Source organism: Thamnophis elegans, chromosome 3 (genome assembly GCF_009769535.1).
Source record: "Thamnophis elegans isolate rThaEle1 chromosome 3, rThaEle1.pri, whole genome shotgun sequence".
Taxonomy (NCBI): domain Eukaryota; kingdom Metazoa; phylum Chordata; class Lepidosauria; order Squamata; family Colubridae; genus Thamnophis; species Thamnophis elegans.
The window spans coordinates 80,457,935-80,590,027 of NC_045543.1; the positions used below are offsets into that span (position 1 = coordinate 80,457,935).

General features: G+C 38.7%; 1 protein-coding gene across 1 annotated transcript; it reads right to left on the minus strand.

The window, feature by feature from the left end:
• Positions 1-672: 672 nt before the first annotated feature.
• Positions 673-92,609, minus strand: LOC116506135 (guanine nucleotide-binding protein G(q) subunit alpha). Its single transcript, XM_032213787.1, has 7 exons — positions 91,458-92,609; positions 56,559-56,743; positions 26,893-27,047; positions 17,417-17,545; positions 15,549-15,678; positions 2,749-2,902; positions 673-1,039 (listed from the first exon to the last, which is right to left on the minus strand). The coding sequence occupies exons 1-7, from the start codon at positions 91,591-91,593 to the stop codon at positions 849-851; spliced, it is 1,080 nt and encodes a 359-aa protein (XP_032069678.1). The 5' UTR covers positions 91,594-92,609; the 3' UTR covers positions 673-848.
• Positions 92,610-132,093: the final 39,484 nt, after the last annotated feature.

Sequence of the window (132,093 nt, forward strand, 5' to 3'; positions counted from 1 at the left end):
GTTTCAGGGTATAATATCTCCATGGCATATATTTGGCATCTGTGATTAAGAAGCAAAAAAGGGGGAAGGGGGAGGGATTTCCCCCCTTAAAAATTGGTTTTGGAAGAGAGTAAATGGCAAGTTCAGATCAAAAAGTCAAACTGCTCCAAAAATGCCCTTTCTCAGTAATTTGTTGCTGTGTTCTATGTAGTTTGTTGATTTTTCTGTGGTACTGCTATGGATAAAAATCTGTAACACTGCTATTAATATTCCCAATGAACAACATTCTTTCAGTGCAAAGTTGATACTGAAAGGTAGGTATACTTTACATCTGCCAAAAATTAAATAAAATCAGAACATCAATAGATCTGATCCCTCATAAAAGTAGTTTCCGATGGCTTAAATTCTAGTGACAGGTTTTCTCCCTCACCAATCTAAGAAGGACACCTGAAAATTAAGTTTGTGGGGATAGGTCTTGTACCTGAAAAAAATAAATCAAGACAGACACAGGCAGAGACAAGAGGAAGGAGAGCCCAACTTGATTTTGCTTCAGTCACAACAACAAAAAACCAACCCAAACCCCTATCATTTTGTGAGTGCACAACTGAGAATTTAGAACACATTAAGTCACAAAATTTTGACTTAAAAAAAGAGGAAATGAGCTGTGAATGTAGTTCAGCATCTTTTGTTTCTTTTCCTCTGTAAAGTTTAAATAAAATTGTAATATTTAACTACAAACTCTGCAAATATTAACAGAGTCCAGGCCAGCAATAAATTAGTATTACGCAGATCATTTTCACAGATAATACAGTCCCTCTTGAATATCTTCAATTGCCCGAAGTGGGTAGATAGAGATCTAAGAGGCACAGTTAGACCAAGTTGTACTCCTTCAGGTTTAACTGTAAGATAGTGTCCTTGACAGCAGCAAAGACGAAGCGGATATTCTCTGTGTCTGTGGCACATGTGAAATGGGAGTAGATAATTTTTTCACTCTCAGGATTCAGGTCAACAAACATCTTCAAGATAAATTCTCTTGCTGCCTGTGCATCTCGCTGAGGTCCTGTTACACCAGAAAAGAAGTAGATTGAATTTTATCTTTAGAAAAATACAGGTAGCCCTTGACTTACAACTATTGGTTTTGGGACCATTCAAAGTCATGATGGTACTTTAAAAAAGCGACTTATGTCCATTTTTCACCTTATGACATTGTAGCCCCCCCCCCCCCCCAGTGATGTGATCAAAATTTAACCGCTTGGCAATCAGCATGCATTTAAGACAGTTGCATTGACCCCAGGGATGGTGGTCATGTGATCACCTTTTGCAACATTCTGACAAGCAAAGTCAATGGGGAAGCCAGACTCACTTAACGGCTGCAATGATTCACTTAACAATTGTTGCAAGAATGGCTATAAAATGAGGCAAATCTCATTTTACAACTGTCTTGCTTAGCAACAGAATTTTTGGGCTCAATGTGTTCGTGAGTCAAAGACTTACTTGTAAATGGCTATTATTACACTATGGTGATATCTAAGCAAGAAATGAGGACTGAATATTGAAGGATGGGAGAGAAGTTGTGGATACATCCCAACATCTTAATCAACAATCATGGTAACTTGGAGAATTGATATTTAATCTTTTAAACAAGCCAAAGGCAAGAATTTGACAGTACATTAGGATGGGAGCTACTGTACTACTATACTTTAAACCAGGGGTATCAAACTCAAGGCCTGGGACCGGATCCAGCCTGCGGGGTGCTTAGATCTGGCTCACGGGGCTGCCCCGGAAACAGTGAAGAACTGGCCCGCAGTGCCTCTGCCAGCAAAAACCATTTTCGCTGGCAGAGAGTTGCAGGAGGCTGTCCCAGCTGAAAACTGAGCTCGGGAGCCCATTTTCGCTGGCAGAGGGCATGGACCACCACAGGTACCCCCGACACATGTGATGTTGAGTTGGCCATGCCCACCCTGGACTCCCAAGGTCAAATACAACCCTGATGCGGCCCTCAATAAAATCAAGTTTTACACCTCTGCTTTAAACAAATAGAAAAAGTACAGGGGAAGAAATGATTGCGAAAGAAGATAGGGCCTCATTTTAGAACAAGATTAGAGTGACTATCACTGGGAGATGGAAGAGTACACCAGGCAATATAGCCATTGGGAAAGAAACATGTCAGCTTTCAAGGGTGGAGGGAAAAGTGAAGGGGAAAAAAACCCTTCTCTTTGCTTCCTTTATTAGAACATTTTTCAGCAGGTGCATTCTCTCTTTCTCTCTCCACTTCTGAATAAATAGAGGGACAAGGCATAAAGTATAATTATCAATTTAACAAACCACATCCTTTTAGTAAGACATGGAAGTCTCCCTGCATTGCATGTGAATTTGACTTATTCTGTTCTGTTCATCTCATGTGATTAGGAAGAATGACATATATGGTAAACTCCATCACTCTAATTATGCACAACCAGATACTTTAATACACAAAATATCCTCCAGTCATATGGATAGAATTTCCTCCACCTTAAATCTTATTCAGATGAACTGAAGACACAAACCATGGTATGTTTAAGGCTTGTTTTTCTGGTTAAGAAATAACAACTGACAATCTGAACATGTAGTTAAGAATGCACAATTTAATTAGAAGTTTGGGAATGGTGGCCACAATATGACAGAACAACAGAAGGCAAGCTTGTTCTCACCTATCAATTGTATAATGTTGTCTTGTTGCTGTTATACTATTCGCATACAATTTTTATGGGGACAAAAACACAAACTTACCATCATACTCCGGGAAATAGTCAACTAGATGTGAATACATTATTTTCTCCTCTAAAAGGTCTTTCTTATTTAAGAATAGAATGACTGAAGAATTCTGGAACCAGGGATACGTGATAATTGTCCTAAATAGTGCTTTGCTTTCCTCCATTCGATTCTGGAAGAGCAAAAAATAGTCAAGTAACATTAACATACCTATAATGATTGTTTCAAAGTTACAATCTGTTCATATGTTCCCCCCCCTTGATAGATGCACAAATCATACAATTAATAGAAATAGGCATATATATATAGATGCAAATATATGAAAGGATGAATCTGGAGTTCTCTTTAAATTCCAAGGCTCAACTCATCTAATCAATTCAAAAATAACTGGAGGTTTGCATTGTTTTTCGTATTATCCTCTAGCACAAGGTTTCCACTTTCTGTTTCTTGCTTAGCATTAATCATAGGCTGAAGTGATTTTGAAATAACTTTACTACATAATATTTTTTCCCCAAGACGAAACCTCCGGGAAGAAATGGTGAACTGAATATAGATCTGCCAAAAATTGATGACTCTAGCAAAATGAAGACCCAGTAACGCTCTTCATATGTCCTCTTCAAACAAGGAAAGGACCTGGGATCACCCACAAATGCTGCCTATCGTTGCTCCTCACAGAGAGGCTGCAAGATAACAGTCTGATGAGTTTAGAGCTCTGGGAGACGGGACTAGTCACCTTATTCAAGGTTCGAGGTTCATTTTATTTATATGCCGCCCTATTCCCAGCGGGACTCAGGGCAGCTCACAAACCCAAAGAAGGGGAAGGGAAACACAAGAACTACAACAAAAAGTACAGGGCATTTAAAACAACCAACAGCCAAACCACAGTCAGGATCTTTGAAAGGACACAGGACAAATATACTTCCTTTTAAAAATAACTTTTGGAAATGGTTGTTATTGCTCTTCTAATCACTTTCGGAAATTGTTTTTTAACTGCTCTTCAGCTATTAGAAACCTTTGGATTGACAAATTTTACAGCACGGGAAGGTTTCCTTCAAACCTCAGGAAAATAATTTTTAAATAAGATTTTAGAATTAGTTATAAGAATCCTTCCCACAAGAAAATGCTTTTGTTTTGAATTATCTTTAAAAAAACATGACAGGATGATATTTTGAAGGTGGACACTAGAGGGAACGAGAAGGAACTAATGATTACAATTAAAGGAGAGGACCACTTAAATGTGATTTACAGTACTAATGTGGAATGAGGCATAACATTGGACATATTAAAGGATATTTTTGAACAACTGACCAGAAGTTAATTTTAAGACTATCTATGCTGGGTGTGAAAGATAAGGTCCACACATGAAGGTTTAATTAAATTGATTTATTGCTACTCACGCCTAGACACAGGAATATTCTCAACTAATGGTTAGCACCTGGTAGAGGTTAGATAAAGGTCAGCAGAATTCAAGGGGATTTGACTTAGTTTACTTATGGCTATGTAGATTCCAGGCTGATCCCTCTTTTAACTTTGCCTCCAATATTTGCCATTGTTTCCTCTATAGTCTACCTCTACAGATAGACTGTGTTTTAAAAATATTAAGGGATGTATAAATAAAAAACAAACAAACCAATATTGACAAATCTGAAATTATGAGGATTTAAGGATTTGTTTGTAGATAAGTGATGGGATAAGAAAAGAAGAGATCACCCCAATAAATATTAAGTGGCCCATGCAGGATGTTCTCTTCTATTTTTGACTGAAGCTTTTGCTTCTATTAGTTTGCAAACGAAGAAATATCCTATCTTTATAAATACTGTATCACTGCAGCCAGGAGTTATTGCAGTTAGACAGCTGTAGGTTTTATTATATGACTTGGCTATAATTTAATCAGTAAAACTCATTGGTAAATATGCATTCTTCAAGGATGCCAAAACATTTCAATTATATTATTTTTACACAGAAAGGCTCTAACAGCATAAATAGAAGAATCAAAATTAGTAAATGGTTTTTAAAAGAATAAAGATGTGCGCACATATACACATAAATATATTTTGCACCTTAGTCTGTTCCTTAGTCTTTGCTTCTAGATAGGCCTTTTAATATGTGTTGGCAGTAGTTCATTACAGTAATTTCATAACGCACCTAAACGTCTCTATCATCTATTAGTGATTAGACTCTCTGTTTTTTCTTTTGGTCGGGATTACCCATTTAATTAGTAATACCAAGAACAGAAGCACAATTCTTTGTACACAAGACTGTTCTTTAGTTCTCTGCTTTCATAAATTTTGGATAGAAGTTGCTTTGATGCTATGCCCTGTTCAGACACAGCAGCTTTTGTGAACATATGCTTTGCTGGCCTAGACACTTGCACACATACCTCCTAAAAAAGATTTTATCCAAAATTGCTGGATTTCAAACTACTCCAAATTCACATTTTTAAATACTCTGTGCCTTCTCTATATACATTGATAAGTTTTCATCTTTACAAAATAAAACTGTAGGTATGGGGCTTATGAATAATAGTTTATCTGCAAATATCAATACTTGGTTTAGAATACTTTATTTTGTTCAGTGAAATTCCCCAAATTAATATATTTAATCTTTGCCAATCAGCAAAATATGACCCCTATGTTTTTCATTCTAAGCTAAATGAAAACAGACGACTGTTTGCGCTCCTTAGTTATAGTTAGACAATGTAAAACTTTATTTTACGCTGAACCATGTAAGCATGGCATTCTTATGTGCTGCCATTGTGTTAAAAATATGAACACTAATTCTAAGGAGGTACGACAATTGCAGGCTAACCAGTTTTTAAAAGATAGTTTAACCTAACTGTATTTTTTTGAGACAGTTTCTATGCTCATTAGTTTGCCAGAGTTGACTTGAGGTATCCTCAATAGCACTTTCACATAGGTAACAATTTATTTAATTGTTAACAGGAATGCTAAAATTCCATTAGGCAGATTAAGCAAAATATGTTTAAGTGTATAAGGCAGGGGTCTCCAACCCCTGGTCCATGACATGATAGAAACTGGGCCATGCAAACAAGCAAAGCGCCATCCATGGGATGCAAGCAGCATGTGAAACCATGACCCTTCTGGTTCGCAGAAAAACCTCTCTCCACAGCACTGGTCCTGGTGCCCAAAAGTTTGGGGCCCGCTGTTCTAAGGCATACACCAAGTACCCAGAACTTCTGGAACACTGTAGCAGTAATTGCATGAAGGATTTTTCCAGAGTTGAATCTATTGAATCAATATTTTACTACTACTTTATTGGCAAGGTCAGGTTTATCCTTGTGATCCTAACACTTGCAGCTTTTTTGATAATGAGTAGAAATCTCTGCTGTAGAAGCATTTTGGGATTCATTAATCAACATTTTTGATAAAATATGGCAATTAGGACTAAGCAATGCACATGTGTAATGCAGTTAATGGAAAGGTCATAGAAAATTAACTATTTATTATTATGATCACTGGAAAAGCTTTTATAGCAAGATCGGTGTTAGGAAGGCTAATGTTATGTTTTAGTAAAAATCAGCCCTCAGAAAGCTAGTGAATAGATCTCTGATTGTAAATAAATAAAGCTTAAATAAGGCCAAGAATAGTTCAAAGTAAACTGACTTGTTGTACAGATGACAATCAATAAGCTGACAACCAAATGTAGGCAGGATTGGATGCTCATTCTTGGCCTTTTTTGTGGTATGTTCGATTGCTTGATTATGTGCCAACAAATCATTGTTGACTTTTATTCTGCATATTAAAATAGCAGCTATAATTAAATACGTATATTTTGAGATTTCAAAGTTATAACATAATTTTACCCATTTATGATAATCAACAACATTTTGATTATAACCCTAGCCCTTTATCAATTATTATAATGCATGGCAGACTACTTGAATTTTTTAAAATAATAATTAGTGAAATGAGGTTTAAATGGGATTTTAGACATTTAAATAATTTTCAAACCTTATTTATTGGGGTTCACAAAAAAAAGTATATCTACTGTGTAATAATCCTGTTCCCAACGATTTTCTTTTCTTCTTAAAGAAAATCACAATATGCAAACTATTTATATTTTATTTTTGATCCTCTAAAAATATTAGGAAGATTTATGGGTGTCTTGACTGAATGTTGAAATGTTTTATGGATTTCTCTGGAACATTTGCCTTCTTATAGGGAGCGAAGATTTAAGTGCATATCTTTATGTTTGGGAGCCTGTCAAAATGTCTGATGATGTCTACCATATGGCAGATACTGCCTCATTGAGTTGGTCACAAATTATTCCAATTCCTTTTTATTTGGAACACTATTCCAGGCACATTGCTGATAACTCTACCCCAAGAGCTTAAAATGCAAGCTCTAGTACTAAAAGTCAAAAAGCACAGTGAAAAAAGAAGGAACTAAAATTAAATGTAAAGGAGACTACACTAATGACAATAGGTAGAACAAACAGCTTTAGAATAGACAATGAAGATATAAAAATGGTGGCTACATTCTTCATTTTAGAATCTAATATCACTGGTAAAGGAACAAGTGGCCAAGAAATATGCTGCAGGTCAGCCCTTGATAGATCAGCCATGACAGTTTTAAAAAATGTATTTGAATACCATGATGTGTCTATATCAGGGATGACAAACCTTTTTGGCACTGAGTACCTAAAAGGGGGAGGGGGAAGGGGAAGGGGAGGGAGAGAGAGAATGTACTCCTTGGGGCCGCAACCCCGAAGAGCAACTGCCCAGGGGGCATGTGTACACCGAGAAATGAACTTCCGGTTTCCAGTGTGCACATCTGCGGCATACTTCGTTCCTCTTCTGGGTTTCTGGCACGCATGCACGTGCGATGATCAGCTGGCCGGTACGCATGTGCACGCTGGAAACTAGAAGACCAACTCTTTTGCTTTCCGGCACTGCTTCTCGTGCAAAGGATAGCTGATAGGCGTGTGTGCATGCGTGCCAGAAACCTGGAAGAGGAATGAGTGGTGCCATACGTGCCAGGTGACATAGCTCCATGTGCCACTTTGGGCACACATGTTGTAAATTAACCATCACGGGTTTATATCTTCCAAGATCAGAATCATGCAAGCCATGGTATACTCTATAAACAGTCTATGGAACCAAAATATGAATTTTAAGAAGCAGGATAGGAAGATCCTTGATGTTTTTAAAATTTTGTGTTGAAGAAGACTCCTGAACAGCCAACAAAACAAACTGATCTCATCAAACAAATCAACCCTTCAAGGAACAAATGGCCAGGCTCAAATTATTCTACTTTGGCCAGCTCTCTGGAAACGATTGTAATGCTGGGAAAAATGGAAGACAGGAAGAGAATGGCCAACAGCAAGATAGATGGATTCAGTTTCAGTGGCAATGACTACACTATTGGGTGCCTCAAAATAACAAATTAGGGATAGATTGTCATGGAGAAAATCTATTCATGTGGTCAACAGGAGTTGAAAATGACTTAATGACATATAATCAATCAGGGCAGATCAATGTTACTGTGCATTCAGGAAACGTAGCATCTATTCTAAATATTTTTGTTACAAACTGAAAAAAAATTATATGGAAAATGGATAGGATGGAATAGAAGGATGTATTGCTGCACACATGGGGAGGTTTTTTTCAAGTACTATAATTTTTACTATAGTAAAAATTAATGCAAACTACAAAGAGATAGGAAAATAAAACAAATAAAAGTTACAAAGGGAAAAATAGAAAATACATAAAGAAAAGAAAAAAAGGGGGGGGGGATAAAAATAAGAATAAAGAAAAAAAATTCCTTTCTGCCATAGTTATTGATTCTAGTGAAAGTTACCCCAAAGTCTATCCTTCCCATTCTCACAGATTTTAGGTAGCTAAGAATCTAAACAAATAAATTACACCTGGAAACCTCAATTACATACAAGCATAAAAATAATCAATAAATACTGACAAATGCAAACACCACATGCCGGATATCAATCCTGTTTAGAGTCAATCCCTGGTTCCAGTGTTTGGATACTTTCTTTCCATGGAAATGGAACAGGGAAGTCTTTGACATTTACCTTAAACTTATGAAAGATGACGCCAACTGGATTCCCACTGGTAGTTCTAACCAATTGGGGGAAGCCACTGAGAATGCCTACCTCTGAAGCCAATCAGAGCGTAGAGTGTGGAGAAACTGACCTTATTTGATCTAACTGAATGGACAGATTAATGCAGGAGAAGCCAATTTCTCAGATAACTGGGTCCCCATCCATACAGGGTCTTAAAATGCCGACATACACCTTGACTTGCACCCAAAGGCCAACTGGTAACCAATGAAGCTCCTGAAGTATCAAGGACACCTGAGGATATTGAGATACTCCATTCAATACCTAGGCTTCCAGGTTCTGCAACCATTATGGCTTCCAGAGTTTTGTCAAGGGAAATCCCATGGATTCCTGTAATGTCCCATGGAAAGGACATGGGTGTGACTATGGCATGAATGACTGTGCGCATTCTGATCCAGAAATGTAAAAGATGTAGCTGTGTAAAAGCCCTCTTATCCACAATTGCCAGCTATTCCTTGAGCAGGAACTTGAATTTAGTAGAATTGCAGATCATCTCTGAGTGAGGAAATATAAACTCATTTAGAATCAAAGACTGAATTTCCCTGGAATAAACCGGGTTGGGTTGCTGCTGGTGTTACTGCCGGTTCGCAACCCACATGTGCATATGCGCAATTCAATGTAAATTGTTCTGTGTGCAGAATCATTCACACACAGTCACTAAAATCCAAAAAGGTGGTGGCCAAGTGGCAGTTGCTGGGTTGCTTCTGGTTCTGGAACCCAGGTCTGAATTCCACTACTGGTTCGACTGAACCTGCCCAAACTGGCAGCAACCACTTCTGGAATAAACCCAAAGTCATTTGTCTTGGAGAAATTCAGTTGAAGATTCTTCCTACCCATCCAAAACTTGACTTCCTATAGGTACTGGGTCAACACCTCTACCATTATCATCTGTTTATCTTTTATCTTGTCTAGGGACAAGATGTATAACTGTGTATCAGGCACATATTATGATACTAAACCATCTCTCAGAAGATTCATTTAGATATAACAGAGGAGCAAAGGGAGGAGAGTTCCTTGAGTTATTCCATAAAAAGAAATCTCCACAAGTTCTTCAAGATGGAGGAAAAGCACTGCAAAGCAGCACTCTCTTCAATTCCTTGAAGACAAACCAAAGGGTAACATAGGTAATAGAATCAAAAGCCACCAAAAGGTTAAGGAAGACCACAGGGGTTGCACTGGCCTGATCATGATCTCTCACCACCATGACTGAGGTAGGTTCTTTAATGTTACTCAGCCTGAGTGCCAAGGATACGAATTAACTGCTTCCTCTAGGATCCTCTACATCTTGTGGGATGAACAGTATTGAATGTGACTGTCTCAAAATCACTCAGTGAACTACATGGAGACTTAATCATCTTTGGTGAAAGTCTCATGCTAGAGTATGCTAGCATTGTACTTGATTTCTATATGAAAAAGGCATAATCTTTTATATTAGGTCTTTGTCATACCATGCATCTACATTTGCCTTCAGAACCAAATCAAGGTTCTGTCCTAATGGCAGCATTTTATAATAACTATTTGCTAACCTGGCATTGCCTGGGTATTTATTTATAAGGGGAAAATGTCCGAACCATACATAGTTTCTAATGCTGAATTTCCCCCCTTAACAGAGGGAGCCATATTGTGAAGCCGTTACCATGGCAACTCCACTACGCTGTACAGTAGAAGCCATTTTAAGGCACAACATGCTGTATCTTAACAGAACACACACACCCCAAGGGGTGTTAGGAGTGTCTTACCCCCACATTTTTTTCCAGTGAGTAAGTCAACTGTGTACCAAGTTTGGTTGAAATTGCTTGAGGCATTCCAGAGTTATGCTGGAACACACACACACACACAAACACACACATTCTGAGTTAAATTACAAAGGAAGAGATTAAAATAGGTAAAAAGAAAAGAAATAGAAGAAAACGTAAATAATTTACAATTAGCCATTTCACCTAAAGGCTTATAGAACCCTCTAGTGTTCACAGAGTATATAAATTAAATATATCCAAGCTGACTTGCAATTTAATGATAAGCAGAAGAACTTATGGTATAACTACATCTGCAGAATACTAAAAATTCATGTAAAATTGGACAAGAGATATACAGATAAAAATGTGTTATTTCATTGTATTTAATTAATACAACAAATTTTGTTGTATTTAAGTACAATTTAAGTACTTAAGACAGCGGTGGTGAGACCCCTCCTGAAGAAGCCGTCTCTGGATCCAGCTATTCTTAATAACTATCGTCCAGTCTCCAACCTTCCCTTTGTAGGGAAGGTTGTTGAGAAGGTGGTGGCTCTCCAGCTTCAGCGTACCTTGGAGGAAGCTAACTATCTTGACCCCTTCCAGTCTGGCTTCAGACCCGGTTACAGCACAGAAACCGCTTTGGTCGCATTGACTGATGATCTCTGGAGAGCTAGGGATGGAGGCCATGCTTCCATCCTAGTTCTCCTGGACCTCTCAGCGGCTTTCGATACCATCGACCATGGTATCCTTCTGCGACGACTGCGGGAGATAGGGGTGGGCGGCACTGTCTTGCAGTGGTTCTCCTCCTATCTCTCGGACAGGTCGCAGTCGGTGTTAGTGGGGGGGCAGAGATCGTCCCTGAGGCCCCTAACCTATGGGGTGCCGCAGGGGTCGGTCCTATCCCCCCTACTATTTAACATTTACATGAAACCGCTGGGCGAGATCATCCGAAGGCACGGGATAAAATATCACCAATATGCGGACGATACACAGTTGTATCTGTCCGCCCCGTGCCAACTCAATGAAGCAGTGGACGTGATGAACCGGGGACTGGAAGCCGTTAAAGACTGGATGAGAGCGAACAAGCTGATACTCAACCCAGACAAGACCGAGTGGCTGTTGTGTTTCCCTCCCAAAAATTTGACCATCATACCATCACTCAGGCTGGGGGGACAAAATTTAAACCCCTCAGAAAGGGCCCGCAACTTGGGAGTCCTCCTGGATTCACAGCTAACTTTTGACCACCATCTCTCAGCTGTGACCAGGGGGGCATTTGCCCAGGTTCGCCTGGTGCGCCAGTTGCGGCCCTACCTGAATCGGGAGGCCCTCACAACAGTCACTCGAGCCCTTGTGATCTCTAGGCTGGAATACTGTAATGTGCTCTACATGGGGCTGCCCTTGAAGAGCATCCGAAGACTTCAGCTAGTCCAGAATGCGGCCGCGCGAGTGATCGTGGGCGCACCACGGTTCGCCCACATAACACCGATCCTCCGTGAGCTGCACTGGCTACCTGTTGGTCTCCGGGTGCACTTCAAGGTCTTACTCACCACCTATAAAGCGCTCCATGGTAGTGGATCTGGCTATTTGAGAGACCGCCTTCTGCCAATTACCTCCCTGCGTCCCATCAGATCGCATAGAGTTGGCCTCCTCCGTATTCCATCCGCCAGTCAGTGCCGACTGGCGACTACTCGGAGGAGAGCCTTCTCTGTTGCGGCTCCGACACTATGGAACAATCTCCCCGTGGAGATTCGTACCCTCACCACCGTCCAGGCCTTCCGTACAGCCCTCAAGAACTGGCTAACCCGTCAGGCCTGGGGATAATCTTATTTCGCCCCTCCCGAATGCTGAGTGAATGTTGAGTTTTATTGTCTAATTTACTTTGTGCACATTTCTTTTTTTGTATTGTCCTACACTCCCCTTCCTTTTTTGATTGTAAGCCGCCCTGAGTCCCCTCAGGGAAAAGGGCGGCCTATAAATAAACTACAAACAAACAAACAAACAAACAATGACAATAAAGATTATACTTATGAATTGATATATCAGTATTTCCTATGATTTGTTCCAGCTTTGTTTTGAGTTTGTTGCTTTAAGTGGAAAATTAAAAATGAAAACATTTTTCCAAATATTTGTTTTAAGTAAAAATTTATATGATGGTCCATGTCTACACTCCAGTTCCATATGGAGAGTAAATGTTTCTTTAAAACATTTCTTTAAAACACGTACACTTACAGTACATAAAGAAGAAACTTGGAGTATATATTCATTTAATGAAAATTTGTATACTGTACTTAATGACTACAATATAACAAATTTCTGAGCTAGAAAGTAAAGTAGATAAGAAAGTCCTCAAAGAGTCACACATTTCCTGTTGTACTTTATTAGAGTGAGGTTTATAGTTTATCGGCAATAAATTATTCTATAATCCTTACTAAATATAATGTATAGATACAGAAAATTGCCATTACCTAATTTGAGATGCAGTTATTTCCAAGCAATGATGCACATATTTTTGGAGTTTTGGATGTCAAAACTAACAGGGTAAGCTATCATATACAAAAAATATGGGCAGCAAATCCCACATTCACTTGGACTGATAATGTTAGCTAGTTGGATAATGAAAAACCTGCAAGCAATAACCATGCTCAGAAAGCAACGAGAACTCCACAATTCAACCAGGAGCTAGATACATTCTCTTCTATTGGAAGTACATATTTTTATTGACACCATTATCTTAATAGCCTATTTAATTAGGACATTATGCAGGCAAAGTATGTTCCCCATCACTGAACACTGAGTGGTTTCCAGGTAATAGAAGACTTCCATTTGATTGTGGCAGGTAAGAAATGGTAGAGTGGGAAGACGAGTCTGTGGCTGATTAGAAGTTGAACTGCCAGCCAGTATCTCTCACATCCTTTCTCCAATGTCTATGTTCTTCCAAATCTAAAGTCGCAGATTCACCATTCCCAATATAAAAGAATCTTAAAATCTTCCCATGCAGACCTAATCCATCTAGAATAGTAGTTCCAAGTAACTTCAATCAAATATGCTTCCTGTGTCATTAAAATGCTACAGAAATCAGAAAGCAATAAGGAAAACTGTTGCTAGTTGTTCATCATCTTAAAACGTAACCAAAAGAACAATCAAAGCAGTACAACAGAGCTTTGTTTAATCATGTATCAATTAAAGGACTAACACATAAAAATGCAAAGCAGGATTACTTTGTATCATAGGCTCATCTTAATGACTCTAAGGGATAAGTGGAGATGTGGAGTTCTTTTTCAGAACAGGTTGAGATATTCTGTTAAAGTTATTAACACAAAAGTGACCTCTGACATTATAAAAACAAAATGCTCCCAACCAATTGTGTTCTACTCAAGCATAAAATCAAGCATAAAACAATTGTTATATTTAAACAAAAGAGGAACTGCACAAAGAATAATGTTTTAATTCATAATATGCAGTACAAAATTCCTTTACTAAATAGAGCTGTTGCACTTTTTATCTTTCTAGAGTTGTATTTTCCTATTTTTTTAACATCCTATCTTTTTTCTTGCAAGTGCAGGGTCTGCTTTTTTTTTTCAGATCAACTGAGTGTTGATCCATTAATTGTGACAGGAATTAATGAGCAGCTTGTCACTGTAATCTAAAAGAGAATGGCCCAAAGTCACCAACCCAGCTTGCATGCCTAAGGCAGCAGTAGAATTCACAGTCGCCTGGTTTCTACCCCGGTGCCTTAACCACAACCCCAAAGTGGTTCTCAATTCTACTTCTATAAATATCTCATTCCAATATATTTGCATTTTAAATGACATTTTGGGATAAGTTGTGTCAATAGAAAAATTTCAGAGTGGAGAAAGGAAAGAAACTGATGAGAAATGTAAATACTAGAGCTCTGAAGTACTTCAGATCTGATACAGAAGAAGTGCTTTGAAATAGGCAAGAGTATCAACACAAGCACTTCTTAAAACAATTGCTATTATTTGCAGGATCTTGCAGTTGTAGTGACAGTCTCCCTGTAGAATCTATGCAATCCTGGAGAACAAAATTCTGCTTTAATGTTCAGATTATAGTCTGTGGACTGTTGGTTCTTCCATACAGAAGCATTAAAGTGCCATTATTCCATGTTGGGGCTTGCAGAAAAGTACTATGCTAATTTAGAAAAGTACTCATACTCCACATACAAAATAGGAGGGGGACAAGAGGGGTGAGGAGCACCTCCTTTCAATTACTATTTGCCCAGCCATTGCCCAATACTGTTCTTACCCCTGCTCTTCTCTGGGATTGCTGGAGAAGTGAGAGGAGAGGGATAAGGTCTTCTGCTATCAGTTCTCTCAGGCCAGAGTGACCATTTTGTGAGATCAGAGAACTGAAGGGAAAGGAAGGAATTTTCCCCTCTCTCCTCACCCCTTCTTTTGCCACTCAAGGCAGGAGAAGAGGAGAGATGATGACCAACTATTTATGAGGAACATAGAAATGGAGAAGAGAGCTCAGAATTCCACTAGACTTAAGAATAAACAGGCCTTTATGAAGGGGTCCTAAGTATAGATCATATAATAAATATCGATTAATTTGGGGTTATTTGGTTTAGAACTTAAGTAGTTGACATAATGTGAACATAATTGTTTATAGTTGATTAGTTACCTCAGAAATAAAAACGTCAATTAACATTAATCTATATCTATCCTCTACACTGACTAGAGGAGTTATAAATATGCCTTATGAGTTACAAATAAAAATGTAATTTTGGAGAAGAAGAATTTCCAGTTTTAGAGAGTAAGAAATATTAGTTAATGTCCAAAAAGACTGAAGCGGAACCATGTAGACAAACGTCTGTGAGCACAGTATTTCAAAACCAGGATGAAATCACAGAAAAAAATAATTCCTGGGCAGTCAGAGAATACTATCACAAAATTGTATGATTTTTGGGAAAGCAATTAGTGCCTTAATTAGAAACATACTTCTCAAGGGCATTTGATGATGGCCTACCTCATTGTCTGACTCCACAAGTACTTGATCATATTCGCTAAGAGCTACTAGAAACATAATGGAGGTGACATTTTCAAAACAGTGTATCCATTTTCTTCGTTCCGATCGCTGTCCCCCCACATCCACCATTCTGGAATAGGAGCAGAATTCATAGAAATCAAAATAATGTACAAATTCTAAAATGTTATGGATATGTTTTCATTGTTATATTATTTATATGCTATGTCTCAAGGATCATGACAATAGAGTGAATACATCTACACTTCAGCATTCTGCAAATGTTTACATTGACAGTAGGCATACATTCTGGTGGTGCAGTGATTAGAATGCAGTATTGCAGGCTAAGTCTGCCTGCTGCCAGGAGTTTGATCCTGACCACCTCAAGGTTGACTCAACCTCCCATCCTTCCAAGGTTAGTAAAATGAGGACCCAAATTGTTGGGGACAATATGCTGATGTTGTAAAACATTCAGAGAGTGCTGTAAAGCACTGAAGTTGTATATAAGTCTCTGTGCTTTTGCTATTCTGCTTTGAAGGGACAGCCAGATAAATGAGATATGTAATGGTGTAGAACCCAACCCAGCAATAACTTAATATTCCTGAACAGAATTTGGCACCATCATTCCAGAACAAATTTGTATAGATACTGTTGGCAGACTGCTATCAATCATACGGATGTCAAATTTCCATGAAATGATTACATAGTATCAGTCTTTCTCTTGAAAATATAAGCCTATTAAGTCTTATAATGGCTTAAATCAATGGTAACGGAACAAATTAGGGGCACTGATCATCAGAGAGGTATCACCAGTGTTCCTGAATTTTATCATCAAATATTAACTGCCACAAACTTACCATTGTGACGCATTTATACACTGTAACTTGGAGTAAATATAGATGGGCTATTTCTCAAATCCATTTAATGTTTTCCGTCCTAGACTGTGGATTTCATAACATTTCTTATCCCCAGAGTCTTTGTACTTATGGCTCTAGGAAGGTAGAAATTTTTGTTTCCTTATACGATTCCCTGAGAGGTGCTTTGCTCTTCCAAATTATCTCCATTTTTAAGGGACATAGAGACTAATAAAGCAAAATAACATATTTACTAACAAGAGGAGCCTCTTTTATTTGGCTTCAGGACCGCAGTTAATGAAAATCAAAATAAAAAAACTTCAAAAAAAGGGTTCTTTAGAATATACATTTATATAGAACAGGCATCATTTGTCAAATTTTGTATTTCAACAAATCTACGAATGAATTTCAACAAATCTACAAATGAAGTTGATATAGCCGCTGCCATTACACAAGTTAAATACACCTTTAAAAATGAGTGTAATTATTAAAATTGAAATAGGAAGGTTTTTTTGTTCAATATGGGCAAGAGTCCAATCTTTTCCAGAGTAACTGTAATAGTAATAATCTTTTATGTGTAATGGCAGAATAAAAAAATAGGAGCATTCTTATAAATTTTCCAGTTTATGTTTTTACACAAGATGAAGCAGAATTAGTAGTTAGGATATTTATAAGAATTGGTGGCTTTGATCTATAAATATATAAAATACAATTTGTCAAACCTTGACACTCAAAAAACATGTTGTTTATGACTTAACACAATACTCCGTTTTGCATTCTCTATTTTTGATCAGTGTAAAATATTGATTTAAACTACGAACTTCTCAGAGGTTGAATTATTTTCCTTCAATTGCTGCTACTAAAAGGAGTGGGAGAAAAGAATACATTTCCAAAAAAGCATTTTCTATTGGTACAATTCCTTAAATATATATTTTATGCTCCTTGTAGGAACCCCCTCCCTCAAAACAAACTCCTCCTAAGTAGCACTGTAAAGATTAAAAAAAACCTTTTATCTACCTGAAAATAACACTTTGTAAGTCAAATGGATATTCAATGATTCCTGTAGTTGGAACTCGGACTCTAAGAACATCTTGTTGAGTGGGTAGATATCCAGGGCCTGCTATGCGGTCCAAATCGTTAAGATAACTATAGATAGAAGAGAAACATCAGGAATGAAAGATAATGTCCCATTGACAGAAGGAATTATATAAAGATAAAAAAGCAAAAGTGTTTTGATAGGGCACACTTGGAAAAAAAACTTATAAAATCAGATTTTTTTTGCAGAATAAAAAAAAAAAGTCTGTATAGATTTTGTAACTTTTACATTGTTACTAGACTTTTTCATGCTCTCCAGAATGTTTGAAGTATTAAGAGTGACAATTTAAAACGTGTCAACCTGTTCTGGCAGTCTTGTTGTACAAATTATGTTTCAATGTGAAAGTGATGTGGATTCAAAATCAAACACATGTGAAATGAATTGGATCAAAGTGCTGAATTCAATACAGTTGTTCATTACAGAGTGAGGTTCTGCTTTGAACACAGAGGTTTTGTGTGTTCTTTTTCTCTAAATGTACGTGTAGCCGTGGCATTAACAAATTTACAATAGCAGAGTTGGAAGAGACCTTGGAGGTCTTCTAGTCCAACCCCCTGCCTAGGCGGGAAACCCTATACCGTTTCAGACAAATGGCTATCCAACATCTTCTTAAAGACTTCCAGTCTTGGGGCATTCACAACTTCTGGAGGCAACCTTTGTTTAGTTAATTATGATTCTTGAGACGGTTCATCATCAATTGGCTCAATGCAAATGTAGTAGGACAAATTATCACATAACTGTAGTTAAGTAATATGAATTTCTCCCCAAGTTCCATGCTATTCTATACAGAGTGTCATTTCATTTTCAATGGCATTTTAAAGAACTATGATCTTATTTTACCTGCCTCTTGGCAGATCACTTACTTAACAAAACAACAGATTTAGAATAACATCTCAGCCAGAGGTGGGTTGCTCCCGGTTTGGCCTGGATAGGGCGAACTGGTAGTAGCGGCAGCTGAAGGCTCTGCCCACCTGCCCGGACGCTTCTGTGCACACACAGAAGCATCACGCACACCCGCGCATGTGTCAGCTGACAGTAAAAAAAAAAAAATGGAAACCCACCACTGATCTCAGCTATTCTATCCTGTTATTTTTTCCATTTGAAAAGGGGACCACTTGATCCTAAGCAGCTTGCCAGATTTTTATAACCAAGATCAGCTCTCTGCTTTTCTAAAGGATCCAAATCTGTACTGCAGTTGGATAAATCTCAACATTCTAGAAGCCATTTGCTCTTATTAGTGCTATTCTAGCAGCCCCGTGATGAATTAAGAATGCTGCTCTACATTTAAATAAAGGCCTGGTCTCTGTAAATGCTAGACTTCAACATTATCTTTTTAACTTTTGGCTAATGTTAATTTCTTTTTCATGGTTCTGCTCCCTCCGATTCTTAGAGAGCACTTTAAATCAACTTGATTAAAAATTAATATTGCAAGGTTTACTCCTTAAGACTCTTAAGGAAAGATGTACTCTTTCAAAGACTGAAAGATTAAGCTTCCCAAATACTGGATATATCCTTAAGCAGTGTATTTGGGACAGTGACCTTCAAAGCCTGTGGTTCCCAGTTTCTCAACACAAGGGGTCTTTCCAAATGAGTGAGTGACAGCTTCCTATCTCTCCTCTCAATCCTTGCCAGGCCTTCCATTTTGCTCGGCTTGATGCACAGACTCTTGCTGTTATATTGGGGGACTCTAAAATTACTCTCCCACATTAACACATAGGTCCTCGGGAGGGTGGGGTGTCAGTAGAATTCTTCAGCCATAGTCTTCTTCATGACTTTAGACATTAGACAATACAGTATCAATAGTAGAGACTATGTTTTTGGGTTTTATGATTTCCCAGGATTTGAAATGGACACCTAACATTAGAACCATCATTAAAAAGGCACAACAAAGAATGTTGTTATATTAAAAAATCACAACAAAGAATGTTGTTATAGGGCATTGCATGGCAAAACAACTAGAAGCAAAGTTTTTCCCTTGTGACATTACTCTACCGAACATCTAATTATCACAGTATTTTCTTATGTCTATGGATATTTACCCGCATTGTATGGCTGCTTTACTATTATCCTTCTCATCTTTTCTACTATCTTCTTCTTATGATTATACAACTTTGCATGTAAACGGAGAGCTTATGCACCAGAGACAAATTCCTTTAGTGTCTGATCACACATGGGCAGTCTTTTCTCTTCTCATCTCAGCAGGCTTGTTTTATCTGATTTTATCTGACTACTGGCCTTAGGGTCATAATAAAGGTTTGACTGACTGAATTGAAGCTATTTTCATTATACTGATTCCATGTTTTTTTCCTCCAGTGATCTCATGTTCCTCAGGTATCTTAGCAGAACATATATGGGGTTTTGGTTAGGAGCTTGGCTACAAGTATACATGTTTTATGATATTCTATGTTTTTATTATTTTGTGTTTTCAGTTGCCTAGAGTCACAAGGTATAAGGAAAGTGAAAATGGAGACGCCATCCAGAAGCAGTTAAGACAAGCAGTGAAGAAATGTGAACTAAGCCCGGGGAGGCAGGAAAACATAATAAAAAAAAAGACTGATACTGACTTTCCCAACAATATTAGATATGAGCGAGGGAATGGAAGTCACAGGGCTTTTTGCAAGGTTGTGTTACTACAGTGCTGTATTAAAGAGCTATGGTGGCACAGTGGTTAGAATGCAGTATTGCAGGCTAATTCTCCCGGCTACCAGCAGTTTGATTCTCATCAGCTCAAGGTTGACTCAGCCTTCCATCCTTCCAAAGTTGGTAAAATGAGGACCCATATTGTTGGAGACAATACAGGTACTCCTCAATTTACAACAGTTCATTTAGTGACTGTTAAAACTTACATCATCACTGAAAAAGTGACTTATGACCATTTTTCACACTTACGACCACTGCAGCATGTTCACGATCACATGATCAAAATGCAGACACTTGGCAACTGATTCATATTTATGACGGTTGTAATGTCCCGGGGTCACATGATCCCCTTTTGTGATCTTCTGACAAGTTAATTGGGAAACCAGATTCACTTAACAACCGTGTGACTAATTTAACAACTGCAGTGATTCACTTAGCAAGTGTTGCAAGAACGGTTGCAAAATGGGGCAAAATTCATTTAACAACTGTCTCACTTAGGAACAGAAATTTTGGACTCAATTGTGGTCGGAAGTCGGGGAGTACCTGTATGCTGACATTGTAAATCACTCAAAAGAATGCTGTAAACCATTAGGAAGTGTATATTTGTCTGCTATTGCTATAGTCTGTCTCAACAAAGTATAGTTCTGGTCTTCCTGTGAAGTCAGTTCCCTGATTGGTCTACTTTGTAGGAATGAAGCTAAGATTAGATGGATTGTTGTAAACATTAAATAAATAAATAAAAACAAGTGAAACGAATGAATAATGGAATCTATGTAGGAAAGGACATATGGGAGCAATTTTGATTCTTGGTATTTTATAGATACCTACTATACTGCCAATAAAGAATTCTATTCTATATTAAATCATAGACACAACATACAACACAGGAAGTAATAAAAATGTGCCAATCACAACATTGTTCTTCGCATTCCATCAGTTTTGATATAAAATCTTGTACATAGAACAGGAATTGGACAAATTACACTGCAAAATAATTATACAAACATCCATGCATGACAAAGTACCCAGAGGATAAAGTAATTAAGTTACATACTGGCAAAAATGGGATTTTAAATGAAATGATTACTAAGCATGCCTAAACTTGAACGTCAGTAAATGAATGTCCATTTGGAATATTTCAATTAATAGAGGTATTTTCAGAGAAAACTGGGAGGTTGCTAACCCCCCAAAATTTTACTGTATTGATTTGCGCAATTTTTCCACAGATACATTTTTTTTGTATTTTGTATCAGAAACTGGTGTACATAGTGCATCTGTCTTTTTTCTTTGGCATGTCTTATTGGGACAGTGCTCTTTTTTGCTATGGGTATCTGATACATGGCACCAGTTTCACTTTCCTGAGTCTGTTTTATTCAGGTGGACCAAGCTGGAATAGATCAACAGTATCCATTATTCACTGGAGATGAGTCAACTAAAAATATGCTTCCGGCTCATCATAACTGCATCAATTATGTTATTTTTGTAACTGATGCCCAGATTGATCTCCATCCTCAATTCAATTCAGCTGCCAAACAGGGTGACACATAATACAGTCTTCTCCCTGTTAAATGAAATCACAGGGAGCTATATTTATCCTCAGGAAACTAATGTATATGGGCATAAGTCTAACTGCTAAATTTCAATTCTAATCTAGGTGACAAAAGAGAAAGAAATACAAAGACAGAGAGAGAACACACAGATCTACTGATAAGACAATGCTTCATCTCAAATTATCTGATCTTTAAAATAATTTAACTTTAGCATTAAAATATTTATCTAAACTAAAACTGGATTCATTAATATTAACCTTCCTATTAAAGAGCCATATTGCTACATTAAATTGCTAAAAATCAGCCTTCTGGATCAAGAACCTAATTTTTTTAGTCTCAATTTAAGATAATTCCTTTTGCAGACACGAATGCTTTCTTGGAATTGGATAGTCTTGCCCTGCTTTTAAAGTGTTTCTAGCAAAATGATTGCTTTGTTGCCTTATTTAAGAAGTTCTCAAACTGTGGGTTACATTCTAGGTAGCGGTAATCAACTGGCAGATAATAACAAGTAGTTATCATTGTTTAAACCTGTGACCAGGCTTCTGCAGGAAAAGTGAGACTAATGTCAACTCTCATCCCCACTCTGCCTAGATAAGGCGGTAATAAGTTTGCTCAAGAAAAACAAGAGCAGGGGGAATTCTAAGAAGCAGTTAACCCAACTAGTGCTGTGATTGGTTCACCATAGCATCTGGAGTATATCCATAAGCGTTAGAATTTCTGTAGAACAGCGCTAGTGAAGTAATGGTTTTAGCCATTGTTTTAAATTTATATTATTTCAAAACAGGAAAATATGGGAGCTTTTTTACATTTTTACTGAAGAAGCATAGCATTTAATATAACAGCCAGATGTAACCTCGCCTCCCACCAGCATAAAACTAAGCCAGGAAAAAAGAAAAGAAAAAGAAGTAGTTATACAGAAAATACAGAATTATTTATGTAGGGAAACCTTGATTTAATGGACTAACTTAGGAAAAGTCCATTATTTCTCAGGGTCTGTTATAATAAAGCATGCTCATCACAGCAACTGAAATAAGTTGTGTGATAACAACATAACGTAAATCAAATAAATTGACACAATGACATTATCACATAAATGATAAAGAAAAGATAGAAACTCAGCTCACTATCGACTGCAATGCTACTACTATTTTTTAATTATATATTTTTTGCTGCCTCAATGACTTGGAATAGGAATTTACAATTATTTGCATAAAAATAGGTACCAATCTGTTCAACTGAGTCTTTTTCTTAAAGCAGGCAAGTTATACAGCTTAAGACAGTGCACTACATGTATAAAAAGGTCAAAAATTGTTTAAAAATGTATCTTTAAAAAAAGAAAGGAAACAGAAAACCTCTGCTATATATATAGCACCTATTTTATACACTCATAAAACTGTTTAATAAACCCAATAAAACTGAATAGGACTTGTTACGTTAAAGTTAAAGCATTAAATCACAGAATTAAAAAAATAGAATAGAGAAAAAGAAAAAAGAAATGATAAGTTTTTAATACCATTGATCATGGCATGTTTCTGGACCATTTCCAAGCTTTATGAGTGGGAAATACAATGGATATAGTCAGTAATAGTGGTGGGGGAGAAGGAATCTAGCCCATCCACCCCTTTCTTTGTGGAATCTCTTGAGCTCTACTTTTTCTTTACTCTCATCTAACATTTATATTAAGTCACCAGGAAGTCATTCATTGGTATGAGGTCAGGTATCATTAATACGCTGATGAAATCCATCTACACATCACTATCCTAGGATGACTAGGTGTTATTTTCCAGTAACTGAAGGCTGTGGGGGTGGGGATGAAAGTGTTTCAGCTCAATACATGATCAAATGGCTGTGGGTTTTCAGGTCTCCTAATTCTGGAGATTCTCTTCTTTCAATTCATGATTGGATTGCATTTCCCAGTCAGAGTTGGTATGCAATTTAGGTGGTCCTTTAGCTCTTGTTGAAGACCCGGAAGCAACAATGGCCAAAACAGCTTCTTTCAATAGATCCATCATGTGCTCTATTGTGCCATTCCTAACTTGGCCGGCCCTGGTAATTCATATTTGGATTACTGAAACATGCTTTAGACTGGGTGCTCTTGAAAACCCCCTGCAAGCTGCAGTTGGTCCACCTTGAGAGATCTTTGAAAGACCATTCATCTGTGACCTGCATTGCCTTCCAATGGAATTCTGTGTAATTCAAGTTGCTGATTATCATCTATGAAGCCATCTGAATTACTTGCAACTCTACCTCTGCTTGTCCCAGGAGAATGAGCAAAGTGAGCAATCTTCAAATCTCTTCTTTGAAGCCATGTCACCTGGAAGGATCCAGGAGACATGCCTTCTCTGCTGTAGCAACCAGCTCAGGGAATATGATTCTTCCTAAGGTTCAGATAGCTCTGTGCTTCCTATCCTTCTGTAAAGGCCCTGAAAATCTAGTTCTTCCTCCAGGCACCAGGCCAGACAATGAGATGAACACATGCAGAATGAAAGGTTTTTGAATGTGCATAGAGTGGCAATTTGGCTATTCTGTTTCTCTTTATTTCATTATATTATTATTCCATTTTTGATTCTAACTGCTTTCTATAATTTTTTTTTCTCACACTTCTATATAAGTCACCCAGCCATTTTGTAAATTGGGCAGTCATATCAATGAATCAATCTATCAATCGGTCAAGAAAATATGGTATATAGCAGCAAGTTCATCATTAGGTTATATCTACATACCTCTGCTGAGGGTACTCTCACCCAAAAGCATGATACTTCGTTTTCAACACATGGGCTACGTTCTGTAATAAAATCCTTAATATCTCTAAGTTTTTCTCTCCATCCTACTCTGATATTCTTTTTTTTTTAACTTACTTTCGCATTTGGATAAATTGGCTTGTCTTAATAACTGGTAACTTGCCTAATTGTCTACACAATTATTGATAGGAAAGATCATCACATGGCTTCTCATTATACTTTAGTTTGCTTACTAGTCAACTGAACTAGGTCATTCTAAGGGCTCCAGTGTAGTATAATATAAAGGTGCAACTGTAAAACTTTTAGTTCTATTAGAATTTGTGACTGTCTCAGAAAGCCATGATTGCATTATGACCACACAAATTACCTTGCTATAGCACCTCAGGCCTATCTCTATGGCAACCTAATAAAATTACTGCAGCTGCCACTCTAGATTTTACTGAACGAATTACTGCTATAATTAACTTTCAAAATATGGCATATAATAGAAATATATTAAGACGTACAATTTCTTTTCGATTAATGATGAGCTTAAATGGTTAAATATTTTTTTGTGATGACAGATCTACAATATTTCCCAACACAATATGGTAAATAAAGGATTAGGAGATCAGGAGAAGCAAGGACCTTGCGCTTCTGTGCTACACATCTTTCAAAGGTGTCTAAAACCGTCTCACTAATGAGAATTTCCAGGAAAAAACATTACAGTGCCTTACTGTAAATATAAATTATGCAAAAATAAATAGGCCATTTCTGAATTACAGAAGTCTACAATTTTCTATGTGTGTCTCAGAATGAAAGTCATCATCTTTGTTCGTGGTTTCCATTTTTGGTAGCATAACGAAAAAGATTTAGAAGTCTCAATCCCCTTTTCCCATATTGGTTGGTTTCAGGTCAGCTATATTGGCTTCCTGTAGGCTTTTTGGCTACAATTCAAGATCTTAGTTATCAATAAAACCATTAATGGCACAGGTCTGATTTATTTGTTGGATCATCTCTCTCCAACTTTCTGCTTCTTTTATTAAGTCCACCAGGATGAGTGTATTTTGGGTTCCCTCCTTGAAAAACATCATTTAGCTGGATCCAGGAAGGATCCTTTTTTGGTTGTAGTGCCTGCCTTTTGGAATAGCACATCTTATGAGATTGGTTGGATACAGTATGCAACAACTATTGAAAACTGATCCTGCCAATGTATGCATTACTGCAGTTTTAGTGTATCAAAAGCCACTCTAATTATGTTCCTCTGTTTTCTGGATGCACTAACTCACATAAGGACCACTAATAGGTTGCACCTTCCCAGGATATTAGCCTTTTTTGTTACCTAATCAACTCTGGACACAACTGGCCTAATTATAATTAAATTTGAAATTATATAATTATAGGTTAAAATAAACACACTCTGTGACTACAGGCTACTTTTGCTGACTGCCGGCTGTCTGAACTTCGGCAGTTCGATTGTCACCAGGTTGACTCAGCCTTCCATCCTTCCGAGGTCGGTGAAATGAGGACCCAGACTGTTGGGGGCAATATACTGACTAAACCACTTAGAGAGGGCTGTAAAGCACTGTGAAGCAATATATACATCTAAGTGCTATTGCTATATAAGACATATCCGTTTTGTATGAACAATTATTATTCAACTAGAATTTCCTGCAAATGAAAGAGTATTAAAGATAATATATTACTTGTATCATCTATTCTGTACATACTCTGTATAAGTAACCTTACATAGCACTTTAGGATGAAAGTATGAGGGGCAAGAGCAAAACAACCAAGCATGTATTTATTTTTGGTGCTGTTTAACTAATTCAGCTGAGCTTTTGAAGGGTAGAAAGTATAACAAACAAATAAATATATTTTGTAAATCTTGCCAAATAAAACTTCTGAGTTTTTATATCCAGACATTTTGGACTAGGTTCAAAATGTTCATGTTCATACACAGTCATTTGCCTTATCGGTCAAATTCCATTAGTTCTGACTGCCAATTCTACTTCTTGGTCATATGAAAAGGAAATTCTGGAAAATATACCGTATTATCTGCAAAGGAAGTAACCCTATCTTCTTTATTCCAGAAATTCTGAAAAATAAGATATTATTACTCTTCCTGCCCTACAGTAATGTATTGTTTTCACACACATAGCAACAAATGTGAAAGTACAGGACGTCTCTTTTGCCACAATATTCAATGCATGATTTAAGGCTCTCCACCATACTAACAGCATGATCATCATTTGACCAGAAGGTTTAAGATAATACTATCACTGTCAAACATTTCAGAAAGCATCTCATTATATCTGAAATATACACCTAAGTAATGTATGATTAATTTGGCATGTTGAAACACCAGTTAAGAAGTTACATTAACTAATTTTCAAAACTGAAATGAGAAAACCCAATATTAATGTGAATACATTTATATACATTTTAAAATTACATTGCTAAAAATCTCCATAAAACATCTATACTTACTATTTTGTAGAATCTGACAACTGATATTCCCGTCGTCTGTCATAGCATTCTTGAATACCAGGATCATTCCATAAGCTCTTTATTGCATCTACATAGGGATTCTCAAATGAGGACACTTTCTCTATATCAATTTCTCGAACCAGTTGTGCATTGGCCTATTGAAATAAAAAAGAAAATCAATAGGTATTTCTCATATAAAATATACACAGACCATTTTTCTTTATTAAATTCCCATTGAGCAAGAAACTGACTCACAGGTAAGGTATAGTAATAGCAATACTATAACATTTTCACTATATGTAGGAAATGAATGTAGGATGTAGAATGTAGTCTTTTTCGAAAAATACAGTAAGATTTTTTTCATGGTTTTGATCAGTCATTTAAAATAATTAATTTATTTCCTAATTCCATCTTGCGTCATAGGTGATCAACTCCCTTGAGACCTGCTGGCTCTAAAAAGAAAAACAAAATAAAAAACCACCACCTAATTTTCAACGAAATAATTACTTCAAAAGAGTTTTGATCTGGACAACGAAGTAAATGGAAGACCCAGAAGCAGCTGTTTTATTATAAGTTATATAAACAGAATAATATGTTTATTATGTTATATTAATAGAATAATCCCTAATAATTCCCTTTTTAAAAAAATGGAAAACAGTATTTGGAACTAAATATTGAATATGCATTGTTAAATGTTTGTACGTCTCCTTAAGATTCGAAATATACTTTAAGATAAAGGTAAAGGTTCCCCTCGCACATATGTGCTAGTCATTCCCAACTTTAGGGGGCGGTGCTCATCTCAGTTTCAAGGCCGAAGAGCCAACGCTGTCTGAAGATGTCTCCGTGGTCATGTGGCTGGCATGACTCAACGGTGAAGGTGCACAGAACACTGTTATCCTCCCACCAAAGGTGGTTCCTATTTTTCTACTTGCATTTTTTACGTGCTTACAAACTGCTAGATTGGCAGGAGCTGGGACAAGTAACGGCAACTCACTCCGTTACGTCGCGCTAGGGATTCGAACCGCTAGTCTTTCTGATTGACAAACTCAGTGTTTACATCCCCACAAAATGCATATTTTCTTCCCAATATTGGCTCCTATGTGATTTTTAATTTTAGCTTTGTTCTTGTATTTTCCCCTCAAAATTTTGCACTTGCACTTCTCATTTAAATGAAAAACAATGCATTTTGCAGAAATTAAATTTAAACATAAAACAACTTGCATAATTTAAACTTGCATCTGACTACAAAAGAAGAGTTCATTAAATGGGGTTCGAAAAGTATCTCTGCTAGTCTTTTACAGCAGTGGTTTCCAACCTTTTGAGCTTTGCAGACCAGCGGGAGAGGTGGGGAAAGAAGATCATTCTTTGTGAGAAGTGGGCGAGTGCATGCAGCATCACTTGTGCGCGCAGCGTGCATGAGCACCCACTGCTTTCACCAATTTGAGCTACACCCGGCTTGGCTCTCCCTCAATCCAGTTCTGAATGGGCCACAGCCCAATATCATGCTGTAGCCTTGGGGTTGGAAACACCTGTTTTACAGTATGCCCCTAAAATACCATCTCCCCTGAATCAAGAACACAATCGATACTACTAATACTATTATTTCTGCTACTATGTTTTCTTTTTTATTGTTGCTGCTACATTTTGATATTTATTCAATTTCAACTGCTAAATGAAGAAGTGCAAACAGATTCTTAAAGGAAATAGATCCTATTTTAGTTTTGGCAAGACATAATATAAAGCATTCCATGATTTCAAAAACTGGACACAAGGGAGGAATAATGATACTGATTGATACTGATTTAGAAAATATGCTTCAATGGCTCTACAAAAATACAAATGGCAATCAAAAAGAGTGACCTGGATAATATTTTTTCTATGAAAAAATGAAGAGTTACTCAATTTGTTTATACTTGTGCTAAAGATTAGAAGATATATATACAGGTATAATAGATAGAGAGATAGATCAGTCTTATTTTTCTTTTTTTTTCATCCTGCAGTTTTTACTCTTACCTATTATCTTTTCTTCATTTAGTTTGTATTAGATTTTAGTATATACTCAAAATTCTTTTAAACACACACACACACACACACACACACACACACACACGGAGGGAGGAAGAGAATTTTTATACAAGAAATCAACTTTAAATGCACTGTCACCAAGACACAGCTACATTCTTCTCCTGCCCTGAAAATTACATTCTGGGGACAATGTTCTGGATCTGTATTTTAGTACAGTTGTCCCCAACCAGGCATTTTCCAAGTGTGGGCACTGAAAAGAAATATTTCTGCAAACAACCGAGACCACATGATGTGTAATTTATTTATCTATCTAACATGGTTCTTAAACACACCTTGCCTAAATCTTGACTTGTTTAAAGTAGTAAATGCTTGCTAATTATTTTCACACACCTTTCAATGAAGCTATTAGCTCAACCAGCTGAAGTGCTAATTTAAATGCTTAAAATAATTATAGTCTGTACACATACCAACTCTCTTTCTATATATGTCACTCAGAAAGGATCCTGTAAAGAAAATCCTGGACAAAAGTTATAGGTACCTAGATCCAAGAATAAAATATCAGATCAAGAAATATGATTATGAAACAATGAATATAAAAACCAAAAGTTTCAGACAGTATGTACAATTCACTGTCCACAGCACAAAGCTGTATATATTTCACACAGCAGCTTTTATCCACTGGAGTATCCGAATACAGGATGTCATCAGCACAGGCCTTCAAATTCATGAAAGGGGGGGGGGGAGAGACAGCCCATTATACACAGTAGTTTGAGCTTTAGAAAAAAAAAGCCTTCTTCAAGCAAGGCAAATAAAATCCATCGGGACCTGTGTTAAATAACAATTGCAGAAAATTTGCTAAATTATTTGACAACATTGTAAGCCTGCAGGGACTTCGTTCAGGCAGTCACTAGAAGTCAACAACAACTATAAGGCAAGAAAAGAAAAAGCCGGATAAAATACAACACTAATTTTCTACTCCCACCAGACCAAACAAAAAATAAGCAAAAGAACCCCTCGGAATAATTCCAAACCGTATTGTTAAGAATTCTTGCTTTAGTAAAACTTAAAATATAGCACCCACATTTTCATGGTTGCCAGCTTTGTGACTCATGTAGATATGTACAAATGTTAGGAGAAAGAACTCATGCTTGTAAACTTCACTTTAAATATCTCATTATTTATGTAAAAATTAATTAGGTTGTATTGCTTTATACTTTTTCTGCTCAAAAATTTGTTTAATGCTTTTTTTAACACAATGATCACTATTTTACTGTACCAACAGTGATAAATAGTGGTAAAAAGAAAAGACACAGCTATTAAATGTACCTTTTTAATATAATTATAAATAAATCATATAATCTAAATTAAGAGTAAAAGATAGATAAAATTTAAATTAAAAATATTTAGAGATGTATATCACAGATAAAATAAGTCTAAAACATTAACCAGATTATTTAAAAGCCCTATTTTATTGCCTTTGATTACAGGGCTAATATATCTAAGCTGCAGAAACCCAGGGTCAAAAACAGCTTAATCAAATGTTCTTGGTTATATCTTTGCTGATAGGTCTAGATTTTGGCAACACAGATTTCAACAGCTCTCAATAGTAATAATAGTAGTAATAATAATAATAATAGTAGTAGTAGTAGTAGTAGTAGTAGTAGTAATAATAATAATAATAATAATAATGGTTAAACTGCACATATGAGAATTCACTGCTATAAATCATGTGTAGAGTTTTCTTTCCAGTCTTATATTATAACATCTTGGCTATTCCCCAAGGAGGCTTAGGGTACTAATCTTGCTAAAGCTATACAGGAAACAGAATGGTAAGTATTATGGAAATCAAGTAAATTCATCTTGGCTTCATCTCTGCAACGACTTCAGTGGAAGATTATAAATTAATGGAATTTGACTCAGTTAGATTCACATGCGCGCACATAGAAACACTCTATTCCAAATGATGGAGAAGAGAATCCTTCCTTCATATATGATGGTCTTGTGATCTCTTTTGGTGTAAACTTTATAAGAACATAAGTATCAATATTAAACAAGAAATCGAATGCTCCCCAGAGCTGGAATTACTAGCATTTATTTACAGGGTAAAATCTTAATAATATATTTTTCTCAGCAGCTAAAATAATTATGCTTCAAAATTAGAAAATGTTAGCTACTTTAACAATTGAAATATAGATTAACAAGATTAACAAGGCCAACTATTGTGTTAGAAAAGCTTACAGATGGTTAAAATAAAACATTAGAGACAGAAACCACAATTTTATTTAGTCTGAGATGATTTTATATCTTACCATAATTGCAACAGATCTATAATCAACAATACGTTTGATATAGAGTAAATATTAACATGTATATTGTCTATTTTTTTTGGTGGATTTTAAATATTTTTGGGGAGTCATTTTGGTACAGTGGTTAAGGCATTAGGCTAGAACCCAGGAGATTTTGAGTTCTAGTCCCATTTTAAGCACGAAGCCAGCTGAGGGATCTTGGGCCACTCACTTCTTTCAGCCCTACAAAGAAGTCAATGGCAAATCACTTGAAAACCCTTGCCAAGAAAACTGTAGTGACTTGTTCAGCCAGTCCTTTGGAAACATTTGAACAGAAGAAAAATAGTATTTTTAAAATATGGATTCAGGTTGTTCAATTATTTGATGTCTGTTAATAACAATTCAATTGAAAAAATCTAAAAATATGTAAAATATATAAAATATATAAAAATATATAAAATATATATTTGGTTATTCGCTCTTGAATGGATTCCAAAAAATAGATATATCATAAAAGAAAAATTAGACATCTTTGTTAAACAATGATGTTCCAAAGTCATGTTCACATTTCTACAAATTTCAGATCAAACCAGCAATATTAGGACACATTCAAACAATATAAATTAATATTCCAGTTTCTGAATCTCAACTTACTGAATATTTTCTGAAATTTCCAATATAACATATTTAAAAATATCCAGTTTGCAAGAACACACAAGTTTATTATTTCAAAGATAGTATACATATTTGATAATAATTTCATGTGTTACTTAAAGCTTCTTATAAAGATGAGGTTTTGTCTCTGGAACTAAACTTCTAAGTCATTTAATTAATTTGAGATTCAGTAGTAACAATGCTACCACAATTAATGAATTTAAATAAGAACTTGAACACTGTGCCATTCTGAAGCATTGGGATAGAGAGGGTGGGGTAAAAACTAGTAAGATGGCAGATAATGTATTGAGATCTTATTACTGCCTCTTTTTGTTGGTGGGTCAATAAAGTGTGCATATTCAAAAGGCTCAGGGCTTGTATCACAATGCTGTCTACCATCCTGCTGATTTACAACCCTTTGTGCAAATTCTATTGCACTTAAGTATATCAAATGTTGAAACATACTCTTACAATTAAACCCTTTCAAGATTTCTAAGCCCCCTATTGGCTATCTGCTGTTTGGTTATGGCCTCTGGTCTCCAGTGAGATATCTTTTTCTTTGGCTATATTGTCTTCTTTCAATTTTTATCTGTAAACTGCCAAGAGTTATGACAGACATAGGCAGCCTTGAACTCAAAATGAATTGAAATGATATAAAATAAATTAAACATGGAATTGGATAGGATCCTGGGGTGGTACCAAGGGACATGTGTCCAGGCACACGGGTGATCACGGGTGCCACACTAGGGATGTTAATCATCAGTGCTTTTTATTGCAAAGGGATCAAATTGGATGCAATATTTTTTGATAAACCTTGGAGGATTGAAGACTGGTAAATGCATGTTGTGTGACAAGATCGGGGGGGGGGGGGGAGATGGAAAACTCAACCCTTCTTTCCAGCAAAGAACAGTAAAATGCAGCAACACTTTAAAAAAAAGAAGGGCAAGTCTTTTTCATAGCTATGAATAATGTCATTCCAAGGTAAACTTGTCATTATTGTGGTTTCTTGACAATAATGTGGAAATGGTTTGTTATCATCTTGCTATTTTCAGTTTCCTGTTGCCTTTTTAATTTTCCAAGTTTATCCCATGTCTCAAGCTTTTTGTGTTTGAATTCCATTCAAGTATTTTTACCAGATCTGACTGTTCTGAATTTGAAAAAAATCCATCAATATCTGTTAGATGAATCAACCAGAGTTGGATAGCAACTTATACATTTGCTTTTTATTTCTAAAATAGAAATAAAAATAGGAAGAATAGAATAGAAACAAAACTACTATTGAGTTTAAACCACTTTTTAAAAATCTACCACCAATCTAGAGCATCTCATTAATTAGGATTAAATAGCCCATGATGCTTAAATATCTTAGACCTCATTAAACCATAATTGCCCTCTTGGTTTCATCCAGAGGTGGTATTCAGCAGGTTCTGATCAGTTCTGGAGAACCAGTAACAGAAATTTTGAGTAGTTCGGAGAACCGGTAAATACCACCTCTGACTGGCCCCGCCTCACCTATTCTGTGTTTCCCGAGTCCCAGCTGATCAGGAGGGAATGGAGATTTTACAGTATCCTTCCCATGTCACACCCACAGAACCGGTAGTAAAAAAACCTGAATCATCACTGGTTTCATCCAAAGTAAAGGGAACATATTGAGCAATACATAGCTATTCTGCCAATGACCCAGAAAGCAGGTTTGGTTGGTTGGAAAAATTAGGTTCAATTTTCATTGGAAATTGCATTTGTGCAAGTAAAATAAGGCTTCATTTTAATATTTAATGTTTTTCCCTAAATTGATAGCATTAATCACATTAATAGTAATAAGGGTAGATAGGATTGAAAGTAAAATTAAGAAGAAAAATGAAAAGGATAATAACAGTTCTGCACTTGTCTTTTAAAAAATTCTTTAGGATGAAATGCAAAATATCTACAATGACTCACTTTTTCGTTGTCATCATTAACAATCAACAGGAGACATTCCAGTCAACCAAAGTTTATTATTATTTTGAATGAGGATCTATAAATACATACAGGTTCCAGTAAATGACTTGCAACATTTCTTGCCCTAGACTGGTTCCTTGGCATATAATAATAATACATTTGAAAAGATACATTTTCTATTTTACTGTGTGGCGAAATTACCCCTATTCATTACATCATAGTACTGTAAAAAAAACGTTTACTCTCATATGATAGCATTGTATTTACCATATTTATACAGTGACAGCGAGTTTTATGTTCATAATTGCAAAAATTATTAGTTAGTGTTTGGCAAACATGTGTTTTGATGTCAACTGACCAAAAGAAAAAGAAGTTACGTGATAAATTAATAGATGTAAATTGTTATGGGATAGAAAAATAAGCTCTCTACAAAGTGTTTTTAAAATGTTTGCTTCCTATTTTGGATCTATATACATGTCTAGTGAAATAATAATTTTGTTATGCATTAAAATTTCTGTTTCTAAAATTATAAAAATTGTTCTTTTATAAGGGATCAACACTTACAGAATAGAACATAGTCCATTGAAAGAACTCCTTTAGATAATCGATCTCATATTCAAATAAGCATCAAAAGGAAGCAATTGTTAATCTGTAACTGGAAAAAGTTTCTAAAGTGTAACAAGGTATAACAAGATGGCTAGTTTGGAATTAACAAAAATAATGCTGGGAAACATCTGGTTTATGTAAGAGACAGAACACATGCTGTACTTCCAAAAGTATCTGACAGTATAAGATTAATGGATCACAATATTCAGAAAAGTGTGTGATGCCTAATGGTGTCACAAATAGAAAATACATTGTAGTATATTCTAAATAAAAATTGTTCATATTTTAGATTGATGATTAAGCCCAATGTTCATTTCTATATTTATAACTACTAGCACTAGAAATTTTCCTTGTTTAGTGAGAATTTGTTTCATCTTTTTTTTTACTCTAGGTAACAGCAATAGATTTGTTCCCACCAATTCTGTTACCTTGTCTTCTGCGTATTATAGATGAACATTCATGTCAATATATATTAGAAATAAATACTGTAAATAATAGGTAAAAAGTAAAGAAGTCCCTGCGGATTTTATTGTTAGTCTTGCTGACTATAGGGGGCAGTGCTCATCTCCGTTTCAAGGCCACTGAGCCAGCACTCTTCAAAGACATTTCTGCTGTTAAGTGGCCAGCATTACATCAGGGAGCACTGTTACTTTCCCACCAAAATGGTTCCTATTTATCTACTCGCATTTGCATACTTTCTAACTGTTCAGTTGGTAGATGATGGGGCAAAGACCTGAGGTCACCCTGCCATTTGGAGCTTGAGTCTTAAATCTGGGCTGCTGGCTTTTCAGCCGACAAGCCCAGCATCTTAACCACTGAGCCACTGCACCACCCTGTAAACAATAGACCATACTGTAATAATTTCCAGGGCAACTCAGGATAAAATGTCTTCATAACCACTTAGGCCCTTTTTAGTATTATTGCACTACATTTTAACAGCTGTGATGGCCCCACATTCATTACTCTTCCTGCCCTGCAATAATATTAACTCAAAATATATAACAAAATAATGGTATGAGAATTAAATAGCAGCTTATCTTCCAATAAGGAGGCACATTAAAAGCAACCTTCACCTTCCTTTATGGCAGAGCACTGATATGTTTCCCTTTGTCTTATGGAAATTGTTGTAAATTCATCTTCAGGGATGGAACATGCTATGGGAGGTGATTGTATGGTACTCAAAAGTGATTTAAATAATAAAATCAGTATCGTACTGTTGTGATGCAAAATCTGTCCCTTTTACAGATGCACTGTGACCATGTATGCATCCATGAAATGGGTAAATGTTTGCAGGGTTAGCATTATTTTGATGAAAACATCAGGCCTCGCATATAGCTGTATTTAAGAGCTATCACTACTACTTGATTTTCACTTTTATTACTTTCATCTGGGCTGTTGTCCTAGAGATAGGAGATTTGTTTTTCATACATTATTTCTAGTAATCCCAAAGGAGAGATATCCCAAATTCATGCCCCAGTCGATCATCCATAGATTGATGGTCCACTTGTTCCAGACAGAATTATCCTTCTTTGTGATTTGTTACCAAAACTAATTTATATGAAAACTGGACTTTAATAAGAACATGGTGTTCTGCAATTATCCTTGGTGATTTGCTTCATTAAAAATTAGGTTACTGCTTATATAATATTTATGAACACACTTCAATGTTTTAAAACTTCAAATCCAGGAAGAAAGTACATTTATGTGTTTTAAAATGAAACTATCTTTCATATTTATGTTGCCTCTCATGTTTCTGTATGATTTCTGAGCATCACTTTTAGAAATGTCTTGCAAGTGAGGTTAATCGGCTGGAAAGAATCTTTAGCTGGTTTAACAAAGCTGATGAAAAATAAAGCCTCAAGGAGAAAAGAGGAAGATAATGGAGAAGATATTTGAGAAGGATCTGCAGGGAATAGTATGAGATCCTGCAGATAGAAGACTGGACTTGGGGGAAATGATAGCTTTCAAGGTTGTCAACCTGATTAACAAGTAAGTTGTAAGTTGAAAGCTAAGTATCATAAAACCGAGTGAGACACAATCATCATTTTTCAGATCTAATTCAGATAATGATGATACAAGATTAACAGATCTAATGAGATAAAACACTTTTGGGATAAGCTTAAATTGCAATATATCTCCTTTTAAAAATCTGTATTCTATATTACAGATAGTAACAAAAGGAATTAATAATTAATTTTTTCTGTAGACTTCATCTGGAAAGTCTTTCTTGACAAAGCTCTATCTAATGGGCAATGTAAATGGGATAGCAAGGCACTTCAGTTTCTAACACAGAACATTCATCCAATAAATCTTCCACAAGATTAATTTCTGTGACAGCAGCTTTCTTTTTCTTTCCCATTGCATTTTTCTTAATTAATACGCTAGGCTTAAATTTCAGTAAAATGCTGTAGATTTTTGCCATATATTGTGTCAGAACCCCATGCTCTCTTCATTAATGATCTTAAATAAATTAATAAAATTGATGTCTTCAAGAAGATAAACTACAAAAGTATTTTTCTACATCTTACATCCAGAAGCAAAGATGCACATCACTATATGTGTGTGTGTGTACATACATACATACATACATACATATATATATGTAAAATGAAGGTAACACAGAAAAAGCTATAACCGAATTTTTGATTTGTGTCAAAGAGAGAGAACACCCTGTCCCATTTCTGCTCTAACAAATAATAGATTTAATTTTAATAAAGCAAGTTTCTTGCCTTCAAGCTGCGAATATTGGCTTCCAAGTATACGGTTGAACAGGATTTCCTATGTTCACGCAAGATTTTCATGTTCTGACTAACTTCATATTCCTCCCTGATGATTATATGCAAGATGCAGATTTTTAATTTGCATGGTTTACAATTGGATGTCCAAGGTACAGTGTGTTCTAATTTTTCTCATGCTATACACATCATGTCATAGACATGCACTGTGCCACAAAAGCATGCTAAATACCCAAAAGTGCAAAAGGAAACAATTAACCTTAAAGCCTTTTTTAAAAAGCATTTAGTGGGACTCATTTGGAAACATGTTATTTTTGAACTCTATGAAATTTTATGTTCCCACTGTAAAGCCTGAGAACATTATAGGTCTTGCTTAGCTTGCCAGGTAGAACATAGTAGACCCTATTATGGATATTGTTATAGAGAGATAAAATTGGAAGAATTTCCTTTGGCTTTATGTACTTGCCTTGTTGAACAATGGTTTCTACACTGGTCTCTGAATAATTGATTCCACAAGTGTAAAACACTGCCAACTCTTCAACTGCTAATATAAAAACATCTGAAAGTTTGGAAGAAAAAGACCAATGTTTGAAAGTATAGTTTTGAAAATCTCGGTATATGCTTACCTTTAAAAAAAAATGCTATGTATTTTGTAATTTCAAAAGAAACTCAAGAATTGTACTATAATATGCTTAAGATACAATAACTATTTTCAAAGGCCTTGCTCTATGTCAGGAGTCCCCAACCCCTGGACCATGGCCTATTACCAGTCTGTGGCCCATATGGAACCGGGCAGCTCGAGTGGTGGGCTGGTGCGCACAGCTCAACTTGTGCGAGTGGCAGGCCAGTGCATGTGCACACATGTATGCTGCTCATCTTGCGAAAATTTAAATTGCACGTGCACCGGTCTACTGTTTGCGTAGCCCAGTTCCACTGCTCTATGTGACAAGAATTTTACTAAGGCTGGAGAAAATGACACTTGGGACATAAGAGTACGGCAAACTGCCTTTCAGTTCTTCGTGATGATTTCTGTAACAAGACAGAACTTGACGAATAGTTCAATATTTTGTAAATTCTGAGCTGGGTTAATGATAATTCATTCAGCCACCGTTCGATCACACAGGATAAGTGGTACCAATACCAATCCTCAATTTTCCAGCTATCCCAGTGTCCCCACGGTTATACGATTGCTGTTTTTTTGGCAGCTTCTAACAAATAAAGTCAATGAAGAAGCTGGCAGGACGAAGCAAATGGTGACCATGTGTGACATCCTTGCTAAACGACTGCAAGGAATTTGCTTAACAATGTAACTGAAAATGCCAGAATTGTTGCTGGTAAAGGGTTTGTAATGCGATGTTGTGTTTTGTGACAGTGTCACTTAGCGATGGCAATTTCACTTCCAATCACTGTCATTAACCCAGGTGTAACTGTATTTAATTGCACAAATCTATTTCAAATCTTTGTACTGAATTTTTAATTTAAGTGCAGTGATGGAAGAGTCAAATGCCAAAGGTTTAGGATAGAAAAAAAATGTTTTTGCGTTTTGTAGAATCAGAATCTGCATGGTTCTGTCGCTGCCTCCTAAGTGGAGCCAACAGTAAGGCAGAGACATTGTTCTTCCTTCCTTTCTTTTTTGGGGGGGGGGGGATTTCTCTCCTTTTCGATGAATTATGCTTCTGTGTCAGGACTGTCATTCTGCTCATGTGAGAATGAACACAAATGCAAAGAAACAGATTCTTTCTCCTCATGCCAACAATTGCTGAAGGCAATGCCAGAAAGACACTAATTGTACTTTCTGCAAAAGCTGAATGTCTTTTCTCCAGTAAGACAGGGTACTGTCTTGCTTCAGTACAGCATTTCCTTTGCTTGCTGGTTAAGGGAGATGATAATCATTGCTGGAAAAGAGGCAAATTTATGTAACTCTCATCATCTGTCTCCCTCCCTCCCTCTCTTATGCACACAGAGGATATTTCTACGTAACGTGGCTAGCATGGGACTTTGATAACAATATACATTTAAAGCCAATCCCATATTTTAAATATTGGTAGCCCATGTACCCTCCTTAGTAGATAATTTATGCAAGAAAAGAGATTGGAAAGGGGAAGGGGAGGGGGGAAATGCAACTCTAATAAACCTCCGGGACTTCAATACCACTGACCATCCTTCGGGGACTCCTGGCAGAGTTGAGTATTGGGGGCGGTTTTATAGCAATTGTGTCCTGTTCTATAAAGTTGAGTTCAAAAGGTGTTGCTGGAGGTCCATTTTTGAGCACTCAGGTTATTGATCTTTGTAGTTGCTGCTATCTAATAGTGACATTGCTGGGAGAAAGCACTGAAGAGTTTTGGAATGAGGTGTATTCAGAATGCTAATAGGAGGACTACAGCTTCCTACTCTCTAATTCCATTTGGCATCCTTGCATTTTGGCTGAGCTTGTAACTGGCTTGATGAGAGAGAACAAGATGAAATTATATTCAGACAAAACAGGAGCGCTATTGGTAAAGAGGAAATTGGAGTTGAGAATTGAGGTGAATCCTGTTTGGGATGGGCTTGAACCCAGCAAAAGTAAGTTTTGTTTAGAAGTTTTTCTTGACTCGCAGCTGTTGCTGGATTTGCAGCTGTGACAAGGGGCGTGTTGTACAACTACAGTTAATACACTAACTGGGGTCATTTCATGGCTGGCTTGGTGATTCCATAGTTATCTATGCCTTCATTACAATCTGGCATTGCTACTGTAATATGTGTTTTGTGAGACTACCATTGGAAATACTCTAAAGCTGCAATTTATATGTATTGTGGTGGCTTATCAGTGCAAGACACAGGGATTACAGTATATGATACTTGCACTGAAAGATGGTACTGGCTTCCAATTGTCTAGTGGGCACAAATGTAGCCTGAATTAGATTGTGCAGGATAATGAGAAAATAGATGACTTAATTGACTGCTCAGCTACTTAATTCCTCTGTGGGAAAATGCTTGTGCTAGTTCTGCACATTCTGTCCTTTAGTGTCCTTCAAGTTGAGCTTATGGGATCTTGAAGAAATCCAGGGCCCTTAAAAAATAGAGATAGTCCTCACCTTATGACCACAATTGAGCCCAAGATTTATGTTGCTAAGTGAGATATTTGTTCAGTGAATTTTGCCCCATTTGGTGACATTTTTTGCCATAATTGTTAAATGAATCACTGCAGCTGATAAATTAATAACAGTTGTTAAGTGAATCTGGCTTCCCCATTGATTTGTCCAAAGGTTGCAAAAGGTGATCCCCAAGAGCTTGAGACACAGCAGCGGTCGTAAGTATGAACCAGTTGCCAAGCTTCTGAACTTTTATCACACGATCATGGGGATGCTACAAAGGTTGCAAGTGTGAAAACTGGTCATAAATCATTTTTTTCAGTGCTGTTGTACTACTATCACTAAATGAACTGTTGGAAAATCATTCCGGAAGAAGGAAATGACAAATCATTTCCATATTGTTTCCAAGAGAACTACATGGGCTTGACCATGAAATCACCAGAAATCAAGCTTAACTTGAAGAACACTAAAGGACACAATGTGCAGAAGTACTGACAGTTCCAAGCTTATTTGGCTTTCTCAATTCAAACATGGAGAGAGAATGCTGCTGCTACCTGAGCCTTTCTAATACAGGAATGTCAAACCTGAATAACTTGCATGTTAAATTTAGGCTTGGCATGTAAAATATCAAGGCCAATGATGCAGATGGGAGGAAATGCATTCTTCAAATGTGTCAATGGGGACCGGTTTAGGTGTATCCACATACTGCAATTTTGGATGGATTTCATATGTCACTCAATAATTCATGGTGTGAACAAAACTCAATTCAGTGATGGGTTGGAGGTTAAATAGAGGGTTTGACTTTGATTTCTATTTTGAAGACCTCTAATCTGTGTTTCACATCTTTTCAATTTAAAATTCTTTTTACTTGCTTCTAAAGAATAGAGCTTAACTAGATAGGTGCTAAAGCAAGCTTAAGATCAAATCTTAATTGTTATCATGATATATTGCTGTCTCCTAGAAATTAATCAAATTTATCTTTGTAAGGCTAAATGGCCTTAGAACATGTAGCAATATAATTCAGGCATTTGACTGAAACCAGTATCCCAAACTCAGATATTCTTATTGCAGGCCCAGAAAGGTTATCAGAAAATATCAAATTAGCAATATTCAGCCAGATGTCAGAACCCTTTCACATTGCTACCCAAATCCTTAGAAACATTTGGAAGTTTAGTCTTTATTTCTGTCGAATTGAAATGATGAGATCAAGCAACACAAATTGGTTTACCTAGGTTCTGCACTAAGAAAAAAAATTGCTCATCCTTACTCCAGAGAACAGGACAAGAAAAACACAGGGCTAAAGACAACTTCACATTTTGCCAGTTTTGCACCTATTTTTTTCACCTTGGGATAATGGGTAGCAGCAAAGCCACTGGGGTAGGTTTTCCCCTTACAGAACCTCAAGGGAAGCCAAATGGAGATATGAGGCAGGAATTCTCCCTAATGAGAGAAGGGACCTACAGCATCTCGAAAACAAAACAAACAAGTAACTTTAAGTAAATAGATTCCTCCCCACCCTTTCAAGCTGGGCTGGAAATAAATCAGCTTAGTTTTCCCACTCAGTTGACATCATGGGAATACAGAGGCCCAGAGCTGCTTTCAAACTGGCACAGAATCCTCATGTGGAAGGGTCCTTAGAGAGAAGCAGCACAAGACTGTATCTGGGAAGTAGAGAATTAAAATTATTATCCCCGTATTAGGATCCAAGACAATAGCAGGCCTCTGGGTAAGGCGAATGGTGAATTTCAAATGTGAAATGTACTGTTTAACAGGGGTGTAAGAATTGGGCACATGACCAAATCAGTTTTAAAAAAGTTTTATCTCAGTACTTGATAGTTGCTGTCTCCCATAGGCAGAGAATTTTTCCTAAACAAAATTTACTAAATAGGAACACATATACCTTTTTTTGTGTTCTGTATTTTTCCTATTCATCAATTAAGTATTTATTGCTACATATCCAACTCTGCAAGATCTGTGATACAATTAAAGGTAGTCCTTGACTTACAAACAGTTCTTTCAAGGACCATCGAAGTTACAATGGTGCTGAGAAAAGTGACATGACCGTTTTTCATACTTATGACCATTGCAGCATCCCCATGGTTTTACGATCAAAACAGGGGGCAGCCCTTCCCTTCCCTGGTAACCTCAGGGCTTCTTGGCCCCTTAATCGGATCAGCTGGGACACTCCATTCACATAGCAGCTGATTCGCGGGTGCTGCTCAGGCCTCTGCCTCCAGCAAACGCCAGTCGCTTTTGCAGCCAATTGCGGCTGCAAAAGAAGCCGGAGGCCAAGCAACACAACTCAAATGCCCTCCTTACATAATGGTGACAATCACAGCTCTCAATTCCCTCCACGGAACAGGAAAAGAAGGCGTGGAAATCAATACACCAGGGACATCGGAAAAAACCCTGCGAGGAGACACTGCTGCTGATGTGCAGGAAATCCCCCCCCCACCTGCAGATCGTTCTTTTAAAGAGGAGTTTCACCAGGATGAAGGTGACACAAACGCCGCCTTCATCCACCTCTTCGTCCTGGTGAACCTCCTATTTGAAAGGACAATCTGCAGGTGGTGGTGGTGAGATTTCCTGCACTTCGGCAGTAGCGTTTCCTCGCAGGGCTTCTTCCGATGTCCCAAGTGTATGGATTTTCATGCCTATAAGAGGTTGCTTCTCACCTTCATATTCACATTGAAGGCTCGAAATGGGGCGTTTTTGCAAATGGCTTGAAAATGTGGAGGAGGATATTCCTGCCTCTCATCCTGTTCTGAAGGTCAGCACAGACTGAAAACAGGATAAGAGACAAAATCCCCCCTCCCCATTTTCAAGCGGTTTGCAAAAACGCCCCATTCCGATCCTTCACATTATCCAGGATGGCAGGAATGGAATGGGGCGTTTTTGCAAACCGCTTGAAAGTGGGGAGGGAGGATTTTGTCTCTTACCCTGTTTTCAGTCTATGCTGACTTTCAGAACAGGGGGAGAGGCAGGAATATCCTCCTCCACATTTTCAAGCCATTCGCAAAAATGCCCCATTTCGAGTCTTCAGCATATTCCAGTAGGAATTATCACCAAGCCCTCTCCCAGAAAAATGAAATATCCTAGGATGTATTGAAAAGGCAGAATATTTCTCTGGATGTGAAAAGGAAGAAACATGTTTTAAAAGACAGAATAGCTCCCTGTAGCTTCCTGTCCATCCCCACTTTGTCAATGGGCCATTAAGAAGACCAAGCTAGTCCACTTTACATAATAAAGAGTTCTCCCCTTCAGCTCCAGGAGGATGGGATTAAGGCATGATAATATTGGCCCTTTACCCAACTCCCCACATGGCATCTGAGAATTCAACCAAACCTGGATTCAAAACGCAGCCTAGAGAGTTGCCCCTGCATGGCTCCATGGGAGTCTGACAACCAATTAGAAAACAAGCTCAAGATCAAAGCCAGAGAGGGCATAAAACCAGGGAGTCAGCTTCTCTTCCTGGCTTCCCTTCTCCACCAACATTGAAGCATGTGATCACCTTTTCTGTTTAGGACTCAAACCATGTGGTCCTGTCCTCCATTAAACCATCTTTCCAAGCAGCCTCCATGTCTCCAGTGTCTTTTCCCCCCACTTGGAGCCAAACCCAGAAGAACATTTCTTTCATCAGCAGCATTGAAGGATCGGAATGGGGCATTTTTGCGAACGGCTTGAAAATGTGGAGGGGAGATTTTACTTTCACTTACCCTGTTCTGAAGCTCAGCACAGGATAAGAGGCAAAATCCACCCCCCCTTTTTCCTGGCAATAGTTCTTTCCTTGGGATCTCAGCGCAGACGCACATCCCCCAAATACTCTATCCGAAGCCTTCTCTCCATCTGTGCAGAGTTCCCAAGGAAAGGATGGTGTGTGGGTGTATGAGAGGGAGATCCCTACCCCTCCCTCCAAGGCAGCCACATCCCTCCACTAATCTGCTTTCCTGCTCCATTCTCCACTGCCACGTGCAGGGCAAGAAAAGTAGTTTGTGGGACTACTTCCAACTTCGCGAGATTTTTTTTTTTTTTTTTTTGCGAGAACTTGGAAGGTATTTTCTGGTATTTTTTTTACCATAGGCACACAGTCTACTTTTCTTGTCCTGCATGTGGAGAGGAGAATGGAGCTGGAAAGCAAGTTAGTGAAGGGATGTGGCTGCCTTGGAGGGGGAGTGTGTGTGTGTGAGTGTGCTTTTGTTCGTTCTGCCAGGAAGAGCCCTCCCGTGAGGCCAGAGCAGTACAATCAGCTGTTCCGCGGCCAGCAAGCAGGGCAGTCGCAGGCCAGGATGCAAGGAGAACTTGGGTCATTGTGGCCACAGGCAAGCAGGTGGTGGGATGGAGAAGGTGGGGTTGGTGGGCTTCCTGCACCTGAAAAATAATTAGACCTCTCCGAAAATAAGGCCAACCCTTATTTGGAGGGTAAAAAAAAATAAGACCCTGTCTTATTTTCGGGGAAACATGGTATATAAAGGAATAAAATCTGTTTTCTAAACAGCAAGATCTTTTTTGCTAGAGTCGGCAAATGTCTTCAAAACGTCTAAATCTATACCCTTTCACCATCTTTTAATGCTGCATTTTGCATTAAAGGACTGAGAGACCTCCCAGCTTGGCTGTCTGCTCTGACCTAAAAGCTAGTCCAAGCTTGCCAAAAATCTCACGAAACTGGAGTTTCTTTTGAGGACAAAATCTCTATTGTTTGTAAAAGGGATTATTCTAGCAGTCCTGGTAGGAGCAATTGAGGTGAAAAAAACACACCAAATATTCTCTTTAGGTCATGTACTGTTAATAGATATAGAATATAAAAGGGAATACAAAACTAGATTATTTCTGTCAGAGTTATGTTTTAGACAAAGCTGAAGCTACTTTCAGTACACTACTGTCTTACTACTAATTTATGACCTCCTTCAAGAATATGCTTGTAGTGAATTAATTTTTCTCAAGTTTACTGCCCTCATATTATGAATTTATGGATTAAATATGCCACTGGAACCGCTGACATATAACTCTTCAATAATATATGTCTGTAGAATATGGAATTCAGGCATACAAATAAATTAACCTATAATCTGGAACTGTTCAGAAGTTAGAAACTGACAGAGACCTCATCATTTGGGAGGCCCTAATGGATTATTTCTCTCTTGTCCTTGGATAGCAAGACTTTTGTTCATTTAAATCTATTATTTCTCCAACAAATGAACAGTTGGAAAAAGATGAAGAGAGATAAAGAAATAATTATCTATAAATTCTGAAAAACTTTACAATGGCCATCACCAATTAAAAAAGGATATTGTACTCTGTGCTCTGTGAGCAGTCTCTAAATTTGAATGAATGAATGAATAAGTAAATAAATGCAAAATTTCCTATGGCTTCTCAATGAGCAATAATTGCACAGTATTTGAACAAATTAATTATAAACATAATTTTGTATGATAAAGGAAACTTTACTAGATATGAGATATGAGTTTATAGAATTAAGCTTATCAGTCTTCACATTGAAATTTCTCTACTATATATAATTACCATACTCAGATAACATTTTTGTATATGAAATTGTCATACAGTACACTGAAACATAAGCTAACCACGTACATTGTGTTCACATAATAACACTGTATTGGGGAAGGAGAAAAAAAATCATCTTTTTGCTTTATGTAATTAAATAGAACAACAGCAACAAAAGAACAAGAAAATGGAAAAAAGCAAAGTGGTAACAGCAAAATAAAAATACTAAGGCTTTTTGGCCATATACATAAATATAGAAAGTTTTACACCATACCTTCTATAAAAGATGATTGTATTTTATTTTAATTCTCCAAACATCATTCAAATCTTTAAACAAGTTGCAAGTAACATCAGGCATTCTATTTATTTAATATTTGACATTATAACTGTAGGTTTGTGCTGCTGAAGCATCTGTTTCTTAGCAATAAGAATGGCATAGAGCAGTGATAGCTAACCTTTTTGTCGAGGCATGCCAAAAGAGGGGGAAGCGGGGTGGGTCCCATGTGTGCGTGCCCATACCCATAATGCAATGCCCTCCCCCATGCATGTGCACACAACCACCACCACCCCAGCGCATGCACACAGCTCTCACTGAAGCCTCCGGAAGGAGAAAAACGGCCCAACGAGCAACCTGGAAGTTTGTTCCCGAACTTCCAGTGGGCCCCATTGGGCCGTTTTTTGCCTTACCCAGGCTTCAGGGAAGCCTCCGGAGGGCGAAAACAGCCCAACTTGCAAACCGGAAGTCCATTCCTGAACTTCCGGTTTGCATGTTGGACGGTTTTTCACGAGGGCATAAAATAGCCAAAAATCAAGGCCAAAAATCAGCTGGCCAGCACGCACATGTGCGCTGGAGCTGACAGGATAACGTCTCACATGCCATTAGAAATGGCTCTGTGTGCCACCTATGGCACACGTGCCATAGGTTCGCCATCACAGACATAGAGAATTTATTTCTACTGTCAACAACCCCCAAAAGAATTATAAATTTTCTTTTTTCCCATTTAAAATTCTGTTGATAACTTGCCAACTCATTTCATTGTGTAAGATGGGTGGCCAATAAATAAATAAATAAATAAAATGAATGAACAAAGAAAATTATTTTAATATTTTAATGTAAGATTAAAATTAGCACCATCATGGCAATGCTGATTAGTAGTATTGAAAAGACTGAAATGGAACTAAATATAATATTAATGAGATTAAATCACTCTTTAAGCTTGCTTACCTTTAATAGAAACCAGCTATCTAAAGTGGGATGTCATCTCCCAATTTTAAGGAATCATAATTACATTATGGTGCAGTTAAAGAACTTCAACTAAAGTAAGCTCGTCTCCTAGGAAAATAATGCAAATCATTTTGCCATCTCAACACCTGTGCAATTTTTCTGTGAAACAGTGGTTGGCATAAGGTATGCATTAAAAGGGTTGCTTTCCAAGAGTCTATTACTACAATAATGGGCAGGAAATGTATCTTTAAAAAAATCCTACTTGGTTGAACATGCATACATGCTTGTGCGCAAGCACCCGCCCACACACACACACACTTACATATACACACACACATGGTCTGTGAATAAAAGATAATTTATTTTATGTCATCTGGAACAAACTGATTTGAAGAAAGAAACTATTATACAGTAAACACTGTCGTTTTTAACGTTATCTACTGTCAAATGGACAAGCCGCCAGACACAGTGCTGAATCACATAGTATCATCAATGTACACAAGAGCACAGGAAGCCCAACAGGAAGACAGCAAAGAAGGATGCACTACTAGATTTGACTTAAAGCTACAGAAGGGCCAAACGAGGCTACACAGTTATTTCTGGAAGGCGAGAGGAAAAAGCACAAAGATGGCTAAGTTGCTTGTCTACTGAATTCTTTAAAAAAATGTCCTTTTAAATAAAACCAAGATTGGGGGGGGGGGAGTACTTAATTAATTGCCTAAAGTGCCAATAGATATTGTATCTTGCTGATTGAAATTTATGGAACACAATAAGTGGGGGAGGAATTCGATAGCAAAATGTATCTCATAAGAAGAAAAAATGTTGTTCTCAATTTCTAAATTACCTATGTTTGTTCCATGCAACCACCATTTCATATTTGGATATATATTTTTTATCACCATCATAACTGTGAGCAGTCATTAATTAAGAGTCTTATACAATACTTATACAATACTACCTGCCCAATTATTGCCATGCAGCATGACCCAAGTTAATATAAGCTTCATCTCACAAATAGTGCTTTTTTCCACGCTATCTTCTCACACCTATCATTCTTGTTCAGTGCCTTTGGCACTGAATATATGGATATAATATATAACACAAAAGTGATATGTGAATCCTTTGTTTTTACCCTGGATTTCCTGTCATATGGGAAATGTATTGGAACAGTATGTATTTTTCTGGGGTGATTTTCACTAGATGATTACTTCTGGGAAAATTAACAACAGCATTACATTTTCTCCATTATCTGTCTAATCATGATTTGATGGATACCAAAAACTTGTGTAACAATTTTCTTGCTCTTTCAAACCTTGCAACTACCAAGTACCCATTCTGGAAGTCTGCCTCATCCACTTCTACAGAGTTTTCTCCAATGGAGCAATCAATACACTCTATATCTTTTTTTTATTTTAAGGAGAGGGACTTTCATTTTCAAATCTGATTGCTGTCTCATTTATTGGAACATTTGATTCAACTTACTCCTTTAGGAAAATTGATTATCCTACAGTGAATGTTGGATCAACCTAATATACAATGCTTCTTGGAATACTGTTTGTTTAACCAAAATTTCCTTATTAACTTAGATGAAGTTCTGATCCTATTGTGAATCACAGTACTGCAGGATTATCAATAGCAACACACTTTCTGTCACTGCTGTTGCTGAGCATGGTATTTTTCTAATATGAAATCAATATTTTCTTGATGGCAACTTTGGCAAAGAGGAAAATGACAAATATTCATGTCCATAATGCACATAGAAATGATGAGTAGCACCATGCCATAAATATGTCAGAGATTTGGTATCTGCATATTTTTAAGTGACTCTGGGAATATTTTCCCCCAACTAAAAAGGATATATTAAAAGGCATAAGCTTTTTGTGAGCTGCATCATCAGATGGAAAAAAAAAAAAACGGCAGCTCATAACAGCCGAGGTGGCACAGTGGTTAGGGTGCAGTACTGCAGGCCACTTCAGCTGACTGTTATCTGCAGTTCAGCGGTTCAAATCTCACCAGCTCAAGGTTGACTCAGCCTTCCATCCTTCCGAGGTGGGTGAAATGAGGACCCAGACTGTGGGGGCAGTTTGCTGACTCAATTTGCTAAAAATCTGTAAACCGCTTAGAGAGGGCTGAAAGCCCTATAAAGCGGTATATATGTCTAATTAATAAAATTATCTCAAAAGTTATCCCTTTTAAGTGAGGTGAGTTATTAAAAATGTGAGCTATTAAATTGACATTTCTTAAGCTATATATGCAAGCATTTTATTTTTATCAGAGGATCTATTACTAAACTAAAAGCCAACTTCTCTGAACTGTGAGCTATCTGGGGCTCTGTGTGATAGATTACAACATGAGCCTGAAGGCGTGTAATGATTGTTGAAAGGTTATTTCGTATTCCACCAAGTGATCATTGATGGGACCCTGCATAATTTCTGCCACCATATTTCTTCAAATAGAAGTATAGAAACAATTTCTTCAAATAGTTAAGCAAAAAAACACATTAGTTCAAATAAATGTGCTTCCCCAAAAGACCAGGCTAATAAGATCTTTAGATGAACCATTTTAATAATCTGAACTCAAATTTGATTTGTATTCTGTCATAAATGGAAAATGCATATCTGTCTGTCTGTCTGTCTATCCAGACATCTATCTAATACATAAGAAGCAATGTACTTGTCTCCTAGAAAAGATAGACATGGTGCAAGACAAAGATATGCACAAAAGGTGAGATCCTGTAAGCACGTGAGAAAACAAATTAAAAAGTTTCAGGTAAATCCAGAAAAAGAGGAAAAAGAAAAAAATATCACCTGTGCAATCTGTCCAAGACTAAAAGGCTCCACAAAATAGCAGCAACCTGTCTAATTTCTTCTGATATCTTTTTCCAAAACACAATATCGAGAGAACTGGCCTTTTACCCTTCCATTCTAGAAATAGTAAATGTGAGGTTCACAAAAAGCGCAGGAGACATTACTAAAACTCCCTACTTTAGTATAGCTTTGGGATGATGTTCCTGTGGATGATAAAAAATAGTGGAGACTTTCAAACCTACTGGTTGTTCATTCACTACAAAGGTGGGTTCCTGCTGGTTTGGCCGGGATCGGGCAAACTGGTAGTAGTAGTGATGGGAGGCTCTGCCCACCCGCCCGGACTCTTCTGCGCATGCACATAAGCGCACGAGGGAGGGTGCCCGAATGGATGGAAAAAAAATGGCAACCCACCACTGATTCACTACCCAAAGAATTACATTGCTATACTGGCCTGATGCACTGCCAGTGGCTAGCCCTTTTCCATTCCTTCATTTATATAAGAACAAACACAATTTCTTCAACCTAATGTAAAAACGTACCTGTTCTCTCTAATATGCAAGAAGATATTTTTGATTATCTGTCTACTTACTGGCTTTGTGAAATTCTGGAGCCAACCTTATCTCTATGCACATTACAGTTCAAAACAAAAAGAGAGAGAGAGAGATGCTCATTATAAAATACGCCACTGTAAGTCCCATAAGAAAGAAACTATTCCATTGTTTTACAAGGACAGTAGCTATAGTGGTGGGACTCATCTCTGGGGTGGGGGGCATGAGTCTGCCTATCGAGATGAGGTGGACCAGTTGCTTTCATGGTATGGAGACAATAACTTGGTCCTTAACACCAATAAGTCCAAGGAGCTTATAGTAGACTACAGAAAGAACAGATCAGCCATCCAGCCCTTGCTTATCAATGGAGACCGTGGAGCAAGTGGCCAGTTTTAGGTTTCTGGGTGTTATCATAAGAGGACTTGACCTGAGGCACTCACAGTGCAGCACTGGTCAAAAGGGCCCAACAGAGATTATACTACCTGAGACTTCTCAGGAAACAACTACTGAATGCAAAACTGCTGGTGACCTTCTACCGCTGCACCATAGAGAGTATTTTAAGTTACTGCACCTCTGTATGGTTTGCAAATTGCACAGTGGCAGATAGGACAGCACTTCAGAGGATTAATGTCATTGCCCAGAGGATCACTGGTTGCCCTTTCCCCTCTTTGGAACAGCTTTATAGCTTCCATTACCTTAAGAAAGTTCAAAACATTTTTAAAGATCCAACTTTGGGCACCATTTTTTTTAACTATTACCATCTGGCAGATGGTACAGGACAATAAAAACAAGAATAGGCTGAAAAACAGTTTCTATCCCAGGATAGTAACTATATTGAATTCTACTGTATAGTGCAATATTAATGCAATATTGGGTTTTCAGTTTCAATTATATAGCATGTGAAGGATGTGTATTTGTGTTTTTATTTTTTTGGTTATAATATACACTGAAGATGGCATTTAATTTCATTGTATGATGAATAATAACTTTAAACTAAACTTATTTAAACTAAACTGTCTTTCAAGAGCCATACATTTTTTCTTAGATGGTTACAAATGATCCAGAAGATTTTAACAGTGCTTTTTCTTTTTACTTTTTTTTTGTGAAAAAACAAAACCATTATTTTAAGCTTCTTTTGAATCTCCTACGATGCTTTCTAAGAGTCCTAAACATGCTTCTTTGGAATGAAACTTCACTAGGCTATGTTATATAATTCTTGGATTTTTTTTAAACAGCATACAGTATTAGGAGTTCATTGCAATCTGGATGCATTAGGGGAAAAATAATCAACAACTTTGTTACTTTATAGTGAGACTGCTTTAGTGATATCAAAGGTTACATTTGTATATATTCCTGGTACTCTTCAAGCCACCTTCTTTAACCTATCAGTCCTTTAACCAATCAGGAGAAAAAAAGTTTGCATATACAGCTTAAGGAAATGTCGATTTAATAGCCCACTTTTAAAAACCAAAGCTGATGGGGATAAAACAAATAGCTTACTCAGACTAAGATACATTTTCTTAGTAAAATATTTAAGTAATTCCAAAATAGCTTTCCTTAGGTTATCAGTGGGACTGGTCTTTTATCTAGAACAGGAGTGTCAAACTCGCGGCCCGCAGACCAGATGCGTCACGTGCTAGCCCCATCTCCGCCCAGTTTAGCGAAGGGGGAAAAAAGTCCCGATACATCATGTGATGCTGCCGTGACAGCATGAGTTTGACATCCCAGCCCTAGAACCCCCAGTATTATGGGCAACAAAATTAAACCCTAATTTAAAGACTAATGGGGAAAACCATGTGCAGTAGAATCAGAAGTTTAGTTAGTAACTGGCAAATGAACCTGAAATTCAGATTATATCTTAAGTCAAATGAACTGAGGGTTTATTGTACTTTATGTGCCATTTGCTACGGCCTCTCAGTGGAAAACGATTGCTGCTTTCCATGTTTCCTGAAAGCATCTCAGTGGACCTGTGTGACATGAAATGCTGGATTAAATTAGCTCCTCTCCTGATCTGGCATCTCTTCTGTTCAAGATCTGGGATGAACAATGTTTCAGAGGCCACAAGGCCACAGCTCAGCTGGCTCACTTTCTGGAGAGCTGTAAAGGCCATCTGTGAGGTAGTGCATGGTCATAGGTTTTTTTATTTTTTTATATCACCATCATCATCAACCATCATTTTGTGGCTTTTCAGATGAGATAAGGGCATGCAAGAAGTTTGCCTCCAAGAATTCTGTTACCACCCTTAAATCCTGAAAGATCCAAAATTGTGCCACAACAATTTGTCAACTAAATGGTTGAATTTTAATGGTGTGGCCTTGTCAATATATGCAGTCCACTACATTCCCACTCAGTTCTAGGCCATTCCCGAGTGCAGAAATGTCATTTTTCACACGAACATGTTCCATTGATAATGAACAGGCTGGGGTATTCCTGATTCAGTTGATATTTTCTTATTGCTGAAAGCATATTTTACAAAGACATACTTCTTCCTCAGATCATATGAATCTTTGTTCCTTTGTGAACAAAGTCAAGAATTGCTTTGCTCATTCAGTGAGCTGTTGTACACAAATGACACCCTACAAAGTGAGAAATGCTATAGTGAATTATCTAAAGCAAGAGCCAAAAGTAAATCCTCCCCCAACAGATCTCTCATGCACACGTTTTAATTTCATCCCAGAAGAAACTGATATACGCCAAAAGTATTATTGCATAATGCTTTGTTTTAGAAAGTAAATGCTACATTTTTCCTAGTTTCCTCAGATTTGACTATCCGATCACACATGTACCTAATTGCTTTTACAGTGGACATTTCTGAACAAATGAATTGCTAAAAGACAATACTGATCAATTAAAAAGCAGGCATATTTAAAAAGAAGCTGTACTGCTAATGAGTATAAAACACCTAGTATAAAGTCAGCATGTAACAGTACTAACAATAATCATAAAAGTATTTTATTTTATTGAAATTCTTTCAAGTTATATAGTCATCAATTTAATTTAACAATTGCACTTAAAAAATAACTGCAACTTGGGATAAATCCAGTGGTGGGATTCAAATTTTTTTTTGGGCATGGCATGGCTTGGTGGGCATGGCAGGGGAAGGATACTGTAAAATCTCTATTCCCTCCCAACTCCAGGGGAAGGATACTGTAAAATCTCTATTCCCTCCCAACTCCAGGGGAAAGTTACTGCAAAATCCCCATTCCCTCCTGATCAGCTGGCACTTGGGAGGAAGAGAATTGATTGGGGCCAGTCAAAGGTGGTATTTACTGGTTCTCTGAACTATTCAAAATTTCTGCTAATGGTTCTTCAGAACTGGTCAGAACCTGCTGAATATCATCTCTGGATTAATCAAAATGGTTTTGATTGGATTTCTCCTCCCATTCTTTTTTGTTTACGTAAGAATTCTAAGGACGCAAGCATATGCATAATATTGTGACATTTATTACCCTTCCTCTTGGTCAAACCTTATTAAGAAAATCAGGACTTTTCATATGGATCTAAGCAATCAGTACTATTATTACTATATATACAAACTCTTCCCAGGTCAGCCTTTAAAGATTCATGAATTTCAACTATGCCCCCAGTTTATAGTACAATCTACCTAAAATAGCAATAGCATTAGGCTTATATACTGCCACATACCGTTTTACAGCACTCTCTGGGTGGTTTATAATAAGCATTATAAAAATGCTTCTTGAGCAAGCTACTTGTATTCTATTTTTCACCACCCTCCACTCTAATCTGCTCTGTTGCCATTGTTTCTTCAAACTGTTCCCAGAATATATTCTTTGATACTGGTTTCCCTTTTGTGATGCCATACATCAGGATTGAGCAACTACTTTTTCTGTTTAAGAGTAATAGTTCCCACCAAAATCATTTGTTGGAAGTTGCATTATATATCAAGGCAAAGGGAATGGGACCGCCTGTTCTCTCTTTCTCTTAGATCCTTTTTTTCACTTCTCTCTTTTAGAGATACTCTTTTCGTTCTTTCCTACCTCTTAACTGTAGCACACTGCAAATAGCTGGTGCCAGAAGTATGCTTTCATCCCTAGCAGAAGGCTTCTGAAAAAGGTCAAGAGGTTGCAGGGGGTCCAGTCTGCCTTAGCAGTAATAATGTTCTGACAAAAGGAGTTGAAGTGGACAATGGGCCATTTCTGATTTCTTTTTGACCTTTCTTACTTTCTGTTCTCCAACTCCCTTCCATTTGCAAACCAGCAAATCAGAATTACATTTAATCACAATCAATTGTGGCCAGCTTTTCTCATTTATTATCTTCAGCAGCTGACAAGTGATAGGCTTTAATTAGACTTATGGTAACAGGGGATAAACTTTTCCTTTCTCTAAGCCAGGGGTGTCAAACTCCCATCATCATGTGATATATTGCAACTTTCTTCCCCTTTGCTAAACCGAGCATGTGCTGGCCAGTGCGTGACACATCTGGCCCACGGGCCATGAGTTTGATATCCCTGCATATAAACCTCCAATATTTTTCAAAGTTAGCATTCCTGTATTTCCTTCAGACTCAATTACAGATAGTCCTCAACTTATGATCACAATTGAGCCCAGAATTTCTGTTGCTAAGCAAGATAGTTGTTAAGTGAACGTTGTCCTGTTTTATGACTTTTCTTCACACAGTTGTTAAGTGAATCACTGCAGTTGTTAAGTTAGTAGCATGGTTGTTCAGTAAATCTGGCTTCCCCATTGACTTTGCTTGTCAAAGGTCATAAAACCTCACCCCTGGACACTGTAACCGTCATAAATATGGGTCGGTTGCCAAGTGTCTTAATTTTGATCACATGACGTGGGATTGCTGCAATGGCTGTAAGTGTGAAAAACGGTCATGTCACTTTTTTCAGTGCCATTGTAACTTTGAACGGTCACTAAATGAACTGTTGTAGGTTGAGGACTATCTGTCCTAAGAATTTTGAAAATTGCTCTGAATAACTAGCAGGAAATGCCCGGGATTGTTATTTCTCCTACAGATAATTATAACATTAGAAAAACAAAGTAAAAAAATAGACACAATTTTTCCAAGCACATTTCCGCAGAAATTTAGGGGAGATAAGGCGGAATCAAGACAATATTCTGAATATAATCCATGACCTTATATCATCAATGAGCAGATTTCATGTTGCCTAAGGGCAAAATTCTTGATGTACTTCCATGCAGCTTATATTTGTTAAGTTAGTTTTTTAGGCTGTGTTCCTTCAAGCACAGATTGGTTGTTTCTAATTTCCTCAATCTTTGGCATACTATGATGCCATAAACTGTGAAACTGGCACCACTTCTTGTATCTTTTTATATTAAGTAAACAGCAGACATTCTCCTTTGGGAGAACTACTCTTATGACCTGCAGAAGCCATTCTGGATAAGAAGAAAGCAAAAGACTCATTCAGCTTTCTCCTACTTGCTGGAGATAATGACAATAAATACTTAAAAATGAAGATTTCCTTCCAGATACTCTGTACTTTATCTGTAAAATCTTGTTCTGTTTTATAGATCTAGTTTATACAGATCTCTTAATTTTTCACCTAGGTTATAAAAATACTTGAGTGCTACAGTATGGCAATTTGGCATAAAAATAGGAGATCATATGATTCAATATGACTTTACAGAAAAAGATTTCTTCACATACAAAGCAAGTATATTAGGGTTAGATTAGGAGAGAGAGATAAGGATGACTTTCTATGTGAAAGGAAGAGTGATTAGTCATGTGACTTCCCATTTAATAGTCCACAATATTATGCATACATATCTACTAGTATTATTATTACAGAAAAACTAAGAAAGATAAAACATCCAACAGAGTAGTACTTAATAGAGAATTAATATTTATCAATATGCTTTAAATGTCACAGGATCAGGGATGAAATTCAGCAGGTTCTTACAGGTTCTGGAGAACTGATAGCGGAAATTTTGAATAGTTTGGAGAACCGGCAGGCTCCAGAGTTGCGTGGGAATGGAGATTTTGCAATATCCTTCCCCCAGGAGTGGGAATGGGGATTTTGCAGTATCCTTCCCCTGGAGTGGAGTGGGAATGTAGATTTTGCAGTATCCTTCCCCTGCCACACCCACCAAACCACGCCCACAGAACCCGGTAGTAAATTTTTTTGAATTTCACCACTGCACAAGATATATCTTTCTATAACTTTCTACACTAGATGATAGAGTCTTTTGTTTTCCAGAACTGTGAATCTATAAATTCAAAGCTATCCAATACAATAATTGAAAAATAATTGCTGGTATTTTTTAAAATAGGTAGCCTACCTTATTATGCTCATAATTGTATGGGATTCTGAGTGTATCCATAGCTCTGATCATAGACTGTATTGCTGTAAATATATTCTGATACACCAGCTTTGTGAACCCTCTTTTGTCTTCCTCAGAATATCCTGAACCGTGAATGATTCTCATTTGTTTGATAAATGTGCTTTTGCCACTTTCTCCTGTACCTGCAAAACATTTGAAAAGAGATGCATCGTTAGATTACAATGGCTGTTGAAAAAGCATCAGTTCCACAGTTTTACTTGCCTATTTTAAGAATTAAACTAATAAAAGAATATAAACCCTAACAATTAACTTATTCCATTTCACAATACTAGATTAATGAATTAAATCAAATCTAAAACCTTTGTCACTATCTCTGCCTTGTTGTCAAATGAAGAAGAAGTAATTTGCACCTAACAATTAAACATTTTATATACAGTGTAAATCTCATTTTCCAAGTGAGAATATTCTCTGTCACTAATAGTCAAGTAATTAGCTACTTCATCACGGTACCACTAGAACCTTATGTGATAATGAAATACAGAAAAATATCCATACCATCAAAAGTAGCTTTAGACCCCTTCAATCAATTTTAAAAGCATTTTGTTCATAATTCCCCAACTATGTTTACACTTTAGAATTAGTTTTAATATTTTTGTTAATTTGCATTTGGAAGTATTTATGTGCCCTCGCCCCCTTCCTATAAGGGACCCGAGTAAACCTTGTCCTTTTCTACAAGAAAATGTTTTACAAACATACAAAATGTAGAAGACATTATATATGTGACATAACAGCAGAGAGGCAATGCTTCTATTTTTGTGTCACAATGAACAAGTTCATGCACTAAAAAAAGAGAGAAACTCATATTCATCTCCTGATTTCATTCTAAATGTTTAAAGTAGATGTCCCCAAGGAAAACAATTCTATATATCAGCCTGCCAACCATTCAACTATTTTTTTTATATCCAGGATGAAAATTAGAAAAATGAGAACATCCAAATTGTAATCAGGCAGATAGCAGGAAAAAGAAAATTTTCCCTACATAATGAAATGAGTGAGTGACTTTTAACCGTTTTTCAGTTTCTTTACCTTCAATTTTTATTTTGATATCTGGTTCTCTAGTCCTTGATGTTGCACATACCTGGCCACTAATACTGTAGAACATGATTCTTAATGTTATTTTTCAAGATCTCATAAACTATCTAATAAGGAATTACTAACCATTTTGTTTGCAGTTCAGCCAAGATGGACGATTTATATCACATGTAGACAATGCTAGCTGTTGGTAGATTACAACCAGCCTTCTCCCTTATAATGAAGGATGCTTGAATGGAATGAAGAAAGCTGGACTGTATTTGAATTTTATTTGAATTCAAACACATTGCAGATTTACAAAGGAATACAGCATAAAAGACAGAAACTTTGTTGTGGTGGTCTACAAGTACCACTCCAACAAGTAAACTTAAAAGAAAGAGTATGTCACTCAGTTTAATCAAATCTACTTTTTCCACTGACAAATTTAAGATTGCACTATGAGACTTTGAATGTATTTGTTAAAAATGAAGAGAACATTTTGAAAATCCAATTTTGACATTCATTTGAATTCCAGCATATTTTAATATTAAACTGCTATTGTAAATATTTGTTAACTGCTCAGAGACAGTGAGATAGGTGGTATATAAATGTGATTAATACCATAAATAAATAGTTGACCCAATATAACCCGGCTCTTTGTTTTAAGATGGAGTGAAGGGAAACTCTGGCAAGTTTTCTTTGATAATGTCTCTGGTCTAAAGTTCATCAACAATGAATTGCAGCAAACTTTGTACCATTTATCTAAAGATGAAGTGTCAGTAAGATAAAGGAGTTGTTGATTAACTTGCTTCTTCAAATTCATTAACGGGCATGAAAACTCTAAGTAGCCTATTACATATACAACAGCAGAAAAACTGTTGAACCTTTATGCTTTCTATGTGCCAGATGCAACTTGTGGAGTTCACTGAATTGAGTTTTGTTTTGCACTGGTCATACACTGAATTCTTAGTGGTCTTTCATAACCACTTTATTTCACCAATTTCACTGGATCTATTTGGACTAATCAGTGTGGAACAAAAAAATGACCTCAAATGTTACAGTCAACTTCCAGCTCAACCCAGCATCTGCCAAAGTATTTCAGGGAAAGGGCTACCCAGCCTCTCTTTGAAGGCCACTACTTGTCTTGCCTGACTATCCTTTAGATATCTGAAGGCTACTACAATCCCTCTTCCTCCCTCCCTACCCCCTTCTCTTCTCTTTTCTGCAAGCTAAGTTTAATTAAACTGTTCCTCATAGGAGTTCATTTCCAGTTCCCTTACCAACTCAGTCCAATTTGTTGTTGTCCTTTCAGACTGCAGTGCCCAGAGCCGGATAGAGTATTCCAAGAGGGTTTTGACCAAGGCAGTGTAAATGGAACAATTACTTCCTGACTCTATGTTCCTGTTAGTACATCCCAAAATAGCACTGACTGTTTTAACAGCCACATGATACTATGGGCCTATATTCAACTTTTCTTCTATTAGAACATCTAGATGTTTTTCATATATACTACTCTCAAGCCAGTTCTCTTCTTTCCTATACTTGTACCTTTCATTTTCCCTGTTAAACTTCATTCTACTTGGGTCCACTGATGAAATTTATCTATAATATTTTTAGAAGTAGAAGTATTGTGGAAAACAAACCAAAGGTACTACCAATAGTAATAGGCCTTTTGGGAACAATCCAAAAACACCACTTGAACTCCATCAGCATTGACAAAATCACCACCAGTCAATTGCTTTGCTTGGAATAGCTTATTCCTGAGACAACACTTTAATACCAACAAAGAACATCTGCCTCTCCCAGGTGCTTGAGGAGTTGATGGGTAGTTAAAAATGCCCAAAACAATCTAAACATCTGGTTGTGTGACCAACTATAACAATTTTTTAAAAATTATGTGTTATCAGGGCAATGGATATGGTACTTATCTCAATCTTCCAATCAAAGTTGAAGTAAAAAGTAAAGCCAGTAACAAGTACCATTTGGTTTTATTTATTAGTCAAAAATGAATCCATATAGGAATTATGATCATGTAGCCCATATTTTACCATTTTGTTCATGAAAATATCGTAAGACTTTGCTGAGGTCAAGGTATGCTATATTCATGGCATTCCCCTGATCTAGTAATTCTATTCAGAAAAAAGGGTATTTTGCCAGGACTTCCTTGGGTCAAACCTATGCTTGCTCTTATTAACTTTGCATTCATATCTAAGTGTTCATAAACTTGATGCTTAATAATCTGCTGATGGACCTTGTCCCATGCTGCTGTCAAACTGATGTCTGTAATTTCCTGCATTGTCCTCCTTTCTCTCTCTTTTTTTTGAATACAGAGGCAACATTTACATTTCTCCGTTCTCCTGAAACCTTACCAGTTCATCAGTAGTTGTGAAAGAATATAGTAAGCAATATGATACTTCACTACTCTGGATTGTACTCAGTTTATATTTCAAAAGCCAAATTATGTCATTGTTTAGATTACAATTAACATGCTTATTATACATATTTTATTAAGAACAGGTTAAATGTGATAGAATGTAGAGGAATGTGGAAATGACATGCTGATATGCACTAAGGGAGGAGGGAGGATAAAACTTAGTCCTGGAAACAGAAAGTGTGAGAAAGAAACTCAAAATAATGCCTCTTGACTCTGTTGCTATGAGAGGAGACAATGGCATGCTTTCATAATTAAGTTGTTATGCTCTACAATAATAAAGTAGTATTCCTCTGATTTGATCTACTTTGAAGGGCAGATATTGAGCTGATAATCAATTATTATCCCAAACTTTTTTTACCTGGTCAAGGACTAATATCAGCATTTTCATTCCCATTGAGGTTAACATTTATAGTGGAAGGAAAAAAGCCATATAAGGACAATGCTGTTGCACCATCAATTTTCCCCAAGCGAACTCAAATGTCGGAATCTAAAATGTGTATCAATTCACAGCATGACCACAATTTTTGTGTACAGGCTCCTCGGCTTACAACCATTCATTTAGTGATCATTTGAAGTTACAATGGCACTGAAAAAAAATTGACATGACCATTTTTCACACTTACAACTGTTGCAGCATCCTCACGTAACCAAAATTGGGATGCTGTAAACTGGCTCATATTTATAACGGTTGCTGTTTCATATAATCACCTTTTGTGACCTTCTAATAATCAAAGGGGAAGCCAGATTCACTTAACAACCCTATTGCCAACTTAAACACTGCAGTGATTCATTTAACAACTGTGGCAAGAAAGGTTGTAAAATGGGGCAAAACTCACTTAACTATTTGTCTCACTTAGCAATATAAATTTTGGGGTATCTCCTTACCTAAACAAACAAACAAAAAAAACAAAACAGAATGACCAAAGATGCTCAAAAAACCAGTGGGACCAGGAGCGATTTCTGATTTCCCGATGGCTTCCCCACTGACTTTTCTTGAGGGAATCTGGCATTGGAAAATTCTTTCTTTCCTTTCCCTTCCTTTTCTAAAGACAGGAAAGTGGCTGCTGCTGGATGGGGGAGGGAGCCCAGGATTGAGAGACTTGTTGGGAAACTGTCATGGAACACTGTAAATAAAGATCATGTGGTCAGTTCAACACTGTAGCAACAGCCAATAACACTGAAGCAGCCACAACTTTTCCAAATTTCTTTCTGTCCTGAGTTATGGTCCTAGATTTGGACATATTTTCTACGCCCATTTGAGGTACTGTGGTTCAAAAAATGTTGCCCTATGACGCATATTTTGCCCAATTAAAGATCACACACACATATGTATACATATATACATAAAGAGTTGGTGTGAACAAGCAAGTGGCTATATAAATTTTCTAAATAAATAAATAAAATACATACACAAACACACACACAGCCCACAAAGACAGCACACAACTCAACTGATGTCATGCATGAGATGCACGTATCATTCCCTGGCCTTATGTGACATCGTTAAGAGTACAGAAGGCGACATTATGGTGGTGGAGGGAGGGCAGCTGTTTCTCCAAAACGAAGAGGAGGAAGACGGACTTAGCATAAAAGCAAGGATTTTGTAAAAAGCCTGTTTCCTGGGAACCTGAATACATCAGTAGTACTATTATGCCAAGTACTCTAACAGATAAAATACTCCAAAGGCAAAGATCCAACATCAAATTTCATTCCATTTCAACAACTGAACCACAATTTCTCACAGGCAAACCCCATTCTTAGAACTTCACTATCTTCTTCCTTCCAAATAGAAGGTGTGTTTTACAAAATTTACCAGTGAAACAAATTAAGTTACCATTCTGCTTACACACAATATTCTGCAACATCAAGTTGACAATAATGCTTGTTTCATTTCCAGCTCTTTCCCAACAGTTAACACCCAGTCACTGCATGGAGAAGTGAGACAAACACTGATTTATTTTGCTGCAAAGCATTTAAGCAAATGCATGAAAACACTAGTCATTTGTAACAGCAAGAATATTGTTAAACTGTAATACAAAATGGCTAATTAGATGCAGACATTGTGTGTTGCAATAATAGAAGTCTTACTTACATACACTTACACACATTGATTATCCTAACTAAATTTCAACACGCTCCACCCATATTTAATTATTCATAAAGCCATAATTTAATTCTCTCCATCGGGGCAAACAAAAAGATATACAGCATACTTATATACATCTTAGCAGTTTCCCTTTTTCCAACAATTCCAGAGAAGTTAAATGTTTGATAGCTTCCATCCCTTCCTCTTATATGTACCTGCTTACATATGTTCTGCTAGATATATTTACTACTTTTATCACTAGAGTTACACTACAGGGCAAAATTCCCTGGCTATGCAGATCTTCAAGATAGCTTACTTATTCCTCTTATCCAGGGGTAGCTGGCTCAGAAGTTCTGGGAGTTGAAGTTCACAGGTTGTAAAGGAGCCACACCTGCTTTTATTATTATGAAAAACAATTAATGCTGGAGTTCTACTTAATCTAATTTAAAAGCCAACAAAAGTAAATAAATCACCTTAAAATACTGGCAGCAGTCTTTTGAATTATACTGAGTGTGCCTTTAAACCAAATGAAGATTTTTAAGGGGCCATTTTTAAGAGTTTAAGGCGGAGGAATAAAAGATTTTGTCAAATTTAGATTTAGATTTAAAGTTTATTTATATGCCGCCCTTTTCCCTGGGGGGACTCAGGGCGGCTTACAACTTAAAAAGGGGGGGGGGAGACAAACTTTTAACATATAAGACAAATACATAATTAAAACACAACATTCATACTATTCGGGCGGGTTGTAGTCTTAACCCCAGGCCTGACGGGATAGCCAGGTTCTGAGGGCTGTGCGGAAGGTCTGGAGGGTGGTGAGGGTATGAATTTCCACGGGGAGATCGTTCCACAGGGTCGGAGCTGCCACCGAGAAGGCTCTCCTCCGCGTAGTTGCCAGTCGACATTGACCGGCAGATGGGACTTGGAGGAGGCCTAACCGGTGAGATCTAATAGGTCGTGTGGAGGTAATTGGCAGTAGGCGGTCTCTCAAGTATCCAGATCCACTACCATGGAGGGCTTTATGGGTGGCAAGTAGCACCTTGAAGCGCACCCGGAGATCGACAGGTAGCCAGTGCAGCTCGCGGAGGATAGGTGTTATGTGGGTGAAACGAGGTGCACCCACAATCGCTCGCGCGGCCGCATTCTGGACTAGCTGAAGTCGCCAAATACTCTTCAAGGGCAGCCCCATGTAGAGCACATTGCAGTATTCCAGCCTAGAGGTCACAAGGGCACGAGTGACTGTTGTGAGAGCCTCCCGGTTCAGGTAGGGGTGCAACTGGTGGACCAGGCGAACCTGGGCAAATGCCCTCCTGGTCACAGCTGACAAGTGATGTTCGAAAGTCAGCTGTGGGTCCAGGAGGACTCCCAAGTTGCGGACCCTGTCTGAGGGGCGTAGTGTTTGACCCCCCAGCCTGAGAGATGGAATACTAGCCAAATTGGTGGGAGGGAAACACAACAGCCACTCGGTCTTATCTGGGTTGAGCACGAGTTTGTTAGCCCTCATCCAGTCACTAACAGCTTCAAGTCCCTGGTTCATCACTTCCACCGCTTCATTGAGTTGGCACGGGGCGGACAGATACAACTGGGTATCGTCCGCATACTCGTGGTATTTTATCCCGTGCCGCCGAATGATCTCGCCCAGCGGTCTCCAGCTCCTATCCCTATTATTAAAACGTTAACAAAACAAAAAACACAAGCAGATAAGAAGTCCCCGCCCCTCCTGGCAATGTATTTATGCTGTTGGATGGCCCATGTTTTTGGAAGGCCAGAATGCTCTGTGGTCCTTCAAATTTTGATCAACTGTGCTGTAAATCTTCCAAATAAAATCTGACACTCTAAATGTTGTAATATTGGCCAGACATATATCTTGCAATCTTACAGTACAGTAATTTTTGTTCTTTTAGGTCAAAAAAATACTTCTGAATGTTCAGAATTAGCTGCTAGTACCAAGGTTTTTCAAAATGACACGTTAGTCAAATTCCATCTATGTATTAGGATGAGCTCTTATTTTGCTAAGAATAGGACTTATATAAACAATAAACAAAAATATAGAAGTAAACCAGTAGTATTCTCCATAGTTAAGTACCACAGTGAATAACCAATCATAGTGGAAAAATATGACCAATAGTTCATTATTTATAGTTTTTATGCTTTTCTCTATGTCATTTTAATCCCAGCAGCTCACAACACATAAATAAAAAATAGAAGTTTTAAAACCCTTAAATATTTAAAGATCAATTAAAATTTTAAGAACATAAAACCAATGCACCTCAGCTGATAGTACCTAACACATCAGGTGAATCCAACTGCTGTTAGACCAAAAGTTCCATAAAACCATTAGTACTTTTTCAAGTTAGCAGGATAATTGGCATCTTATGTCTGAGAGAAGATTGTTCCAAAGAATAGATGCCATCATCAAAATGTTTGCTTCCAAACTTCCCCAAAAAGCAACCTTGTGAAGCAGTGGTGGGTTCTAAATTTTTTTACTACCAGTTCGGTGGGTGTGGTTAGGTGAGGGGCATGTGACTGAGTGGGTGTAGCCAACTTGACATCACTCATGTCCATGCCCACTCAGTCACATGTCCCCCCCCACCTAGCCACGCTCACCAAACCAGCAAAAAAAATGGTTTTGCCAGCTGAGAGGCTGGCAAAGAAGCTTCACTTTCCCTGCTGCTGCAGCTGCTTCCACCTCAGCGCTGAATGGTCTGTGTCTTCTCCCTACGGATTGATGCTACAGGAGGGCAGGAAAGAAGCCGGTCTTGGGAGAGATCTTCCCTCCCCCTCTAGAAAGCCCACACAGGGAGAGAATGGTTCTCAAAGAGAACGAAGTTGGTATGGAGCACCCAGAGCTGCTGCTTCTTCACAACAGCTGAGGATGGAAGAGGTGGTTCTTCTGTCCTCGGCTATTGTGAAGAAGTGGCAACTCTGGGTGTGTCACGCCACTTCATTCTCTGGCCCGTCTCCTTCCCTTGCTTGGCTGCTACCGCCAGGGTACTGCCAAGGTAAGAGCAGTGTGTGTGTGGGGGGGGGCACAGGTCATTTGGCACTGAAGTTGAAGCAGGGGTCCTTCTGCAGCTGGCGGGGGGCACTGCTAAGAATCAATTCTGCTTGTGGAGGACTGTTGGAGGTGATAGGGAGTTTTTCGAATGGGCAGGGGCTGACCTGCTCCATGGAACGTTGATCCAAAGCCCTCCTGGCTGCCTCCCTCTGGGCATTTTCAAACTCCCTGTCCAATGCCCTCTGGTGCCGAATTGTCAACTCCTATGCGCCCAGGGAGGCAGGGAGAAGCCCTATTGCTGGAAAAGAGGGAATCTTCTCCTCCTGATGTTAAAAGGAAGCAGGCTGCTAAATTTCTGTTGAAAAACTACTTAAGCATTATATTTTCGAAAGAGAGGAGAGGAAAACATGTCCAGTCCAAGGATAGACTGAGTCTAAAAGCTGGGAGGAGCTACCAGAAGAGGTGTGACATCACAGATTGTATCCAATCAGTCCAACAGAGTTAACCCATTCCTGGATGCTATGTCTACCAACTATGGAGAACTATCTGGATGCTTCAGCTGGTACAAAATGTCGCTTCATAGACAGCTGTTAGATTAACTGGAATTAGGAATTTCTTTAAAACATCAACACTCTTTCACAGAAGTCATTTCTGTATAATAGTTTAAAAATACAACAATACTATATATGTCATCTAGTTCTAATGAAAGATGCTCGTTTATCAAAATCTTTCTGAATCAAAATTATATGGAATCTTTACTTCTATGATAGTATTATTTTAAAAATAAATCATAAACCTGATCCAAATTAGTTGATTAAGAACAGAGATCATGGACCTAATATCTGCAGCAGCAACAGAATTCAGTGTATAGTATGTAAGCTATTCTTTGGAATTCATCTATTCTTTGCATCCCCACAGAAAGTCCATCTACTGAGCATGAGAACATCAAGAATAAAACTGGATGAAGCTTAGAAATAAAACCAGCTTCGTTAAAATTGTCTGCTAGAATATTATTTATTCCATTTGTATATCACTAATTTTGCCAGGAAGTACCAGAAGTTTACAACAATAAATCATACATTTAAATAAGCTTTGTGTCCTCCAGATGTGTTTGACTGTAACCTAGATTCCTAACCATTCACCATAGTTACAACATATTCTGTGAGTCCAATACATCTGGAAGGCACTAGTTTGGAAAGATGCAATCCCCTGCTTCCAACATAAAAAATCGCATGAAAGAATTTAGCACAGACACATTAAAGTAGACATTTATGGAACTCAAGCATTTGCACCACTGCCAGGACTCTGACTAAATGCTAGAAGTTTACAAAATCTGATTTTAGATTAATTTGAATTTCAAAGACAAGACAAATGAGCACTTTTTAAGAATATGGTATGGTGGCTGCTGTCAGTAGTTTTGCATATTTGTTTATTTATTTATTAGCTACCTTTAAATCTCCATTTTACCTCACAAATTTGTGGTAGTTTCAAAAATATTTATTTTATATCCACAACTGCAATGCTGTGAGGTTGACTGGGCTGAGAGAATGGGATCTCCAGTAAGTTTCCATGGCTGAGAACAGACTCAAACCCAACAGTTCTGGTCCAACAGCTTAACCATTATAAAAATAGTTAACAAAAATATGGTAACCAATGACTGCATCAGTAATCCATCAGTAAAAGGAATGAAGCTGTGGAAAATCAACTATCGATCAGTTTGTGCAGAATTTTTGGAAGATAATCCCCTAGGCCAGGGATCACTAACCTTTCAGATCTCAGGGACCACTAAATTTCTAATTTTAAATCCCGCGGACGACTAATATGAATTTGTTAAAAAGATAAATAGTATTTAGTGTAATATAAAAAAATGCAAATAATTTTTCTGCAGACCACCAAAATTTTTCACAGACCACCAATGGTCCACAGACCACCAGTTGGTGACCACTGCCCTAAGCTACCCAGTATCATGCTATGTGTTACCGGTATAAACAATATAATTGTTGGGAATCAAATCCTAAAGAAAATAGAGTGTGATTCTGTATTATATTAAAATTAAAATAGCAAATAACCTGACTGGTTGTGTAACAAGATATCATGTCAGTGACACAAAACTAACATTCCAAAAGATTTAAAGATAAGGAATTGCTTCCCAACTCAGCTGCTCTGATTTCTTTTTCTTCCTTTGAACTAATCAATTTATGCATTACATTTCTTCACAAGCTGCCTCTCCGTCACTTCTCTTTCTATGGTATAACCTCTCACCTGGCATATAACTGGCTAGAAAATGCTGCTATGCATATTAAATAATCTCCCTCACTACTCTTGTGGAATGAGGAGTGGAGGAAAAAAAACTGGGTCAAACACTGGCAAAGCAGTTTGCTCAGCTACCCAGTGAACCCATTTAATCTGCCAGCAATTGGCTTCCAATACAAGGGATAAGAAATCAATTACAAAACTAAACAATTCCCATGGCTTTTTGCACAGCAGATTATGAAAATTTCACAAATTTCTATTAAAACCTGCAAGACAAAATGGGAAGTTGAAAAGTATATTTTTTAATGAGAAAACATTTGCCAATGCTCTGTAAGTCTGTGTTCAAATTACTAGTTAATTATGAAACCTATGCGTGTCTGAGATCAATAATGCATAGATAAAGAAGAATATCCCTTTTGGATCAGTCAAGAATATATTAAACAGGCCACAGAGAGAAGCTTACTATACTTTATTAAGTCTTAGAAAGTATATAATGTTATTCTAAGATGTAGTGTTTATCACACACAGACACATATATACTGTATATATTATAAACATACTATAAACAACCTATAATAATATAAGCATAATTGTAATAAATATAAATAAATATATTATAATCAAGACAAAATGATAATTATGTCATATTTATTATATGTAGGTGATCATACAAAGCATGATTTGGATATTTTCAGTAGTTTTTAAAAGCATATTCTTTCAAGACTATACCTGTGTTTTGTTAAACTTTTAAAATATAAACTACAGAAAACCAAACATTAAAAAGTAAAAAACATAAAAAAATACTTGAACTAGAGCACTTATTTTTGAAAATATTAATTGAGTAAACAATTTAGTCTGTTAAGGTTAACTGTGAGAACTTAGTACAAATGTCAACTATTTAGTATAAACTCAAGTCTGCCATATTTTAATTCTTTCTTGTCTTCTTCTCACAAATCATTTACTATCTTTCTATTTTTTTACTTAAGGGAGGCAGTGGCTCAGTGGCTAAGATGCTGAGCTTGTCGATCAGAAAGGTCGGCAGTTCAGTTGTTCGAATCCCTAATGCCACATAACAGAGCGAGCTCCCGTTATTTGTCTCAAATTCTACCAACCTAGCAGTTCGAAAGCACATAAAAATGCAAATAGAAAAATAGGGACCATCTTTATTGGAAAGGTAACAGCATTCCGTGCGCCTTCAGCATTTAGTCATGGCGGTTACATGACCACAGAGACATCTTTGGACAGCGCTGATTCTTCAGCTTTGAAACGGAGATGATCACAGCCCCCTGGAGTCGGAAATGACTAGCACATATGTGCAAGGGGAACCTTTACCTATTTTTTACTTGTGTAAATACTAATATTTATTAAGATATACGTTAAGATATCATTTTAATCAAGGTTTGTAGAGTTAGTTATATTTATTACATTAAAAAGTAATATATTATTGGGCATATTTGTCTGATCTCTTTTGTCCTTGTAAACAAATTCTTTTCTGTCTCTTTTGGACGGTGCAGTACATTTGCAAGTATACAGCATAGAATATGGCAGGAGTTATTCCTTGATAAAGGTTGAAGCTAGTTTGTAAATAATTTCATTCTGTTTAGTGAAAAGCAAACATTTTATGGACACTTTAAATAGCCTAGATTGTTCATAATAGCAGCAGCAGGATTAAATGGGAGTTGTTTTTTCCCTATCTAGAGGCACTGGGGCATCTCTGTGACCTGCTACCCAGTGCCAGGGAACCCCAGAATGAGGAGGACCTTGTGCCTCCAGCCAAAGTGGGGGGGGGAAGGATCTTCCAACTCCATCTGACTGCGTAGCAAACTTGTCGGTTGACTCTGGGAAATGCCAAGTGAGGGTGGAGGAAGTGAGTCTGCAATCATTCCCATGGCAACGTGCCTGGAATGTCTTCGCATGTAGGTGGGGAGATGGGTTCTGCAGGGGGAGGGGATATGGAGGAATGCAGAGGTAATATTGCTGAAGGAATGCAAGAATCATGAGCAAATCTGTTAATAGACAATAACTCCTGTCCTGGTAAAGGCGGAATCATGAGAAAGAGACTCAAAATAACCCCATACTGATTCTGCATTGTAAAGGGGGGGGAGCGGGGAGAACGACTATCAAGATTCTGTTGTTAATGCTTGTAGCAAGAGAGTTCAAGCCATCTTTGTAATCTCTCTTTTTCCTGACCTGGCCTCGAAGGGTTGACAAAACTCTTTGGAATATGATTTCTCTTGGTAGACAATTGCTCCTTTTATATAATTTAACATGATGCCCTTAGGATTGCATGTACCTCCTGAACAGCTTTGCTTCATCTCCGATGTTGCTACCCAGTGAATTTTTAATGCAGTATTTCTCAACCTTGCTAACTTGAAGATGTGTGGAATTGTATGAGTTGAAGTCCATACAGCTTAAATTTGACAACATTGGGAAATACAGTCTTTATGTGTCAGAGCAGCAAAATTATTAAATATAAGGGGGGGAAGTATGTTCACTAGATTTAATAAATTTACATTTAATTCATTTTAATGATATGTTTTAAATAAATTAATTAAAGCGTCTATATGACTGCCCAGATCACAGTATGTGAAAATACTGCTATCCTGGCTTCACTCATTTGTTGGTGACTGGTATATCAGTCGATGGTTCTATTCAACATTTAGCATTAAAAAGGTTGCGTTCCACTGCTTTAACACACATGCAACTCAAGTTAGCTAAGATCAAAACAAAAGGAGGAAGACTTTTCCACAAAAGCTCTAAAATAAGATGCTGAAGACTTGCAAGTCTACTTTTTTTTTATCAACGTTTACAAAACTATGAAAATCTTATTTAGCAAAACTTTTGGTCACAGAGCTGATAGTTCAGCAATTGTGTAGCTGGCAAACAAAGCTGGATATGACTATAACTGATAGCAATAAAAACAATTAATCTTTAATATGGTCATTTCTGGATATAAAAAACTTTTTAAAAGTTCAGTTTCCAGATGATACGTAGACATTAATTTTGTGAAAAACCACTGCCCTTTGTTTAAATAATGTATCCAATGTGATATAATTTGATGAAAAATAATTTCATGTCAAATTTGCTGTATAGCTATTGAGGCTTTTTTTCCCCAGTAGATCAAATTGTAATGTAATAATGTTTACAGTGCCTAAATCAGGCTTGAAACCACTTCAGATACATAGGATATAACCAGCTTGAAATTCTGGAGCAAAATTACATTGAATTAAAGTTGCTTATGAGCAGGAATTTGTTTAGAATAGCAAGATTAAAAGGAATTTAATTTCTATATAAAATTTATTCCTATTTCTTCCATGATTTCTTTTCATAATAATAGTGTCATTGAATGTGCTATTTAACAACATTTTGTTATTATTATATTTAAACAATAATTATAATCTTTTTAATGCAAATTATCTATATCTCTTTCCACAAATCCTAGTTCACCTTCTAAATAGCACTGCATGTTATGTCTTACGGGACAATGGTTAAAATGTCAATTTTAAAATACTATATTTTGTCTAATATTGGCCTTTAATGCAGTAGTTCTTGACTTACGACCATAACAATCTAAAATTATGGCCATAAATTATGTCATTAAATAGGTCACCACACAACCCTGCTGAATTTTATGACACTTTTTGTGGTAGTTGTTAAGCAAATATTGTAGTCATTTGTGAGTTTATTTTCCCCAATAGTTTCCCCATCCCCCAAAAAACTGGAAGTAGATTCCAAATAACAGGCAAAAACACTGAAAATTGTGATCACATGACCACAGGGTGGTACAAATGGCTGTAATACAATGAAACAACTAGATAACGAGATCGGAGGATACAAAGACATTACTTCACTGACTGTAAACGATTCCTTGGATATATAGATATTGCCAGAATGGGGGACATATTATAGTTAAGGGATACAACAGAAAGTCTAATCATTCTTCTGAAGAATCTTCTAAATGAACAAGAAACTAACATAAAATCGAATGTGAAGAAACAGTGTTCAGAAGACAGAAAAAAAGTAAAACAAGAATGTGCAGTGTTCCTAAATTTGTTTAACTTGCATATGTATTATGGTCTTTCAACTCAATTTTGATTCCTGGTAACAAATATGTCCATGCACTTTTCTGGGTAATAATTTTGAAAGTAGTTTGCCTTCTCTCTAGGGCTGAGAGGAAATGTATGAGTGTATATGTGTTGCTAAATTATCCATCTTTTTAAACCATGTGTGTAATGTAATTTCATTAATTTATATACTGCAAGACCTCTTATTCCATATTTCCAATAACCAAGATTCTCACTAATATATTTTCCTTTTTAACATATAATAGCTAGATAGCTAGATATTTCCTGCAATTTCACATATAATTTTGACAGCACTTTGTGATTTCTTCCCTCAAATCTATTAGCTACATAGAGTACAGATGGAGATGGGAACCATATGCAGTAAAGTCATGAATTACAGTGTTCTGATTTGGTTTATATGCTGGTCCACGTCAACTTTTAGCAGCCACATAAATAGAATATCTTTGGACCATGTATTGATTTAACAGATTTCAAAAACAAATGTGTCATTAAATATTACCAAACAAATTAATGCTCCATTAAAAAGCTATTCTTCGGTAAAGGGTTAAAAAGGAGGCACACTCCAAAAGGCATGTTTAGTAACTAATCATGGTTTCTAGGAGTTAGTAAGACTCAGCTTTCTGTTTTCTGTTGCACTTCCTTTTGTCTGTCCTGCCAAATAAAGCTTTTTCAAGCATGGATCAAAGTGGAATCTTTCCTGTTTGAGCACTTAGACCAATCCCACTGTTTTAAATCAAGCAACTACAGTATGTTACAGTTCGTCATCTGACACCAGCCGCTGTGCTGCTGTGAAAACAATGATCTCTGCTTCCTATTCCGTAGATGAAAAATCCTCAAAACCCTGTCACCAATTTAAATTTCTGGATGTCACTTGCGGTTTCATTTTTGTGGATTCCTAGCTGATAGGATAATCATTTGTTTTACAGCAAAATCTTCAAAATGCAACTATAAACTAATTCATTGTTTACTGGGTAGAACTGCAAATCAACACAAAGGAAGCAAAATAAATTAAGAAGCCAAAACATAACACTCTAAATATAATAAACAGTAGAATAATACTAATACTAATTTTTAAAAAGCTTGCCAAGCTATTCCATCTCTTTTACATGGACAATCTGAAGTTGAAAGGAAAAACACCATGTGAAATAGAACCATCAATATCATTAGTATATACAGCCAAAATACTGCAATGGATTTAGGATTGGGCAAATGTGCTATCCTTAACATCAGTGAGAGTGTGTGTGTGTGTGTGTGTGTGTGAACGAAAGGAATCAAGATGCTCAATGGAAATAATATCAAGAGTTTGGATGAAGATGATCCTTGGGCATCCTTCAAGCTGACAAGATCAAGCACACTGAAGTCAAGAAGAAGTTTGGTCATGAGATGGAAGATGATCTTAAAATCCAAAGTCAGTGGTGGAAATACTACCAAGGAATGAACACCTGGGTAACAGCTGTGATGGCGCAGTGGTTAGAATACAGTACTGCAGGCTACTTCTGCTGACTGCCAGCTGCCAGCAGTTCGAGTCCCCACCCGCTCAAGGTTGACTTAGCCTTCCATCCTTTTGAAATCGGCAAAATGAGGGCCCAGACGGTTGCGAGCAATATGCTGACTCTGAAAACTGCTTAGAGGGGGCTGTAAAGCGGTATATAAGTCTGCTATTGCTATTAAATATGCAGCTAGATAGTGAACTGGACACAAGCAGAACTAAAAGCCCTCGATAGGAAGACCAGAAAAATAATGACAATAAATCATGCCCTTCATCCACACAGCGACAATGATATGCTTTATTTACCAAGGAGCACAGGTGGGTGTGGAATGTTCCAAGTATACCAGGCAGTTAAAGAAGAAAAAAGGCATTGGAAGAATAACTGAAGAACACTGAAGAAGATTTATGAATACCAGAGAGACCAAATTGGCTCATAATAAGACCAAATGGGGAATAGAAAAGATATATGGCAAAGTACCTTAAAAAAATCAAAGAGAAAAACTTGGGAGTAAAGCAGATAACAAGACTTGGCAATAGTTAACAGCAGGAAAGTTGAAGAGAGAAGTAGAGGGGCTAATTCTGGCTGCACAATACCAACCCTTAAGAACAAATGGACACAAAGCCAGAATTGAAAAGACAGAGGACAAATGCTGAAAAGTTGAAGAAGCAGTGGACCACCTGGTTAGCTGCTGCAAGAAGATCACACAGAGTGATTACAAACAATGTCATAACAAAGTTGCACTGGAAGATCTTAAAGAAAGAACATTTGCCTGCAAGCAAGAACTGGTGGGATCACAAAATAGATAAAGCAATAGAACATGAAGAAGCAAAGATGCTCTGGGACTTTAGAATTAAAACAGACAAGCACCTGCCACATAACACCCCAGACTTAATAAGATCAAGTCTGGATAGTGCACATAGCAGTGCCTGGAGACAGCAGAAGAGAAGAGAAAGAACTAAAGAAAAATCACAAAATGCAAAGACCTGCAAATAGAACTAGAATGATAGTAATACTGAAGGTGCCTTGGATGCAATTCCAAAACACCTAAAGCACCAGTTCAACACCATCAACCATTAACAAAATCACCATCAATTAATTACAAAAGGTATCTTTATTTGGAACAATTTGCAATGATACCTTTAACATCATCAAGCAACATCTGTCTACCACAAGTCTTTGGGGGACATCAATAAGGGGTAAAATGCCAAATCCAATCTAAACATCTGGCTCACTGCATGATCGATCACAATAAGCATAAAAATATGATAGGATAATCAATCAAGAAGTTAATGCCTAATAGGAATGGCAGTATACTTCATCTTTAAAAATGTGTGCTAAAATAAATTTGGCAATGGCCACAATACAGAAACTAATTTTACAACGAATTATTAATACAATATTATCATATTAATAATTTTTCTACAAACACAACCCCTCTCCTACCAAATAATATATTAATTGTAAAGTCTGTGCAAGGTATACCAGCCTAAACTTCTTTCAAGACATCTAAAAATAAAATAAAGTATTATTTTTTCTTCCTTCTGACCTTATAGGGCCTGGCAGGACTTGAATACAAAAATGCCTTTTTTGCTGAATATACATCAACTTTATGATTTGATTTCAACTGATCTTCAGTTACCTGCTCTGTTGACACCATGTATCATAACATATAATTTCATTAAAGACAAACTTAAATTATATAGAAGTATCAAACAGGTATATTCTTGGTTCATGAAAACTACATTATATACTGACTATTCCCAACTCCCACCCCAGAAATGATTGCATCTTTTCAAGGTTTACTGTTTAATTTAACATTGGCCTCATGCATGAGTGTCCAATCTTGGCAACTTATGGACTTCAATTCCCAGAATTCTGGCTGGGGAATTTTGAGTGTTGAAATAACCAAGTGGAGTTGAAGTCCTCAGTGGTGCATACTACAATCAAAAATATCTCCCTATTATCATCTATATGCTTTCTTGGTACAAATATACAGTAAATTTTTTATTTCTTTTGTGTACACTAACTTATAGAAATTAATACTAACTTTTTTTGTCCCTTTGAGTCACTCTTGACTTCTGATGATGCCTGGACATGTTCCTAGAGAGGTTTTTTGCACGAAGTGGTTTGCCACTACTTTCTTCCTAGGCTGAGCAAGATTGACTGGTCCACAGTCACTGAGCTGGCTTTCTGTTAACTAGTTCTAGAAACTAGAACTCATGATCTTTTAGTTTCTATCCTTCAGCCTTAACCACTACCGCCACTTCAAAACGTTATCTTATTGGCATATTATTACCAGTCATATATGAATGATCTCAGTTGTAGAAATAAACTTCTACAGCCAATGCAGTTTCCAGGCATTCTTTCCAAATGTGATTCTTGCCAGATATAATTCTCAACACCCATGACCTAATGGGGTATTATGCATTTTGAACTCCAATACAAGGAATCATGCAGTTCTTGTGGATTTTATGTTGTTCTAAATTTAACAAGATTAGGTACATGCAAAATATGGAAGAGTGATGGAAATAAAATGAAACTCAGTCAAACTATTGACTTCTGTACTTAATTATGCAGACAAGAAAAAGGAAATGAAACAATAAAAAGGTTTAGCTGAGAAACACTAGACAACAATGAAACGTCAACACACATTGCCTTGTTACTGACTCAATTTTATCAACACAAAATAGTTTAAGAGGAAATGTTGCTGATGTATAGTACAAATCTAAGTGTTTTTGAATGAACAATGTAATCCTTTACAGTGAATTTGTATCCCAGGAGTACACAGAACCATATTATTTACGGAAAAGTCATTGGAAATAATGGACATAAACTAAGTTATTTATTGACTGTAAAAGTAGGAATGTGATCTGTAGATCCTAATAAGATTCTTAATGAGATTTTTTAATCAACTATTTGTGGAAAATTGATACATCTTTACTGAAATCCTAAGCCCATGGATACATCTTTCAGTCCTACTAGCACATTAAAAAGGGTGTTGGTCCTTACCAGAGATGCCTCTTCTCATAGGGTGGAAGTGGCATCCAGGCTGGATTGACCTTCATCCACTCATTGCGAGGACTGAGCCTGACAGTTAATTGAAACCATGCCACTGTCACTAGGCAAAGCCCAGTTCCGACGAAGGAAGTCAGACTCGATGCATCATCCCCTCCTGAGATCCAGTCCGTCAAATGCCAATCATCTGATGCAGGTAAGTACTATATTGAAGTCTAAAACAACAGTCAGCCACAAAAGAAAGGTACATAATAACCAACCGCAATGAGATAAAAAAAACTATAACAAGGAAAAGTTAAACAAAGGAACAAGTCCTGCCCTGGGAGGGACTGGATGCTACCTCTACCCTATGAGAAGAGGCGTCTCAGGTAAGGACCAAAGACCTTTCTCCATAGTGGTGGAGGTAGCATCCAGGCTGGGGCGTACCAAAGCAGTATCCGTCCCTCGGGTGGGCTTATGACTGGTTCTGCCGAGTGCCAGTCCTGTGGACCGACTGAAGCACCCGCTGGCCGAAAGCTGAATCCACAGATGCAAAAACGTCCAACTTATAATTCTTGATGAAGGGGGACGGGGTAGCCCATGTCGCTGCCCTGCAAATCTCCGCCAAGGAAGTCTGGGCCGCCCAGGCCGCCGAAGCAGCAGCACTCCTTGTAGAATGTGCGGTCAATCCGCGTGGAAATGGAACAGAGTGGGATTGGTATGCCGTAGCTATATAGGCCCGCAACCACCTGCTTATGGTGGCGGATGAGCCCTTCCTGCCCAGAGATGACAGTTGGAAAGATACGAAAAGTGACTCTGAGGATCGAAAGGGCAGAGTTCTTTTCAAATAGATCTTTAGACCCTAACCATCCTCACGCCAAGGTGTGCCACTTGTGTTCCAAAGGGTGAGCAGGACGGGGGCAGAAGTTGGGTAACACAAGTTCCTGTGCTCAGTGGAAACAGGAGCATACCTTGGGAATGAAGGAGGGATCCAGCCGTAGCACCACCCGGTCTGGATGGAAAACTCACAGGTCTTCTCTGATTGAGAGGGCTTGTAGTTCAGAGATCCTCCTGGCGGAGGTAATGGCCACCAGAAAGGATACCTTCAGAGTCAAGAACCTAAGGGAAGTTTCTCGAAGGGGTTCAAATGAGGCTGAAGTAAGAGCATCCAGGACCCTGGGTAAATCCCACGATGTGCACCGCTGATAGTTTAAGGTTGAAAGCCCCCTTAAGGAAATGACGTGCCGTGGGTTGTTGGGACAGTGAAGGGGAACCCCCACAGGTCAAAATAGATGAGATGGCTGCCAGTTGACGCTGGATGGTGTTAATGGCCAAACCCTTATCTAAACCGTCCTGTAGAAATTCCAGGACATGCGGGATGGTGGCCCTAATGGGGGCAAAGGTCTTACTATCACACCAGGAACAGAAGGACTGCTAGGTGGAATTGTAGATTCATTCAGTGGACGGATGACGGGCGACCTGGATCGTCCGGATGACCCTGGAAGAGAAATTGTCCCCTCTCAGGATGCTCCGCTCAAACGCCAGGCAGTCAACTGGAACCACTAAGGATCAGGGTGTTCCAGCGACCCCTGGCTGAGGGAGATTCAGTCCCAAGGGATCCTCCGGGGCCTGACCACCGAAAGAGTCCACAAACCAATGCCTGCGCAGCCAGTGGGAGTGACCAGGTTCACCTCCGCCTTCTTTCCCATGATTTTCTGGATGACACGAGGCAGGAGAGGAAGCAGGGGAAAGGCATAGAGGAGGCCCGGAGGCCACCTGCATCTCAGGGTATCCACCCCTTCTGATCGCTGAGCCAGGAACTGAGAGTAGAACTGAGAGAGCTGGGCGTTCTAGGGTGGTGGTGAATAATTCGATCACCGACATGCCAAATCTGTTCACAATGTCCCAGAAGATCGATGGGTGCAGATGCCATTCGGCACTGTCCATAACCTCACGGCTGAGCAAGTCTGCCTGGACGTTCGCCACCCCCAAAGTATGCTCCGCGGTGAGAGACAGCAGGTTCCTGCATCTTGAAACATTTATAACGAATAAACTTGTTTAATTTTTTAAGATCAAGGATGGCTCTCCAGCCCCCTGAGGACTTGGGGACGACAAAAAGTATAGAATAGAATCCTTGGCCGTGTTGGTCTGCCAGCACCAGCTGGACTGCCAGTATGTCCAAAAAATGTTGAATTGTCTCTTGCATAAGGCGTCATCGAGCCGGGTTGTTAGATAACGGGCAGGCCCTGAAGAGTCTAAGCGGGTTGGAGATAAATTTGAGGGCAAGCCCTGAACAAACAGTAGACCCAAACATCGGAGATGGTTCTATCCCATTGATCAGCGAAAAAAGCCAATCTGCCTCCAATGGGATAACTAGATGCCGGTAAATTAGGTCCGGCGGTAAAAACATCCCCAACCCCTGCGAAAGGGGCGCTCGGAAGTCTTACCCCTTTGGTAGCAGTCTCACTGCCCCCTCTGCCTAGAGGAATATCCTCCATGCTGCCTATACCCTTGGTTTCCGTAGTCCACCCCCCGAAATGATGAACCATAATCTTGGCTCCAAAAGGACACCCCCCCCATCTTGGCCCCGAAAGGAAGACCATCTGGGATAGGGAGTGGTGTGGGAGAACCCATTCTTGGGCACCGTAGGGAGAACCTTCCTCTTTTCCTTGTTCTTGATGAGAAAAGGATCCAATGCGTCTCCAAAGAGAGATTTGCCCTTTAATGGGGCCGAGGCCAAACGGCATTTGTGGCACACATTCGTCTACCATTGGTGAAGCCACAACAGTCTGCGAGATGCCACAAAAGATGCTATTGCTCAGGAGGCAAATCTGGAGGATGAGAGGGTAGTATCAGATGTAACCTGAACCGCCGCCAACAGTTTGGCGATATCCTGATGAGCACAAAGGTCTGCGATGGGGATATACTATTGCAGGTCCTTCAGCCAGAGAAGACAGGAACGGGTGAAGAATGAGACAGTGGTTGAGGCCAGGACTGCCCATGCTGCTGCCTGGTGGCCAAGCTGCAGAGTGAGATCTGCTTTTTTGTCCTCTGGTTTAAGGACATCTTCTGGAGGGCCTGGCATATTGGCTGAAGTATAGAGGGCAATTACCGGGGCATTGATAGCTGGGATCGACAGGAACTGACCCAAGTCATTGGCCACGTTGAAGAATTTGTTGTCAGAAGCTGATGGAGTCGGACCCGAGGTAGGAGCTTCCCACTGACACTGCACCAGGTCAACGAAGATCTTTGGGGTAGGTAGTTTCTGATGGAGGAGCCTGCTCGGAAAACAGGATGTCTGCGGACACAGTCGCACCGTGTGTGTGTGTGTGTTGCCGGCTGTGTGCTGCTAGAGGAGGCAGAGATGGAGGCAGTGGGGGGGAGGAAGCTCCCACTTGTTCCTCCACCACCTGGGGAATGCTAGCCTCGGCACTAGTCTCCCTGCTAACGTCTGTTGCTTCAGAGGCTAAGGTGGCCGCCATTTTGGCAGGAGAAAGGGTGCGCAAATACAAAAATGGCACTTTGCGCCTTTTTTCCAACAGTCCGGGTCACTGAAGCAAGTTGTTTCTCTTAACTGCGCGCCGCTCCGCAAGCTGAATTCCCCACTTTTGAAGGCTCGGGTCGCTCCGCGTTAGCTGAAAGACGCTCATGTGACTATCAATCAATCAAAGCTACCATGGTTTGCCGCTCTACTGCAAGCAGGAGCGGCGGAGCATTTCCTGGCGTGATAGAATGTCCAGAGCTCACAGGGGAAGCTGACAGGTCCAGAGCGCAAACGGAGGAGGACTGGTGGCGAAGGCAGGGGCGCGCTGCGGCGGTGGGCTTGAAAGATGCGAACCTCGCAGGCAATTAGCAATTCAAGCCACTCTCACTTTTTGAAGCCGCAAAAGAGCACTTTAAACCACCTTCGGCTGATAACGCCATCCCGCCCTGAAAGGGCTCAAAGACACCGACCCACAAAGGCTCTTTAGCTCTGTGAGGAGCTTTAGTCAGTCAGGGTCACTCCTGTATGATGGAATTAATCAAGACGATCTCTGTACTCACAAAGGCAATATCACAACTATTCCTCTCAGCCTAGGAACAAGGCGATGATGCATCCATCCTCATTGAGGGACTGAGTCGGAACTGGGCTTTGCCTAGTGACAGGGGTGTGGTTTCAATTAACTGTCAGGCTCAGTCCTCGCAATGAGTGGATGAAGGACCCAGCCTGGATGCTACCTCCACCACTATGGAGAATACCCTTTTTCTTTTAGTAAGCCTTTAAAAAACATAAACACTCATTGACAACCTGCATTTTCAGGCGCATATTGTAAAAAACAGAGATTTATGATAAAGCTCCCAGTAACCAACAATTTAATGTGTAAACTATGAACTTGTAAAGCTTTCTTACAAATCTAAAAAAACCTCCTACATTTATTCCTCATATACTGAATATTGCATTAACTTCTTAAATATCAAACATGTAATTATGTAGAAACCTGAACTTTCTGAACAATGTTTTGTTTTGTAGATACTTTTTCTTCAGTTACAAAACCTTAATTTAGCCAAATAGAACCTCTACACTTCTTCTCCAAATTTCTCATTCAGTGCTTGGCCCAATTTTAAAAATTACTTTTGTACAACCCTTATCAAACTATCTTTCTGAAATCTGATATAGTTTATAGTACAAAGAAAACTTTTCTACTATAATTCTTTCCAATTTCCAAAATACAGCCAAGTTCCAAATGATTTTCTGATCATCACTTGATTTTGAGTAGGCTAGTTTTAAAATCTCTGTATTATTTTCTAAAACCAATTAATCTTTATCCACAACTAAATATCTATTGCTTCGGCAAATTTCAGCCCATTCTGTATCTACGTTTATACTTTTCCCATCCTGCTCAGACATACATGTAGAATTCTTTTAGATTGTGTTCCAAGTCAGTGGACGATTATTACTTTCTTATTCTTTTAGTGTATGGCAGGGTGACTAGATTAGTGAACTAAGAGATTGCTATAGTGTACTTAAGACTTCAGTAAGGCATTTGATAAAGTAAGTGATAGCCTCCTTGATAAAACTTAAATAATATGGGATGGATTATGTCAGTATCAGATGGATTCACAGTTGGCTGAACATCTGTAGCCAACACATAATTCTTAATGGGTTTATGTCTACAGCGAGGGAGGTAAGCAGTGGAATATCACAGAAAGATTCTATCTTGGGTTCAATACTCTTCAGCATTAAATATTTAAATAAGAGAATGTAAAGGATGCTCCTACAATCTGTAGATTACACAAACCTAGGGAGATTTCTAACATCCTAGAATCTTGGTTCAAGATTCAAGTCTTGATAGACTTGAACACTGAGCTCTATCTAACGTAATGTTCAATGGTAAAAAAAACAATGTACGGTTCTGCACTTAAGGCACGAAAAACCAGACATATAGGTACAAACTAAATGGTACACAACTTAGCAGTAATGCTTGTGAAAACATTACGGAAGTCTTGATGGACTTGAACCAGAAATATGCTGAACTGGGAAAAGAGGCAATATAGTTTAATGCTGTATCAATAGAAATATATGGCCCAGCGAAGTGCAAGTATTGCATTATGTTACATAGGTAAGATCACACCTAGAATAATGTTCCCAGTTCTCACTGCCCCATTACAAAAAAGACATTGAGAAAGTGGTTAATAATTGGGAGAGGAGAGCAACAAGAATGGCAAGAGGCTTGGAGGCTCAATCCTACAAAAAGCTGAAGAACCTAAGAACAGACAGCTAAAGGGAGAAAGGATAGCAGCCTTCCAATACAGGGAGATGTGTCACAGGGAAGAAGGAGTAGATTTATTCTCCAGTGTACCTAAGATTAAGGTAAGAACCAGATACTAGAATACGGACAGAGAGAGATTGAAAATTAAAATTAGGACGAATTTCCTGACTATGGGAGTTGAGCATTGAAATAGCTTGCTTTCTGAAGTTGTAGGAGAGTGATACAACACAAGGATTCATGCATTGGGCAGGAGGTGGATTAGATGACCTTCAAAGTCCTTTCCAATTCTATGATACTATGAACTGTTGACTAAGGCCAAATTCATATGCGAGAAACAGCACAGAAAAAGAGCTAGATGTAGCACATACGAGGGAAGCAAAATATTTGGCAGGACGGGCAGAGTTTGAGATACTGTGTTTCCCCAAAAATAAGACTGGATCACCCAACATGGGCAAATGCATAATGAAAAACTAAACAGCAGCAGTGAAAATATCAGAAGATAGGTTTCAGTGAAGGGAAATAGTTTGAAGGACAACATTATTGTCTGTGACTGTTTAATGGGGGTAGAAGGGAGTAAGGGACATCTTTAGAGAAAAACAGGAGATGGGATCCAAGGAGTTTCGGTAATAGGAAGAGAGAATGAATAGGAATAACTGAGAGGGTGGGGTCGAATGTGTACCGTAATGTTTGAAATAGGCATCTTACTGTAAGGAGTTTTAAGCAATCAGGTGAATCATATTGCCTCTTTGGAAACCTCACATTGGCTGGGAGGAGTCATAGAAAACTAAATTGACATAACTCTATCAAGAAAAAATAAATTAATAAACAATAATGCTATAGAATGTGCATAGCCATTTTACATTTTTCACTATGGCATTTTTTAAGATGCCTTTTCAGATAATGCAACATAACGGTGCATTATACTGAAATGAATCAAATGTAGGATAAGGAATAGCAGAAGCTGGGGGTGAAGGGACAAGATGGAGCAGCCTAGTATCCCTGTGTGATCACAATTTCAATCCAAAGGGGGGTTGCTGCCGGTTCAGTCATACTGGTAGTGGAATTCAAGCCTAGGTCACAGAACCGGCAGCAACCCAGGCCTGCCACGTCCCCGAACCAGTTCCCTCGTCACTGCTGGGCCACTGCTATTTTGTTTTTTAGTGACTGCGCATGTGCAGTTCACTGTAAATTGTTCTGCTCATGTGCGAAGCATGCACAGAGTGCATGCGGGTTGTGAACTGGTAGTAAAACCAGCAGCAACCCACCCATGCTCCAATTTCCCTTTGAAGTGTAACTCAGACCATTTTAAAGAAGAAAATACTAAGACTATTGTAATATCATCTGATCACTAGATTCCAGTATCCTTCCCCCCCCCCCCCCCGGAATTCTTTGGAACAAGAAAGAGGATAGAATAATATCTTGTCCCTTCCTGGCCTGATGGAACTGATTCTATGGCCCTGATTTCCCTGAGATGAAGGATCTCCTGTTCCATGAGAGCCTTCTTGACTGGGGAGGTGGGGGGTCAGGCATTGGATGAAATGTCAAGGAAGAGTGGATATGAATTCTAATGTCAGACCTATGCGGCTCATTTGAAGGACCTACTGGTCTGAGGTGATCTGCTCCCATTGGGCGTGGAACAGCTGTAGACGCCCTCCTATGGGAGCCATCTGCTGATGTTTATTTATATCATCTGAAGGGTCTGGAAACGGACCCTCCACGATAGGAACATTTGGAGAAGGACTGCTGGCGGCCTCTGTCATGAAAGGGCTGACGGTCATGAAACCTATCCGTGTCCTGGTTAAAGGAACGTTGGAAGGAACCAGAGGTAGAAAGCTGTTCCGTGTTCCGAAAGGGTTGCCTCCTGTAGGACTGGAGCTCCTTGCAATATGACTTCTTATTGACCGAAGGCATGACCTTCTTTTTGTCCTTATTTTCAATGAAGACGGGATCAAAGGCCTTCCCAAACAACTTGCCGCCCTTGAAGGGGGCAGAAGCGAGCTTCCACTTGGAGCGCATAGCCAATGTCTGAGTCATAAAAGGCATCGAGTAGAGATATTAGAAGCTAGGGATCAGGGTGCAAATTTGGCAGCGTTTAAGGTGGCGTCAGCAGTGTACTCTGTGGCCGTAATGATCTTGTTAACATCCTGCCTCAATTTGGTATTCCCGGCTGGAAGCTTAGCAAGAAGCTGCCTTAACCATAGTAGTGCTACCATGGACAGGAAGGACACAGAAGCGGAAGTTTTAATGGCCCAAGCTGCCGCTTGATGAGTTTTATGGCAGGCATTTTTGGCTCTCTTGTCCTCTGCCTTGAGCCTCTTTAATAGCTTGGGGGGGGAGCACTGAGGAGGAAGTGAGTGCCGCCACTGGTGCATCCACGGGAAGCAGTTTCAGCAGGTCCTCCAGACTCGCATCCACTGTGTACAGCTTCTTATTATTACCACTGGGAGTAGCAAGGGTACCAGGCTGTGCCCATTGCTTTTGCACTACATTTAGAAATAATTTTGGAACTGGCACAATTTCCTGTGTTGGTTCTGGCTCCTCAAAGAGTCCCTCACTGAGGTCCTCGTGAGCGGGAACAACCGGAGCAGGGGTGCTGGTACCCAAATGGGTCAAGGCTTTAGCCTTGTTCAAAATAGTCTTGAAATGAGCGTGCTTGAACAAGCCAGAAAAGGCAGGTTTGTCTGAAACAGCAGCCTCTTCCCTGGAGAATTCGGGCTCAGGGCCCAGACTAATGTCCTCCTCCCAGTCCGAATCCTCACTAGCCAGAGAGGAGTATGGAGACTGAGGTTGCTTGGCCTGAGAAACCTGCTGAGCAGGCTCTAGACCTGGGGGTGGCTGGGTTTTGCGCGGGCGCTTGGCTTGCTGCAGCATTCTGGCTTCTATCCTGAGAGATGGCCCTGGCAATGACATCTTGCATCTCTATGGATAGGTCTGGTCCTGATCCTCCAGAGGGCGTCCCCTAGATGGGAGCTGAATAGCCAGTTGCTGGGGTGCAAAGGGACCCACCGGGACCGACTCTTTCTCAGGGTCGGAGGGGCATGCAAATAGATCAGCTTGATCGGCCATTGAGGGCCCTGGTGAGCCCGCCATGGCCATGGAAGCCGCAGAAGAAAATTCCTGGCCATCATCTCACTTTCAGACACCACATTCCCTTGTCTAGTTTGGACCTCAGGTGGATGAACCCCAGGGGAAACCGGCCTGGAAGACTGGGCTGTTGTTTTTGGGCCTTGGAGAATTGTTTTTCCAAGGCCTTCTGGCATCTCAGAGCGTCTCTATCTAGGCCTGAACCCTGCTTGGTCCCCTGCCTGGAATAGGGCTTGCTTGCTCTAATTGCCTCTCTGGCTGCCTTGCCAGCTTGTCTGGTACAGGCCCTGCTGGTGGATGGGCCCGGCTGTGGTTTCTCAGGGGCCTGTTCTGCCACGGCTGGGTGTGGGGTGCAAGGGCTAAATTTAGGACTTCCCCCCACTCACCACCTTACAGTTGGGAAGGTGCCTTAGCGCTCTAGCGAAGAGACACTGAAGGCAAGGCTCAGCAGTCCTTGATGGCAATGAGCAAATCAGTGCAAGCTCTGAAGCTCCCAGCATCCACGCAGGTCAAATGCTGTGGAGTGCGACCTCGTAGGGCCACAAGCCTCCTCTGCCGCCCACTGCAGAGTTGCATTGGTTAATGAAGAGAAAACCCGCCAGAATGACTGGTCAGGAAGGCTCCTGGCGGTGACCTGCAAAAGACAGGCAATCAGGCAGCTGCGGCAATTTTTGTGGCAAAAACTAGGTCAAACAAAATGGCGGCCGTCACTTTTGTCCTTCTCAAAATTGCCATGCAACATGCGGCCCCCTTAAAATGGCCTCTTGCACTCATTGGAGAGTCCCGAGGCTCCGCGCAAACTGCCAGCTCCCTTAGAAACGCAGTCCGAAGCAGCGAAGGTCTCAGTGGGGGGAAAGATAGCAGCGGGATTGCTGCAATCGCGCTGGCATCGGCACTCTGACCCATGCGCCTCCACCAACAGCTGCCTGCAGCCTCACGGCGCCCGAGCAAGCCCAGGACACCGGAGAGGCTGAAAGTGGTGAGTTCCAGGGAATTAAGGGGGAAACAACTCACCAAACCTGCTCACAACAATCAAAGTAGAAGGAAAGGAAAAAAGGGAAACAACCATTTATTACTTACTTAATAAATGTAGTGCTTTATTTAACAATTGTGGCAACAAAGATCATAAAATGGGGCAAAATTCATTTAATGATTGTCTCACTTAGCAATAAAAATTTTGGCTCAATTGTAGTTCTATGTTGAGAAATATTTACAAAAATTGAGACTCTCAGAGCATGGTTTTATGGATCATTCATGCAGACAGGACCAATTTGTTTCTTTTCTTAATAAAGGGGAAGAGTTCTGTATTTCTCCAGTTCCTGCAATTAGTTATGCCATAAAATTTTGCCATTTTCCAAATAAATTTCAATAATTCAATGCACCTACAAGCAGCTCAGGATTATGCCTAATTGAAAAAAAATCACCATAAACAAAATTGGAATAGCAGCAACAAATACATTAGTTGCAGAACACCTGTCTCCTTTGCTGAACAAGATGGTGTAGCCTTTTGTATTAGCAAGGAATTTTAGAAATTATAGTCTATATATTTGGGGCCCAAAAGGTTGGAAAAGAACTGTTTTACAGACAGAGCTTTTGAAATGAGCCATTAGCTGTGGTTTCTGAAGGCTGGCTCATTATTCTATTTAAACTATTTTCATTTCTCCCCTATTTGTTATTTTATTTTATCTCGTATTTGTAAGCCGCCCGGAGTCCTACGGGATTGGGCGGCGTATAAGCTTATTAAATTACGAATTAATTATTCTATTATTTGGGAAAGTGTCAAGGTGGAATTATGAAGTCAATAATGAAGGACAAATGTCTTTCTACTTGTAAACCAAAAGTTATGGAACTGGAAGATGTAGATATCTCCTAAATTGACAATATGAATTACCAAAAAGAATGGAGTCAATAAATCAAAGAATTTCGAAGAGAAGTCTCTTTTATTTTCATCAATACAAAAAGTATCCTGAATGTGTCCAATAATCCAATGGCAAAAGCCTATGTTAATATAGTGTACAATGTTTTTTTTCTGATTGGAATACTGGTAAAGGATTTCTATAACATGAGTCTAACTATATATTAACAACAGCACTTAGATTTATATACCTCTTCATAGTGCTTTACAGCACTGGGTAGTTTACAGTGTCAGCATATTTTCCCCAACAATCTGGGATCTCATTTTACCAACCTCAGAAGGACAAAAGGTTGACTCAACCTTGAGTCAGTCAGGATCTAACTCCTGGCTGTGGGCAGAATTAGCTTGCAATACTGCATTTTAACCACGGCACCCCCATGGCTTTGAACTGACATGTTTCATCCAGAAATGTTACAACCAGAAATGTAAACAAATTAAACAAGCTATTCACTTCTTTGTTTGTAGGGCCTAATGTTTTGCACAATGAAATACTGGATAGCCTACAAAATTGGGTTTGATGGCAGCTGTCTGAAACTTAATTGTAACTTTTAAAACCCTTGAAGTTAGGACTTGACTATCCAAGAATCTGTTGCTTTCTTCTTCAAATATTATTGTTTTTACAGTATCTCATCTGATTTTTAAAAAATTCCTAAAAGTTTTTCCTAAAGTCACAAATACTCACTGAACCCATTTGTCCACACATGTAAGAAAAGTTTTTTTCTTATGTTGTTCTCCAAGTACAAAATGTACTTCATCCAGGTATCTCTTGGTGGTAAGACATGCCACTAATGTTCCCTTTTAAATAATATTTAAATTCTACTGTTCTACTTTGAAAGTTTTATTTCAAATTATTTATGCAATGGTTTAGTGTTTTTAGCAAAAAGATGTTCCAAATTATTAATAAATTAACTATTCAGATTATAGGATTTATATAATGCATTTTAAATGGGACCCTAATGGTGCTTTTCACATTAAAGATCTACACCAGTTCAGCTTCAACAAAGATCTATTACTGTACAGGCTGCTCTCAAACCATCATTCTTGGATTCTTAATATTTTAGTTGAGAGTCTGCAGATGGCTGTCATCTCTGAAACATTACCCACATTTTTCTATTGATTTTGTCCTGAATTTCAAGATGACTTTTCTTATGTTTTTGTATACTGAAGATTGTATACTGGAACTCTAGTTGATTTAATAAATGCTAAAGGTCATTACCCTTATCATGGATTGCTATTAAAAAAAAAGAATAAAAAACACTAAGTTCAATAGCCTTTACTTTCAATGATCAGATGCTTTCAAGAAACTGGGTACGTATTTCAAATTATGGTTCCATGTATATAAAAGCTGTTGGGTGCAGCACCACCTGACTTTGGATGATCTAAAAAAATGTAAAGCAGACTCTGTTTGCATTCAGAGATATGAGACTACCAGGAAATCCCAGGACTATAGGCTAATCTTGGGAGTAAAAATAATTCAAGATGACAATACAGTACAACATTAACTTCCATACTATTGCCAAGGGAAAAAACATGGATGTGTTCACATATCATGAGTAGAACCTGACTAAATAAAATCATTATTTTTTAAACAATGAAGAGTATTGTAGACTCAATAAAATGGCTTTCCTTTCTTTTTATGATCTATGTTCCTTCTGAATGTGGATCAGGATATAAATAGATAAAGTTTTTTTTAAGTGTTGTTTCAACTCCCTACTTTACTTTGTAGTTCTGCTATTGTTTGGTAGCTTCCCATCCAATTAATGGACTAGGTTTGATCCTGCTTAGCTTGTTAAGACTGCCCAGGGTCAGTTAGGTGCTGCCATTTAGCTTCAGTAAGTCTTAAGAGAAAATAAATGTTGGAAACAAATGATAAATAAATATTCCTTTATTAAATGATGACTGGCATATAGGTCTTCTGCTGAATAGAATCCATGTCAAATGCAGCAGATAAATAACATTGAGGAAAGGGTAATTTTTGGCTTACTCTCCAATCCTAAAATATCTACAGTACTTGGAGTTGAGGGAAGCATTTTTTAATTTCTGCAAAGTTGTTCTCAGATTAACATGTCTGACACACAGACTAAAAACAGAGTGAATATTGTATGTTGTGTTTTAAATCCAGCAGGCCCAAATATTTTCAGATGTTTGAAGAAACCCTTAAAAAAAAATTTAAATTTTCTGTTCCTCACAAAAAATCTTAACAGATTTCTGAAAGGAGCCTATTTTTTAAAGGAGCCTATTATAGTTCTAAATTTACTTGCAACTTATTGAATGTCAACTCCATTTGTGTAACTACCAGTTTGCTGACAATAGTCTTAATCTACCAACCTTTGCAAAGCTTAATTGGAAAGCTCTGTACACATATAATTGAAACGTTGATAGGAAAGTTGGTGGGTTTAACAGTGGATTTGTTAGTTTTTAGGGGGGGGGAACCCAAGAAAACTGTAATATACTATAAGAAATTGGCTGCATGGACCTGTTTAAAGACTCATTCCTATTTTCCCCCCTAAAGAGTGGCAAGTGATATATTTCTAAATGAGGCACACTATTATAGAGTCAAGATTTTAAATAGCATAGCAATATGGATATTATTCTAAAGAACAAAACTCCTTATGTTCACAATGAAAACAAAAAATCTACTATTTATATATCAAATCACCTGAGTTTATTAATAATAAAAAACAGACACTCAGAGACATCTGATTGTGTTACAAGACATCCTTGACATACATATGGTATGGGTTAATTCCTCAGCTATGGGTAAACATTAACACTCATAAGGAAGATAATAAGTTTCCAAATGGACTTTCCACATATCTCCCTTTTTTCCAATCTGAAATTGTACCTAAAGGCTATATTTTTAATAAATCTGCAACCAAGGAACAAATATCTGATAATGTTGATCTGCATTCCTGAACTTGGCATCCTCCAGACATGTTGGGATTGTAATGTCCAAAATCCGCAGATACCCAACAAATTTTGAGAGTTGTAGTGTCATCACTGAGAAGGCTGGCGTGGACTGGTAAAGAGTAGAGCAGTAACTTGCCCCAAAGGTGTTATATTCTACCTGGATCTTCTTGTGACAATACAATGAAAGGTTCAACTTCTTTATTTCAAGTCTGCTTACTCTTGACCAGACTGAGTCAATGGAACCCAAAGAGCAAAGGTTCTTTTCTTTGCACTATTATATTCTTTTTCTACCCATAACAATATGAACTACAGAGTAGAACTTACATAAGAAAAGACATTTATGTTGCTGAGCAGCCCTGAATGCACAGTTTGTTTTCTCAGCTACCCACCATTTTTCATTTTTCTTAATGGAAAAGTCCCTTAGACTGAAGAATGATTTCTGGGTACAAAACAGAGGCAAGCTTCAATAAAGCCACAAGCTCTTTGTGAGGTTCACACATGGCAGTCAGTTTTATAACACCACGCCTTCCAAGCAAACAGTGCTGCAGACATTTTTTTTCCCAAGCCATTATTCCTAGTCACAGCCTCCCCCTTTGAATTAATTACAATGCCACAGCAGGACATACCACCTGGACAATGTATCTATCTCCCATGTGTCTTTAAGGTGGCTTGAACCCCCAAATGCCAACAGCTCCACTGGTTCCTATTCTCACACCTCTCTAGCTCGCCAATTATAGGTGTCCCTGATCTAAAGTCTTCATCTTTCTGTACAGGTAAAAGATTTCCAGATTCTGGCAGAAGGCTGGATCCAGACCCTTGCTTGCCTTCTACCTAATCTGCGTTCAGATCCTGCTGCCTTTCAAGAAAAGCCACAGTTCCAGGGCAGAGGAAGGAAGGACTCCAGGCTTCCTGAGGCGGGAGCACATACTCAGAATCCTGCAGTCTGAAATCCTGTCCCCATCAATCCTAGAAGGCAGCTCCTTCGTTCCAGCTCTTTATTTCGGGTCAGGCTTGCCAAAGGCGGATTGGGGGTTGTTTTTCCCCTCCTTGCTCTCTTCGCATTCCCACAACAGGCGTTTGCCGCCCATCTCTGCCCGAAGCTCGGCATCTTGCTCTACTTCTCCTCTCTCCCTTTTCACCCAACCTCGCCTTTTTCTCTCCATTTTCGGGAAGGCGTCCACTCCACACGAAACCACCCACAGCAAGCACAAGCAGCCATTCGACTCGCTGCAGACACGCTGTTTGCTCGGAAAGGCAGGAGGAGACGGCGGGCAAACGCCAGGAGAGGTAAAGGGCCGAGGCGGCTAAGGCAAGGCATCCCCGCATCTACACACCTCGCTCCTACGCCCCGGATAACGCATCTCGTTATGGATGGAGATGGCACAATCCCGTTGCAAAATTAAATAAATAAAAATAAATAAAAAAATCAAAGAAACGGGAAGGGGTTGCAATTCTCCCCTTACGGTCCCTCCTCAGCCTGCCGTTTGAACACACCTTTCAAGCCAACAGACCCAAGTTCTGATTTTCTACAGCAGCAGCTGGCTTGGCTACAGCCACGATGTGCACAACTGTACGGGAATAAATCCAAATACCATTCGACCACTATCCTTGGGGGCGCTCTCGTGTGCACACACATACACACGCATCAGCACACCCAGGATCACCCCTTTCTTCTAGGGCTATAGGTAGACCTCCTCCGGCGCATTTATGCCATCCTCCTCTTTCATTTGGGACGAAGGAAGATTGGCACGGGAGGGGGGGTAGGAAGGGGAAGGAGGGGGAAAGCAGCTGCCCAAAATGGGGTGACGCCGCCGCCGGCTAAATCTTACCCAACAGCAGCAGCTTGAGTTCTCGGCGGGCGTCCCGCTTGTCTCGGCGGAGCTGCCTCTCGATCTCATCGTTGATCCTCCTGGCTTCCTTGGCTTCCTCGCTCAGGCAGCACGCCATGATGGACTCCAGAGTCATTCTTCCGAGCTGGTTCAGGCGCAGCCCCCACCCCCACCCCCCGAAAAACACGCAGACCCCCGAGCCACAAAGCCGCGAGCGCCAGAAAGCCCTCCCGCTCCTCAGTCGGAGCGCCCCTCCCGTCGGCAGGCGCGGGCAAAAGGCAAGGCGAGCCCCGGGGAGAACCCTAGCTGCTAATACGTGGAGACGCCCGGGCACCTCCGCCCCGGGCAGGTATCCCCCACCTACAATTCCCCAGCAAGCCTGCCTTCGGAAACCCTCGCCGCTTCCGAGTCCTCCTCTCCCTTCAATCCTGCGCCAAACCGCGGAGAAACATCCGCCCAGGCAGAAGCAGCAGCAGAAGCAGCAAGCGCGCTGCCCGGCAGAAAGCAAAAGCGCCCTGCTTGCAAACAACCCCGCTTTCCAACCCCTCCCTCTATTCCTGCGCTGCCGCCGCCTCCTCCTCTCGGTTTCCTCTCCCGACCCTCTGGCAAACCGCGCGGCTCTTCCCTTCTCCGCCTGGAAGCCTTTAACGGCTGCGCCCGAAGCCGCCCTCCGCTCCGAGCCCGTCCATTTCCTTCGATTTCTCCCCGCTCCCCCCCCTCCCGCTGCCTTTTCCCGAAGGCGGCGGCTCCCGAGAGTCCCGCGCAGGAGACACGGCTTCTGTCCTGACCCTGCGAAACCCTCCGGACTGCTTCTTGGAAAGTCAACTTCCCTCGCTAGGGAGCCTGAGGGCGAAGAGATAGGGAGGGGGAGAGATGGCTGCGCTTGCTTGTCTTCGAAGGCGGCGGCAGCGACAGCCAGGGAGGGCCAGCTCTTCCTTTCTCGGTTCCGCCTTTCCTTTGGTGTAAGAAACGGGGGTGGGTACCGCGGGAGGCGGGGTGGGAGGCAGAGACTGGTGCATATACAGTGCAGCCAGATGGATTTCAGTAGCTCAGCTCTCCGGGCGTGGTAAGGCAGGAATATGGCGGATCTTTTCTCTTGCTTTCTGTTCTGCGCGCACCCCCCTCCCCCCGAAATGAAATCCCAGGGAAGTGGAAGCTTCACACACCCCTCTTCGCACTGCAGCGCCCGCAGTCACAGAGGGAGGACCGAGCCCTTTCTCCCCACCCCCGCGAGGGGCTGCAAGTAATGCATTGCTATGGGCGTCGCTATTATTCTCTAGGGCAGGGGGCTGCCGCTTGAGGAAACTCAAAACCTTTGAATTTTATAGTTTTAAATCTCGCCTCCCCTTCTTCAGCTCTGTATTCCTTCTTCTGCCCTTTCCACGATATTGTGTGTATGGCGAACCTTCGCTTTCTCTTATTTTTAAAAGAATCCGGGACGTTGTTGGGAGAAAGCAGGCTTAATGGATCAGGCGAAGCGGAGATGAATTGCGTGGGGATAAATCCGGTTCTTCAGAAATATTATGTCTGTGGTTAGAGGAGCGTCACCAAGGGAATTGCCTATTATTTTTATATTTGTTAGATTTATATCCTACCTTTCCTGCTCCAGGCAGTATGACTAGCACTCCTATGAGATTTTCTGACAACAACCCTGTGAGATAGGTGGATTGGGAAACTGACCCAAGATTACCTGGTCTGAGCACAGCTTTTTTCTCAATGTTGGGAATAATAGTAATTGAACTTCATTGGTTCATTATTTATTATATTTCCGGTGAGTAAAACAGACTTTATGATGTTTAAATCACTCCACTTACCAGATGGTGAAAGTTTAAACCAGACCATTTCCATATCTGTTTTCTTCTATGGTGACTGTAGCTGAGGACCAAAGTTGTAGCTAAGGCCTACCCTATATGCAGTTAAGATTGCCAAACATAAATCACTACTGAGTGGACCTAATCTGCTTTACTTTTTTCTCTTGGAAACTAGAATCCTTCAAATAACCGAATGAAGATAATCAGAGTATACAAATGCTTACTTGAAGATTATGTCTCCAGAAAGAGTTGTAGCTGTTTTGCTCTCCAAAATCTTGGTCTGCAAAAATTAGAGACATTAGAATAATCTTAACACCCTCACCATTGTCAACACTTAATGTTGTTACAGTATAGGCACAGCAATCAAAAATTTGACACCCTTATGCGAGAAAGTGATTCTCACACAGCCAATTTTTGCAAGTGAATTACACCACTATTTTCATGTGACGATCCAGTACAGATGGGACCATGAAATTGCAAGGAGTTGAGCTCAACAGGATATTTTACCTTCACGTCTTACGTAGCTTTCCAGATATTATATAATTATAATGAGCAAATTGGACTCTGTTAATTAACAATTTCATAACTATTTGGTTTAGAGGTAAGATAAGCATGCGAGGAACATGTATTTACAAAATATATAAAATGGGACATGCATGATTTTTTTATTTTGTACCTATAAGAAATTGATCAAGCTTCCCTTGATTTGTACTGTTGCTGGGCAACATCAGTGTAGAGCTGCCACTTTAGGTCTGTTCTCTAAGTGACCTGCTACTATTCTTAGACTCTAGAGTTAGTCCATAGTTTATATCTTTTTTTTTGGTAAGAAAAAAAACTGTCCAACACCAATATATATTTTGAAAGAGCAAGATTAAAGGAACACTTGCATAATTTCAGGGTGACATTACAACCTGAATCTATATGAGAAGTTCTACAACTACCTGCCAAAACAATTTTATTGAAATAAATGTACATTTTATCTTTCATGTTTAACTGCCAAATTCAAGCATAAACCATTCCCACATTGTGCTGGAGTAAAGTTTCAACAAACAGGCTTTGCCTATCACTACCTTGATGAATTCTAACAATTTGGAAATAAAGATTAGCAACGCAACAGTGGTGATAAACAGTATTAGTAGTAATAAAACTAATGATACAAGGTATCTTCTATGTCAAATTGTGAAATCATGAGCAAGTTATGAAAATATATTTTCATTTGGGAAAAAGGTAGTATGGCTTAAATACTATATGGTATACATACACTTATAAGAATTGAGCCTCTTCTAGTAAAAAGCTTGAAAAAACAGATGGTTTATTTTGGACCTCTTAAAAGGGCCCAGAACAAGGAAATAGAATGCTTACATATCTATGCAGACTCATGATTGATTATATCTTTATGTGATTCCTATTCTGACCATTGCAGCTTGGTTTCTTGTCTTTAGCTCTGCTGGTGGGAGCTGATGAGAGCGGGAAACCAACAATATGAAAAGAAGGCCTTTACCATTTTAAAATTTGTTACATATATTTATAGTTTGGTTGGCGAAAATCCACCCATTTAATCACGAGAGAAAACATCCAGAATCCAGATTCATTAGGGTTTGATCTTAAAAGAACAATCTAATGATAACATACAAATATTTAGTATTTTTAAATTCTTCCTTTTTATTGAGATATCAATTCTAAGGCATCTTCTCTAATCTAGGACCTCCAAATTAATACCTGCAGGGAGATTGGAATGAGATTGGACCCCCTCTCTATATACATACATACACACACATATATATATATACATACAATAGTTTTGATCTTCAACTTTTCAACTAGATGCTTTTCTTTGTGATAGCAACGTAATGTGGGATATTTATGAGCAACACTTATTTTCATTGTATAAAAAAAATAAAACATCACTTAGTGATCTTAGCAGCGTGTCGCTGTAAGAAACAATTAGGTTGGTTCGCTTTCTCTGGTAGGATAGAAGCTGCAACCATATTTAGCTTAGTTGAAAATAAATGTGATTTCTACAAATTTCCTAATGGGATGAATCCAAAAAACATTTTCTGGACTCGGTTTTGTTATGTAGTTCTTTTCTATGAATCCCGCTGTGACCCTTTTACATTTATTCCCTATATTTGCCATTCTTCCTCTTCTCATTTTCTTCATTTTCTGTTCTAGATAGAAATCCTCTATGCTTTTTTTTATTTGTGCACCTCTTAGGTACCATGCAAACTGATTGTAAAGTATTATTTATTCCTGTAGTTAACTTCATTAAGAGTATTAAGTTTTTTCAGGGGACTCATATAAATGTGTTTTCACACAGTATTGGCAACTATCATGTAATAGCTTGTTGTTTAGAAACAGCCTTACCATTTATGCCAAGACTAACTCTTCCTTTAGGGTCAGCTTGGGACTGCATGGCCTCCATGACAACCATAGAGATATCTCCACTAATAACTAGCCAGATACGTGAGGCAAGGCACACTCTGCATTTGTTTTTTTCCACTTCCCGGCAAGAGCTGTAAGACATTCTCTTTGGGCTGATTTGTACCACTTAAGGGTAAAAGGCTAATGTGAGGTGTAGATTAATATATTCATATTACAGAGAAGATTTGCCCTTTGTTAAAGAATAATTTGTTTTAAGATACTGCTTTTCATGCAAAGTTCTTTAGATATGATGGGAACATACAATGATGCCTATTTTTGTTATATTATGTCACTTTTCTTCCAATCTGAGCTTTATATTATCGAACTGAACACCAGATATATTGTGAAGTCAATTACATACATTTGCTAAGACCCTGTACCAAGGGCCTTCTCCGAAGGAAGAATAATTGTGTTTTTGTACAAATGGTGGATATACTCATTCATTTTCAAGATTCACTAATGTGACATTTACTTAGTAATAAATTTTCAAACATTTTTTTAGTCTTCTAAAATGGCTTGACTTGCCTAGAATTGTTTAAGCATGGCTTGCTGAATATGTCACATCACATGCTAAGCTGTAATAATAGTTGGGTTGCCAGGTTGTAGTTTAGCACTGATATGTGAATTTGGCCATTGTCTTTTAATGGAGGAGTTCATTGGAATCACAAAGAGTAGGGGCACAAATGTTTGTGATCCCTCAGTTACAGGAATATGAATATCCATATCTGCATTGGTCACAGATAGAAGGGAAACATATTCTTTTTAGTAGTACAGTTGGAAGGCAATTTAGTCCACATTTCTTCATTAAGAAACTAAACTATAGAAACAATGGTTTGTCAACATTAAGTGAATCATTATGTATATGTTAAATGAGGATGACATGTGGTCACTATTTGCGACCTGCCAACTTTCTCAACCTTGAATAATCTCTAGGAGTGGTCAGTAAGCAAGGACCACCTGTACTTTGTCATTAATCTATTGAAAATATCAGTTGGTGCTTCTGAACGATTTGGGCTATTGCCTACTTTTCTGTTTTCCCATTTGATTTTTATTCATATGGGTTTTAAAACTGTGGTTGATTCTGCACATTACAGTACACTAAACTATAATGTGGTTTGTTTGATTATAGAACACGATGTCTAAACAGAACCAACTGATGGCCCTAAAGATGGAGGTGTTTTTTAGACTATATTTCAGATGACAAGAAGATCCAAGCCAGGATTGCCTCTATTATTCATCCTAATTGAACTCACAAGTAAAGTGTAACCTACTAGACTAATCTGGAAAAAGTGTCCTCATCTCCACTCCACTTTGGTATGCTCTGACACTAGGTAGAATAGGAACTACTTTGTGAGATAGATTTCTGGAATTTCTCTCTATTCATAATATTTGTATTCTGCTTTTCTCAAATATATATCTATCTATTCAAGACATTTATTATAACTAAATCACAATAGGGAATGACAATTTTATTGTTATTGCTAACCTATTAAGTAAAACATTCTGCTTAATTAAGCTTGATTTGCATGCCAGCAAAAGCAGATAACAGAGAAAATCTTTTAGTAGGACAACCTGTTAAATATATTAATGAAGGCATGGGAACAGTTCTAAGTTTGCTTTCAGCTAGTCATGTTTCTTCTTTAGATGAGACAATGGGACCATTGGGACATAGAGAAGGGCTTTACTGCTTTACCAGTGGTGGGTTGCAGGAAGTACACCTCGGTACGGGCATACCGGAGCCAGTCCAGAGCACCAGTTACCGTTCCGGTACAGTGCTCCGGAGGGCCCTCCCAAGCTCCTTACCGGTGTTTAAAGGCTTCTGTGCTTCCGCGCACGTGCATGGTGTATAGAGCCCCTGCGCGATACTCCGCGAAGCAGCTGGAGCGTCACAGAGGCGCTAACATTTGAAACTCACAACTGTGCTTTATGTACTAGGTAGGCTGTGTTGCAAAGTGGTTGGCTCTTAAGAAGATCTAAATTTGTTCTTTATTGTTCTTTCTAAATGTGCCCATAATTGGAATGCAAAAGGTAATTATAGAATGTCCAAATACAAATAGTTCTTACAAGTAGTCATACTTACGGTCTTAGATCAGAGGGGAACAGAAATCCTGTAGCCCCTATCAAGGATTTCCTTTCCCTTTATGGAGAGTAGGGGAATTCCTTTGTAAGACTGCAGGAACAGAATTAAACCTAACCCATTCTGGCAGCCTGACAGGATTCCCCTTCAATGCATGGCAGGCAACTCATTTACTCACTAACAGCCAGGAGGATTTCAGGTGCAGAGCTGAAATCCTTTAATGGACAGGCCCTTCATTCTGGCTGCTTAATGATCAGGGAGATTGCTTAATGACCACAAGCGGGAGTGCCAGGTGTGTAGTCTCATTTAACAACTGCTTCAGTGCCCGTGATTCTGGTTTCAATTATGGTCATTAATACCAAGCTGAGTTCATGTGAATGAATTCCAGATGAATTTTGCATAAGAAAGAAAACAATAGTTCAAGATTATCAATTTTAACATCTTTTTTTAAAAGAGGGTCATCATTAATGAACAATAAATTATGAGAAAGGTTTCTACTCATACCTTTAAGAAAGCCAGGATGAAAGTAGGCAGTAAGATGTTTACAATAGAGGAGCTGCAGCTAGTGAAGAGATTGTTTACAAAAGGTCCCAAATGGATATTTTCCATAGTTGCATAATTCTATCAATTTAGTGCTATAATGTGAAATTGAAAGCATGAAACCCACAGGAAATAACCCTACACAATAAGGTACTTTTTGTGTTTTGCTGGAAATCACATTGCACTGTTGACTCAGACATACAGCTGTTCATTGAAATGGGACGCTGGAAGTAAAAAGACAAGTAACAGAAAAACCCAGCCACTTGAAGAAGGCTGCAATGCAGGTAGTCTTCAACTTACAACAGTTCATTTAGTGACCGTTCAAAGTTACAACGGCACTGAATAAAGTGACCAATGACCATTTTTCATAGTTATAATCTTTGCAGCATCCCCATGGTCATATGATCAGATGCTTGGCAACTGGTTCATATTTATGATGGTTGCAATGTCCCAGGAACATGTGATCACCGTTTGTGTTCTGATAAGCAAAGTCAATGAAGAAGCCAGATTTACTTAACAACCAGCTTACTAACTTAATAACTTCAGAGATTCACTTAACAACTTGTGGCAAGAAATGTCATAAAATTGGGCAAACGTCATTTAACAAATATCTCACAACAGGAATTTTGGCCTCAATTGTGGTTGTAAGTCGAGGACTACCTGTATATGCAGATTAGAACTTAGCATGTTAAATCAAAAGGGTTTTTCAAACTTAGCAACTTTATGATGTGTGGACTTCATAGCTGGGAGATGAAGCCTATACATTTTAAAGTTGCCAAGTTTGAAATACACTGCACTAGCGTAAGGTAGGTACAATAAAGTTCCATTAAAAACTGAAGAAACCTTAGCCATGGCAGTGATTTGTGTAGAAATTAATTTATATTCAATACAATAAATTTAGGCATGTCTAAAAGGGCAGAGGGGTAGCTTTAAGCTGTATATCCATTATTAGTATTGAGTAGCTCAGACATAAATTCATCATGCATTTTAAAACTGATTCATAAAAGTACATACTGAGGGAACAAATGGTCAATGGCTTTGTGTGCTATTTCATTTGGGTGAACTAAATACACACACACATGATTTAGGTGATTATTCCACCTCAGCATAGAGATTCTGGTAATATTAGAGTGTCTAACAATATTAAAAACATGCTAACAATGTAACACAAAACATGACTATACATTGAATTGTACATGAAAACTTCAACGTATCCGAAACGTCATGCATTGATGGTTTCTAGACTAGTTGCTGCTTCTGAATGCTCTTCAAGGGTAGTCCCACATGGAGCACATGGGAGGTGATTCAGGCTATAGACAGTGCAACAAGAAGAATAAATAAAAAAAATCACAATGTACACTGATTCATATATAGATAATCTATGGCCCCAGAATTAACTGTGATCCCCCATAAATCCATTTTATGGCCCAAGAAGTACACAAAAGATCATGACAATATTTATTTGCATGTAGTTCTCGTTTAAGATCTACTCAGTCAGCAACTGTTTGAAGTTGCAATAGCACTGAACAAGGTCTTAGGACAGGTCCTGGTAGTTGTACTCTTACATGCCCATTTTGGCTAGGCATATAATGAAGTATTGGCTTTTATTTATGATGGGGTTGATGGCCTTGATTCCAGGGGAAAAATTGGAAATAATGGGTTTTTGGGGATATAGAAAAGTGTTTATAGGTAAGATTACTTCATTGCATGGTCAGACTGCTTATACTTTTCTGCTATTGCAGCACCTATAGTTCACTTTCCTATACAATACTTAAGAGGCAATATGTTATCTGGTACTTCAGCTGTGAGGCAGAGATGTGAAACATAAGCCTTCTACTCTTCTTTGTAGCTTTGTAGATGTCTTAACTTGCACTGTCAAATTATAGTGGCACAACTGCCAAAAAATAGGAGTTTTCCACCTAAAACACAATAAGATTACTGAAAGCTGTGGAATAAGCCCAAATCACCCCAACTATTAACTAAAAGCTAATAAAGCAACTCTTGTCAATCAGATATGCATTAAATCACCCTTCCCTCTGTGACCACTACATGCATTTCTGAAGCATGTTGCTTCTTACAGACATGTATTATTTCTTGTATTAAATAAAAACTGTTTTACTGTTTTGATAAAAGCAATATTCCATTGTGATCTTCCATGTATAACCTAGATATATAGGCAATTCATTCATTAAATGTAAATAACACCAGATCTTCAATCTACTCAGTAATTAGGGTCATAAAACTTGTCTTTCCAATTGTGATAAGAGCACACAGAATCCTTCCATCATCCAGTTATCAGTTTCCATGTAGTAAATAAAAGGAACGTGTGTGTGTCTGAAAATATTAAACTTTGTCTCAAGGTCAAATTTATCCATATCACCAATTCTTCCCAGAATACAGTAACTTTACCACATTGCAAAAAACATGTGTTTTACTAAAGTGTTATTTTGATGCATTTCCAGCAGCATGATGACATAATTACTTTTCTATACAAACAAAATAGAGCCTAATAATGCTGATGTATTTGTCGTATAAGCTACAATCTAAAATCTCATGAGATTCAGGGAATTCTCCAATAGAAAACACATGTCCAGTTTCTTATTCTGGTCACTTTTTAGAATTTGCATACCAAATTTATTCATTGATAGCAAATACTTTTAAAGCTGTGGATTTTTTGATTTCATAAGATTTAATTATCTCTTCTGACACATATCCAAAGAGGTTGCAAATGATGCTGATGCAAATCAAGATGTCATTACGTTTTGTTAACGTAAACAATACTAGTGGGAATAACTAGCACTTATCTTTTAACATGGCAAATAATAAAAATTCATTCTTATCATTCATTCACTAATGAAGGATATAAGGGTTCCAGCATCTATTCTATCATTTTTAATAAACTTTAATTTATAGACTACTTTTATCGCCACCAATTTTGCATAAGAAAGGGCATTAAAGCAGAGATTTTCTGAAATAATATACTGCAATTTTAATAATAAAAGAAATAATAAATCTATTATATTTTGAACCCAAGAGTCCAATTAATTAAAAGTATTATATATATTATATATGAGAATTCCAAAAGGATTCTGGATGAAAATATGCATTGTGGAAGTGTCCAAAATTTCTTAAAAGGTATCTAAAATGTTCTAATTCAAGATCCCATATTTAACTCATAATTGCATCTTTTTCAAAGATATATTCAGAGCCTAAGAACTCAATAGAAATTAACAAAATGGCTTGTTAAGTTTTTGAGTATATTTTTATATAAGAATTATATTTAATTATATATCATATATATCATATCATATATTATATTTCAACACATATATAATGTATCCAGAAAAAAGAAATCATGTGCTGGTAGCTGCAAAGAACACCCCATCAGTTCACAGAACATCAAACAAACTGCTATTTGTTCTGTGAATATTTCTTTCCATTTTTCTGTGACTCTTTTCTGTCCTTTCTTATAAAGACATATAATCTTCCTAATTGTGTTTTTATTTTTCTCTTAAGATCAACAAGTGATAGGTGTCATTCTTACAATTATATTTCTAAGAATAACACACACACTGATCAGATTTAAACACAACATTTTAAATATTGACAATTGTATGTTCATTTGGGCATGCATATAAATATCATCAATCCAGAAGTCATTTTGCATTTTTGTGCAAAAATTCTATCACATAGAATTTTTTCCTACTTGATGTGTATGCATGTGTATACAGTATATAGTTTAAGTCAGAGACCCAGTATATTAGTAGTTACAGTGCTGGACTATGAATAAGAAGAGTCTTCCTTGGGTACAAAGCTGGTTAGATGATTTTGGGCTAGTCAGTGTGTCTTAACTTTATACTAGGAAATCAACACCTGTGTACCAACCCCCATTGGACCAGTTGTAGATAATGGACTATAAATTTCAAAGGACAGCTCTTTATCCTACTGTAGATTGATCTGGATTGTCCTGGGGGTGGGTTCTTTACATTGTTTTGGGATAGATACTTTTTTGGTTGTTAAGTTTGTCCTTCTGGTGTTCAGGATTGGTTTTTCTTTTGGAGATTATATATACATATATACATACATACATACATACATACATACATACATACATACATCAAGAGTTTTTATTACATTGTAATACAAGCTTTGCACTAGGGCAACCTCTAAATGTAAACAATGTGGTTGGATCCGGCCCACGGGGCCATCCTGGAAAATGTAAGGGCTGGCCCGAGTCACTTCGGCCCAGTCTACCCAATGCAGCTTTGTTTCAGTCTACCAAATACGAAGAAGAAACAGCTAGCGTGGCTTTGGCCTGGTCTACCCAATGCGGCTTTGGCCCAGTCTACCCAATGTGAAGAGAAAACATCGGATCAGTGTGACTTCAGCCTGGTCTACCCAATGCGAAGAGGAAATGTGCCAGCAGTTTGGAGAGTGGCATCAAGCTGGCCATGCTCACCCAGTCAGCCACACCAGTCCAGCCCCCCAAGGTCAATCATAGCCCTGATGCGGCCCTCAATGAAATTGAGTTTGACACCCCTGTTCTAGTGAATCACAATAGAAGCAGTAGAGATGAATGTTGGAAAAAAATGTGTTTATATTTCTCAATGAATGCAACCACAGGGGGAAAAAAAACCTTTTCTGGTAATTGACAAGAATGGATAGCTGGAAACAAGATAAAAGAGTGTAGAAAAGGTGACCGGACCATTTGGCGACCCAAGAATGAATGGAAAGGATCTGTTTAATGAATATCTAGAAAAATATCTTGTTTATAACAAAAGTTTGAGAGAGTTGGTGAAGAATGCAGAGATGGGGAACAATTCTGAATAAGAAACACACTATTTGAGGTAGGATTAAAAAGGTTTGTTTTTCCCTTGGAAAACAATGAACATGAAAAAACGGGGTGGGGGGGGAAGTGAACTAGGATGGCAACCAGAATAAGTGGAAAATTGTTGTAAGGAAAGAGGATTTGTAAATTACTTGGAGCAGCATGAAAAAAAATGTTTGCAGAATTGTGCTAAGTAGGAAATATGCTTGGTAAATTATTAAAGTATGGATGAAAAAAATGCACATTTTGTATATAGGGAGAAAAAGTTTCAGGGAAAGAGTCAAAAGGAATAAGAAATGCTTGAGATTACAAGAGGCAGAGAAAATGCAGAATAATTTTAATAAAAATAAAAGATTGTTTTAGAAATGAATGAAGCGATAAACAAGATGCTAAACAGGATGCAATCAGCATTAAATGGAATTAAAGATAAAAGTGATGACATAATTTGAGATACTGGAAGAAGTAATTTATAGATGTTTATGGGAATGGTAAATGTTATCCTGAAGAGTGTAATTAAAAAACACTAATTATTTTCCAAGAAAAAAAATGGATAAAAAGAATTCATAAATGCTAGGAGGATATTGTACAGTGGCAAGGCTACGGATGGGGTAAAATTTTAGATATGAGTACGAATGGTTGTGTCACTTATTTAATATTGTGTTAAGATGCATTTGTGCTTGATGTTTGGAAGATTGCCATTATTGTTTTCCTATGTAAAGAAGCTAGCAAGAGAGGCTACAAAAAACAATATTTTAAGATTGCCTGGTAAGGTGTTCAGCAGAATTCTGACACAAAGGTTGACAACAACAAACTTTTGGACTTGTACTTGGCTTCATGTCAGGCATGGGGTTTGCAGACCAGATTTTTGTCCATTATCAGGTAACAAAAATATTCATATGGAAGAATTTTTATTGGACATTTGTGGATTTAGAGAAAGCACAAGTGTGAAAGTCAATACATTTAAATTATGGAAGGCTTTGCACAAATATGCAGTTGAAAATTCGTTGCTAAATGTGAGAAACATGATTTATGATAGAAGCACGAATTAGAATAGAATGATTTAAAAATGATTCTGTGTTGAGCATGGAGAAAGATGAGGATGTTCCCTTGATTGTTTAATATATTTCTGCATCATTGAAAAGGAATGCTTTCAGTGACATTAGAGATACATTAGTTGAGGATGTGAAGGTATATTTATTATGTATGCAGATAATACTGTGTCGTTGGCTGAGAACCAAATGCTTTGCAGTGAATGTTAGACTCCTTGTATGGTACAACTTTGAGTCTGAAAATGAATGTAATCATAATAGTTGTGTTTGATGCAAAAAAATGAATGATTATAAAACTGTTTTTACATAAATTGTGGAAAGACGAAAAGGTTGATGAATTTGTGTACCTTGATAGAATGTTTCTAGAGATGGAGAAAACAGATGGAGAAATTTTAAAATACGTGGATGTGCTTTAAGCTAGTCACTCAGCACAACTCAGTTCACAGGGTTGTTGTTATTGTGTAGGGAAATTAGAAGAGAAAGGAGTATTGTCCATGTCTGCTGCTTTGAATTATTTGCAAAGTAATGAAGGTGGGATAAAAATCAAACAAATCCTGATAGAAAGATAGTGAGTAATCTGTGGTCTGTTGTGAGGATCATTTTTTTTTAAATCAAAAATGAAACTGTTTTTGTTTCTGCCTATAGGTGGACCGTACATAGCGATCACAATTAGGAAGAGGAACTCTGTTGCTTAGCAACATGATTGCTAACTGAAACATCATGTGACTGTGATGGACTTACAATATCACTTTTCATTCAGTCATTGTAAGTTATCTCAGGTTGTTAAATGAGGCATCATGATCAAAACTTGCAATTTTACTACTGGCTTCTCCATTGAGTTTGCTTGTTAGAAGCTGGCTGTGAAATGCTCAAATGACAATCACATAATCATGGGGATACTTGCAAAGTTCTCAAATATCAATCATATGGCTTCAGGAATGCTGCAAAGGATGCAAATGCAATGACCAATAGTAAAGTTACTAAAGTTACTGGAGATTCTCAGTCATCCAGGTCATAGTTGTCCCAAAAGTGCTTTTCTTTCAAAAGGCAGCTGGACTTCCTGGGTTTTTTAAAAAAGCGTTGCACTTTTCATCCAAGAGGTTTTTTCAGCTCTGACTGGATGGTAGGGAATGGAAGGAATGATACTCCTTGCAGACAGCTGGTCATTTGCATTCTTTCAGTAGGTCTATCTGTGTCATCAGGGTAACCTGAATGGTGCAAATTGACGTCCAGCCTTCTTGGAACTGTTGAAAAGATTATGTTGTAGGTTGGAGATAGATGATTTGCAACTTTGCAACTTTAATAAGATTTGTATGCCGCCCACTCCCTAGGGACTCTGGGTGGCTCACAACAAAAATAAAAACATAAAAAATATTAAAAATACAATTATTTAAAATAAAATCATCCATTCAATTACGTGGGGCTGGATTTTAATCAACAGCCCCAGGCCTGCCGGAACAGCCAGGTCTTGGTCGCTTTACGGAAGGCCGGGAGAGTGGTAAGGGTCCGGATCTCTGCGGGTAGCTCGTTCCATAAGGCCGGCGCAGCTACAGAGAAGGCCCTCCCTCGGGGGGCCGCCAGCCGGCATTGTCTGGTCAACGGCACCCGGAGGAGGCCCAACCTGTGCGATCTTATTGGTTATTGGGAGGTGAATGGCAGGAGGCGGTCTCACAGGTAGCCAGGTCCAATACCATGTAGGGCTTTAAAAGTAATGACTAGCACCTTGAAGCGGGTCCGGAGACCAATGGGGAGCCAGTGCAGCTCGCGGAGGATAGGTGTAACATGGGTGTATCTAGGTACACCCATTATCGCTCGCGCGGCTGCATTCTGGACCAACTGCAGTCTTCGAACACTCTTCAGGGGCAGCCCCATGTAGAGTGCGTTACAGTAATCCAGTCTTGAGGTGACGAGGGCATGAGTGACTATTCGAAGTGCCTCCCGGTCCAGATAGGGCCGCAACTGGTGCACCAGGTGAACCTGGGCAAAGGCCTCCCTGGTCACAGCCGACAAGTGGTGTTCTAACATCAGCTGTGGATCCAGGAGGACCCCCAAATTGCGGGCCCTCTCCGAGGGATGTATAACTTCACCCCCCAGGCTAAGAGATGGGATGTCTGGACCATCTTTGGGAGCAACATCAATAGTCATTTGGTCTTGTCTGGATTGAGTGCAAGCTTGTTCGCTCCCATCCAGACCCTGACAGCCTCCAGGCACTGGCACATCACTTCAACTGCTTCGCTGAGTTGGCACAGGGCAGACAGATACAATTGAGTATCATCCGCATATTGATGATATTTAATCCCGTGCCGGCGTATGATCTCACCCAGCGGCTTCATGTAGATGTTAAATAGGAGGGGGGACAGGACCGAGCCCTGCGGCACTCCATATTTGAGGGGCCTAGGGGTCGATCTCTGTCCCCCAACCAACACTGACTGCGACCTGTCCGAGAGGTAGGAGGAGAACCACTTTAAGACGGTGCCTCCCACTCCCACCTCGCGTAACCATCGCAGAAGGATACCATGATGTTGTATCCCTCCCCCTCTGTTGAGAGAGGGCTGTTCCATTTTGATATAAATGGCCTTTTTGACCCCTCTTTCAAACCAGCGATCTCCTCTGTCCGAAATATGGACTTTGTTGTCTTCAAAAGAGTGGCTTGTATCTTTTAAATGCAGGTGGACTGTTGAATCTAGTCCTGAGGCGTTTGTTCTCTATGTTGTGCCATGTATTTATGAAGTGGTTGTTTTGTTTTCCCAATGTACAGATCTGAACATGGCTCACTGCATTGTACTGCATATACCACGTTGCTCAGTTTCTGTCTGGGTGGTTTTTTTCCATGGGGTGGACAAGCTTCTGCCTTAGTGTATTCTTGGCTTTGAAGTATGCATGTATGTTATGTTGGCTGAAGATTCTCCTGCGCTTTTCTGATATGCCTGCAACGTACGGAATGGCAATGTTGCTTCGTTTATTGCTCTCATCATTGTCTGTTACAGAGGAGCTCCTGTAGGGTCTTTTTTGAGATTTGATGAAGGCCCACTTGGGATAGCCACAGGTTCTGAGGGCTTCCTTGATGTATTTACGTTCTTTTTCTTTCTCATCTTTGGTTGTATGCAGGCCTTCAGCTTGGTGATGTAAGGTTCTGATAACTCCCATTTTGTGCTCCAGTGGGTGGTGTAAATATTGAACGGTGCAAGTGGGTTTTCTGTAAACTTCAGTGTTAAGGCTGCTGTTTTCCTTAATGTGTACTGCACAGTCCAGAAAGGTTAGATTATTTTCCTTAACATCTTCCCGTGTGAATTCGATGTATCTGTCCACAAATTGATGCTCTCAGATTGGAAATTATGGAAAATACATAGTTCACCTGGAGATTACCAAGCAGAAAACATTTTCTTAATGTGTGAATTGGCTGATTGAATCCAGGAAGATATATCCAGACAGCACCTTTGATCTTAGCACTTGATTTGGCTGATTGGCCGCCACATAAATTGGAATATATCATAAAGACCTGTAGAGCTTGGTTATTTGAATCAGAACACAATTATAAGAAAAACGTAGATTGGATTGAGGTGAATTTAAAAGCAGGAAAGAAAAAATCATTTATAAACTTATGCTAATTTACAGTATCCATTTTAGTGAATCGCATAATGAGATGGGATACAAATATGCACTCTTGATTTTTCAAAATCTATGCTGAAGATAGCAGAATATTTGTTTTGTTTGTGGATTGAGACTGAGAAAATATAGTTTTCTTGTGAATGCCTCTCAGTGGATTTAATGATTAGAGTTAGACTTGATGATACTGGATGATAAATGTATTTCCAAAGCCGGCAGAATCATTCAAACTGGAAAGCTTTGCCTTTCCTCTGTAATTGAAAGTGACAAGATAACAATTGTTTTAGTCACCAGTTGAAATGGAATGTGGTTGATAGAGATTGGAGAACAAACGCCACTGCTCGTGGAGTAAGTCAAACTACTTCTTTAGTTTAGTGTAGTAGGACTAATTGGCTTTATTATTACTCAAAATATCTTTAGTCCTCTTTAGTCCTCTTCCTCTTTGCTTGCAGCATTCAAAATCATTTGTCTAATTCTACCCATGTTTTATGACTATGATTAAATAATGTTTTTGTTCAATAATAATAAAATGTTCTTCAAATGACTTACATTTGATTTAAAAATTATAGTAAATAATATTTTGGTTTCATCTTTAACTCAATTAATTTTGAAGAATTTAATATTAGCATGAATTTCTGTGTGTATCATGTCTGTATGCCATTGATCAAGGCAGGTTTTCCTAACCCAAAGCTCTCTAGATTTGTCTTGGAAAATCAGTTGCTATTTAATGGATTGTGTAGTTCTGTGAACTGCAGTTCCAGCATATTTAGAAGGGGGCAGATTGGGGATGGATGGACTTTCATATGGATTTGATGGGCCATCCTTATCAAAACTGATTCTTCCATGTTAGAAAACATCAGAACTCTTACAGTCTGAGGAATGCTGAGGCCAGTCTGAGATTTTGGAAGGAAAATAAAGAGTGATATTATATAAGATGTTGAAAAGAGATGATTATCCCATAACTGATCTTCCTTTGCAATTCCAAGTTGAGGTGAAGGTATCCCTATAGTAGACTGAGTGATAACTGAATTATACATTTCAAGAGTTCACATTGTGGGGTTACATTATTGAATCCTAAAAAAGTCACAAATCTTAAAAAGGTGTAGACTAACATTTCCTTTGAAACACCGTTTATCTGGTTGGAAGTAAATGTAAACATGGACAGATCACCTTAATCATAAGTGACTCTCCTATATTTCAAAATATCAAAGCTCATTTGTTCTAAGCAAATGAGTAACAGTGCACAAAATACAGAGTACTGACTTAGTTTTCTTATTATTATTATTCAAATTAAAGCATGCTATTGGTGATTCTTATTCTTCAAATGCTGATAACATTTTATGGCAAAATCCTACATAAATAACTTTTATTTTCTCAAAAACTGCAACTATAAAGGCCTCTTTTTCTTATCTTTCTTTTGTATTACTTACATTTCGAGCTTTCTGAGGAAAATTCACCATGATTTTCCATTAATTAATTCACAACATAACAACCTAAAGCAAAAATTATTCTCCCACTTTTTAGTATTGAAGAGAGGGGTAACATTTATCATGACTTTTAAATGGAACAAATTAGAAAGACAAATTGTAGGATCCTATAAATGGAATCACAAATGTGCTTTAGCAAGCTTATGTTCAGAATGGAATCCACTTTGTAAATAATGAGGCATATAATTTTTTGCACTTTTATTCATTTAGCGAAGAGCTCCACAGTACTCGCCACAAATTCACTTACCTTAAAACTGATGAGATTTACAGTTAGTGTTGTGCACATACAGAAAATGAAGTTTTAATAAAGTATCCTCTTTTAGCCTAGCACTCTCTTTTTAGTTTAGTTCAGTGTTCATCAACCTCAGTAACTTTAAGCCGCCCGGAGTCCTACGGGATTGGGCGGCATATAAATTTATTAAATGACTAAATTAAATTTAATTACTAATGTTCCCAATTTTTCATTTCTTTTTATTCAAGTGCATCACCTTTTCCTTTACATACTAATTTAGTAAAAATAAATATTTATATGTCCACATATGCTAAAACAGAAAAAAACTACATGAGGTTTACTTACCTTTCCTCATTAAAAATGCATTTATGCATGGTTTAAATTAGCAGTAACAATATTTTACAAACAACAATTACTTGTTCTATTTGCCCTTATTTTGCTCTAATTCTGGCTGACACTATTTTCTGTAAGCAGTTAAATATTTTTGTAGCTAGGTATTTTAGTTCATATGTTAAATGATTGTTTTTCAATTGGTTATGTGAGCTTTGCATACACTAAGGACAAAGGAAATAAATACAATACATTAATGAGCTTCCAGATGGAGAAAATAACAGACAGTGTTATTTATTGTAATTTCAGTTTCTAAGGCCAGTCAACAGTAAATGTCTTCATGTGGCTTAAGCTTCCCAGGTCCTATAATATAATAAAAAACAGGGAACAGTGAAAAATAGTTCATAGATGATTCAGCATAATTGCATGATAAAATGCTCTAAAAATGAAAAAGTAGATAGTTATAACCATTTCAAATGTGTAAACTAAGGCTCTTGAGTAAGCTTCTTCTATAAGTCCAGAGCACTGGCTATACTAAGTAGTTCTTGACTTAACAACCCTTCATTCAGCACCTGTTTAAAGTTACAGAGGTGCGGAATAAAGGGACTTACAGACGTGTTGACTGTTGTAATGTTCCCATAGTCATATAATCAAAATTTGGTCGCTTGACAACCCATCTACACTTAACAACTGCAGAGGGGTTTCAACTCACTTATTTCCCCCCATCTATGCCCTTTTGGCCCCTGCTGCCCTAGCTGATTTACAGCTGCTAGTTGCATGAGGGTTCCTTCCCAAAGTCGTGTATGGTGGTTTTCTTATAAGACCCAGGGAATATGATTTCATGTGACCAGAAGTGCTTCATGAAGAATTAGGGTGGGCATTGTTCATCAGCAACAGGAGCAAGAAGATGGCGAAGATCAGATGTGGTGGAGCACAGGGCATAAGGGATGTTGAGAGTAGATGGTGGTGAGGGTGGCTGGGACTGGGCTGGGGAAACTTGAGCTTTCCAGGATGGATGGGGCTTCTTGGGGCACTGTGACTTTGCATCACAGTACTGAAATGGCTGGGGCTTTCCAAGAAGCTATAGCTTTGTGCAGCACTGTTGGGGTTTCCCAGACACAGAGGATTTGCACCATGCTGCTGGCCTTGCTGAGGTTATCAGAGGCAGCTGCAGGTTTGTGCTATGTTGCAGCTCAAAAACTTCTTTTCAGTCCTAGGATCACAGTATGCCAAGGACCCTGAGCGTCAGCACAGCAAGGAGACTTGGAATAATGTGGTTTGGAGGCTGCTTGCCACTCTGCAAAACAGGATGCAAGGAAGCCAAAAGAGCAAAGATGGTGGTGGTGAAGGCAATAGGCAGTTGGGGGCTTTGAAAGGGAGACATTCCCTTACCTTGGAAAAACTGACGCTCAGGGCTGGGAGAGACCAAGTCCAAACTTGGGATGGGTCCTTGGCTAATAGCCAGTGGAATTCATTTAACAATGGCAGATGGGAGTGCTGGAAGTGCTGTTGTTAAGTGATGGTTTAGGATTACATTGCTTAGTGACAGAAATTGTGATTCTAGTCGTAGTTGTAAGCTGGGAACTAACTGTGTCTTTAACTAGATTACTAGAAGAACAAATCATACAAATCATGCATTTTTAATTAGAAGAAAAAATCAGACAGCTAGACCTAGACAAATTTCACTCTTCTGTGATCAAAAAGCTGCCATCAGCAGCTAATATGCCACCCTCTACTGGTGGAGGTTCTCCATTTTTATATATTTCTTTTTACCTGCCTTTCCAGACAAAATGTTACATTTGTGAACCTAAAATAAGTACAGGATGAAAAAATAAAAAGAAGAAAAAATGAAATGTATACCTTCTTAATATGCAGCCATGAGGCACAAATTAATGAGGCTTCCACCAAGAGGCATGATGGATTAGTGTTACAAATAAGTGACATTTGGACCTAGATAACATATTTCATCTAATAGTAAAAATACTAAAGCCTTAGATATGTTTTTCCAATTAGTCTACCATTCAAATTGTGTAAGCTCTTGTCACAGCATGTACTGCAATATAAGGGCTGATAAGCTAGATCTATCAGATCCGGATTGAAAAAATCTGTTATAAAGTGGTGGGTTTCAAAACTTTTTAGAACCTCTTCTATAGATGTGGCCTACTTTGTGGGAGTGGCTTGCCGGCCATGTGACCGGGTGGGAGTGGCTTGCCGACCATTTGACTGGGTAGGAGTGGCTTGCCAGCCACGTGACTGGGTGGGCATGGCCAACTTGTAAAACGTGATGAAACTCACTTAACAACGCTCTTGCTTAACAACCAAAACGTTGGCTCAGAAACTCTGGCATTTGAAGCACGCAAGTCTTAAAGCTGTCAAGTTACAAGACCCTTGCACCCCTAACCCTTTAGAAAAAAATACCCAGGGCTGTTCAAGCTAGACAGCTTTAAGACTTGTAGACTTCAACTCCCAGAATTCCTCCTCTTGCTCTTCATCTTGATGATGTGCGGACGGGCGGGGAGAGGGAGCTGGAACCAGTTCTAAACGGCACTGTAGATTTGTGGAACCTCTTCTATGGAAGAGGTTAGAACTGGCAGGAACCCACCCCTGCTGTTATACTGTAATTGTACACTGTTCACTATGTACAGCCTCAACCTACGACAGCAATTGGGAGCATGAGTGCCATTGCTAATTAGTTTGGTTGTAAAATGTGACTGTTTTGCAATCCAGACTGTCTGAGTTCTGTTATTAAGTGAATGCCCTGGTCATTAGGTGAAACAACTTCCTGCAGGCTTCCCACAATCAAGTCAATGGGAAAGCCATTAGGAAGTTGCAAGTCTTAGGCTCTGCCAGATGGGGAAGGAAATAAGGGGGTTCTTGAGGTTGTGTGGGAGAGTTGAGGAGGATTCATGAGAGCCTGAGAACTGCTTGGATTTTTAGTCCCAGAGCTAAGATGTTTCAGAAACCTCTCCATTCTGGGGCTGAAAATTTTCCATAGCTAAAAATTTTGATTGGATTTCAGCACAGAACAATTTTAACCAGCCCCAGAACGGAGAGGTAAGCCTCTTTATTGTGGGGGACTGGCTGAAAAAACTCTGTGCTGAAATCTAATCAGAATTTTGGAATGGGGTATTTTCAGCCAGCACAGGGTCAAGAAGACTCCTTCTCATCTTAGGTCTGGCTGAAAAAGCTCTATACTGAAATCCATGAGGAAAGCTGAAAATTTCCAGTGCCAAAATCGTTTTTCAGCCAGCCCCTCAGCAGGCAACAACAGCATGCAACCTTCCTTGCCAGCTTCCCCATTGATTTTCTGTGGAAACCGGCAGAGAAGTTTGAATATAGTGGTCACATGATCATGGGACACTTGGCAACCAGTTGTAAATGTGAATGGGTTGCCAACTGCCCAGATCACAACCATGTGACACAAGAGTGCTGGAATGGCCATTACTTCAGGAACCTGTCAATAAATCCATTTAGCATCATTGCAATTTTGAACAGTCTCTGAATAAATGGTAAGTCAAGGACTGCCTTTATGTAAATGAAGGTAGAATGAACAACCAACCTAATATTACATAACAAATATGCATAACATACTCCAATCTTTTAAACTGAAATGGGTAGGAGAGACTACACATTTAACCTGAAGACAAATTATGTATGAATCCTTTGATACATTTTTTAAAATATAAAACAGTGGAGTGAATATGAGCCAAAATTGTAAGGAAAGCAATTAAACAGTTAATTTCATTACACCTTCTTCACACTGCAGGTTTCTTTTGACTAAATTACCAAATTCTTATAATTATCTTAAGAGCTGGTTTGGACTGTGGAATACATAATTTATTTTTTTACAAACATAGTAAGTACCAAATTGCACAGAACGTTGGGGGTGGGGGTTGCATGGTTTTGTAATTATATAATGGATACACTTGTCTATTAATAAATAATTTTAAAGCTGCTGAAAACATCAATGGATATTTTTCCAAACAAATTCAAATTTCTTAGTTGTAATTAAAATATTATTAAAAATATATCATAGATTTGATTTTTAAAATGGGGAAATATTATTTTTTCATTAGCACCATCATTAATCTAAACATCTATATTTTTCCTGATCATTTTAGTAATATTTTAATTACATTGTAATATATTATAAACCTTTATGCAAGTTTCTAGTCATCTATCTTGTGACATTATCACAATGTGGAAGGTTTTACTAATTTTGGAAAAATGTATTGCATTTCAAATTGATCTTATTAAATCTGTTAAATACCAATCATTTAACTATAAAATCTATAGTTTGGTATTTTAATGTTAAATTTATATTATATATATTATAACATAATATATTATATAATATATATTACATTATATAATATATTATATAATATATTTATATTATATAAGGTTGCCCTAGAGAACCTTAATTGATAAGGAGAGCAGTTCTTTAAATCTGTATTTGTTAATTTACAATGGGAACTTGCCTTACTGTTATTAAGGTTGACTCATCCTTCCATCCTTCCGAGGGCTGTAAAATAAGAACCCAGAATGTTGGGGACAATATACTGATTGTGAACTGCTTAGAGAGGGCTGTAAAGTATGGTGAAGTGGTATATAAGCCTAAGTGCCATTGTGATTGCTTAGCATTTCTGCTAGCTTCTTTCTAACTAAAACATCTACAACTGCTATTTCTAGTTTTACATTTCATAATTAGGTTTTCCATTCTAAACTCTTGAATTATAGAAAAATTGAGCTTACTTTAAAAAAATGTTTTATGCCAGCAGTTGCATATTTAGCATTTTTTTTAAAGGGGGGGGGGATTTTTGGTAGAAATATCAAGGGTCTGGTACCATAGGCTCTTCTGGATATTTACAGTAGTTTGTGGTTTTATTATGCCTTTATGTACTCTTCTTGCCATTGTTCTACTATGATCCAGTAGAATTGCTAAGGAGTATCACTATTGTGTGACAGGCAAAAAGTAGGTTGAACCACATGAGAATGCTAATGCAATCAAATAATTATTTGAACAGGCATTATATTTTCAGGTTCTTTGAGGATCTCTTAGCATGAAGTAATAGCCATCTAGTAGCAGTCCAACCTACCCTCCAAGACCTCCCGGTAAAAAGCTCTAAAGAACAGCTTCAGGAGTTCCTAGAACAATTCCAAATGCTTTTGGAAGTTGTGCCTTTGTGCATTTTCCATTTAGTATTCTGTGCCAGCTGGCTTTTAGAAGAACACTAGGGAGAAATAGCAAACCAATTTCTCTTTGGAAACAGACTTTAAAAGGAAAGGTGCTGTGAAAGAGCCTAGAGGAAAAATAGGGGAAGAAGTTGGCCTTCAAAGTTGCAGCACAAAAAAGGAGCTTGTAGAGAAGACCTAAAAGAACCATACTTCATGTTGTATTGGGGCCGGGGTGGGGGAGATGGGTGCTTCACCCAGGTTTTGCAGATTACAGTTTCTTGATTTTTATTATTAGTACTTGCAGATTCTTCTATATTTTGACTATTAGAATAGTATCATCAGCATAGCTCAAATTGATATTTCAATATTTTAGCTTTCAGGCCTGTATACAGATTTCACATGAGGTGAATGAGATGCTCTGAAATTCCATTTTTCTAAATGTTTTCCACTGCTTGAAATGATCTATGTTTCTTTGCTGCTTCTTTGTTTCCAGATCATCATGGTCAAGTGTGCTGGCAGTGGGCTTTTAGAAATCTGTGTACTGTAGAGGGAAGTATGTGCCTGATGCCGAGAAATATTTTTGGATAAAAGTCATTGCCTTTTTGCTGTATCAAGATCCCAAAGGCTCAAGTTCAGAAGAATAATGACTCATATTAGTGTAAACAGATTTAAAAAGTTGGTGTTTCCATTCCATGTTGCTGTGTCTGTTAATTATATATACCAAGATTATAAAAAATCTATTTCCTAAACCCAAATAACAATATAAACTATATTTAAGAATTGCAGTCTTTTGCTGTATTTGCTGAAATTCATAACAAAGGATTCCCAATGCATTTTTGTCATTGAATTAACCAAAAATATTAATACTTATTAATTTTCTAGTGGAACCTGTCTGCCATTTCCAAATATTTTTTTATCACATAAACTACATGAGGGCTGTTTCCCATCAATCTGTAAGAGGAAAAGTGATTTCATCCTAGCTTAGACTGAACAGATTTTCTGTTCATCCAAGTCTTACATTTTAGAAGTAACAAAATTAATTTTGGAGGAGTGGATAATAAGTCTCCCTAAGGTCAGAAAGTGTTGTTTTCTAAAATAGTTCATATTATATTTTAAATCATTGGTGCCAATAGTTTAAAGTATGTTGCCACGTAGTTATAAAGAGATGGTTCATGCAGAGGTCTATGGGTCACTTAAAAGGTTCTTTAATGACCTGAATGATTCTGTTCAAGCCATCTGAACCATATTCTTTCTATGCTCTTGGATATTCTGAAACATTTCTTTGTAGTATTTGTAGACACCAATATACACTTCCACTATGATAGACACATCAGTACCTATATCTGCATTTGCATTAGCAAAGGAACATTGGAAAGGTGGCTATATGTGAGGGATTCATTAATATTGTGGAGATAAAGATAATACATTGGCCATTTCATTGACTCTTGTTTTTTTCTAGCATATGATTGTTAAAATCAAGTAATTCTGAATGGAAATATCAGAAATATAAAATAACAATGAGAAAAGTTAAGTTACTTTAGTAACTAAAGTTACTGTTGTATTTTCCCAGACACTGCTCTTTGTATGTGTACCCTGTTTGATTCTAGAAGGACTTTCTGAATAGATGTGCCTATTATTATAAAAGGCAATATTCAGTTGCTCTCAGGCCTGGTAATATTGCCAAAATATACACAAAAGGGCTTTGTAACAATAGTTTAAGTGGACATTGGGTTATGAACCATTGCTCATAAAAACCATAGAGTTTCAAAGTATACTTTGAGGAGAAGGAATACATGTCATAATAAAGTATTTAATTATTTTATAATATTTTAGGACGACTATGCACAATCTTTGTACTATTTGAGTTGCAATAGGACGAACTCAACAAATTATCAATCTGAGGAATTAAAAGGAACTTGACTTTTAAAACAGAAAATGTTATGGCTATTACTTCTCTCAACTGCAGCTAAAGTAATGATGGCTGGAATATGGTATTAAGAGCAGATTATCAGCAACACATTAAGAATCATATACTTTATTTTCTGGATTTCTTTCATTGCATTTTAAGAGAAAACAGCCGTAAAGACTTTTGTCAGTATAAACATTTCCACATAAACTACATGAGGGCTGTTAAGTAAATAAAAAAACCTGTACATTGAGTCATATAGTCTTTACTTAACTGGATATCAATATTAGAGCTGTTTAAAAGAAATGCATAAGAAAGCATATTATCATGAACAAAATACCCCTTTTTGAGCCATTAATGCAACCACCTACTCTGGAAGGCTCACACAGCTGCTTTGCAAGCTACTCTCTTTTCCGTGGGAGTGCTACAGAAGTCAAATGGCTTTGCATATACCCACATCTTCAAACAGCCAGAGATAACCTTTCAAGCAGTTGCTTGAGTAGTCCAAGAGATAGGATTACTTCCTGGATGGGAAACTAGCAGGGAAGTCCAGGGCTATAGCCTAGACCAGAAAGATTAAAAACAAACACACACTGTGGAAGGTAATGGAATACAATTCTATGTTGCCAAGAAAATTACATGACATGTAGTTTGAGTTCCAATTTGGCTCAAAAGAGAGTTCACCATTTTGCTTTGACTTAGAGAGCTACAGTGTTTATTGTGCAATGTGGTACCTTGTGCAATGTGGTACCTTTACTCAATGTGCAGCCTCCAGCTATTTGGTATGAGATCATTTATAGAAAACCTGCATGCATATGATTGTGCTGAAACAGAAAAAGAAACAGATTGGTTGGGACTATTATGTTTTTCCAAACTACTGTAGGCATATTGAAAAAACATGGTCGGATTATTTTGTTTTCTATAAAGATATGCTATTGAAATTTAATAACATGTTCCATCAAGAAACACACAAACACACAGAGACAGAGACAGACACACACAGAGAATAGGCTTTTTTCAAATGGAAAGCTGGAATAGTTTTGCTTTTCTGCATAGGCGGAAACTCTTGCTGCGGCCTGGCACTCGGCAGCATCAGAGTCTCTGGACCGGATTGCGCCACTACGGCCCCTCCGGGTCAGCGGCCCACGGAGGCCTCCTTGGTTCACCGAGGAGCTCCGTGAGATAAAGCGCCGGAGGAGACGCCTAGAGCACCTGTGGAGGTCCGATAGGTCCGAGTCGAGCCGGGCACTGTTGACAGCTTGCACCAAGGAGTACATTCGGGCTCTAAGAACAGCCAAAAGATCACATATTGCCTCCTTGGTAGCGTCCGCCGAGTCCCGCCCAGCCGCCCTGTTTAGGATAACCCGCTCCCTCCTAAATAGGAGGGAGACGGAGAACCCCTTACAGGGTAAGGCTGAGGAATATGTACAGTTCTTGGCGGACAAAGTTGCTCGGTTTCGATCGGACCTGGACTCCACTCCTGCAGATCCAGCCGAGACACAAGGGAATGATTTGGCAGACCATCTCTGGGTTGAGTTTCAGGATGTTGCCTCCGGGGATGTGGACAAGGCTATGCGAGCTGTGAGCGCCTCCACCTGTATACTGGACCCGTGTCCCTCCTGGCTGGTTGCCAACAGCAGTGAGGTGACACGAGGCTGGATCCAGGCGGTTGTTACCGCCTCTCTTCGGGAGGGGCATCTCCCCACCGTGCTGAAGGCGGCGGTGGTGAGACCCCTCCTGAAGAAACCGTCCTTGGAACCAGCAGTTCTTAATAACTATCGTCCAGTCTCCAACCTCCCCTTTGTGGGGAAGGTTGTTGAGAAGGTGGTGGCTCTCCAGCTTCAGCGTACCTTGGAGGAAGCTAACTATCTTGACCCCTTCCAGTCTGGCTTCAGGCCCGGTTACAGCACAGAAACCGCTTTGGTCGCATTGACCGATGATCTCTGGAGAGCCAGAGATGGAGGCCATGCGTCCATCCTGGTTCTCCTTGACCTCTCAGCGGCTTTCGATACCATCGACCATGGTATCCTTCTGCGACGACTGCGGGAGGTGGGGGTGGGCGGCACTGTTTTCCAGTGGTTCTCCTCCTACCTCTCGGACAGGTCGCAGTCGGTGTTGGTGGGGGGGGGCAGAGATCGTCCCCGAGGCCCCTTACTTATGGGGTGCCGCAGGGCTCGGTCTTATCCCCCCTACTATTTAACATATACATGAAACCGCTGGGCGAGATCATTCGGAGGCACGGGATAAAATACCATCAATATGCGGACGATACACAGTTGTATCTGTCCGCCCCGTGCCAACTCAATGAAGTGGTGGAAGTGATGAACCGGGGCCTTGAGGCTGTTGAAGACTGGATGAGAGCTAACAAACTGGTGCTCAACCCGACAAAGACCGAGTGGCTGTTGTGTTTTCCTCCCAATAATTTGGCTAATGTTCCATCAATCAGGCTGGGGGGACAAAATTTATACCCCTCAGACAGTGTCCGCAACCTGGGAGTCCTCCTGGACCCACAGCTGAGTTTTGACCATCATTTGTCAGCTGTGACCAGGGGGGCATTTGCTCAGGTTCGCCTGATGCGCCAGTTGCGGTCCTACCTGAACCGGGAGGCCCTCACAACAGTCACTCGAGCCCTTGTGATCTCTAGGCTGGAATACTGCAATGTGCTCTACATGGGGCTGCCCTTGAAGAGCATCCGGCGACTTCAGCTAGTCCAGAATGCGGCCGCGCGAGTGATCGTGGGCGCACCACGGTTCGCCCACATAACACCGATCCTCCGTGAGCTGCGCTGGCTACCTGTTGATCTCCGGGTGCACTTCAAGGTCTTACTTACCACTCACAAAGTGCTCCATGGTAGTGGATCTGGCTATTTGAGAGACCGCCTTCTGCCAATTACCTCCCTGCGTCCCATCAGATCGCACAGGGTAGGCCTCCTCCGAATTCCATCCGCCAGTCAGTGCCGACTGGCGACTACGCGGAGGAGAGCCTTCTCAGTCGCAGCTCCGACGCTATGGAACAATCTCCCCGTGGAGATCCGCACCCTCACCACCGCCCAGGCCTTCCGCACGGCCCTTAAGATCTGGCTATCCCGTCAGGCCTGGGGATAAAAATCTTAGTTTGTCCCCTCCCGAATGATGAATGAATGTTGTGCTCTATTTTTAATATTATGTATTGTCTTATGTTTTTGTCTTTGTACCCCCCTCCCCGTGTTTTGTAAGCCGCCCTGAGTCCCCTCAGGGAAAAGGGCGGCCTATAAATTATAATAAACACTCTAAACATACAGGGATTCCAGATTTACAAAGATTTACACTGAAAATTAAAAGATTTGCTGGGGATAATTGGAACTTTCCTTCATGTATGCTATGAGGATATCTAGAAAGAGACTTTTCTATTTTTTTAATTCTCAAGAAACATGATACAGCAGCTCACTTATACTTGAAATAGAGTACATGCTAGCAAAACCAAAAAGCAGAACCTTTAAGTAATTTTTTGGGGATGTTAGCACCTAATCTTGATTGACTATGTGTCACCAGCTCAGTATTAACTCTTAGTGACCACATGAATAGATTTTCTACAGTATTATTGCCCATTTTAGTATTTCAGGGCTTCTAATAGTGCAGTGCATTTATCACTGCTGTAATTGAATCCATCCACTTTGCTTCTAGTAATCTACTATATTTTGCATCCACTTGTCCCCAGCATTACAGGCTTCTCCAAAGCTAGATCTTTACATTGTATGATGATTTTAGTTGATCTTAATTGCTAAAGAGGAACAGACCTTTTAATTATTTAATGCAGGACGAGTATGAAATTTTAGAGCTAGATAGAAAAGTAAAAAAGTAAACAATAAACCACTCCCATGTTGTTTCCAGGTAAAATGTCCACAGGAGTCAAGTTCCATATGAAGAATTCTACCTTTTAAAGTGGATAACATTTTTCCCTTCTAGATTTTATTTTTATGTACTTTCATCAGGCTTAACAGCAGAGAGAAAGGGGTGGGGTGGGGTAGGAAATCATTGGTAGCCTGTTACCAGAGATTACTTACACTAAAATACTTTGCAAAAATTGTATTATTTTTGTGTTTGGGTTCGCATATGCACAAATATTGTGGGAGTTAAGTTTTAAGGATGAAATATGAAATTCTTGTCATCCTTTAATTCTATGGCTCATCGTGCCTTCTTATGACTCAATACAAGAATCTGCATCTTGGAAAACATCTTTCCTCTACATTGGAATGGCTACAAAAAGGAGATTTATAAGACGTGCTCGCTCTTTATCTTGAAGGTCACCTTGACCATATGGGTTTTACCATTTTAAAAGCTGAAGAATAAATCTGAGGGACATCCTATGGCATTACTCCAGTAATGGCGGCATTAAAGATCAGAGGTTTTTAATCTAAGCATCAAGTGGGAATCAACTAACTTGCAAGAGTGGAAAATCAAGCTCAGTAATAGACTACAGGTGAAAAAGTTCTTTTATTTCAGTAATGCATCTTAAAAAGTGAAACTAATATATGAGATAGACTCATTACATGCAAAGCAAGATAGTTCAAGCCGTGATGTGTCATAATTGTGATGATTATGGCTTACAGCTCATGAAAACCCCAAATCCACAATCCCAGAAAATTAGAATATTACATGCAATCAATAAAACAAGGATTGTACATAGAACAATATCAGACCTCTGAAAAGTATAAGCATGCATATGTATTCAGTACTTGGTTTGGGGCCCTTTTGCAGCAATTACTGCCTCAATTTGGCGTAGCATGGAAACTATCAGCCTGTGGCACTGCTGAGCTGTTATGGAAGACCAGGATGCTTCAATAGCGGCCTTCAGCTCTTCTGAATTGTTCGGTCTCATGTCTCTCATCTTTCTCTTGGCAATGCCCCATAGATTCTCTATGGGATTCAGGTCAGGCGAGTTTGCTGGCCAATCAAGCACAGTAATCCCACAGTTATTGAACCAGGTTTTGGTGCTCTTGGCAGTGTTGGCAGGTGCCAGGTGCTGCTGGAAAATGAAGTCAGCATCCCCATAAAGCTCGTCTGCGGAAGTCAGCATGCTCCAAAATCTTCTGGTAGACGGCTGCATTGACCCTGGACTTAATGAAGCACAGTGGACCAACACCAGCAGATGACATGGCTCCCCAAATCAACACAGACTGTGGAAACCTCACACTGGACTTCAAGCATCTTGCAATGTGTGCCTCTCCATTCTTCCTCCATACTCTGGGTCCTTGGTTTCCAAATGAGATGCAAAAGTTGGTCTCATCAGAAAAGAGGACTTTGGACCACTGAGCAACAGACCAGGTCTGTTTTTCTTTAGCCAAGGTAAGACGCTTCTGACGTTTGTTGTTCAGGAGCGGCTTGACAAGAGGAATACGACATTTGAAGCCCATGTCCAGGATCCATCTGTGTGGGGTGGCTCTTGATGCACTGACTCCAGCCTCAGTCCACTCCTTGTGAAGGTCCCCAACACTTTTAAATGGCCTTTTCCTGACAATCCTCTCCAGGCTGTGGTCATCCCTGCTGCTTGTGCACCTTTTTCTTCCACACTTTTCCCTTCCACATAATTTGTCTTAATGTGCTTTGATATAGCACTTTGGGAACATCCAACTTCTTTTGCAATTACCTTTTGAGGCTTTCCCTCCTTATGGAGGGTGTCAATGATGTTTTTCTGCACAACTGTCAGCTCAGCAATCTTTCCCATGATTGTGATTCCTATTGAACCAGACTGAGAGACTATTTAAAGGCTCAGGAACCCTTTACATGTGTTATGGCTTAATTAGCTGATTAGAATGGGACACTTTGAGCCTAGAATATTACACCTTTTCACAATATTCTAATTTTCTGAGATTGTGGATTTGGGGTTTTCATGAGCTGTAAGGCATAATCATCACAATTATGACAAATCACGGCTTGAACTGTCTTGCTTTGCATGTAATGAGTCTATCTTATATCTTAGTTTCACCTTTTAAGTTGCATTACTGAAATAAATGAACTTTTGCACGATATTCTAATTTTTTGAGTTTCACCTGTACATAATTTGCATAAAAATGCTCAAAGTTAATTTCCTAGTAAGTAATTTAATTTTAATTAAATTTAATTTAATTAACCACATTTATATGTCGCCCAATCCTGAAGGACTCCGGGCAGCTTACAAAAATAAAGATAGAAAAAAGACACATAACGAACACACAACAAAAGAAAACGGTTTAAAATAGCAACACCTTATACATTCATTCTAATCGGGGCTGGACCTCAACAGTGAGGTCAACAGCCCCAGGTCTGCCGGAACAGCCACGTTTTTACAACTTTTCTGAAGGCCATGAAAGTGGGTATGGTCCAGATCTCTGGGGGTAGCTGATTCCAAAGAGTCGGAGCAGCCACAGAGAAGGCTCTCCTCCGGGGGCCCGCCAGCTGACACTGTCTGGCTGACGGCATCTGAAGGAGGCCCAATCTGGGATCTTACTAGCCGCTGGGAGGTATGTGGCAGTAGGCAGTCTCGAAGGTACTCTGGCCCTAAGTCATGTAGGGCTTTAAAGGTGATAACCAACACCTTGAATTGCGTCCGGAGACCAATTGGTAGCAGAGCAGCTCGCGGAGGACAGGTGTAACGTGGGTGTACTTCGGTGCACCCAATATCGCTCGCGCGGCCGCATTCTGGACTAACTGCAGTCTCCGAATGCTTTTCAAGGGTAACCCCATGTAGAGCGCTTTGCAATAATCCAGCCTTGAGGTGACAAGAGCGTGAGTAACCGTTTAAAGTGCCTCCTGATCCAAATAGGGCCACAATTGGTGCACCAGATGAACCTGGGCAAAGGCCCCCCTGGTCACTGCCCATAGATGATGCTCCAGTTTCAGCTGCGAATCCAAAAGGACCCCCAAATTGCGGACACTCTGAGTGGCGTAAATGTTCACCCCCCCCAAGGTTTAGGATGGACTGTCTAAGCTGTCCTTCGGGGGCAGCATCCAAAGCCACTCAGTCTTATCGGGATTGAGCACAAGTTTGTTCACCCCCATCCAGATCCTAACAGCCTCCAGGCATCGGCACATCACGTCCACCGCTACACTGAGCTGGCATGGGGCAGAAAGATACAGTTGAGTATCGTCTGCGTATTGATGGTACGAAGTAAAGACTTTTGTCCAAAACCTGCAGAGCTGGTGTGCATAATACTTCAGACTCAAAAAGAAAAAGGTCTTTTGGAGCATGTATGGATGCAGGCAACTCCTGTAAAAAATTTTCTTGGGATTGTGCTGTAGTATGGAGCTCAACCATGCTCTAAATATTTTGTTTTCTTACTGAATGAAGTGCTGCACAGCTATAGTAGGCAATATTGAATAAGATTGACCAATATAATTCAGTTTATTAGTTTTGAGTGACTATAGCAAAATTGTACAGGTAGTCCTCAACTTACAACCACTACTGAGCCCAAATTTTACATTGCTAAGCAAGACAGTGCTTAAGAGAGTTTTGCCCCATTTTATAATGTTTCTTGCCACAGCAGTTAAGTGAATCACTGCAGTTAAGTTAGTAACATGGCTTTAAGTAAATCTGGCTTCCCCATTGATTTTGCTTGTCAGAAGGTCACAAAAGGTGATTTCATGACTCCAGTACACTGCATCCATCAAAAATACAGGCGAGTTGCCAAGCATCCAAACTTCCAAATCTTGTGACCATGGAGATGCTACAACCAGAGGTGGGTTGCCAATTTTTTTACTACCAGTTTGGGTGTGCTCCCGTGCACTCTTGCAATGCTTCTACGCATGGGCAGAAGTGTCCAGGCGGGTGGGTGAAGCCTCCCGCCACAGCTACTACTGGTTCGCCGATCTGGGCCAAACCGGCAGCAACTTACCTCTGCCTACAACTCTCATGATCATGGGATGCCACAAACGTGTGAAAAATGGTCAGGTCGCTTTTTTCAGTGTCATTGTAATTTTGAGCAATCACTAAACAAATGGTTATAACTGATGGACTACTTATATATAATTTGCCTCCTTTCTAACATCTTAACATTCCTGATTCCATGCTCGTGGACACAGGCACAACAGTCATTGAAATATATATTCTGTAGCTACTGAAAATAAAATTCAGAGTAAAATTTCCTATTTGAGAAGAGTTTATTTCTGAACATATGTGTGAGCAAATAGTTAGAAAAGATTAGAATGTGTGTACAATTAAAGGAGTCTTGTAAATAATTTGGACTGAAAAATTACTTTTCCATCTGGTTCTTAAGCCATGTACTTATTCATGCTTCATAGCTAATGCATTGCATTAAGTAGAATTTTTGAGAGTAATTGCTTCTTACATCTTTAATCTCACTATTCCCTATTTTTTGTAAGCAATTTGGCCTTGACTGTTCAATTTGTTTTTCAAAATATGGTCAGACTACTATGAAAAAGCAGAACATATGAAATAAATACTGAGGTCATTTCTTGAAACACATTCAGCAATAATACTGCAGGGGTTCATAATTCATCTGTACAATTCCAGCTCATTTCAGTTGACAGGAAGCTGACAGCAAAATGCCTTCCTGTGAAGTAACTCAGATCCAATGCACATAACCATCAAGAATCTTGCCTTTTCTTATATAAAATGTCTTCAAACGTAGGAATAATTGCAAATAAGGTTGCATGTATGCTGTTAACCATCAATTTAAAAAACATCTCAGAATGAACTAGAGAAAAACCTCCAGGAAACTGTGGGTGTGGTCTCTTTCTAAACACACAGATACATACAGCTGTTTCTAGAAGGTGGTGCTTAGCACTACCTAATCATTGCTGTCTCATTGTAATAAGGAGCAAAATTGCAATACAATTTATTTTTTATATACTGGGAGTATTACAAATTATATGTCTGTGTGGCTACATTCTGTCCATGTTAATGTTATAGTTGTGTACATTGGATCATCTGACATCAACATAGATTAATTTTATTTTCAGAATGGGAGCCATTTTATTACCCAGTTTTACCAGGAATTTAATGATTCGCAATATATTTTTCCAGTTTTCTTTTTTAATGAAAGGCACAGAACTGCAGTTAAATATTTAATTAAGTATCTTTCTCCCCTCCACCCTATAACTTTAACAATTAGTATAAAAATGACAGTTTTATACCATTCTGTAATTTAAATCCTTTGTTTCTTAAGTTGAATAGAAGGTATAGCACTATAAAACCACAATACTATATTAATTTTAAAGTCATAATTTTTAAAACACTTTCTGGGCACTGCAATTTTAATGGTGACCATAAAAAGGGTTTTGGTTAATGTATTATTTTAGCAGTAAAGTATTTCAGCAATAATTATTCAGACCTAAAAACCTTTATAGAAAGAGTTAGCAACCTTCCTAAAAAAAATGGTAGTTATGATACAAAAACTTGATGAGAGACAGAATCATCATCCAAATTTGATATCCTATCTTATGTTCTCTGGAAGGCCTGCCATACTCCCCACTTACAAAACATTGTAAGTTATGGTACAACAGATCCATGTTTGAATCTTGGTGATTCCATAGTCAGTCATTATTGTCCATAGTCATTATTTTGACCTGTTTCCAGTAATAATCTATAGTTGTTCCAAGAACATTCCAGAAAGTTCTTTATCTACCACACGTTTTCAATGAACTCCTTGCAGTGTACAGTATAAAAAACAAAAACATAATGTAAAATTACAACATGATTTAAAATACCAAAATTATGCGATTATAGGTGCCTCTTTACAATTTCATTTAAACAGTCTTTTTTCACCACGTATCTAAGTACTGGCAGAACGGCTCCAGAATTAGTAGCTGCCACTAAAAAGCATTGGTTTTTGACACCTTTTCCTCAAATTTTTCAAGATTTCCACTGTTAGGATGTACAGATACCATTTGAAACAGATACTCTGGAAAGTATCTGAATGTCAAACCATAGAGGGCTTTAGAGGTAAAAAATAATAAGTTGAATAGTACCTGGAAACCTATTGATCACCATTCCAAAGCCTGAAGTACCAGTGTTATATGTGAAAAGGAGCTCTCACTCAACAAAGGGATTGCTGTATTTTGTACCAGTTGGAACTTTCTGAACAGTCTTCAAAGGCAGCTTCATGTAGACTGCATTATAGTAATTCATATAAGATGTGACAAAGGCTTAGATCATTATTGTGAAGGTCTCTTTCTCTGGGAAAATGACAACTGAAATACCAGCCATAGCTGGTACTTTTAATAATGGCCTCTGTTTGCTGGTCCTACCCTAATCCTATAGTAATAAGCTGAAAAAGATCTCCAAGTTGTTGAACTGTTTATTCAAGAGTTCTATCCAATTCAGGGTAGCCACCAAAAAATCTGGATAATATAGATCAAGGTATGACCAGCCCACTAATGATGTATGAACTCTCCCAGTGGTTTCATGGAAATGTTACAAAATTGGAAAAAAAGAAAAGAATGCTTTGGCAAGCTAACCTCTCCTTTCCCGATGGAATAGCTTACTCAGGAAGAAGCAGTACTTCAATTTCTAACTCTTGCAGGCAGTCCAGAAAGCTATCATGATTGATAATATTGAATAGCCCTGAGAGGTTAAAAAAACAAAACAGCCGGGAAGGGTGCATTTCCTTCCATAAAGTCCCAGCAAAAATAAACAAGTATGATTAATGCAGTCTGTCCCATGCCTTGGACTAAAATCTAATTCAAAAAAGTTCAAATGATCTGCTTCCGTTCAGGGTGCTCTTGAATTGGAGAGCCTCCATTTTCTTAACATTCCTCCCCATCAAGCAGAAAGTTAGATTCTGGATGATAATTATTCAGCACCAATAGTTCTAGGAATGTTCTTTTGATGAGCAGATATACTACAATTTCTTTTCTGGTGTTATCAACTCCTTTTCCAATGAGGTGCTGATCACAAATATTTTGACATCTTTAACACCACACTTTAGGCTTAAAAATGATATCATGCCAGTGGGCTAAGGTTAACTTCTGGCCTTAATCCACTCATATTCTAATTCACCCATGTCTTTCTCTCTTAAAGCTCTATCGAAAAACGAAAGTACCTACTTCCTGGATCTTTGTGATAGTGGGATGTAATTTGGAAGCATTTTGTCAATGTTCTTTTAGATTTATGTATTCCAAAAATCTACCAAGCATTCACATCAGAATTGGCTCCCAAATTGCTGAAAAAAATCATACTGGACTTCACCAGGGCTCATAAGGTGCTTAAGGCAGAATGCTTAAACTTAATGGGTTTATCTACCCTGGAGAATGCCTAGTTTAATGAATGATTTAAGTGAATCAGGAAATGGCTAAGGACTGAGTATAACATTTTAAATATCTAATCTAATCTAATATCTGGAAGAAAATTGGGAATATCTGGAACAGATAATTCTTCAGAGTGAGTAGATACAGAAGCATCTGGGGTAGCCTGGCAATAGCAATAAAGCTTTACAGTGTTTTACAGCCCTAAGTGGTTTACAGAATAAGCATAGTGCCCCCAACAATTTGGGTCCTCATTTTACCCACCTGGGAAGGATGGAAGACTGAATTAACCTTCAGCCTGGTGAGATTTGAACTGCCAAATTGCAGATAGTTCGCAATGTCCCACCAATCCTCTGGGGAAAGAGTGTATCTTACTTGGCGTCTTCCCTTTAACCCCAGTATGCAGAAGAGATTGGGCTTTCACACTCTGCTTTGGCGTTCTATAATTAAAAGCTCAAAATGCAAAAATTGAAATAATTTCTAAAGTGCCATCTGCTGGCTATTTCATGTAGAGGCACAATGACTAGAGGATTTAGCCATCTTTCCCTTATTCACAGTAAAATCAAACTTGCAGGACAAAGGTAGAAAAAATGTTTTTCCCCCAGAAAAATAATATGCAAAGCCCTCAGTATGAAGTGTAAGTGAAGGCTGAAATTGAACATTTATTCCCACAAGCTATATGACGAATAAAGAAAATGAGACTTAATACCACACACAGAAATGCGAAAATGTAGCACAAATTCTGACTCTTATGTTACCGATTTTTACAGAAACCCTAGAATTCCTGAAGCAGTAGTTTTCTGCTTCACTTTGTGAACTTCCCCCAAATCTCTCAGAAGCTATAGAAGACCATTTCTCTCCCAGCTCTTCAGACTTTTTAAAAAAAACAAATAAAAACAAAACTATATTTTTCCTGGGAGAAAATCTCGAGTCCTCATAATAATATCCACTATTAGCTATATCTTTCCTTGAACATATTCATTCTTAACATCAAACTCATCCAATGCTAAATCCCAGCATACAAATATTTTTTTGTGTTCTATGGATGGTTCCAAGTTCAACTTGATGGCCCCACAATTAATGCTACAGCTTCTAAACAATATAATGGCATAACAATTTTTGTCAGAGACCAATAAGGTTAAGAGCTTGGTCTATCATTGCTCCAGTGTCTCTCTCTGGAGTGTCAATAGTTAACAAGGAATGCAATTATCAAGATATATGAGAGCCAGTTCCACTCTTATTTTCTGTATAAACCATATAGAAATGGATTTCTTGCTCTGGTTTGCAGACCAAGTTTGGATTTCTCTCAGGTTTGCAGTACTCTTAGATATACAATAATTATGTACATTGCTTGCATCACCTTAACTGCCTTCGCAATAACCTGATATTGCCATGAGGCAGTCAGGCCTAGATATACTGGCTTACTCTTCCACATCTATAAATGAAGGCAGTCATGTTAGTACATTGTCTAAGCTGTGAACAGTTAAGCATACTTTGGGCATAATTGCCTATTATTCTCCATTTGTTTAAGTGCCAGGATAGGAGTAATGGGATTTTTTCCCCTATTGAACTACAATGGCAAACTCCCAAACCCTCACGCTCTCTACAGATCTCTGAAAGATTAAATACTATTTGCTCCCCAAAGTGATAGTGTGTTCACATGCTGTAATCTAGGTTTGAACCTAATTCCTAGAAACTGCAGTGTAGTTCACTTGCAAGCACTGTACCTGCAATTACTTGTCCCAATATGCTTTTACTGTAACATGAGTCTTCCCAAGTGGTTTTTGATGTAAATTACATTGAACTGCTCAAAAATGTGTTTTCTGGCATGTGACACACACAGTCTTGTTTACGGCTCTTCCCAATTTTTCTGGTCAAAAGAAGAGGTCTCAATGTGTTCTGTAGTTGCCTTCTAAGAAGGATCTGAGACTTCAACCAGATTTATCTCTTGTAGGTATGTCCCTGGTTTCCAAAGTATTTGAATGACCCTTGCCATCAGGATTAGAAGGATCATCTTTATTGATTCTAAACCTGTCTCCTGGTGGGAGGATCTCTCATGTGCATTCTGCCATAACTTTTCCAAATGGCACAGCATTGATATGATCCTCCATTACAGCAAACTCCCATTCCCAAAGATTTTTAACTAGGGTCTTGACAAGCAGCATTTATACTCATTTGTACCTGGTAAAGATGTTTGTCATTGGAGAGATGCCCAGTGAGGTGTCCGTTTATTATCACATTCACTCAACAATTGGTAGTATGGAATAGGAAGTTCCTCTGGTCCATGACTTAAGATTCAAACTCATTTATTTGGGCTTTCATTTTGGGAATCTTTCTTGGGATATATTTTGCATATTTGAAGCATTTGGAAGCTAGTTTGCCAAAAGGCATGTACACTGGTTGGAAGCTGCATGGTACTTCACATGGCTTGACTGGTGCTTTACTCACTGCAGTCCTTGGGTTAACCCTGACTGGATGGGTTTTCTTCTATTTCAAATGTATAGTGAGGTCATGCTGATATATTTGCACTGCCCAAGGTCTGGAATCCATCACTTTCTATAGTGCTTAGTCCCATTAGATTTGATAGTATCATATACCTGGTTGGCTAGTTGGGCCATGAATTTAAATTTTATTAGCTCTTTGACTGTCAATTTGTAGCTGCTACACATTTGTATCAGGTAGGATATGACCTTTCCTTCTTGTGTATAGAGAAATATATAATAGGAATCAGATCCATTTTTATTGTAAAGTCCTGAAATTCCTTCTGCATTTTCTGGGCCCTCTCTTGCTGTTCTGGTCTTAGGTCCCATTAGGAAGTCTCATTTCCTATACAGCAGCATTTTCCAACATCAGCAACTTTTAAGGTGTGCAGACATCGGCTCCTAGAATTTCTTAGCCAGCATGGGGAACATATCTCAAAGATGCTGAAACACTGCCACTGAGGAAACAAGTCTTCCTCTACAGAAGAAATAAAGGAAGTTGAGAAGCACTGCTCTACAGCTGATCAAGGAGGTCCACCTTCACACTATTCTGTTGAACCTGAAAGGTAGAAAAATAACTTTGGTAGGTGCTTTGCTACAAAAGCATTTTTAAAAAGGGACGAAAATCGCCCACGTTAGACCAGATTAGTTGCCCGCAAAGCTTTCAAAATAAGACTTTGACTCTAATATGCCTTCTAAGGTCCTTTCATTACTTCATGTCGGCAAGCCGCTCCAAACGGTCCCCCTCCAATTTCCTACCTTCCTCCTGGGACTTCCCATTCGGTCCGCACTCCCCCTCTCCCCAGTTCTTTCTTGTAGACCAGAAGTGGGGAAGTATGGCCTCTTTGACTTGCGGACTTCAACTCCCAGAATTCCTAAACCAGTATGGCTGGCTCGGGAATTCTGGGATTTGAAGTCCACAAGTAGTAAAAGCAATAGTTCCCTACCGTTGTAGACTGCCTCAGCCCTGTTCTCCGACACTGAAAGATAAGCGAAGCTCCAAGACCCCCCTTTCTCCCACCGGAGGCTTCAACTCCGTCCCTTTTATAGAAACTGCCAACAGCCGTCCTCTTTGCGGTCGATAAATAGGATTTCCAGGACTAGGCTCGACCCACCCGTCACCTCCCCTGGCTTTCCTCAAGTGGACCTTCCTCGACCACGAGTGTCCGAAACAAGAAACTCCGGGCGCTTCCTTCTACAGTCAACTGTCCCGTTAGACGGTCCCCATAGGCTCCTGTCTTCTTCATGGCGGTACCCGGCAGTCTTCGAGGTTATTACAACTTTTCCTGAGGTCTCCAGCTTTTACTTTTCACCGTTACACCTCCCCCCTCCCCTATATGTCATCCCCTTTCTCTCGCGCCACCAAATCCTGCTAGCCGTTTCAATTGTTGGCGTTGGCGGAGACTCCTCCTCACCCCCACCCTACAAAACTATTCTTCAGGTCGAGAAATCCTGGCGAAGAACAAAAGCAT

Excerpts from the sequence above, each read along its gene's own strand:
- LOC116506135 (XM_032213787.1), bottom strand. The coding sequence starts at position 91,593 with ATGACTCTGGAGTCCATCATGGCGTGCTGCCTGAGCGAGGAAGCCAAG. Across the intron at positions 27,048-56,558 it reads ACAATTATGAGCATAATAAG|GCCAATGCACAACTGGTTCG; the intron begins GTAGGCTACCTA and ends TTATTTCAATAG. Across the intron at positions 17,546-26,892 it reads TTGTCAGATTCTACAAAATA|TTATCTTAACGATTTGGACC; the intron begins GTAAGTATAGAT and ends TTCTATCTATAG.